Raw genomic sequence first — 144,179 nt, 5'->3', positions numbered from 1 at the left:
AAAAAAGGAATAGTGCATTTTATTTTGGGGAAAAATATTTGTATGTATTTAAAGGGAACCAGAGAGGACGAAGAAAAGCTTGTATACATACCTGGGGCTTCCTCCAGCCCCATACGCCTGGATCGCTCCCACGCCGCCGTCCTCCACTTGCTGGAACTGCCGGTACCGGGTCCCGTCATTGCCGCGAGTCGGCAAGTCGGCCGGCGGACGCGGCCAATTCTCCGCATCACAGGGGGCTCCCTCCATACAGGTACGCGTGCGGCTGCCTACTGCGCAGCCGCATGCGTACGGGTATGGAGGGAGCCCCTGTGATGCGGACAATTGGCCGCGTCCGCCGGAAATGACGGGCCCGGTACCGGCGGATCCAGGAAGTGGAGGATGGCGGCGTGGGAGCGATTCAGGCTTATGGGGCTGGAGGAAGCCCCTGGTATGTATACAATCTTTTTTCTATTTCAACGTAGCATTCCTCTCTGGTTCCCTTTAAAATTTTACAACTATTGTGAAAGTTGTCCTTTGATAATTGCATTCTAATTTAAGATATTATTGTAATCAATGTAAGTTTAAAAAGCTATCTGTTTTCTTGAATATTTTTTTTGTCATTTAGTAGGTAAACTCTTGAGAATTTATCACACTTTATGTATAAATTGTGTTCAGTTAGTACCAGTTTGTTAATAAATATAAATGTTAGTCTAACTTTCCATCTTACAGCAGAACTCCTCTATTCCACTAAACCTTATCTTTTCCCACTCGCCATTGTTAAATGAGCTTAAAGAGAACCAAAGACAAATAAAATAACATATTTATACATACCTGGGGCTTCCTCCAGCCCCATCAGCCTGGATCGCTTCCACGCTGCCTTTCTCCGCTGCCTCTGTCCGCCGGTACCGGGTCCCGTTATTTTGGCCAGTCGACGCAAGCGCAGTGCGCTCCCTCCATACTGCGCATGCGTAAAGAGACGGAGGGAACCCCTGTGAATGCGGGAAAACTGGCCGCATCCGGCGGAAGTGACGGGACCCGGTACCGGCGATGGAGGACGGCAGCGTGAGAGCGATCCAAGCTTATGGGGCTGGAGGAAGCCCCAGGTATGTATAACATCTTTTTTTCATTTTAACTTTGTTCGTCTTTGGTTCCCTTTAAATATGGGCATACATTGCAACATGTAACAGGTAGAATAGCTGTCATGTGACCAATGGAGCCTTTGTGTGACAGCAGCACACTACTAGGCAAAGCCAGCGGCCAAGTCAGTCACGGCATTTATGGAGCCAAACTCAAAATCATGAATCAAAATAAAGTGTTTCTCCAAACAAACCTATTTGGTTTTAAATGTGCAAGCAAATCTGTCATCCCAGCTACAGCCGGCAGGATAGGTATGTGGGTATACAGCTCACCAACTAGCAACTTTACACAATATTCAACCCCTAGACATATGTCATGCTATAAACACCTCGCTTCTTAAAAATGTAAATATTTTCCCCAAAATATAATTGTTTGACGGGGGTCTTCTACTTTTCACTTTTTTTTAACCTTTTCACTACCTTAGTGTGCTGCTAATACATCCCTTATAGAGTTCACTGTCCCCTGATCTGCTATAGCAGATTAACCATCTTAAAGGAAAAAGCGGAAAAAAATATACATACCTAGGCTTCCTGGTCAGCCATTCAAGGCTGGATATACACTTTATCCACCCCTAGGCCAACTTTCTTGTTGCTCCCCTTCTATGTAGAGCAGCTGCCCTTCCATTCCATGAGCAGCCCCTTCTTCCATGTACAGCAGTCCTTCTCATATTACTCTCCATTGGGCAGCTGCTCCTCTCTTACATTTGTTTAATCTGTTTTAGCCCTGATGCATTAAGGTGTACCTGAGATGGGACCCCCGCAATAAAATATACATACCTGGGGCTTCCTCCAGCCTGATCACTCCAACACCATCCTCTTCTCCTTCTCCATTTGCCCACTACTTGCCCCGGGAAGTCTGTCAGTCGGGGCTGTTATAAACTGTTCGTATATCACCTTGCTTCGACACCAGTAACTTCTTACAGTTACGTCTCACAGACTGGGAGATCACTTGACTCTCCACACAGCAAGCAGGAGATAGACTTTCTCAGGCTTCTTCAATGTTTACGTTATTTATTCAGGAAACAGGAATACAGATAGATACATTCATCATATCCTAGCCATGCCAATCTTCATGTTGCGTTACAAGCTCGTGATTAGACTCCCTGCTGAAGTCAATCAGGTACCTTCTTCCTAACTACGTTACACTAAACTACCTATGTACAGCATACATTATATCAGATTACAGAAAGGAAGAGCATACTTAGAGGTCCCAGTCAGCCTTGCGAGCTAGTGCGGAAGGAAGAAGCAGAATGCTCTCTCCATCGCTCACTCCGGGTTTAATACCGACTAGGAAAGAGTTAAATATGACATCATCTTCGCCACCCCCTAGATCAGATTATTGGTGGACTCACTCGTGGTGTCATCATACCCACCTACTTGATTAATAATCAATGAGGCATTTGACCTAAATGCAGGAACGTGGATGTTTAGTAAATATGGCCGATGTTTACTGTTCCTGTGGTGTACGTGGAGGTCAGAGTAGGCCGATGGCCTTCTTTTAGGAACATGTTCTCAGTATCTGCGTGTATCCTCTGCTACACGCAGACCCTGAGATGCCTCTGCCTGCATCACAAAACCTCTATTGATTTTAAAGGCATACACTGCGGACAAGCCTTTTACATCAAACTCAGGCCACTAAATTTATAACAGGGGCCAGTCGGTGCATGCGCAGTCTGGCCAAGTGCGCTCCTCTGTCTCGCTCCTGTCACTGGGAGTCTTCTGCTCCTGTGCAATAGTATTACGCAGAACGCTCGAGGCAACGTGAACGCAGCGGGAGTATGCACACAGCCGTGCCACACATGCGCAGTTTACTCCAGACTCTATCTGGGGCCAATTGTGGAAAAACGAGGAGATGGGGGACACCCTGGGAGCTATCAGGCTGGAGGGGGCTGGAGGAAGCCCCAGGTATGTGTATTTTAATGCTAATCCCCCATCTCAGGTTCCCTTTAAAGCGTAATTCCACTCTTGCTGAAAATGTGCTGCAAGCGTGTAAATGTAATGTTTCTGAAATAATATATTTATTTGTGTTTACAGTCAAAACCGACTCTGAAGACAAACTGCCGGATGTAGTTATTTTCCACACCTGCTGCAACTGAGTGACTGGAAGCAGTAAGGACATGCCCAAGTTGACGGACTGCGTTAGGATCATGGAGGAGGTACTGTGTGTTTTTGTACTTAGAATCATTGGGGCATATTCACTAAAGCATGGTAAAATTGCCATGTGCCGTATGCCAACGGCAATTTCACCAGTACTTACTCCAATGTAGCCCACATGTAGCAATTATAGCAACCCATATTACATAGGTAGTGTGCTATGCAATTTTACCATCTTGTGAATACGCCCCAAGGCATTTAAAGGCACAGGCTTTACAGGTGCAGTCCTGGAGTGCCATTTAATGTCCTGGGTGCACTACTATGCTACTCTCAGCTGTGAGCAGTGTACAGCAGAGTGCTTTGCATGTGATGTATAGGATCACAGACCCGCCCCCTCCCCTGGTTAGTATGTGTACCATTCCTGAGTCACTCACTCTAAAGGTAGTCCCTAAACATACAATTTGCTGAACGATCTTTTATGGATGATTCTTTGTATGAACGATTGGAAATGATCGTTTGGTGCGACTAATGGACAAAAATCTCCTAACCAACCCAATCAGATTAATGAAATTGATCACATTTTTAGATCTATCAAGTTTTGTCCATTAGTGGTCCCAAACAATCATTTCCGATTGTTCATGCAAAGAATCGTTTGTAAACAATTGTTTGGCAAATTGTATAGTTATTGATCATTTTAATGGTGGCCATTAAAGGGAAGGTCCAAGCAAAAAAAAAAAAATGAGTTTCACTCACCTGGGGCTTCTACCAGCCCCATGTAGCCATCCTGTGCCCTCGTAGTCACTCACTGCTGCTCCAGTCCCCCGCTGGCAGCTTTCTGACCTCGGAGGTCAGGGCCGCATTGCATACATTTTTACGCATTCCAGCTAGTGCAGGAACAAAAATGTATGCGTTGCACTACTAACGCGTAAAAATGTATATGTTAATGTTCCTGCACTAGCGGGAATGCGTAAAAATGTACGCAATGCGGCCCTGACCTCCGAGGTCAGAAAGCTGCCAGCGGGGGACTGGAGCAGCAGTGAGTGACTACGAGGGCACAGGATGGCTACATGGGGCTGGTAGAAGCCCCAGGTGAGTGAAACTCATTTTTTTTTTTTGCTTGGACCTTCCCTTTAATGATCCAACCTTTTCATCCACTCTTACCATTTCTATGTAATATAAAGATGGCCACTAACGATCCAATTTCTAGCGAAAAATCATTTGAGTGATCGCATAATTCTGATTGGAAGTGAAATATCGTAATGTATTGTTCACTACACCATCAATGAACCAATATTTGCTTCCTATCTATCACAACCGACAGAAAAATCCAAATTTTGGTTCAATGAAAATCCAATCTCAAGATTTTTATAATTTTTTTACAACCAATCTGATCAGAATTATCTGATCGATCAAACAATGTTTCGCTAGAAATTGTAATGTTAGTGGCCTCCTTTAGGAGTTTTGTAAATGATTAATTCAATGTATTCACTTAATTTACCTGTATGCTACATAGATGTATAAGATTGCATCATTAGTGGCCACCTTATGTCTGTGTGACAGCAGAGCTGCCTGGGGCTCTTCTCATGGCTGCTTGTTGTCATCAGGATACCACCATCATCATCAGGTATATATGCTGGTGACTGTGGCCAGATCTGTAATCATCAGGCAAATAAACACACCCACTCACTGAAAGCAGCAGCCACTCGGCCCAAACACATTGCTTCCAGCGAGTGCAAACAGGTGAGCAAGCATTGAACCTGTAAAACAGGGGTGCCCACACTTTTTCTGCTCGCGAGCTACTTTAAAATTCGCCGAGGCCAGGAGATCTACTGACATTTAAATGCATGCGGTACCCCCCCCCCCCCCCCTCCCCGGAAAGGTAGTTAGGTATATGTGCCTCAGTATAGGATAGCTGGGTATATGTGCCTCAGTATAGGATAGCTGGGTATATGTGCCTTCAGTATAGGATAGCTGGGTATATGTGCCTTCAGTATAGGATAGCTGGGTATATGTGCCTTCAGTATAGGATAGCTAGGTATATGTGCCTTCAGTATAGGATAGCTGGGTATATGTGCCTTCAGTATAGGATAGCTAGGTATATGTGCCTTCAGTATAGGATAGCTAGGTATATGTGCCTTCAGTATAGGATAGCTGGGTATATGTGCCTCAGTATAGGATAGCTGGGTATATGTGCCTTCAGTATAGGATAGCTAGGTATATGTGCCTTCAGTATAGGATAGCTGGGTATATGTGCCTTCAGTATAGAATAGCTAGGTATATGTGCCTTCAGTATAGGATAGCTAGGTATATGTGCCTTCAGTATAGGATAGCTGGGTATATGTGCCTCAGTATAGGATAGCTGGGTATATGTGCCTTCAGTATAGGATAGCTGGGTATATGTGCCTTCAGTATAGGATAGCTGGGTATATGTGCCTCAGTATAGGATAGCTGGGTATATGTGCCTCAGTATAGGATAGCTAGGTATATGTGCCTTCAGTATAGGATAGCTGGGTATATGTGCCTCAGTATAGGATAGCTGGGTATATGTGCCTCAGTATAGGATAGCTGGGTATATGTGCCTTCAGTATAGAATAGCTGGGTATATGTGCCTTCAGTATAGGATAGCTAGGTATATGTGCCTTCAGTATAGGATAGCTGGGTATATGTGCCTCAGTATAGGATAGCTGGGTATATGTGCCTCAGTATAGGATAGCTGGGTATATGTGCCTTCAGTATAGGATAGCTGGGTATATGTGCCTTCAGTATAGGATAGCTGGGTATATGTGCCTCAGTATAGGATAGCTGGGTATATGTGCCTTCAGTATAGGATAGCTAGGTATATGTGCCTTCAGTATAGGATAGCTGGGTATATGTGCCTTCAGTATAGGATAGCTGGGTATATGTGCCTTCAGTATAGGATAGCTAGGTATATGTGCCTTCAGTATAGGATAGCTGGGTATATGTGCCTTCAGTATAGGATAGCTGGGTATATGTGCCTTCAGTATAGGATAGCTGGGTATATGTGCCTCAGTATAGGATAGCTGGGTATATGTGCCTTCAGTATAGGATAGCTGGGTATATGTGCCTTCAGTATAGGATAGCTGGGTGTATGTGCCTCAGTATAGGATAGCTGGGTATATGTGCCTTCAGTATAGGATAGCTGGGTATATGTGCCTTCAGTATAGGATAGCTAGGTGTATGTCCCTCAGTAGAGGTAAGCTGTGCCTTTAGTATCGGCTTCAGGCAGCCTGAAAATTCTGACAAAGCCACCTAATCTATCATTCCTTTCTTTTTAAAAACACACATACTCTTGAAGGGCATTTATATGGAATACAGTGAAATCCTAACCTTAAAATACAACAAACCCAGCATAAAGTAAAAGCCAGAAGAGGTTAGTTCCAAAGCCACATACAAATGTCAGTAGCCAGTGAGCCTGTCACACTCACCGTCTCAGGTCCCGGCGTCGGTCTCGTGTCCTTTCCGGGGTGCGCACGCACAGGGGGTCCTTGGCTGTTGTGTCTAGACTTCCTGGTTGGCGGCGTGCGGCGCTGCGCGGTGTGCGCATGCGCGCGGGCTGTTGCGCGTGCGCAAGGTTTTGCGCGCGTGCACAGTTGCGCGCGCCTGTGCGCGACACTGCGCGTGCGCGCATCATTGCGCGCGCAGTGCGCATGCGCAGAGCGTTAATTTCGGCGCCAAAATCCAGCATAAAAGCAGCACTGGCCATTACTCCAGTGCTGCTCGTTCTGACAGCTTGGCGTAAGCCCGTGGAAACTTTGATTATTTGTTGCTGTATTGACTCCTGGATTTTGACCCTTGGCTTGTGACCCCGACTTCTCCTGATTGCCGCCTGCCCCGACTCTTGGATTGTACCTCGCTTTGCTGATTGCCGCCTGCCCCGACCTCTGGCCTGTGACCCCACTACGCTGAACTCTCCTGCCCCGGACCTCTGGCTACTGTCTGACTACGTCTGCTCATCTCACATATTAGCGTCGCTGTTCTCCTGACCACTTGCTGAGGTTATCCCAGTTGTGACCTGGCTGGGCACTAGGCAGCGAAATCCTGCACTCCCCTCCAGGGGGTGTGGGCGAAGACCCGTGGTCGCTTAGATCCACTTCTGGGTAACGCCTCTTCCTTCAGTGGAAAGGTCAACAGCGTCTGAAGATACCACCGAAGATAACAGTAACGAGCAGCCATTATGGACGCTAGTGAGACTCGTTCACCTGTAGAGATTCTATATGAACTTGTTACGCAGCTACGACTGTCTGTGGACGAGGTCCAAAAAGGCTACATGGAGATCCGGGACCAACTTCGGCCTCCTGCTACTCCGCCGGCAGGAGCCGCGGTGCTAGCTCCTGCTCCTGCCCCTGCTCCTCCCGTCAATCCCGAACCTGCCGCGGCACAGGGTGCTGTGGGTCCTGCACCAGAACCTAGATTGCCCCTTCCTGAGCGGTTTTCAGGCGACCGCACAAAGTTTCGCTGGTTCCAGAGTGCCTGTCGACTTCATTTCTCCTTGCTCCCAAGGACCTACTCTAATGAGGAGATTAAAGTGGGGGCCGTCATCTCACTGCTTCAAGGGGAACCACAAGCCTGGGCGCTCCGTATGGTCGAACAGCGCCATCCTGCCTTGAGTGGCCTGGACTCCTTCTTTACTGCCATGACTGAGTTGTATGATGACCCGGGAAGAGCTTCTTCTGCTGAGTTGGTCCTTGAAACCTTGCGGCAAGGGAGGCGGCCAGTAGAGGATTATGTCACAGAGTTCAGGCGCTGGGAAGCTGACGTGTCTTGGAATGATTCGGCTCTGAAGTTCCGCTTCCGTCAAGGTTTGTCAGACGCCATCAAGGACGAGCTGGCCAGGGTGGGAGTTCCTGACACCTTGAAGGAACTTATCCGCCTGGCTATTCAGATCGATAGGCGTCTGAGGGAGAGACGTGCGGAGAGGTCAGGAAGCTCTCGTCCCTTGGGAAGTCCTCCCACTTGGCCTTCCCCTTCTGGCCCAGTCTTCGACCCCACTCCTGTATCCGATGAACCTGAACCGATGCAGTTGGGTCTGGCCCGGCCTGCGATCTCCGCAGAGGAGAGACTACGGAGAAGATCATCTAACCTGTGTCTCTACTGTGGAGCTTCTGGCCATTTTCGACTGAACTGCCCTGTCCGCCCTTCGGGTGAGCCTCAGTCTACAGTGCTTTTCAATAGAGCTCCCGGTCTGCCGCCTGCATCTTCTCATGTTCCTCTCATCCTTTCTTTGCAGGGCCCCAAAGGAAGGATCGTCGAAATTAGAGCCATCATCGACTCTGGAGCTTGCTCCTGTTTTCTGGATATATCAGTGGCTCAACAACTCCAGCTCCCTACACGGACCAGACACCACCCTCTCACCATTCAGCTGGCCGATGGATCAAGTCTTGGGTCTGGTCCCATCGTCTCGGAGACTTTACCTATATTAGTGTCCGTTCAAGGAGAGCATCAGGAGTATCTATCCTTTGACTTACTCCCATCACCTCTGTTTCCTGTAATCCTGGGAATGCCCTGGTTACGGACCCATGACCCTACGATAAATTGGGTTACTGGGGAAGTTTCCTTCCGCTCTGAGTATTGTGCACGCTGCTGTTTCCCTCGTGCTGGGGTCCTGTTCTGCTTGAACTCTCCTAAGAAGGACATAGTCCCTGCCATGTATCATGACTTTTTAGATGTCTTCGATAAGACCGGGGCAGATTCTCTTCCACCTCATCGGCCGTATGACTGCCCCGTTGATCTCCAGCCAGGGGCGCCTATTCCATTTGGGCGAACTTATCCTCTCTCGGAACCGGAGACCCAGGCCCTGAAGGAATATATTGAAGAGAATCTTCAAAAGGGCTTTATCCGCCCCTCCACTTCACCGGCTGGAGCGGGAATATTCTTCGTTGAGAAGAAGGACGGGTCACTGCGCCCTTGCATAGACTATCGTGAACTTAATAAGATTACGGTGAAGAACCGCTATCCCCTTCCTCTCATGCCTGACCTGTTTCGCAGACTCCGTTCTGCCCGTATCTTCTCCAAGTTGGATCTGCGAGGGGCGTATAATCTGATCCGGATCCGGGAAGGAGACGAATGGAAGACCGCCTTTCGTTCCCGGTTTGGCCACTACGAGTATCTTGTGATGCCTTTCGGCCTCTGCAACGCTCCTGCCACGTTTCAGCATTTTGTAAACGACATCTTCAGGGATTTCATTGATGACTTCCTAGTGGTTTACCTTGATGACATCCTTATTTTCTCAACCTCGGAGAAGGAACATCAGGGGCATGTGAAGAAGGTCCTTGCTCGTCTTCGCACTCACAGGCTGTATGCCAAACCAGAGAAGTGTGAGTTCAACAAGGAGAACATCCAGTTCCTAGGCCTGAAGATCTCCCCTGCGGGGGTGGAGATGGACTCCCAGAAGGTCTCTGCTATTCAGGAGTGGCCCATACCGGCTGACAGGAAGGCAGTCCAGAGATTTATCGGGTTTGCCAACTTCTATAGAAAGTTCATAAAGAATTTCTCGTCGATCGTGGCTCCCATTACTCAGCTGACAAGTACGTGTACTCCATTCAGATGGACACCACAGGCTCAAGGGGCTTTCGAGCAACTCAAGACCAGTTTCACCTCCGCTCCCATCCTCAAGCATGCGGATCCCTCCAGGGCTTTCACTTTGGAGGTTGATGCTTCCGAGATTGCTATCGGGGCCATCCTCTCTCAGCGCTTTGGCCCGAGTTCCATCCTCCATCCAGTGGCCTTTTTCTCCAGAAAGTTGAACTCCGCGGAGAGGAACTACGATGTGGCAGACAGGGAACTGCTGGCCATCAAAGCCGCACTAGAAGAGTGGCGCTACCTCTTGGAAGGGGCGGAGCATCCCATACTTATTCTCACGGACCACAAGAACCTTGAGTACCTTCGCTCAGCAAAGAGACTCAGGCCACGCCAGGCTAGGTGGTCCCTCTTCTTCTCCCGGTTCAAGTTCCATCTTACATATCGGCCAGGTTCCAAGAATACTAAGCCTGACGCCTTGTCCCGGATGTTCCATTCAGAAACTGTTCCTGGTCCAGAAGTAGAGGGGATACTCTCTCCTCAGCACTTCCTCATGCTTCAGTCTGACCTTCTGAATTCTATCAAGCAAGCTCAGATACCACAAGATCTGCTCCCGGATTTAACGTCCAAAGAAGGGCTACACTTCTTCCAAGGCAAGTTATTCGTTCCCTCTGAATTCCGTCTCCTAGTTCTCCAAGCTTGCCATGACGGTAAGCTTGCGGGTCACTTCGGTGAAGACAGGACCCTTGATCTGATCCAAAGGGATTTCTGGTGGCCTGGTATCTCCAAGGACGGTAGACAGTTTGTGGCTTCGTGTGAAGTGTGTGCCCGTTCGAAGTCCCCACGTACAAGACCATGGGGTCTCTTGAACCCTTTGCCTATACCCGAGAAACCTTGGGAAAATATAGCCATGGACTTTGTTGTCGAATTACCTTCCTCCCAGGGTTTTACCACCATCCTGGTAGTAGTGGATCGCTTCTCTAAAATGGCTCATTTCCTTCCTTGTAAAGGAACACCTTCCGCTGCTGAGACAGCTGACCTCTTCCTCAGGGAGATTGTTCGTCTGCACGGCTTACCTTTAGATGTGGTCTCTGACCGGGGGGTCCAATTCACGTCCAGATTCTGGCAAGAACTTTGTAAAAGCCTAGGAGTACACTCATCACTGTCCTCGGGTTATCACCCTCAATCCAATGGACAAACCGAGAGGACCAACCAGACCCTCGAACAGTATCTAAGGTGCTTCATCTCGGCTTCACAGGATGACTGGGTCCCTCTGTTAGCTACAGCCGAGTTTGCATATAATAATTCCATCCATTCTGCTACCAACCAGTCCCCTTTCTTCGTGAACTATGGGTTCCACCCTTCCTTCCTACCTGGTATTAACTTTACATCAACAGTTTCTGGAGTCCAAGAGAGGGTGGCAGCACTCAAAGACAACTTCAGCACGATTCAGAAAGTCCTGAAACAAGCTGTGGAGAAAGGGAAAAGGGCTGCTGATAAACTGAGAAGAGAGGGCCCTGAGTTACTTCCTGGAGATCTTGTCTGGTTGTCTACTACAAACCTGAAATTACGTTGTCCCTCCAAAAAGTTGGGCCCTAAATTCATTGGTCCTTTTCCAGTATTGTCTCAGATCAATCAAGTGGCCTTCAAGCTTTCCCTTCCTAAGTCCCTGCGAATCCACCCGGTGTTCCATGTGTCATGTTTGAAGAGAGTTAGGCCCAGTACCTTCCCGAACCGTTCGGTTGCTCCTCCTCCACCAGTCCTGGTGGATGGAGCTGAAGAATTTGAGGTGGAGAGGATCCTGGACAGCAGGAAGGTTAGGAACTCTGTCCAATACTTGGTGAAATGGAAGGGATTCGGCATGGAGGAGAACACCTGGGAACCTGTTCTTAATGTTCATGCTCCAAGACTGGTCAGACAGTTCCACCAGAGGTTCCCTGAAAAACCAGCCCCTGAGGGCACCCAGAGGTTGCCCTTAGGGGGGGGGCAATGTCACACTCACCGTCTCAGGTCCCGGCGTCGGTCTCGTGTCCTTTCCGGGGTGCGCACGCACAGGGGGTCCTTGGCTGTTGTGTCTAGACTTCCTGGTTGGCGGCGTGCGGCGCTGCGCGGTGTGCGCATGCGCGCGGGCTGTTGCGCGTGCGCAAGGTTTTGCGCGCGTGCACAGTTGCGTGCGACACTGCGCGTGCGCGCGCATGCGCAGGGCGTTAATTTCGGCGCCAAAATCCAGCATAAAAGCAGCACTGGCCATTACTCCAGTGCTGCTCGTTCTGACAGCTTGGCGTAAGCCCGTGGAAACTTTGATTATTTGTTGCTGTATTGACTCCTGGATTTTGACCCTTGGCTTGTGACCACGACTTCTCCTGATTGCCGCCTGCCCCGACTCTTGGATTGTACCTCGCTTTGCTGATTGCCGCCTGCCCCGACCTCTGGCCTGTGACCCCACTACGCTGAACTCTCCTGCCCCGGACCTCTGGCTACTGTCTGACTACGTCTGCTCATCTCACATATTAGCGTCGCTGTTCTCCTGACCACTTGCTGAGGTTATCCCAGTTGTGACCTGGCTGGGCACTAGGCAGCGAAATCCTGCACTCCCCTCCAGGGGGTGTGGGCGAAGACCCGTGGTCGCTTAGATCCACTTCTGGGTAACGCCTCTTCCTTCAGTGGAAAGGTCAACAGCGTCTGAAGATACCACCGAAGATAACAGAGCCTCTTGACAGGACAAAAGATGAATGCTGAACAGACACAAGAGGTCTGTATAACCCACTAAAACACACTACTGCTTTATATGGCAGTAAAATGGCCCCAACTGTATATGTATATAAAACTCACTCGATTATACAAACATCAGCAAATGATCAGTACACAAAAGCAGGTTGTTAGCAGCACAGTCAGGTTTCAGTATGCATTTCCCTCTACCTATTAGAGTTGATATTTCAGCATGGAAGGCGAGTGGATTCTGGTGTTCCTGTGAAGCATGCCTTAATGGGGAGGGAGGCTGCGGCGGGCAGCGTGAGTGGAGGCGGAAGTTTTGCTTCAGGCACCACCCCCAGCCATGTCACTGTGTCATGGCAGGGCTGCCCCTGGCTTCTCAGCCACGCCTCTCTCCTCCCGATTGGCCGCGCCTCTCTCCTAGCAGCGACCAGCAGCAGAATCTGATAGGACGCGGCCAATCGGGCGCGTTCTACAGCTGCTGGCCGCAAAATTCAATGGAACGCGGCCACGAGGCCGCGATCTACCAATCAGGCGGTCGCGATCTACCGGTAGATCGCGATCGACCTATTGGGCAGCCCTGCTGTAAAAGAATGCAGACTCAACTCGGAAGTATTGTATTTTTTGGACTAACTTTATCTCTCCCAAAAGTGGGGGAAAAAAGTCAACGTGTCTTATAGTCCAAATGTATGGAGTTCCTGACTTGTGAACGCCTCCCAATATGAACTTTCCACCCGCCACAATGTCGAGGACTCCCTGTACTAGGCCCATGCAGAGGGGGACACAAAGGGGCATAGAGAAGGACACAAAGGGAGACAAAGGGGCATAGAGGAGGACACAGGGGGACACAAAGGGGCATAGAGGACACATGGGGAGACAAAGGGGCAAAGAAGAGGACTCAAGGTGGACAGAGGAGGACATAAGAGGTACAAGGGGGCATAATCCACAAGATGCGCCTTCACCATGGATGCACCAGGTTTAGTATATATATTTTTCCCCCCGTTTTTTGTCCTCTAAACCTAAGTGCTTCTTATGCTCAGGGGCGTCTTATAGTCTGAAAAAATACGGTATTTGGCCAATCAGAGGATGCAAAAAAACAAAAATGACCAAACACAAGTGTCCCCGGACATCACTCGTTTCCTCATCCTCAATCACCTTGTCCAGTGCTTCTGTTTTTCTGAGGTAACTTCAAAGGAAGTTTCCACAATGTAGCGCATCTCACGCTTCCCCTCCTCTGTGTGTGTTTGTTACTTTCATGTGCACAATGTTTCTGCTGCCATGTAAGTATAGATCTGTAATAATGGTACTGTACAATCTTTGTTATTCAACAGCTATGGGAATTGGCATATGCCAGTTAAAAGTATTCTGTTTTAAGAGATACCATTAAAAATAGGCCTAATACTGCACTATACCTCTTATTATACCCTCGCCATAAACTCTGTATTAATGTTGAAATGCAGCAATTAGAAACAAATTAAGACAACTCAGTGTAACCGAGGCAAACCTCAGGTCAAAAATCAAATACTTTCCCGTAGGGGGGAGGGGTTAAGTGTTAGGAATCGGTAGGGGGAGGCTTAAGGATCAGGCATCGATAATGGGAGGGTTAAAGTTGATTATTATTATTTAGTGTTTATATAGCGCCGACATCTTCCGCAGCGCTGTACAGAGTATATATTGCCTTGTCACTAACTGTCCCTCAGAGGGACTCCTATGTTTATGTATGTATCGTGTAGTGTATGCATCATAGTCTAGGCCCAATTCAGGGGGAAGCCAATTAGGTGGAAGACACGGTCAGAACATACAAACTCCTTGCAGATGTTGACCTGGCTGGGATTCGAACCGGAGACCCAGCGCTGCAAGGCGAAAGCGCTAACCACTATGCCACCGTGCTAAAGGGATACTTCAGTGATTTAATGAAGCCAGTTTTACTTACCAGGGGCTTCTTCTGCCCCCCTGCAGTCGCTATGTACCCACCGCAGTCCTCAATGATCCTCCAGTCCTCTGCCACAACTCAGTTTCGCTTTCGGCAACTGAGCCTGTCGCTGGCCATTGGGCATGCATGGCCCTGGCCGTGCGTCCTCGTTCACGCTCCCCTCTCTGGTAGCATTCTGCATAGGTGCAGTAGAGATCTTCTCATACTGCTCTGGGCGCTCCCAGTGACAGGACCGCGAACGAGGATGCGTACAGCCACGGCCACTCAGGTGCAGTGGCCAGTGACAGACTCAGTCACCGAAAGTGAAACTGAGCCACAGCAGGGGACCGGAGGATCTTTGAGGACCGGCACTGGGTGACTGCAGGGGCCCGGTAGAAGCCCTAGGTAAGTAAAACTGGCTTTTTTTAACCACCTTTTAAAGGTTAGGCATCGGTAGAGGGAGGGTTAAGGGTTAGGCATCGGTAGAGGGAGGGCTAAGGCTTAGGCATTAGGCACCTATAGTCGCTTCCTATACTGTGGCCCCTATACCTGGCTACCTATACTGTGGCATCTATACCTGGCTACCTATACTGTGGCATCTATACCTGGCTACCTATACTGTGGCCCCTATACCTGGCTACCTATACTGCGGCCCCTATACCTCGCTACCTATACTGTGGCCCCTATACCTCGCTACCTATACTGCGGCCCCTATACCTGGCTACCTATAAGGTGGCACCTATACCTGAGTACCTGTAGTGTTGCACCTATACCTGGCTACCCATACCGCGGCCCCTATACCTCGCTACCTATAAGGTGGCACATTATACCTGAGTACCCATAGTGTGGCACCTATACCTGGCTACCTATACTGGGGGGACTAAATAACACATCGCATATAATTGTCTCGAACCCCCTGGTGGGGGTGCTATTTTACTCCCTCCCCTGGGAGCAATTTAGTCTAGAAACTGCCGATTGGAAGCTTTGAAAGCGCACCCTGCATCACTCACATGGGGGAGACTTGGTGGGGGGCTTATACTCACCATTGGCGTGCTGATCCCTTGTTGTGTATTGCTTAGCATCCCCAGTGTCTTCTTCCATGTCCCTCGGTTGATCTGCTTCTCCCTCAGCGATGACTTGTTCCCCGGTGACCGGTGTTGATGATGCCAGGGTCATGCAGCATCAACATCTGACGGCAAACTATTTTTATTGAATTCAATACAATAACCTGTATTGAATTCAATATTGAAAAAAATGGTTACAAAAAAATGCTTGAAAATTATTTGAAATTAATGGAACCACTTTTTGCACTGAAATCCTGGGGAAAGTGAACACCAGGGAGGTTAAATATTCTTTGACTGTGAAGACATTTCACATATACTCTATATTTATATAGCATTTTCCAATGCTTTAAAGGATACCTCAACTGACATGTGACATGATGAGATAGACATGGGTATGTACAGTGCCTAGCACACAAATATCTATGCTGTGTTCCTTTTCTTCTTTCTCTGCCTGAAAGAGTTGAATATCAGGTATGTAAGTGGCTGACTCAGTCCTGACTCAGACAGGAAGTGACTACAGTGTGACCCTCACTGATAATAAATTCCAACTATAAAACACTTTCCTAGCAGAAAATGGCTTCTGAGAGCAAGAAAGAGATAAAAAGGGGAATTTATTATCAGTGAGGGTCACACTGTAGTCACTTCCTGTCTGAGTCAGGACTGAGTCAGCCACTTTCATACCTGATATTTAACTCTTTCAGACAGAGAAAGAAAAAAAAGGAACACAGCATAGTTATTTGTGTGCTAGGCACTGTACATACACATGTCTATCTCATTACGTCACATTTCAGTTCGGGTATCCTTTAAGTGATGTGAGAGTGAGCGATGCTGCCTGGCCGGCCGTCTGTCCGCCGCACGTTCGCCTGGCTGCTTGGGTGTGAAGGCACTACTTCAAAAAGTTTGCTATCAGCAGCGGCTTCCTGCAGGAAGTCCCCATGCTCACTGCTCCCTTTCTTCTTCCTTCCCCTTCCTTTCCATTACAGGCAGGCTGCAGGGCCAATAGGAAATGCCTTAAAGGACCCATCTGAGGGGGAAAATAAATCTACTTACCTGGGGCTTCCTCCAGCCCCTGGCAGCCGATCTGTCCCTCGCCGCAGCTCCGGCGTCCGGGGTCTCCTCCGATGCAGACGCCTGGTCAACATCTTCTGTGCCTGCACGCGGCCGCGCCAGAAGCAATCTGCAGGCGCAGAAGATGCCGACCTGGCGAGTTCCGGAATCTACAAGGGAGGAGAACCCAGGACACCGGAGCTGCGGGAGGGACAGATTGGCTGCCAGGGGCAGGAGGAAGCCCAAGTAGGTCTGCAGAAAAAAAGGAACACAGCACAGTTAATTTGTGTGCTTGGCACTGAACATACAAGTCTATATCATCTTGTCACCTCTGGTTTGCTTTAAAGGGATACTGTAGGGGGGTCGGGGGAAAATGAGTTGAAGTTACCCGGGGCTTCTAATGGTCCCCCGCAGACATCCTGGGCCTGCGCAGCCACTCACTGATGCTCCGGCCCCGCCTCCGGTTCACTTCTGGAATTTCAGACTTTAAAGTCTGAAAACCACTGCGCCTGCGTTGCCATGTCCTCACTCCCGCTGATGGCACCAGGAGCGTACTGCGCAGACACAGTATGGTCTGTGCCTCCACCGTGCGCTCCTAGTGACATCAGGGGAAGCGAGGACACGGCAACGCAGGCGTAGTGGTTTTCAGACTTTAAAGTCTGAAATTCCAGAAGTGAACCGGAGGCGGGGCCGGAGCATCGGTGAGTGGTTGCGCGGGCACAGGATGTCTGCGGGGGACCATTAGAAGCAGAGCCGGGACAAGGTCCTCCAGCACCCAAGGCTGAGACACCAAAGTGCGCCCCTCCATCCCTGCCACCCCAGCCGTCACACACTGATTGCTATTATACGAAGAGGTGCCCCAGGACCCACAACTTCCCCAACACCTTAATATCTAGTTATCTGGCTTGCAGTCACTGCCATGTATCCCCTTTTCGTATTTCTTTCTGCTTCACACACAATTAGGAATGACAGCTGAATGAATTCTGCGCCCCCTCCTACACTGCGCCCTGAGGCTGGAGCCTCTCCAGCCTATGCCTCGGCCCGGCCCTGATTAGAAGCCCCGGGTAAGTTAAACTCATTTTCCCCCGACCCCCCTACAGTATCCCTTTAAGGCTGTTCCACTCCGCCCCTTAAAGTCCCGCCCCCCCACGAGCATGCTGACAACTCCTGACCTGCTACAGACCATCACCACCTGGAGTGAGTGATGCAAGCAGCTGTTCGGCTGTGGCGCCTATTAACCTCCCTAGCGGTATTGACAGATATATCCGTCCATACAAAACATTCTGTGAACAGTATAAACGTGCATACACATCAATACTCTCCTGCACTGTATACTAGACCCTTGCTTGACACATTTTGGCAAGTTACAGGAAAAGTTATAAAAATGTACTATCACTTTTTTGCACAGAAATTCTGGGGAAATTGAACGCAAAACACCAAAGAAAATGCTCACTGACAGACAGCACTCTGCCACTTATGTAGTCTACAGACTGCTTGTCAGCCAATAGGAAGTGCAAATACATTGCACCAAGTGTGCAATACTCAATTAAGCAGAGGCTGTGCAATACAGCCAATCGTTGGAGAGGGAGGGCTTCAGTAACCTATAGACAAAGGCTATATGCTAGCAGGGGGCACCAACGTGCAGGAATCTCCCCCTCACCCCCCCCCCCCCTTTTCCTAACTAACCTGTATAAGGAGCTACAAATTAAATAAAATATGCAAACACTAGTCCACATGACAGGCCGGGGCCCCGAGCACTGCCACTACTCAGGACCCCAAGACCAGCATGTAGTATTGCCCAGTATAGCTAGTAAAGTAGCTAGTAAAGTACCCCAGTATAGCTAGTATAGTGCCCAGTATAGGTAGGTAGTGCCCCAGTATAGCTAGTATAGTGCCCAGTATAGCTAGTATAGTGCCTAGTATAGCTAGTATAGTGCCTAGTATAGTGCCCAGTATAGCTAGTATAGTTCCCAGTATAACTAGTATAGTAGAAGAAGAAGCAGAAACCAAAGCAAGCGCTCACCAATATGGGCCGCATCTGTCTGATAGTTTTGCATATGTTTTGCATCTGTCTGATTGCTGGTTGTGTATTTGAGCTATTTAAGCGGTGCATATGAGGTGGTGAGTCATTCAGATGCGGCCCATATTGGTGAGCGCTTGCTTTGGTTTCTGCTGTCTGTATTGAATGTACCGGTAAGTTACACATTTTAGCTTAGCTGCTGCCAGGGTAAAGACATTTGCTTTTAACTTAGGTCAGTTTAGTGTTAGGACATCTGCTCTGGAGATTTACCTCAACGTTGGTGCAGATGTCCAGTAGATCTATATTTTTGCATGCAAAACTATGATGGAAGCTAAAATTTCTCCATAGACCAGTATTGCATTGTTTGGATGCGGGCGTACATTTTAGTCCAGGGGGGGCGGTGTGCGCCACAGCGATTAACCATTCAAATGTACAGTATTGGGTCAGGGATGCGCAGCCTTTACCTATATTTTGTATAACTAGTATAGTGCCCAGTATAGCTAGTATAGTGCCCAGTATAGCTAGTATAGTTCCCAGTATAGCTAGTATAGTGCCCAGTATAGCTAGTGAATTGCCCCAGTATAGCTAGTATAGTGCCCAGTATAGCTAGTAAAGTGCCCCAGTATAGCTAGTAAAGTGCCCAGTATAGGTAGGTAGTGCCCGGTAACGTGCGTCGCCCCTTTGGAGCTGCTCAGATATAGTATAGGAGCAGCAGAAGTTCTGTGTTTTTATTTGATCTAGGTTCACTTCCTGTTGTAGCTTGATTGAATCTCAATGAGCTTCTTATCTGTAGTGTCCTCCCTCCCCCTTTGACATTGACACTGCTGTACATGATCATAATCTGACACAAACCTCTCCCTAATGCTGGGTACACATGTTACGTTTTTCGTGCGATAGATGAAAAACGAATAAAGATAAGAGAATCGAGTGTGAAGTTGTGCCGAAAACACGATCGGGTGGCTAAATCGCACAAAAAAAAGTAACGTGTGTACCCAGCATAAGGGAGGTTTGTATATGATGTGTTTGTGGGGGGCAGCTGTGAGCCTTTATGTACATATTATGATCTTTAACCCCCCAGGTCTACACAGGTACCTCCATCTTACTTATTTGTATACAGCAGAAACGCAATATAAACAAAGCAGCTGCGGTGTTATTATGCACCCCTGACTGGACGCCGTAATAATGCATGCTGGAAGATATAGTCCATAAGTATGACTATATGTCTCGTCTGGTAGATGAATGGACTACATCTCAAGGCATGAATTACGATGGCTGGGGACACACGACATCGCTGCAGCTGCTTTGAACTGCATTTATGTGGCACATTTCTAGATTGTGAGCTTCTCTGAGGACAGTAAAGTGCTGCAGAAGAAGTCAGCGCTATATAAACAAATAATAATGTGGTAGGACATTAGGATTAGGTTGTGAGCTCCTCTGAGGGCAGTCAGTGCCATGACTATGTACAGTGCTGCTGAAAATGCCTAGCGCTTAGCCCCACTAACAACTCAACTTAAAAGTGCGCTTTTGACTCCACCCCTGACTCCGCCCCCGTCCATCCAAAATTATAGGCGTCCTGCTTTTTTGGGCATTTTGTCCGTCTAAAATTAAAAATTAGGTTGGCAACCCTGTTCCCCTCTCCTGCTTGCTCCATAATTCACAGCAGCGCTCTTCACAGCTGCTGCCTGTGATGAAGCAGGAAGCAGAGAGCGCCCATAGATAATGGCTTTCCGGTCTGACGCAGATCGCTGCAGGAGCCGCATGGTAAGGTAGGTATGGACGCGCCTTGGATAGGGCACTTCCGGTGCAGCGTACAGCAACGTGGGGAGTGTGAGCTACCCCATAGACTTTCATTAGGCTGTGGTGGGGTGCATTAAATTTACTCCACTGCCCCAGTGTGAAAGGGCCCTGAAGCAACCTGCCCCCAGTAAGAAGTGTGGTCAGAATCTGCCCCTCCATCCCCCACCTTAGTAAGAAGTGCAGTAACATGCAGTCACATGCTGTGCTTCCCCTGCTCTTGATTTAAGGGACACTAATGCTAAGGGAGTCTTTCTCTTTCTCAATCCCCCCCCCCCTCCCCCAAATAGGAAAACATGCAGCGGAGCACAATCGCCTAGTCCAGCATTGGGACCTCTCCTCTAAAGGCTCATACCCACAACACAAATTCTTGCAAAATTTTTCAGAGGACTAGTGAAATGTATTTATTTTTTTTGCACGAGGAGCGATTGTTTCCATGAGTTCACAAGGCCGGTACATACGTGCGATTGGCCGAATGATGTTTTGTGATGCACGACGATTGCGAGCACAGTGGAGGATCAGATCTTTAAGATCATAGATGACGCCGTGTGGCATCTCATGTTCCCGTGGGTAGGAAGATGGATCGGGGAATGATTGTACGTTGGTTGTGAGGTTCCCTGATCCATTTTCTGGCGTCTTCAGGTGAGTATTCAGCTTTAGTCACTGCAGCCTAGCACTGTGCAGAAGTGTCTCTCCATAGACTCCCAGTGCAGGTCATCAGGAGCCTACAGAGAGATGCTGCTGCATGGGATGGGCTGCAGTGAAGGAAAGGATGGATAGGTGGACTGGGTAATTGTGCTCCACTGAGGCTGCTCTGCCAATTAGATTGGGCCAGTTGCCCCCTATATTTTACTGCCTGAATCATTTGAGTCAGGTAACTTCATGGTAGGGCTTGCCTTGTTCCTGATGCACAGATTACAGTAAACCTGAGCTGAGAGGAACCACAGAATTTTTACCTACCTGGAGCTTCTTCCAGCACCCTGTAGTCTGTCAGCTCCTCGATCGCGCCCCCATAGCCGGGAGCATTCTGCACATTTAAAGCTTGTAACTGAGCAGGTGCAGAACCCGGACCAAGGGGGCACAGTACTCCGCAACTGGGCCAGCTGTGGACTTTATCAGGGCTGACAGCAGCAGAACGGAGGGGACTGGAGGACACACTACAAGGGGCTGGAGCAGCCCCAGGTAAGTAAAATTCCTGTGGTTCCTCTCATCTCAAGTACACTCTAACTTAAAATATACTTAAAAGCACACCTGGACAGGAAGCTATACATGCCAATATCTGTAGTATGGGGTCCAAATGCCTGCAGATCCCCCTGTTTTGATGGGCTCCTCTCCATTGTACCTTCTTTGTGCCCCATGTGTCACTCTGTAATGAGCGGTGCATGTTCTGTCCAATCCATGCCCCCTGTATGTTAGTGCACAGCCCAGAGTGTTGTGGGCACAGGGATGATGTACAGGGAGCATAGAATGGATACATTTACTGCTACCTCAGCTTTCACATATCTGGCTCTACTCTTAGCTACAGAGGATGGAGCACAATGGAGGGGAGCCCAGCCAAAATAGGGGAGGGGGGCCATGTACGTTCTTAGGACCCTATACTACAAACAGTGGCATGTGAACCTATACTTGGCTTCCTATACAGGCGGCACCTATACCTGGCTACCTACCTATACTGAGGGTGTGTGAGGTTTTTTTTTTGGGGGGGGGGGGGGGTGCACTGCAGCTATAGAAGCAATCTCACAAATTAGCCTCAAGCTGCACAAAGTCTACATCTGGCCCTGATTATGTATCTGTATAATGTTTGTTTAGCTACTTAAAAGCATAAGGATATGATTAGACAGCAGACACCGTAAGATGGCCATAAATTGATTTTGCAGTCTGGTCAACCATCTGATTAAATCATTTTATTGAACCAAATTAAAATCAGTGCTGCAACAAGCATGGCCAGCCAGCAATTTGACCGATTTTGGCCCAAATTTGGTTGATCGCGGCTTTTAACATTGCAGCCTTTGGCGGCAGCAGTGAAATGGGTGCCACACTGGTTAGCAAATCTGATTGTGGCAGATAACAGAAGCACATTACCTACCAACATGCATAGTTCACCCTGTTACATATTGTGATCAGTTGTGATCTAGGGAAGGAGAACGGGCTTCTCCCAAGACAACCAGAGACTGTTACCTATGTAAGGTGCATGCCACTTTACAGTCTCTGCAAAAACCTTGTAAGCGAATTAATGCAGTTAGGGTCCAGTTTGCATGGACCTGCAATGTAAGTTGTATGTTTTAACCTAGGTCCAGTTGTTTTAATACAGTGTAAATCCCCTGTTGCATTTGAACTGAGCCTGTGTTGTGGTTTGTATCTTTGGTGGTGGCCACATCTTATGTTCGAGCCCTGGGTGACTGCAGGCAGCAACAGCAGTTGATTTAAAGTGACATCGCCAAGGATTATACTTATTTTTTGATCGATAAAACTGGGGATGTTGTTAATGTGTGGGCTAGTTCTCTTAAAGCAGAACTCCAACAGCAGAGAAGGCTGGTAAAATCTGTTACAGGATTCCAAGGAAACAGCTGTCCAGGTATACAGGGCCTGGAAATATGCCGGTGCCAGGCCTCGACCGGATTCCTCACACGGTCCTGGGCACAGTTACCTGTGATGCACACAAAGCAGCAGTGAGGCAGAATTCTAAAGGTGGCCACATACCATACAATTAAAAGATCCACTTTTTACATCAATTTGAAAAATACGATCAGTTGTCCCAAATTATCGAAAGCCTTTTTTAATTGGTTGGGTAAATCTGATCGAATTTCTCATTTTTATTCATTAAAAGAAGGTTGGGAGTGTTTTTTTTCTGATACATTTTTATGAAAATTGAATGGTGTGTGTGTGGTAGATTGTCAATTACTTGATGTACAGATCCAATCAATTTTTTTCCTGAGTTTTCAGTTATTTTATGCATGATTGGGGAAACATTGAACATAGGTGTGTGGTACATTGGTCAGATTTTTTAAATATTACAATCAGTCAGAAAAATTGATTGCAATTCTTGAATGGAAAAGATATTTAAAAAATTGTATGGTGTGGCCACCTTTACGGTTACTCATCACCTTTGTACAGAAAGTCCTATATAGCCTGGAATTCTTTCCAGATTGAGCGTCACACAGGATCACTTGAGTGACCCCACTACTAGCTTAATCCAGAGAGGAGAAGAAATGGAGGAAAAAAGCTTTACTGCAGTCTGCCAGGCACATTGATACAGTTTTCTCTTCACCACTTTGCTTCTGTACACTGTACTCACTTATCATTCTCATTGCTATTAGAGAAATTGGTCACCATTTGGATTTTAAAGGGGAACTGAAGAGAGAGGTATATGGAGGCTGTCATGTTTATTTCCTTTTAGACAATACCAGTTGCCTGGCAGCCCTGCTGATCCTCTGCCTCTAATACTATTAGCCATAGCCCCTGAACAAGCATGCAGCAGATCAGGTGTTTCAGTGGTTCAGACTTATAAGTCTGATCTGACAAGACTAGCTGCATGCTTGTTTCTGGTTTTAATCAGATACTACTGCAGAGAAATAGACCAGCAGGGCTGCCAGGCAACTGGTATTGATTAATAGGAAATACACATGACAGCCTCCATATACCTCTCTCTTCAGTTCCCCTTTAAAGTAAACCTGTAATTAGTTGGATATGGAGGCTGCCAATGCCATGCTCTTCACGCAACCCCCCCCCCTTCCCCCACACACTCACTCACTCACCATCACCATCCAAACTCCTTACAGATAGTGTCCATTGTTTTTTTTTTTTGTTTGATTTTTTGTTTCACACTTCCAAAAGTTAGATACTTGGGTTATAAACATATACATGTGACTGCTACTTGGCCAGACGATGTCATAAATGCCACCCATCTGACAGTATGTAGTAAAAATGCCACTTGCAGTCAGGGCTGGATTACTATAAAGGCCTGGGCTTTGGAAAGCTGTTGTCTAGAGGGGTGGCTGCGTATGGAATAGGGGTGGCTGCGTATGGAAGAGGGGTGGCTGCGTATGGAAGAGGGGTGGCTGCGTATGGAAGAGGGGTGGCTGCATATGGAAGAGGGGTGGCTGCGTATGGAAGAGGGGTGGCTGGCCACGGAAGAGGGGTGGCTGCATATGGAAGAGGGGTGGCTGCATATGGAAGAAGGGTGGCTGGCCATGGAAGAGGGGTGGCTGCGTATGGAAGAGGGGTGGCTAGCCATGGAAGAGGGGTGGCTAGCCATGGAAGAGGGGTGGCTGCATATGGAAGAGGGGTGGCTGCATATGGAAGTGGGGTGGCTGGCCACAGAAGAGGGGTGGCTGCATATGGAAGAGGGGTGGCTAGCCATGGAAGAGGGGTGGCTAGCCATGGAAGAGGGGTGGCTAGCCATGGAAGAGGGGTGGCTGCATATGGAAGAGGGATGGCTAGCCATGGAAGAGGGGTGGCTGCATATGGAAGAGGGGTGGCTGCATATGGAAGAGGGGTGGCTGCATATGGAAGAGGGGTGGCTGCATATGGAAGAGGGGTGGCTGGCCACGGAAGAGGGGTGGCTGCATATGGAAGAGGGAAACTTCCAAGGAAACTATGTATGAAATAAGGGGGCTGTTATAAATAGATGTTACACATGGAAGATGGGGCACTTCTGGTGCAGTGTACCACAGACTTTTAGTGGAGTGCGTTCGATTTACTGCACTGCCTCCGTGTGTAATGCTCGGTACACACTATGAGATTTTCTGGCAGATTTACGGTCAGATCAATTATTTTCAACATGTCCGATGTGATTTCCGACTTGTCCATTCACTTCTATCGGTAATTGATCAGAAATCAAATCAGACATGTTGGAAATAATCTATCTAACAGTAAATGTGCCAGAAAATCTCAGTGTGTACCTAAGAAAGGGCCCTCAAATGCAATTTGTCCACTAATCCCCCCCCCCCCCCCCCCCTCTTTATTTTGACATGCTTTTTTTCCCCGTATATTGTTGGATTAAAGAGAGTCTGAAGTCATAATTAAAATGGCTTTTTTCCTTATATATAGCAGGGGCATGTGTGCCCCTGCTAAAACGCCGCTATCCTGCGGCTAAACGAGGGTCCTTTCCCCTCCAAATCCCCCCTGTGCTGCCCGGGGAGCGCTTCAGTGTGAGGCGGGGCTATGAGCTGCAGCCCTGCCTCACACGCGTCTATCAGCGGCGGATCTCCGCCTCTCCCCCGCCCCTCTCAGTCTTCCTTCACTGAAAGGGGCGGGGGAGAGGCGGAGATCCGCCGCTGATAGACGCGTGTGAGGCAGGGCTGCAGCTCATAGCCTTGCCTCACACGGAAGCGCACAGGGGTAGCAAAATCTACGACCAAGTTGGTCGTGATTTTGCAGGGGAGGATTTGGAGTGGAAAGGACCCTCGTTCAGCCGCAGCATAGCGGCGTTTTAGCAGGGGCACACATGCCCCTGCTATATATAAGCAAAAAAGCCATTTTTATTATGGCTTCAGACTCTCTTTAAGTGAACCATGTACTATTATATTGCCTTTTATTATGACACATGACAATGGTATATCCTGCTTAGAGGAACTCCAGTGAAAATAATGTAATAAAAAAGTGCTTCATTTTTACAATAATTATGTATAAATGATTTAGTCAGTGTTTGCCTATTGTAAAATCTTTTAAATCCCTGATTTACATTCTGACGTTTATTACATCGTGACCTTTTTACTGTTGGCAGGTGATGTAGGTGCTGCATGCTTTTTTTTGGCCGTTATTTCCCACAATGCAGCAAGGTTCACAGACCGGAAACTGCCAAGAGTACGTACTCAGTTTCTTGTGGGAGGGGTTTCACCACAATATCAGCCATACAGCGCCCCCTGATGGTCTGTTTGTGAAAAGGAATAGATTTCTCATGTAAAAGGGGGTATCAGCTACTGATTGGGATATAGTTCAATTCTTGGTCGGAGTTTATCTTTAAAGGGAACCTGAACTGAAAATAAAAAGTCAAAATAACCATACACTAGGGCTGCACGGTTCTTCGGTTTAAAACCGAAACCGCGGTTTGTGGCAAGACGATCTACTGATCGTCAATATCTTTGGTTTTTCGGTCCGCTGTCTGTAGTGTACCTTGTGTCTGGTCCCGCTGTGCGCGGATAGGCCAGAAGCAGTGAATATGTATAAGTGTTAATGAGCGGGGGGCGGATCCACTCGAGCGAGCGGCCGGGCACATACAGCTTTACCAATCACTGGATAGCGATGGAATGATGGAAGCGGTAGGTGGAGCTGTATGCTCTTTACAGCTCCGCCTACCGCTGCCGTCATTCCATCGCTATCCAGTGATTGGTAGAGCTGTATGTACCCAGCCGCTTGCTCGAGTGGATTCGCCCCCTGCTCATTAACACTTATGCATATTCACTGCTTCTGGCCAATCCGCACACAGCGGGGCCAGACACAAGGTACTACAGACAGCGGACCGGGCAGCGCGGGTACTATGAAAGCTGCTGCTGCACCAGATCTTCTTAACATGAACCGCCCCCCCCCCAAACCCCAAGCCCCCCCCCCCCCCCCCCCGCCCTAAAGTGCAAAAGCATGTGTAGTCTACTCCTCAATCTTTCTCCTCTCCTGCATCCCATTTATCCACTGTGATCAATGGAATTCTCCGTCCTCCATTTTAAAAATGACCATTACCCCATAACAGCTTCATGGTCAGCACACTGTTAAACTGTAATATCAGCCACTTGAGCCATAGGGAAACATGGACATTACCTTGCACATTCAGTTGTAACTGACAGCTGTTGATACATAACTGACAGCAACTGGTATATTTCAGTTCTGACAAAATATTGTATTTATATTGGAAGGGATCACTGTAAGAAGAAAATGGTGACCTTCTGAGAGGAACTGACTGTCACGGCCCTGAACGGAGAAACAGGGTTTGACCACAGTTTGCAGTATACAGACACTGGAACCAGGAATTAAGGTGCAAAAATAATGTTTTATTGCAAATGCAATAATGCAAGCATACATGCAAGCGTGAATGCAAATATCATACCACATATACACAGCACACAATATATACACAAATAACCCGGGAAGCAGTGACAAAATATATATAACACCTAACTATCTAACTATCTATTTACAAACGGTGTGCACGAGATATATATGTACAAGCAATTATATACAATAACGCGGTATCAAAAGGAGCAGGCAAAGACAGGTCAAAACACATATCAGGGTCAGCAGCGGTAATTCAGATATATCGAGGTACAAAGGAATGAGCAGAGGCAAAGTCAGGACTAGCAAGGTTCAGCAACAGGAAATCAGATCAAGGAACAGGTTACAAGGAATAGGTTACAGGACTCAGATACAGGAGTGACCAGGAACTCAGACCTACAGACATAGACGTTCTGGCAATCGCTTGGAGGAAGAGGCAGTCTTAAATAGAAGCAGGATGCAGCTGGTGGTAATTAACCAAAGTCCCATAGAGGCCTCTGCAGGGCAGACACAGAACTGCAGTTCCTTAGTACAGGCAGCACACGGCCACCTGCTGGTGGAAGGTGGAACTTCAAGGCTGCTAAATGTCCACAAAGCCCTCTGCTGGTGGCACAGTGAAAGTCCAAAGTTCTCCAAGTAAAAGCTGCCACCAGCAGGCAGGAGAAGGCAATGCATTATTCCTAACACTGACTGTGAGGTTAGTATGTAATATTCATTTGCAGGTACAGCATGTGTTTATTTTAAATAATTTCACTCGCTTCAGGTTCCCTTTAAAGTCCCTTGTGGACCTATTTGTGCTAAGTTACAAACGCACCTTTACAAGGACAGTCAGTTATTTTTCCAGCCTAGTTATGAAATCACAACACAAAGGTTTTATTATAAAAATGTTCTTTAGTATTTAATACTGAGGTCAAATAAACATTCTGTAGTTCCTGCAGAAGTAGATCTTGTGGCTCCTGCATCTGTAGCTCTTGTGGTTGCCACATCTGTAGCTCTTGTGGTTGCCGCATCTGTAGCTCTTGTGGTTGCTGCACCTGTCGCTCTTGGGGTTGCCGCACCTGTCGCTCTTGGGGTTGCCGCACCTGTCGCTCTTGGGGTTGCCGCACCTGTCGCTCTTGGGGTTGCCGCACCTGTCGCTCTTGGGGTTGCCGCACCTGTCGCTCTTGTGGTTGCCGCATCTGTAGCTCTTGTGGTTGCCACATCTGTCGCTCTTGTGGTTGCCGCATCTGTCGCTCTTGTGGTTGCCGCATCTGTCGCTCTTGTGGTTGCCACAGGTCTCTTGTGGTTGCCGCACCTGTAGCTCTTGTGGTTGCCGCACCTGTCGCTCTTGTGGTTGCCGCACGTATCGCTCTTGTGGTTGCCGCACCTATCGCTCTTGTGGTTGCCACTCCTGTCGCTCTTGTGGTTGCCGCACCTGTTGCCGCACCTGTCGCTCTTGTGGTTGCCGCACCTGTCGCTCTTGTTGTTGCCGCACCTGTCGCTCTTGTGGTTGCCGCACCTGTCGCTCTTGTGGTTGCCGCACCTGTCGCTCTTGTGGTTGCCGCACCTGTCGCTCTTGTGGTTGCCGCACCTGTCGCTCCTGTTGGCTTCAGCAGGGCTGCTATATTTTCTGAAAAGTAAACTCACCAATTTCATTTCTACACTGGATTATTTTACCTGTTTATATATTTTACTCTGTCTCAGTAAAGCTATTTTTTTATAAGCTAATTCAAAAAACAGAGTCCTCTAGTTCAATCAAGTGGCCAAAAATGATACAGTGTAAAGAGGTGTCCCTGTTATTCCTCCTGTGTTGTCAGCCTTTTATAGATTAAGGGCCTGTTTCCACTACATTCAGATTGGATGCAGAAAAACTGACTCCAATGAATGCCTATGGGAAAATCTGCATCAGAAATATCGCGTTTGGTGGAAACAGGCACATAGGCAGTCATTGGAGTAAGTTTTTCTGCATCCATTCTGCATCCAATCTGCGTGTAGTGGAAACAGGCCCTAAATGCAGCTTTTAGTGTCCTTGAAAGGAATTACTGGCAGGAAGCCACGTGTGTGCTGCAGAATGTCTCCCCTTCAGGACCAGCACAAGTGGGATATGACAGTGTGGGATATACACGAGGACCCCATAATGTGACAGGGAAAGATACTCCAAGTATAAGGTTGTATTGAGTAGACAATAAGCAATTCTAAGAGTGATGTTGGGGAGACATAAATGTACTGTATATGTGTGCTGAGGATTGATCAGTGGCTGTAAATAGGAACAAGGAAGCAGTGGTGGAGTAAGTACTGTAAGTAACATAAACATATTTGGCCAAAAGATCTTAAGCCTGCCACCAACGCCAAGGTAGACTCATCTTGGGCAGGACCTACACTACACTATGCTACCCTCACCTAATAGATGCTAGTCATCTCTCACCTCACACGTGCGTCTGGGAGTTTAAAGTGAACATGAGCTGCAGCAGTGGTTTTTTTTTTGTAAAAGGTAATACTAATTGAATAAAAAGTAGATTTTTGTTCCATTACTGTGTCTCTGTGATGTTCCATTCCTGACATATTCCCTCTTCTTATGTGAAGACCAGCAGCAATTCTTCATTGAGGAAGCGGATATGAAAGGAATGGGACTTCACAGAGATAAAGGTATGTACAGTAGTTAAGTTTTATAGGAAAATAGTCTATTTTACTTTGTTTGATGCCCCATTTTTCAGGTATTCCCATTTTCTCCCACAGCTAGCAGGAAGTGGGAATATCTGCAGAATGGGACTTCACAGACCAGACACTAAAATAAGTAATTGTGCTTCAGAGGAGAATGTACAAATACCATTGTTAATTAGACATGCAGGGTTCAGGTACACTTTAAGCCTCTCCTAACCCTACATTTCCTAACCTGTGCTCTCTACCCTATCGCTACAGTCACTGAGAGTCTGTCTAACCCTACGTCTCCTAACCTGCATGCTGCGCCCTATCACTACACTCAGTGAGCATCTGTCTAACCCTACATCTAACCTGCATACTGTACCCTATCACTACACTCAGTGAGTCACTCTAATAACGACAGGTCTATGTATTTTGTCCTTTGTTAAACTGGGCAAACATTGTTAGACATTTTTAATAATTTAGAAATTTGACAGTACATTACAACTAAAATTGAATGAAAAAAAGTCAAATTAATTTTCATTGACGTAACCATTAATTTAGAAATGTTTTCCCTCTCTTGATTATCCATGGGGTGCAGGGGTCACCCACCAGTAATCTGCAGCCACATAGCTGCATTGAGGGGTGCAAGGCTAGTGACATGTCATTTGGAAATTAGATGAAATATCTTGGTGGAAGGTGGTAATCCGGTAAAGGATCCCCATCAGGGGGATATTGAGCTTTTATCTGACCTACAAAAAAAGATCTAATAGTGTATGCCCAGCTTTACTTCTGTCTTTCAGTCTGTTCATATTAACCTTATAAATAGAATAAAAAACAAAGAACGTTTGGAAGGAGAGGGGGGGGGAGGGGGGGGGGGGGAGTTTTTTTTTTTTTAATACAATCATCTATGTCAGGCATAACGTCATAAATATAATAAGAGGAAAAGAACAAATAACATTTGGGAGGGAAGGGGGGGGGGGGGGGGGGGCTTTTTTTTTAATTTTTAATACCTTCATCTATGTCAGTCATAACATCAGAAATATAATAAGAGAAAGAAACAAAGACCATTTGAAGGGGGAGGGGGGTTGTATATATATTATGCTCATCTATATCAGTCCAAACATTATAAATATTATAATAATTAAAAACTTAGAACATTTGGAGGGGGGGGGGTTAATATATATATGCTTATCTAATTTATGGCAGTCTTAACATCATAAATAAAATTAGATAAAAAAACAATGTTTTTTGAGGATTTTTTTCCATTTTTTGGGGGTGAGGGGGGAGGACTAAAACGAAAGTTAACATGGAAAAGTAAGTTATTTTTCCTGAGTTGGGAGGATTATACTCACCTCTTATGAGTTAGGAGCATTATACTCACCTCTTATGAGTTGGGAGGATTATACTCACCTCTTCTGAGTTGGGAGCATTATACTCACCTCTTATGAGTTGGGAGCATTATACTCACCTCTTATGAGTTGGGAGGATTATACTCACCTCTTATGAGTTGGGAGGATTATACTCACCTCTTCTGAGTTGGGAGCATTATACTCACCTCTTATGAGTTGGGAGCATTATACTCACCTCTTATGAGTTGGGAGGATTATACTCACCTCTTATGAGTTGGGAAGATTATACTCACCTCTTATGAGTTAGGAGCATTATACTCACCTCTTATGAGTTGGGAGGATTATACTCACCTCTTCTGAGTTGGGAGCATTATACTCACCTCTTATGAGTTGGGAGCATTATACTCACCTCTTATGAGTTGGGAGGATTATACTCACCTCTTATGAGTTGGGAAGATTATACTCACCTCTTATGAGTTGGGAGGATTATACTCACCTCTTATGAGTTGGGAGGATTTTACTCACCTCTTATGAGTTGGGAGGATTTTACTCACCTCTTATGAGTTGGGAGCATTATACTCACCTCTTATGAGTTGGGAGCATTATACTTACCTCTTCTGAGTTAGGAGCATTATACTTACCTCTTCTGAGTTGGAAGCATTATACTTACCTCTTATGAGTTGGGAGGATTATACTCACCTCTTATGAGTTGGGAGCATTATACTCACCTCTTATGAGTTGGGAGGATTATACTCACCTTTATGAGTTGGGAGGATTATACTCACCTCTTATGAGTTGGGAGCATTATACTTACCTCTTCTGAGTTGGGAGCATTATACTCACCTCTTATGAGTTGGGAGCATTATACTCACCTCTTATGAGTTGGGAGCATTATACTCCCCTCTTATGAGTTGGGAGGATTATACTTACCTCTTATGAGTTGGGAGCATTATACTCACCTCTTCTGAGTTGGGAGGATTATACTCACCTCTGATGAGTTGGGAGGATTATACTCAGCTCTTATGAGTTGGGAGGATTATACTCACCTCTTATGAGTTGGGAGGATTATACTCACCTCTTATGAGTTGGGAGGATTATACTCACCTCTTATGAGTTGGGAAGATTATACTCACCTCTTATGAGTTGGGAGGATTATACTCACCTCTTACGAGTTGGGAGGATTATACTCACCTCTTATGAGTTGGGAGGATTATACTCACCTCTTATGAGTTGGGAGCATTATACTCACCTCTTACGAGTTGGGAGGATTATACTCACCTCTTATGAGTTGGGAGGATTATACTCACCTCTTATGAGTTGGGAGGATTATACTCACCTCTTATGAGTTGGGAGGATTATACTCACCTCTTCTGAGTTGGGAGGATTATACTCACCTCTTCTGAGATGGGGGACTTAAACGCACCTCTTTTACTATTCTTTTACTATACTTTAAAAACTCAGATGTTTGCGGTGTGGTAGGAGAGGGCATTGGCATGCTGGAGTGGTTCAGATGCTTTAAAAGATCAGCTGGATGTCTGCAGCTTGGAGGCAGAGTGTGTGGTTGGGGTGGATGGAAAAGCTTCCTTGCATACAAATTACTAACCCAGGATGATGACATTACTAAACATGTATAATCCTTTACAGATTTTACAGATTTGATGGTATAAAAAATTTAATCAAAGATTTATCTACTAAAAATGAAAAAATTAGCAAATGAAACCAATCTGTCAGCTAAATAATCGTCAGCTAGCGGCTTTCATTTGCTAATTCCTGGGCGAGCAGAGAATTGCATGTAAGGAAACTTTTCAGCAAATACTTGCATGCCCCATTAATGTGTTATTGCTGAGATGCTGGTCTTTCTAGATCCTGGCTGAAAAGAGAACTGGTGGTGGCTGGAGTGGTGGGAGGCAGGCAGAATCTGCTTTAGCTTCATGTCTTCCAGTTGAAAAGCCTCTTCAAGGGTTGTTGTGCTTTGTCTATTTTGGAATCCTTGGGAAATTCTGTGATCTTCCTGTTGATGAAGCACTGCAGCAGATGCGGCCTCATGCGCTCCCTGTTGTAAACACACTCTGTGCTTCCATCTTCTGCCAACAGTTCATAGGCGTTTGCGATGGAATGCAGGACGCAAGAGTAGATATCTCCAATGGTGTATGTCTGTTGGTCTACCTGCAGATACTCCATGTTCTTCAGTGGTTCTTCAACATAGCTCTTGTAGCTGCCTTCAATCTGCTGGATGGCCATGTCTCCAAAGACCCAGGTAGAAACACTGTCGGCCACCAGCACCGTTGTTCCATCGCACGCTGTGACAAAGGCATGATGGTGTTGAAGGTCCACGTGAATCTGAACTGTTGGCTGTCTTGTTGGTTTGACATTGAATTCCACTGCTCTGATGCAAGGAAGACCCGTAGCATCCTGAAACTGTTGCTTCAGCAGTAGCACAGCAGCCTTCACCACTCGACGATGGATCATGCCAGTGCCTTGCAGGTCCTTCTTGTCCTCCATGGTCAGCCCCAGGTCTGGCAGCCAAAGCTCTGGATCCCTCTGCTCCCTTCTCTTCACCCTCTGCTTGCTTCTCTTCACCCTCTGCTTTCCTGCCTCGGCCTGGCTGCTGTCAGCTGGCTCACCTCTGCTCCTCTTCTTCGCCTTCCTCTGTGTTCCCGTCACATGTCCTGGGTCCAGTCCCTCCATGATGTAGTCCTAGTCGGTCTATGTCACCTTCTAAACAAAAATCTTATTTTTTTAAGAATACAAACCGTGAATTTCGCCTGGAGAGTCTCAAGCTGCTGCTCTTCAAAATGGCCGACAGCTCTAGACTGACTTCCAACTGCCACCTCCTGACTACCAACTGCCAGGGCTCATGCAGGGAGCTCATGCCGATGATGTCACACTATAGCAGAGCTGAATCCTCTAATGTTTAGACAGAAGAGCCATCTCCCAACCAACCAATAACCTCAATTTCTTACATTTCTGTACTGTTTACAAGCAAGTAACATCTAAGCAATTTTGCTACAGAACCACCATCACAAATAACTGTAAAATGTAAAATACATACATATAAAATGTACATTTCTCCCAGTGTAAGAGGAGCTATAAATTCCGTATTTCTTATGTTGCTGTCGTTCAAAGTAGGAATTAAAAAGCTGACAGATTTTGTACTAGTCCATGTCCTCATGGGTGATTCTCAACATTGCCTTTATTCTTTTCAATAGTACTTCCTGGAAAAGATTCATACAAAGATGTTAGCCAGCTTTCCAGCTCTTTTGCACATTATTTTGGCAGTTGGACTGAGCAACTACAGTAAGTGTATTAATAAATAAATGAATAAGAATCCTCTGTTAGGAGATGGACTAGTCCAAAACCTGATAGATCTGTCAGATTTTCACTACCTACTATAAGTGACGGTAACAGAGGAAAAAAAGGAATAGTGCATTTTATTTTGGGGAAAAATATTTGTATGTATTTAAAATTTTACAACTATTGTGAAAGTTGTCCTTTGATAATTGCATTCTAATTTAAGATATTATTGTAATCAATGTAAGTTTAAAAAGCTATCTGTTTTCTTGAATATTTTTTTTGTCATTTAGTAGGTAACCTCTTGAGAATTTATCACACTTTATGTATAAATTGTGTTCAGTTAGTACCAGTTTGTTAATAAATATAAATGTTAGTCTAACTTTCCATCTTACAGCAGAACTCCTCTATTCCACTAAACATTATCTTTTCCCACTCGCCATTGTTAAATGAGCTTAAAGAGAACCAAAGACAAATAAAATAACATATTTATACATACCTGGGGCTTCCTCCAGCCCCATCAGCCTGGATCGCTTCCACGCTGCCTTTCTCCGCTGCCTCTGTCTGCCGGTACCGGGTCCCGTTATTTTGGCCAGTCGACGCAAGCGCAGTGCGCTCCCTCCATACTGCGCATGCGTAAAGAGACGGAGGGAACCCCTGTGAATGCGGAAAACTGGCCGCATCCGGCGGAAGTGACGGGACCCGGTACCGGCGATGGAGGACGGCAGCGTGAGAGCGATCCAAGCTTATGGGGCTGGAGGAAGCCCCAGGTATGTATAACATCTTTTTTTCATTTTAACTTTGATCGTCTTTGGTTCCCTTTAAATATGGGCATACATTGCAACATGTAACAGGTAGAATAGCTGTCATGTGACCAATGGAGCCTTTGTGTGACAGCAGCACACTACTAGGCAAAGCCAGCGGCCAAGTCAGTCACGGCATTTATGGAGCCAGACTCAAAATCATGAATCAAAATAAAGTGTTTCTCCATCCAAACCTATTTGGTTTTAAATGTGCAAGCAAATCTGTCATCCCAGCTACAGCCGGCAGGATAGGTATGTGGGTATACAGCTCACCAAATAGCAACTTTACACAATATTCAACCTCTAGACATATGTCATGCTATGAAAAACCTTGCTTCTTAAAAATGTAAATATTTTCCCCAAAATATAATTGTTTGACGGGGGTCTTCTACTTTTCACTTTTTTTTAACCTTTTCACTACCTTAGTGTGCTGCTAATACATCCCTTATAGAGTTCACTGTCCCCTGATCTGCAATAGCAGATTAACCATCTTAAAGGAAAAAGCGGAAAAAAATATACATACCTAGGCATCCTGGTCAGCCATTCAAGGCTGGATATACACTTTATCCACCCCTAGGCCAACTTTCTTGTTGCTCCCCTTCTATGTAGAGCAGCTGTCCTTCCATTCCATGAGCAGCCCCTTCTTCCATGTACAGCAGTCCTTCTCATATTACTCTCCATTGGGCAGCTGCTCCTCTCTTACATTTGTTTAATCTGTTTTAGCCCTGATGCATTAAGGTGTACCTGAGATGGGACCCCCGCAATAAAATATACATACCTGGGGCTTCCTCCAGCCTGATCACTCCAACGCAATCCTCTTCTCCTTCTCCATTTGACCACTACTTGCCCCGGGAAGTCTGTCAGTCGGGGCCAGTCGGCGCATGCGCAGTCTGGCCAAGTGCGCTCCTCTGTCTCGCTCCTGTCACCGGGAGTTTTCTGCTCCTGTGCAATAGTATTACGCAGAACGCTCGAGGCAACGTGAACGCAGCGGGAGTATGCACACAACCGTGCCACACATGCGCAGTTTACTCCAGACTCTATCTGGGGCCAATTGTGGAAAAACGAGGAGATGGGGGGACACCCTGGGAGCTATCAGGCTGGAGGGGGCTGGAGGAAGCCCCAGGTATGTGTATTTTAATGCTAATCCCCCATCTCAGGTTCCCTTTAAAGCGTAATTCCACTCTTGCTGAAAATGTGCTGCAAGCGTGTAAATGTAATGTTTCTGAAATAATATATTTATTTGTGTTTACAGTCAAAACCGACTCTGAAGACAAACTGCCGGATGTAGTTATTTTCCACACCTGCTGCAACTGAGTGACTGGAAGCAGTAAGGACATGCCCAAGTTGACGGACTGCGTTAGGATCATGGAGGAGGTACTGTGTGTTTTTGTTCTTAGAATCATTGGGGCATATTCACTAAAGCATGGTAAAATTGCCATGTGCCGTATGCCAACGGCAATTTCACCAGTACTTACTCCAATGTAGCCCACATGTAGCAATTATAGCAACCCATATTACATAGGTAGTGTGCTATGCAATTTTACCATCTTGTGAATACGCCCTAAGGCATTTAAAGGCACAGGCTTTACAGGTGCAGTCCTGGAGTGCCATTTAATGTCCTGGGTGCACTACTATGCTACTCTCAGCTGTGAGCAGTGTACAGCAGAGTGCTTTGCATGTGATGTGTAGGATCACAGACCCGCCCCCTCTCCTGGTTAGTATGTGTACCATTTACAAACACACAAGGTTATCCTGCGCTCCAAAACAGGGTCACACAATCACAGATGATTCCCCTTTGAAAGTTCCAGCAATGCAGCGCTCCAATGATGGGGTGGTTGGCAAACGACTAGAAAAAGAGGGAGCGCGCCATAGTGCATTAAACGTTTCAGGGGGTATTTATTGACACATACAAGTTGTACTTACAAACATGCAGATTAAAAGCGCATATCAGCGGACAGCCAGCCGCTTCCCTCAGTGGTGGAGTGAAGCACGCTGTGGCCAGCAGCGTGATTTTCCGATGTCCTGAACTCCGTCTTGCTGGGGGGGTGGGCGTGGCTGGATTCAGTAAGCGTGTGACGTCATGACGCGTTTCGGCGCGCTGCGCCTTCGTCAGATGACGTCTACACGCTCAGGATGGCTTACTTATGGTCGCTCTTCGCTGGGTCCCCGTGGCGACTGCAGCAAGCTAAAACAAACTTTATTGTTCCACAACGTGGGGAGGGGAGGTGGGTATGTTAGCCAGCACGTCTACCTCCACCACTGTAAACAAGTCTAATCTAATTCAATTGAACACATAATAGATAAATACATATAGAAACAATAAATAAATAGATGGATAAAAGAAAGTTTTGTATATATAAACCTATAAAACATGGAGATTAAAAAAAAAAAAAAAAAAATATATATATATATATATGTATATGCATTAGAGACAATAAAACAAGTCTATACGGAAAACTTAAATAAAACAAGTCTATACGGAAGACTTCAACAAATTATCTATATAAACTACACATCCTACTACACAAAGCCAAAACTGTCGCTGATGGCAAAAATACGCAGCTGGTGCAGCTGCCTATGGGCTTCGTGTTCAGGACATCATAATCCTTTTCCCATTGGCACAATTGATTATTGCCTAGCTAAATGGCTGGTAGATCTATGTTTTTATGCTTATGCTTAAATAAATAAATAAATAAGTGGATGTGGGGAAAATAGAAAGGGGGGGGGGGGAAACGCTTTTCCTTTGGACCTGGTCTCGCCCACACATTAAATCATCGGGGGGCTAGTTGGGGGGCTGAGAGACACACTGCTCTGGGTTCTAGTTGGCAGTGGGGGTAATAGTATGTGGAACAGATATTAGTGGACGTGTGGAGAAATATATATCTAATATTCACTGGTATGCACATGAGGAATTTCTAAGCCAAATATGCAATGGTCACAGGACCTGTGGGGGGTCAGGTGGTGACTGGGAAGTGGGCACCAAGGGTGGGAAGGGGGGAGGGGGGGGAAAGAGGGGGGTGGGGAGAGGAATGAGGGGGGGGGGTTTATGACAGGTGTGGAGCTGGGGGGGGGGGGGGGGGAGGGGGGGAGGGGAGGGAAAAAGGAGGGTGAAGGAGGGGGGAGGGTAAACAGAGGTGGGGGGGGGGATGGGTGTGGGGGTGCCAAATGGATGTGGGGATCTCATTTGATTCCCCTTTCTAGTGCAGGCAGAGTTGCCTCATTATAGAGGGAATTGGTGGGTGCCTGTCTAAACCTGTATGGTATTGAATGTCCTAAGAGGAGGAAGTTACAGGTGGTCCCATATTGAATGGAATGGGTTCAACCGTAGGGGAGGGAAGGGAAAAGAATGCAACCTGCTATGGACCATGCCTATAATACAGTATACTTACCACCCTCATCTAGTGTATAGTTCTGCTAGTATGGGGAAGCTGAGGGAAAGAAAGGAGAAGAGGGATCAAATTAATATACATAGAATCACAACTTGTCAAATCTAACATAAAGTTGTTCTATCACAGATAAGTCGATATCTCCAGGCCTTCATTCAGACCCTTCGGACTGAGGGTATCCAATTTAAAAATCCAGAAGGTTTCCCTCTCACAGAGCCTCCGGTATCTCTGTCCTTGCAGTAAAGTTTTGGGGATCAGTTCTAGACCTATAATCTGTAGTGTATCAACCGTACTGTTGTGATGCTCCTTGAAATGTCGTGGGACACTGTGTTTTTCTACTTCATCTAATATGTTCCTTTTGTGCTCACCCAGTCTCTGCCTGAGGGGTCTGGTTGTTCTGCCCACATAAAACTTTGGACAGCCACAGGTCAAAAGGTACACCACATGATCACTCCCACAGTTTACGAAATCCTTCAGTTTATGTATATGATTATTTTCATCTACTACCTCAGTGGCTCTGTGTCTGATGAAAGGACAACACCCACATCTCTTCACATTACATCTGTAGGAGCCTTTCAGTGAGGGAAACATGCTATCCGATTTTGCGGTCTTCTTCTTAACGTTACTGGGGGCTATAGTGTTCTTGATAGACATTGCTTTCCTAAAAATGACAGATGGGTTCTCTGGAATTATGTCCCTCAATATGGGGTCTTGCCTCAGGATGGGCCAGTTTTGAACCACTATGTTTTTTATTGTTTTGGAAGCTTCAGTGTACGTGGTGATGAAGGATAGATCAGAGTGATTATTATTAGGGGTACTGGCATTTTCCTTAGGTTTGGGCCTGACTCTGTACTCATCGAATAAGTTCTTTATATGTTCAGACTTATACCCCTTATCTGTGAATTTTTTAGAGAGTATTTCACCCTGCTCAACATAGTCATTGTCAAAAGTGCAGTTGCGTCTGAGCCTACAGAATTGGCTCTTAGGGATATTCTGTATCCATTTTCGATTATGGCAACTAGTTGCATGCAGGTATGAATTACCTGCTGTTGGTTTAAAGTGGGTTTTAGAACATATCAAACCTTCATCATTGGCAAATAACTCCAGATCTAAAAAAACCAAACTATCGCTAGAGAGAACATGAGTGAAGCTCAGACCAAAGGTGTTATTGTTACAGTACATCACAAATTCTTCAAACCCTTGGACACTGCCGTCCCAAATCAACAAGATGTCATCGATATACCTGGTGTAAAACACCAGGTGTTTGCTGAAAGGATTAGAGGACCAGATGTGTAAATTTTCCCAGTAGGCCATGTACAAGTTGGCAAAGCTGGGGGCGAATCCTGCCCCCATCGAAGTTCCGCAGGTTTGTAAATAAAGTTTGTTCATGAAGCTAAAATAGTTGTGTGAGAGAGCAAATTGGAGTAGGTCTAAAATGAACTGGCCTTGCAAAGTGGGGAGGGAACAATCCTGTATAAGAAAATATTGCACCGCCTCTAAACCCTTTTCATGAGGAATACAGGTGTAGAGTGATGCAACGTCTAATGAGGCCCAAAGAAAACCTTTATCCCACCTATAGTTCTGTAGCATGTCCATCACATGCAGAGAATCACGGGTGTAAGATTGTGACTCCAGAACCAGAGGTTGTAAGAAGTGATCCACATAGGAGGATATGTTTGAAACCAACCCCTCCATTCCAGCTACAATCGGTCTTCCTGGGGGTTGGGTCGTACTCTTGTGGATTTTTGGAATGTGATAAAAATATGGAACAGATGGATGATTGGGAACTAAAAACCTTTTCTCGTGATCATTAACAATATTATTCAGATATGCCTTATTCACCAATTGTTGCAACTCGTCCTTGTATATAATAGTGGGATCTGTGGGAAGTAGTTGGTAAGTGGACCCATCTGTTAAAAGTCTCAGCCCTTCATTCTGATAGTCCACAAAGTCCACCAAAACAATCCCTCCCCCCTTATCTGCTTGCTTAATTACAATTTCCTTATTTTCTGTGAGTTGTTTCAAGGCGTTCTTTTCGACAGCATTCAAGTTGTGTCTATATTGTGGCCTTTCTTTACATAAATTTTTAAAATGGTCCAACACTACTTGATAATAGATGTTAACAAACTGACCCTTGGAGTGGGAGGGATAGAACACTGATTTGGGCCTAAAGTTGGTTTGTTTGACATTAGTGTTGGATATATACTGCAACCAATCCTCCTCTATTCCGAGCAGAGTGCCACTGCTGTCCATTTGTGCATTCTCTTCGCTATTAGTGGCCACGGGTTCATTTATTGGTGTCTCCCCTATATCCCCAAAAGGTGTAATGATGGACTGAGCTCCTTTTTTGGACGCGAAGAAGCGTTTGAGGGTTATTGACCTGATGAACCTGTGGAGATCTTTGTATAGTTGGAATTCATCAGGCCTAGCTGAAGGGGCAAAATTGAGACCTTTTTTAAGGAGCGATTCCTCTTCACGGGTCAGAACATGAGAGGACAGATTGAATATCTTTGTGGTGGACTGATGGCTGTCTAGGATTCTACGTTTCTTTTTTCTTTCTTGGACGGCTCTTCCTCCTCTACACCCCCTTCTACCTCTTCTAGTCCTCTTTTTCTCAAGCTCACTTGGGCTGGAGGGGGTCCCGATACTAAAAAATGCTGGTGGTGGTCCTGGCCTGGGTCCCTTATTCCTCCTTCTGGGCTAATGGCTCTCAAGAAGGACCCTATATTGATTGGGGGCTGAGCTCCCTGTTCCTGGGCAACTGATTCTCCAGTTTCTACTGGGTCAGTAGTGATGGTCTTAATTCCTGATGTAGGGGGCTGACCTTGGTCAGATCTCTTCGAGATCGCGCCCTCTCTTTCTCCCCTCATTCTTTCTCTAAACCGCTCTAAATACCCCGATACTGTGTGACTGGTGTTCCTGGGGTGTTCAGCATTTTCAGAGTGCCTATGATAGGTGGACTGTCTAGCTGGACCTCCTTTAGTCTTTGGGAGTTTCTGGGGGGTCGATGGTCTGACGGGGCCTTCTCTGCTCTTATGGGGTTTCTGGGGGGTGAATGATCTAGTAGGGCCTCCTGTGGTTCTCATTTTTACCGGGTTTACACCCATAAATCTATCATTAACAGAGGGTTTCCCTCTGTCTTTATATTGGTTGCTCCTCCCTCTGTTTTCATGATACTTTGTCTTCCTGTAATGGTCTGGGGGATGATCATATTTATATGGTCGCTTTCTTATGATATGTGAACCATATTGTGTCCTCTTAGGGGATGTAGATCGATATGTGCCTTCCTCCAGGGGTCCCTCTCTTTTCTCTACTGGTCCTCGGTTAGGGCCACTGTCTACGGGTGTTCTATGCGGGGCCCTAGAGAGATATTTCACTCTGGGGGATTGGTGATTCATGGGCACCCCGGGCTTCAGTGATTTGTTGTTCAACTGAGTCCAGTTGAAGATATTCCCAGTCGCATAATCTGTTCTGTCTCTTTCAAATTTCTTTAATTTTTTGCTGATGAGTTCAGACTCTAATGTGGTAGTGGCTGTTTCAATTTTAGTTTTCCACTCTCTGAACTCATCCATAGAGTTATATCTGTTGAGATCTGACTCTATTTCTGGGATGACTTTGCGGACTCTGGCTAGATTCCGTTCACGTTGGACTACCACAATCTTCATCCACTTCTCAGAGCATTCAATGGATGCTTCTTTCCATATTAAATGCAAGTCTGGATCTAGAAAGTCACAGTCCTTTTTGTTCCTCATTCCCCTGGGAGCAATTTGCTCCGTAATATATTCTGAGAGAAATGAGGAATCTATCCATTGCATACTCTCATATCTCTGAGCATTTTCTAGCTCTCTAAACAATGAAATCATGCGTGTTACATTGGTCTGGTGATCCAGATTTTCCAGTGGGACCGACACCGGCGTGGTTTTAAGGTGTGGGTCACTGGCAACCCTATTTACTATCTGTTTCATATTATCACGTATCTCAGTTTTTAATTTGTCCCATTTGGAAGTTATCACATTACCCATCCGGGTGGTCTCCATCTTGATCGTGATACACCTGTGGATGGGTGCTGCAGAATGCTGTCCCAAATCAGCAGAGGTAGACTTTTACAAACACACAAGGTTATCCTGCGCTCCAAAACAGGGTCACACAATCACAGATGATTCCCCTTTGAAAGTTCCAGCAATGCAGCGCTCCAATGATGGGGTGGTTGGCAAACGACTAGAAAAAGAGGGAGCGCGCCATAGTGCATTAAACGTTTCAGGGGGTATTTATTGACACATACAAGTTGTACTTACAAACATGCAGATTAAAAGCGCATATCAGCGGACAGCCAGCCGCTTCCCTCAGTGGTGGAGTGAAGCACGCTGTGGCCAGCAGCGTGATTTTCCGATGTCCTGAACTCCGTCTTGCTGGGGGGGTGGGCGTGGCTGGATTCAGTAAGCGTGTGACGTCATGACGCGTTTCGGCGCGCTGCGCCTTCGTCAGATGACGTCTACACGCTCAGGATGGCTTACTTATGGTCGCTCTTCGCTGGGTCCCCGTGGCGACTGCAGCAAGCTAAAACAAACTTTATTGTTCCACAACCTGGGGAGGGGAGGTGGGTATGTTAGCCAGCACGTCTACCTCCACCACTGTAAACAAGTCTAATCTAATTCAATTGAACACATAATAGATAAATACATATAGAAACAATAAATAAATAGATGGATAAAAGAAAGTTTTGTATATATAAACCTATAAAACATGGAGATTAAAAAATATATATATATATATGTATATGCATTAGAGACAATAAAACAAGTCTATACGGAAAACTTAAATAAAACAAGTCTATACGGAAGACTTCAACAAATTATCTATATAAACTACACATCCTACTACACAAAGCCAAAACTGTCGCTGATGGCAAAAATACGCAGCTGGTGCAGCTGCCTATGGGCTTCGTGTTCAGGACATCATAATCCTTTTCCCATTGGCACAATTGATTATTGCCTAGCTAAATGGCTGGTAGATCTATGTTTTTATGCTTATGCTTAAATAAATAAATAAATAAGTGGATGTGGGGAAAATAGAAAGGGGGGGGGGGGGAAACGCTTTTCCTTTGGACCTGGTCTCGCCCACACATTAAATCATCGGGGGGCTAGTTGGGGGGCTGAGAGACACACTGCTCTGGGTTCTAGTTGGCAGTGGGGGTAATGGTATGTGTACCATTCCTGAGTCACTCACTCTAAAGGTAGTCCCTAAACATACAATTTGCTGAACGATCTTTTATGAATGATTCTTTGTATGAACGATTGGAAATGATCGTTTGGTGCGACTAATGGACAAAAATCTCCTAACCAACCCAATCAGATTAATGAAATTGATCACATTTTCAGATCTATCAAGTTTTGTCCATTAGTGGTCCCAAACAATAATTTCCGATTGTTCATGCAAAGAATCGTTTGTAAACAATTGTTTGGCAAATTGTATAGTTATTGATCATTTTAATGGTGGCCATTATTGATCCAACCTATTCATCCACTCTTACCATTTCTATGTAAATAAAGATGGCCACTAACGATCCAATTTCTAGCGAAAAATCATTTGAGTGATCGCATAATTCTGATTGGAAGTGAAATATCGTAATGTATTGTTCACTACACCATCAATGAACCAATATTTGCTTCCTATCTATCACAACCGACAGGAAAATCCAAATTTTGGTTCAACGAAAATCCAATCTCAAGATTTTTATAATTTTTTTACAACCAATCTGATCAGAATTATCTGATCGATCAAACAATGTTTCGCTAGAAATTGTAATGTTAGTGGCCTCCTTTATGAGTTTTGTAAATGATTCATTCAATGTATTCACTTAATTTACCTGTATGCTACATAGATGTATAAGATTGCATCATTAGTGGCCACCTTATGTCTGTGTGACAGCAGAGCTGCCTGGGACTCTTCTCATGGCTGCTTGTTGTCATCAGGATACCACCATCATCATCAGGTATATATGCTGGTGACTGTGGCCAGATCTGTAATCATCAGGCAAATAAACACACCCACTCACTGAAAGCAGCAGCCACTCGGCCCAAACACATTGCTTCCAGCGAGTGCAAACAGGTGAGCAAGCATTGAACCTGTAAAAGAATGCAGACTCAACTCGGAAGTATTGTATTTTTTGGACTAACTTTATCTCTCCCAAAAGTGGGGGAAAAAAGTCAACGCGTCTTATAGTCCAAATGTATGGAGTTCCTGACTTGTGAACGCCTCCCAATATGAACTTCCCACCCGCCACAATGTCGAGGACTCCCTGTACTAGGCCCATGCAGAGGGGACACAAAGGGGCATAGAGAAGGACACAAGGGGAGACAAAGGGGCATAGAGGAGGGCACAGGGGGACACAAAGGGGCATAGAGGACACAGGGGGAGACAAAGGGGCAAAGAAGAGGACTCAAGGTGGACAGAGGAGGACATAAGAGGTACAAGGGGGCATAATCCACAAGATGCGCCTTCACCATGGATGCACCAGGTTTAGTATATATATTTTTCCCCCCGTTTTTTGTCCTCTAAACCTAAGTGCTTCTTATGCTCAGGGGCGTCTTATAGTCTGAAAAAATACGGTATTTGGCCAATCAGAGGATGCAAGAAAACAAAAATGACCAAACACAAGTGTCCCCGGACATCACTGGTTTCCTCATCCTCAATCACCTTGTCCAGTGCTTCTGTTTTTCTGAGGTAACTTCAAAGGAAGTTTCCACAATGTAGCGCATCTCACGCTTCCCCTCCTCTGTGTGTGTTTGTTACTGTCATGTGCACAATGTTTCTGCTGCCATGTAAGTATAGATCTGTAATAATGGTACTGTACAATCTTTGTTATTCAACACCTATGGGAATTGGCATATGCCAGTTAAAAGTATTCTGTTTAGGAGATACCATTAAAAATAGGCCTAATACTGCACTATACCTCTTATTATACCCTCGCCATAAACTCTGTATTAATGTTGAAATACAGCAATTAAAAACAAATTAAGACAACTCAGTGTAACCGAGGCAAACCTCAGGTCAAAAATCAAATACTTGCCGTAGGGGGGAGGGGTTAAGTGTTAGGAATCGGTAGGGGGAGGCTTAAGGATCAGGCATCGATAGTGGGAGGGTTAAAGTTGATTATTATTATTTAGTGTTTATATAGCGCCGACATCTTCCGCAGCGCTGTACAGAGTATATATAGCCTTGTCACTAACTGTCCCTCAGAGGGACTCCTATGTTTATGTATGTATCGTGTAGTGTATGCATCATAGTCTAGGCCCAATTCAGGGGGAAGCCAATTAGGTGGAAGACACGGGGAGAACATACAAACTCCTTGCAGATGCTGACCTGGCTGGGATTCGAACCGGAGACCCAGCGCTGCAAGGCGAAAGCGCTAGCCACTATGCCACCGTGCTAAAGGGATACTTCAGTGATTTAATGAAGCCAGTTTTACTTACCTGGGGCTTCTTCTGCCCCCCTGCAGTCACTATGTGCCCACCGCAGTCCTCAATGATCCTCCAGTCCTCCGCCACAACTCAGTTTCGCTTTCGGCAACTGAGCCTGTCGCTGGCCATTGGGCATGCATGGCCCTGGCCGTGCGTCCTCGTTCACGCTCCCCTCTCTGGTAGCATTCTGCATAGGTGCAGTAGAGATCTTCTCATACTGCTCTGGGCGCTCCCAGTGACAGGACCGCGAACGAAGATGCGTACAGCCACGGCCACTCAGGTGCAGTGGCCAGTGACAGACTCAGTCACCGAAAGTGAAACTGAGCCACAGCAGGGGACCGAAGGATCTTTGAGGACCGGCACTGGGTGACTGCAGGGGCCCGGTAGAAGCCCTAGGTAAGTAAAACTGGCTTTTTTTAACCACCTTTTAAAGGTTAGGCATCGGTAGAGGGAGGGTTAAGGGTTAGGCTTCGGTAGAGGGAGGGCTAAGGCTTAGGCATTAGGCACCTATAGTCGCTTCCTATACTGTGGCCCCTATACCTGGCTACCTATACTGTGGCATCTATACCTGGCTACCTATACTGTGGCCCCTATACCTGGCTACCTATACTGCGGCCCCTATACCTCGCTACCTATACTGCGGCCCCTATACCTCGCTACCTATACTGCGGCCCCTATACCTCGCTACCTATACTGCGGCCCCTATACCTCGCTACCTATACTGCGGCCCCTATACCTCGCTACCTATACTGCGGCCCCTATACCTGGCTACCTATACTGTGGCATCTATACCTGAGTACCTGTAGTGTGGCACCTATACCTGGCTACCTATACTGGGGGGACTAAATAACACATCGCATATAATTGTCTCGAACCCCCTGGTGGGGGTGCTATTTTACTCCCTCCCCTGGGAGCAATTTAGTCTAGAAACTGCCGATTGGAAGCTTTGAAAGCGCACCCTGCATCACTCACATGGGGGAGACTTGGTGGGGGGCTTATACTCACCATTGGCGTGCTGATCCCTTGTTGTGTATTGCTTAGCATCCCCAGTGTCTTCTTCCATGTCCCTCGGTTGATCTGCTTCTCCCTCAGCGATGACTTGTTCCCCGGTGACCGGTGTTGATGATGCCAGGGTCATGCAGCATCAACATCTGACGGCAAACTATTTTTATTGAATTCAATACAATAACCTGTATTGAATTCAATATTGAAAAAAATGGTTACAAAAAAATGCTTGAAAATTATTTGAAATTAATGGAACCACTTTTTGCACTGAAATCCTGGGGAAAGTGAACACCAGGGAGGTTAAATATTCTTTGACTGTGAAGACATTTCACATATACTCTATATTTATTTAGCATTTTCCAATGCTTTAAAGCAGTGTTTCTCAACATTTTATTGGTATGTACCCCTTTTAAAACCCTGAACTCACCAAGTACCCCCTAGCATAGTAAACATTATCACAAGTACCCCTTGACTAATATATATTTAATCGTAGTACATGATAATTAGTTAAAAACTATTTCCAAGCATTTACTACTGCATTTAATTAACTAAAATACTAATTTGGTGTTGTTTAAATAAGATTTATAATTTTCTAAAACTCTAAATTGGTTATTCTTGGTTAAGTATATCAAGCCCAAGTACCCCCTGGAACCATCAGGAGTACCCCCTGGGGTACGCGTACCACACGTTGAGAACCTCTGCTTTAAAGGATACCTCAACTGACATGTGACATGATGAGATAGACATGGGTATGTACAGTGCCTAGCACACAAATATCTATGCTGTGTTCCTTTTCTTCTTTCTCTGCCTGAAAGAGTTGAATATCAGGTATGTAAGTGGCTGACTCAGTCCTGACTCAGGCAGGAAGTGACTACAGTGTGACCCTCACTGATAATAAATTCCAACTATAAAACACTTTCCTAGCAGAAAATGGCTTCTGAGAGCAAGAAAGAGATAAAAAGGGGAATTTCTTATCAGTGAGGGTCACACTGTAGTCACTTCCTGTCTGAGTCAGGACTGAGTCAGCCACTTTCATACCTGATATTTAACTCTTTCAGACAGAGAAAGAAAAAAAAGGAACACAGCATAGTTATTTGTGTGCTAGGCACTGTACATACACATGTCTATCTCATTACGTCACATTTCAGTTCGGGTATCCTTTAAGTGATGTGAGAGTGAGTGATGCTGCCTGGCCGGCCGTCTGTCCGCCGCACGTTCGCCTGGCTGCTTGGGTGTGAAGGCACTACTTCAAAAAGTTTTCTATCAGCAGCGGCTTCCTGCAGGAAGTCCCCATGCTCACTGCTCCCTTTCTTCTTCCTTGCCCTTCCTTTCCATTACAGGCAGGCTGCAGGGCCAATAGGAAATGCCTTAAAGGACCCATCTGAGGGGAAAAATAAATCTACTTACCTGGGGCTTCCTCCAGCCGATCTGTCCCTCGCCGCAGCTCCGGCGTCCGGGGTCTCCTCCGATGCAGACGCCTGGTCAACATCTTCTGTGCCTGCATGCGGCCGCGCCAGAAGCAATCTGCAGGCGCAGAAGATGCCGACCTGGCGAGTTCCGGAATCTACAAGGGAGGAGAACCCAGGACACCGGAGCTGCGAGAGGGACAGATCGGCTGCCAGGGGCAGGAGGAAGCCCAAGTAGGTCTGCAGAAAAAAAGGAACACAGCACAGTTAATTTGTGTGCTAGGCACTGAACATACAAGTCTATATCATCATGTCACCTCTGGTATGCTTTAAAGGGATACTGTAGGGGGGTCGGGGGAAAATGAGTTGAAGTTACCCGGGGCTTCTAATGGTCACCCGCAGACATCCTGGGCCTGCGCAGCCACTCACCGATGCTCCGGCCCCGCCTCCGGTTCACTTCTGGAATTTCAGACTTTAAAGTCTGAAAACCACTGCGCCTGCGTTGCCATGTCCTCACTCCCGCTGATTTCTTCTCCACAGTCAAGCCAGCACCATCTGTATATAATAGCTCTTTTATTGTAGCATGACAGACGTATTCACAGCTGTGAATACGTCTGTCATGCTACAATAAAAGAGCTATTATATACAGATGGTGCTGGCTTGACTGTGGAGAAGTTGTCGGGACGTCTGAGGTGCAGAGACGTTGCAAGCCTGAGCACATCGATTAATCCCCTCCTTGGGTGCTTGCTTCACACTGATCTTGACTCACTCCCGCTGATGGCACCAGGAGCGTACTGCGCAGGCACAGTATGGTCTGTGCCTCCCCCGTGCGCTCCTAGTGACATCAGGGGAAGCGAGGACACGGCAACGCAGGCGTAGTGGTTTTCAGACTTTAAAGTCTGAAATTCCAGAAGTGAACCGGAGACGGGGCCGGAGCATCGGTGAGTGGTTGCGCGGGCACAGGATGTCTGCGGGGGACCATTAGAAGCCCCGGGTAAGTTCAACTCATTTTCCCCCGACCCCCCTACAGTATCCCTTTAAGGCTGTTCCACTCCGCCCCTTAAAGTCCCGCCCCCCCACAAGCATGCTGACAACTCCTGACCTGCTACAGACCATCACCACCTGGAGTGAGTGATGCAAGCAGCTGTTCGGCTGTGGCGCCTATTAACCTCCCTAGCGGTATTGACAGATATATCCGTTCATACAAAACATTCTGTGAACAGTATAAACGTGCTTACACATCAATACTTTCCTGCACTGTATACTAGACCCTTGCTTGACACATTTTGGCAAGTTACAGGAAAAGTTATAAAAATGTACTATCACTTTTTTGCACAGAAATTCTGGGGAAATTTAACGCCAAACACCAAAGAAAATGCTCACTGACAGACAGCACTCTGCCACTTATGTAGTCTACAGACTGCTTGTCAGCCAATAGGAAGTGCAAATACATTGCACCTGGTCTGCAATACTCAATTAAGCAGAGGCTGTGCAATACAGCCAATCGTTGAAGAGGGAGGGCTTCAGTAACCTATAGACAAAGGCTATATGCTAGCAGGGGGCACCAACGTGCAGGAATCTCCCCCTCACCCCCCCCCCCCTTTCCTAACTAACCTGTATAAGGAGCTACAAATGAAATAAAATATGCAAACACTAGTCCACATGACAGGCCGGGGCCCCGAGCACTGCCACTACTCAGGACAAGCATGTAGTATTGCCCAGTATAGCTAGTAAAGTAGCTAGTAAAGTACCCCAGTATAGCTAGTATAGTGCCCAGTATAGGTAGGTAGTGCCCCAGTATAGCTAGTATAGTGCCCAGTATAGCTAGTATAGTGCCCAGTATAGCTAGTATAGTGCCTAGTATAGTGCCCAGTATAACTAGTATAGTGCCCAGTATAGCTAGTATAGTGCCCAGTATAGCTAGTATAGTGCCCAGTATAGCTAGTATAGTGCCCAGTATAGCTAGTATAGTGCCCAGTATAGCTAGTGAATTGCCCCAGTATAGCTAGTATAGTGCCCAGTATAGCTAGTATAGTGCTCAGTATAGCTAGTATAGTGCCCCAGTATAGCTAGTAAAGTGCCCAGTATAGGTAGGTAGTGCCCGGTAACGTGCGTCGCCCCTTTGGAGCTGCTCAGATATAGTATAGGAGCAGCAGAAGTTCTGTGTTTTTATTTGATCTAGGTTCACTTCCTGTTGTAGCTTGATTGAACCTCAATGAGCTTCTTATCTGTAGTGTCCTCCCTCCCCCTTTGACATTGACACTGCTGTAAATGATCATAATCTGACACAAACCTCTCCCTAATGCTGGGTACACATGTTACGTTTTTCGTGCGATAGATGAAAAACGAATAAAGATAAGAGAATCGAGTGTGAAGTTGTGCCGAAAACACGATCGGGTGGCTAAATCGCACAAAAAAAAGTAACGTGTGTACCCAGCATAAGGGAGGTTTGTATATGATGCCTTTGTGGGGGGCAGCTGTGAGCCTTTATGTACATATTATGATCTTTAACCTCCCAGGTCTACACAGGTACCTCCATCTTACTTATTTGTATACAGCAGAAACGCAATATAAACAAAGCAGCTGCGGTGTTATTATGCACCCCTGACTGGATGCCGTAATAATGCATGCTGGAAGATATAGTCCATAAGTATGACTATATGTCTCGTCTGGTAGATGAATGGACTACATCTCAAGGCATGAATTACGATGGCTGGGGACACACAACATCGCTGCAGCTGCTTTGAACTGCATTTATGTGGCACATTTCTAGATTGTGAGCTTCTCTGAGGACAGTAAAGTGCTGCAGAAGAAGTCAGCGCTATATAAACAAATAATAATGTGGTAGGACATTAGGATTAGGTTGTGAGCTCCTCTGAGGGCAGTCAGTGCCATGACTATGTACAGTGCTGCTGAAAATGCCTAGCGCTTAGCCTCACTAACAACTCAACTTAAAAGTGCGCTTTTGACTCCACCCCCCGTCCATCCAAAATTATAGGCGTCCTGCTTTTTTGGTCATTTTGTCCGTCTAAAATTAAAAATTAGGTTGGCAACCCTGTTCCCCTCTCCTGCTTGCTCCATAATTCACAGCAGCGCTCTTCACGGCTGCTGCCTGTGATGAAGCAGGAAGCAGAGAGCGCCCATAGATAATGGCTTTCCGGTCTGACGCAGATCGCTGCAGGAGCCGCATGGTAAGGTAGGTATGGACGCGCCTTAGATAGGGCACTTCCGGTGCAGCGTACAGCAACGTGGGGAGTGTGAGCTACCCCATAGACTTTCATTAGGCTGTGGTGGGGTGCATTAAATTTACTCCACTGCCCCAGTGTGAAAGGGCCCTGAAGCAACCTGCCCCCAGTAAGAAGTGTGGTCAGAATCTGCCCCTCCATCCCCCACCTTAGTAAGAAGTGCAGTAACATGCAGTCACATGCTGTGCTTCCCCTGCTCTTGATTTAAGGGACACTAATGCTAAGGGAGTCTTTCTCTTTCTCAATCCCCCCCCCCCCCCTCCCCCAAATAGGAAAACATGCAGCGGAGCACAATCGCCTAGTCCAGCATTGGGACCTCTCCTCTAAAGGCTCGTACCCACAACACAAATTCTTGCAAGATTTTTCAGAGGACTAATGAAATGTATTTATTTTTTTTTGCACGAGGAGCGATTGTTTCCATGAGTTCACAAGGCCGGTACATACGTGCGATTGGCCGAATGATGTTTTGTGATGCACGACGATTGCGAGCACCGTGGAGGATCAGATCTTTAAGATCATAGATGACGCCATGTGGCATCTCATGTTCCCGTGGGTAGGAAGATGGATCGGGGAATGATTGTACGTTGGTTGTGAGGTTCCCTGATCCATTTTCTGGCGTCTTCAGGTGAGTATTCAGCTTTAGTCACTGCAGCCTAGCACTGTGCAGAAGTGTCTCTCCATAGACTCCCAGTGCAGGTCATCAGGAGCCTACAGAGAGATGCTGCTGCATGGGATGGGCTGCAGTGAAGGAAAGGATGGATAGGTGGACTGGGTAATTGTGCTCCACTGAGGCTGCTCTGCCAATCAGATTAGGCCTGTTGCCCCCTATATTTTACTGCCTGAATCATTTGAGTCAGGTGACTTCATGGTAGGGCTTGCCTTGTTCCTGATGCACAGATTACAGTAAACCTGAGCTGAGAGGAACCACAGAATTTTTACCTACCTGGAGCTTCTTCCAGCACCCTGCAGTCTGTCAGCTCCTCGATCGCGCCCCCATAGCCGGGAGCATTCTGCACATTTAAAGCTTGTAACTGAGCAGGTGCAGAACGCTCCCGGGCCAAGGGGGCACAGTACTCCGCAACTGGGCCAGCTGTGGACTTTATCAGGGCTGACAGCAGCAGAACGGAGGGGACTGGAGGACACACTACAAGGGGCTGGAGCAGCCCCAGGTAAGTAAAATTCCTGTGGTTCCTCTCATCTCAAGTACACTCTAACTTAAAATATACTTAAAAGCACACCTGGACAGGAAGCTATACATGCCAATATCTGTAGTATGGGGTCCAAATGCCTGCAGATCCCTCTGTTTTGATGGGCTCCTCTCCATTGTACCTTCTTTGTGCCCCATGTGTCACTCTGTAATGAGCGGTTCATGTTCTGTCCAATCCATGCCCCCTGTATGTTAGTGCACAGCCCAGAGTGTTGTGGGCACAGGGATGATGTACAGGGAGCATAGAATGGATACATTTACTGCTACCTCAGCTTTCACATATCTGGCTCTACTCTTAGCTACAGAGGATGGAGCACAATGGAGGGGAGCCCAGCCAAAATAGGGGGGGGGGGGGGGGGGGGAAGCATGCATGTAAGCGAATTGATGCAGTTAGGGTCCAGTTTGCATGGACCTGCAATGTAAGTTGTATGTTTTAACCTAGGTCCAGTTGTTTTAATACAGTGTAAATCCCTTTTTGCATTTGAACTGAGCCTGTGTTGTGGTTTGTATCTTTGGTGGTGGCCACATCTTATGTTCGAGCCCTGGGTGACTGCAGGCAGCAACAGCAGTTGATTTAAAGTGACATCGCCAAGGATTATACTTATTTTTCGATCGATAAAACTGGGGATGTTGTTAATGTGTGGGCTAGTTCTCTTAAAGCAGAACTCCAACAACAGAGAAGGCTGGTAAAATCTGTTACAGGATTCCAAGGAAACGGCTGTCCAGGTATACAGGGCCTGGAAATATGCCGGTGCCAGGCCTCGACCGGATTCCTCAAACGGTCCTGGGCACAGCTACCTGTGATGCACACAAAGCAGCAGTGAGGCAGAATTCTAAAGGTGGCCACATACCATACAATTAAAAGATCCACTTTTTACATCAATTTGAAAAATACGATCAGTTGTCCCAAATTATCGAAAGCCTTTTTTAATTGGTTGGGTAAATCTGATCGAATTTCTCATTTTTATTCATTAAAAGAAGGTTGGGAGTGTTTTTTTTCTGATACATTTTTATGAAAATTGAATGGTGTGTGTGTGGTAGATTGTCAATTACTTGATGTACAGATCCAATCAATTTTTTCCTGAGTTTTCAGTTATTTTATGCATGATTGGGGAAACATTGAACATAGGTGTGTGGTACATTGGTCAGATTTTTTAAATATTACAATCAGAAAAATTGATTGCAATTCTTGAATGGAAAAGATATTTAAAAAATTGTATGGTGTGGCCACCTTTACGGTTACTCATCACCTTTGTACAGAAAGTCCTATATAGCCTGGAATTCTTTCCAGATTGAGCGTCACACAGGATAACTTGAGTGACCCCACCGCTAGCTTAATCCAGAGAGGAGAAGAAATGGGGGAAAAAGCTTTACTGCAGTCTGCCAGGCACATTGATACAGTTTTCTCTTCACCACTTTGCTTCTGTACACTGTACTCACTTATCATTCTCATTGCTATTAGAGAAATTGGTCACCATTTGGATTTTAAAGTAAACCTGTAATTAGTTGGATATGGAGGCTGCCAATGCCATGCTCATCACGCACCCCCCCATACACACACACACTCACACACACACTCACTCACTCACTCACTCACTCACTCACTCACTCACTAACCATCACCATCCAAACTCCTTACAGATAGTGTCCATTGTTTTTTTTGTTTTTGTTTGATTGTTTGTTTTTTTGTTTCACACTTCCAAAAGTTAGAAACTTGGGTTATAAACATATACATGTGACTGCTGCTTGGCCAGACGATGTCATAAATGCCACCCATAATTCTGACAGTAAGTAGTAAAAATGCCACTTGCAGTCAGGGCTGGATTACTATAAAGGCCTGGGCTTTGGAAAGCTGTTGTCTAGAGGGGTGGCTGCGTATGGAAGAGGGGTGGCTGCATATGGAAGAGGGGTGGCTGGCAACGGAAGAGGGGTGGCTGCGTATGGAAGAGGGGTGGCTGCATATGGAAGAGGGGTGGCTGCGTATGGAAGAGGGGTGGCTGGCCACGGAAGAGGGGTGGCTGCATATGGAAGAGGGGTGGCTGCATATGGAAGAGGGGTGGCTGCATATGGAAGAGGGGTGGCTAGCCATGGAAGAGGGGTGGCTAGCCATGGAAGAGGGGTGGCTGCATATGGAAGAGGGGTGGCTAGCCATGGAAGAGGGGTGGCTGCATATGGAAGAGGGGTGGCTGGCCACAGAAGAGGGGTGGCTGCATATGAAAGAGGGGTGGCTGCGTATGGAAGAGGGGTGGCTGCGTATGGAAGAGGGGTGGCTGCGTATGGAAGAGGGGTGGCTGCGTATGGAAGAGGGGTGGCTGCGTATGGAAGAGGGGTGGCTGGCCACGGAAGAGGGGTGGCTGCATATGGAAGAGGGGTGGCTGCATATGGAAGAGGGGTGGCCGCATATGGAAGAGGGGTGGCCGCATATGGAAGAGGGGTGGCTGGCCATGGAAGAGGGGTGGCTGCGTATGGAAGAGGGGTGGCTAGCCATGGAAGAGGGGTGGCTAGCCATGGAAGAGGGGTGGCTGCATATGGAAGAGGGGTGGCTGCATATGGAAGAGGGGTGGCTGGCCACAGAAGAGGGGTGGCTGCATATGGAAGAGGGGTGGCTGGCCACAGAAGAGGGGTGGCTGCATATGGAAGAGGGGTGGCTGGCCACAGAAGAGGGGTGGCTGCATATGGAAGAGGGATGGCTGAATATGGAAGAGGGGTGGCTGCATATGGAGGAGGGAAACTTCCAAGGAAACTATGTGTGAAATAAGGGGGCTGTTATAAATAGATGTTACACATGGAAGATGGGGCACTTCTGGCGCAGTGTACCACAGACTTTCAGTGGAGTGCGTTCAATTTACTGCACTGCCTCCGTGTGTAATGCTCGGTACACACTATGAGATTTTCTGGCAGATTTACGGTCAGATCAATTATTTCCAACATGTCCGATGTGATTTCCGACTTGTCCATTCACTTCTATCGGTAATTGATCAGAAATCAAATCAGACATGTTGGAAATAATCTATCGAACAGTAAATGTGCCAGAAAATCTCAGTGTGTACCTAGCAAAAGGGCCCTCACTAATACTACCCCCCCCCCCCCCCTCTTTATTTTTTACATGCTTTTTTCCCCGTATATTGTTGGATTAAAGAGAGTCTGAAGTCATAATTAAAATGGCTTTTTTCCTTATATATAGCAGGGGCATGTGTGCCCCTGCTAAAACGCCGCTATCCTGCGGCTAAACGAGGGTCCTTTCCCCTCCAAATCCCCCCTGTGCTGCCCGGGGAGCGCTTCCGTGTGAGGCGGGGCTATGAGCTGCAGCCCTGCCTCACACGCGTCTATCAGCTGCGGATCTCCGCCTCTCCCCCGCCCCTCTCAGTCTTCCTTCACTGAGAGGGGCGGGGGAGAGGCGGAGATCCGCCGCTGATAGACGCGTGTGAGGCAGGGCTGCAGCTCATAGCCTTGCCTCACACGGAAGCGCACAGGGGTAGCAAAATCTACGACCAAGTTGGTCGTGATTTTGCAGCGGAGGATTTGGAGTGGAAAGGACCCTCGTTCAGCCGCAGGATAGCGGCGTTTTAGCAGGGGCACACATGCCCCTGCTATATATAAGCAAAAAAGCCATTTTTATTATGGCTTCAGACTCTCTTTAAGTGAACCATGTACTATTATATTGCCTTTTATTATGACACATGACAATGGTATATCCTGCTTAGAGGAACTCCAGTGAAAATAATGTAATAAAAAAGTGCTTCATTTTTACAATAATTATGTATAAATGATTTAGTCAGTGTTTGCCTATTGTAAAATCTTTTAAATCCCTGATTTACATTCTGACGTTTATTACATGGTGACCTTTTTACTGTTGGCAGGTGATGTAGGTGCTGCATGCTTTTTTTGGCCGTTATTTCCCACAATGCAGCAAGGTTCGCAGACCGGAAACTGCCAAGAGTACGTACTCCGTTTCTTGTGGGAGGGGTTTCACCACAATATCAGCCATACAGCGCCCCCTGATGGTCTGTTTGTGAAAAGGAATAGATTTCTCATGTAAAAGGGGGTATCAGCTACTGATTGGGATATAGTTCAATTCTTGGTCGGAGTTTATCTTTAAAGGAACCTGAACTGAAAATAAAAAGTCAAAATAACCATACACTAGGGCTGCACGGTTCTTCGGTTTAAAACCGAAACCGCGGTTTGTGACAAGACGATCTGCTGATCGTCAATATCTTTGGTTTTTCGGTCCGCTGTCTGTAGTGTACCTTGTGTCTGGTCCCGCTGTGCGCGGATAGGCCAGAAGCAGTGAATATGTATAAGTGTTAATGAGCGGGGGGCGGATCCACTCGAGCGAGCGGCCGGGCACATACAGCTTTACCAATCACTGGATAGCGATGGAATGATAGAAGCGGTAGGTGGAGCTGTATGTTCTTTACAGCTCCGCCTACCGCTGCCGTCATTCCATCGCTATCCAGTGATTGGTAGAGCTGTATGTGCCCAGCCGCTTGCTCGAGTGGATTCGCCCCCTGCTCATTAACACTTATACATATTCACTGCTTCTGGCCAGTCCGCGCACAGCGGGGCCAGACACAAGGTACTACAGACAGCGGACCGGGCAGCGCGGGTACTATGAAAGCTGCTGCTGCACCAGATCGTCTTAACATGAACCGCCCCCCCCCCCCCCCCAAACCCCAAGCCCCCCCCCCCCCCGCCCTAAAGTGCAAAAGCATGTTTTGAAAAAAATCAGGGAAAAAATCGAAGTTACAATTTCTGAGAGAAAAATCGCAATTTCATTTTTCCCTAAAATCGTGCAGCCCTACCATACACAGGTCATACTTCCTCCTGTGTAGTCTACTCCTCAATCTTTCTCCTCTCCTGCATCCCATTTATCCACTGTGATCAATGGAATTCTCCGTCCTCCATTTTAAAAATGACCATTACCCCATAACAGCTTCATGGTCAGCACACTGTTAAACTGTAATATCAGCCACTTGAGCCATAGGGAAACATGGACATTACCTTGCACATTCAGTTGTAACTGACAGCTGTTGATACATAACTGACAGCAACTGGTATATTTCAGTTCTGACAAAATATTGTATTTATATTGGAAGGGATCACTGTAAGAAGAAAATGGTGACCTTCTGAGAGGAACTGACTGTGAGGTTAGTATGTAATATTCATTTGCAGGTACAGCATGTGTTTATTTTAAATAATTGCACTCGCTTCATGTTCCCTTTAAAGTCCCTTGTGGACCTATTTGTGCTAAGTTACAAACGCACCTTTACAAGGACAGTCAGTTATTTTTCCAGCCTAGTTATGAAATCACAACACAAAGGTTATATTATAAAAATGTTCTTTAGTATTTAATACTGAGGTCAAATAAACATTCTGTAGTTCCTGCAGATGTAGATCTTGTGGCTCCTGCATCTGTAGCTCTTGTGGTTGCCACATCTGTAGCTCCTGTGGTTGCCGCATCTGTAGCTCTTGTGGTTGCCGCACCTGTCGCTCTTGGGGTTGCCGCACCTGTCGCTCTTGGGGTTGCCGCACCTGTCGCTCTTGGGGTTGCCGCACCTGTCGCTCTTGGGGTTGCCGCACCTGTAGCTCTTGTGGTTGCCGCATCTGTCGCTCTTGTGGTTGCCGCATCTGTCGCTCTTGTGGTTGCCGCATCTGTCGCTCTTGTGGTTGCCGCATCTGTCGCTCTTGTGGTTGCTGCATCTGTCGCTCTTGTGGTTGCCACAGGTCTCTTGTGGTTGCCGCACCTGTCGCTCTTGTGGTTGCCGCACCTGTCGCTCTTGTGGTTGCCGCACCTGTCGCTCTTGTGGTTGCCGCATCTGTCACTCTTGTGGTTGCCACAGGTCTCTTGTGGTTGCCGCACCTGTCGCTCTTGTGGTTGCCGCACCTGTCGCTCTTGTGGTTGCCGCACCTGTCGCTCTTTTGGTTGCCGCACCTGTCGTTCTTGTGGTTGCCGCACCTGTCATTCTTGTGGTTGCCGCACGTATCGCTCTTGTGGTTGACGCACGTATCGCTCTTGTGGTTGCCACATGTATCGCTCTTGTGGTTGCCGCACCTGTCGCTTTTGTGGTTGCCGCTCCTGTCGCTCTTGTGGTTACCGCTCCTGTCGCTCTTGTGGTTGCCGCTCCTGTCGCTCTTGTGGTTGCCGCACCTGTCGCTCTTGTGGTTGCCGCACCTGTCGCTCTTGTGGTTGCCGCACCTGTCGCTCTTGTGGTTGCCGCACCTGTCGCTCTTGTGGTTGCCGCACCTATCGCTCTTGTGGTTGCCGCACCTGTCGCTCTTGTGGTTGCCGCTCCTGTCGCTCTTGTGGTTGCCGCACCTGTCGCTCTTGTGGTTGCCGCACCTGTCGCTCTTGTGGTTGCTGCACCTGTCGTTCTTGTTGGCTTCAGCGTGGCTGCTATATTTTCTGAAAAGTAAACTCACCAATTTCATTACTACACTGGATTATTTTACCTGTTTATATATTTTACTCTGTCTCAGTAAAGCTATTTTTTTATAAGCTAATTCAAAAAACAGAGTCCTCTAGTTCAATCAAGTGGCCAAAAATGATACAGTGTAAAGAGGTGTCCCTGTTATTCCTCCTGTGTTGTCAGCCTTTTATAGATTAAATGCAGCTTTTAGTGTCCTTGAAAGGAATTACTGGCAGGAAGCCACGTGTGTGCAGCAGAATGTCTCCCCTTCAGGACCAGCACAAGTGGGATATGACAGTGTGGGATATACACGAGGACCCCATAATGTGACAGGGAAAGATACTCCAAGTATAAGGTTGTATTGAGTAGACAATAAGCAATTCTAAGAGTGATGTTGGGGAGACATAAATGTACTGTATATGTGTGCTGAGGATTGATCAGTGGCTGTAAATAGGAACAAGGAAGTAGTGGTGGAGTAAGTACTGTAAGTAACATAAACATATTTGGCCAAAAGATCTTAAGCCTGCCACCAACGCCAAGGTAGACTCATCTTGGGCAGGACCTACACTACACTATGCTACCCTCACCTAATAGATGCTAGTCATCTCTCACCTCACACGTGCGTCTGGGAGTTTAAAGTGAACATGAGCTGCAGCAGTGTTTTTTTTTTGTAAAAGGTAATACTAATTGAATAAAAAGTAGATTTTTGTTCCATTACTGTGTCTCTGTGATCTTCCATTCCTGACATATTCCCTCTTCTTATGTGAAGACCAGCAGCAATTCTTCATTGAGGAAGCGGATATGAAAGGAATGGGACTTCACAGAGATAAAGGTATGTACAGTAGTTAAGTTTTATAGGAAAATAGTCTATTTTACTTTGTTTGATGCCCCATTTTTCAGGTATTCCCATTTTCTCCCACAGCTAGCAGGAAGTGGGAATATCTGCAGAATGGGACTTCACAGACCAGACACTAAAATAAGTAATTGTGCTTCAGAGGAGAATGTACAAATACCATTGTTAATTAGACATGCAGGGTTCAGGTACACTTTAAGCCTCTCCTAACCCTACATTTCCTAACCAGTGCTCTCTACCCTATCGCTACAGTCACTGAGAGTCTGTCTAACCCTACGTCTCCTAACCTGCATGCTGCGCCCTATCACTACAGTCAGTGAGCATCTGTCTAACCCTACATCTAACCTGCATACTGTACCCTATCACTACACTCAGTGAGTCACTCTAATAACGACAGGTCTATGTATTTTGTCCTTTGTTAAACTGGGCAAACATTGTTAGACATTTTTAATAATTTAGAAATTTGACAGTACATTACAAGTAAAATTGAATGAAAAAAAGTCAAATTAATTTTCATTGACGTAACCATTAATTTAGAAATGTTTTCCCTCTCTTGATTATCCATGGGGTGCAGGGGTCACCCACCAGTAATCTGCAGCCACATAGCTGCATTGAGGGGTGCAAGGCTAGTGACATGTCATTTGGAAATTAGATGAAATATCTTGGTGGAAGGTGGTATTCCGGTAAAGGATCCCCATCAGGGGGATATTGAGCTTTTATCTGACCTACAAAAAAAGATCTAATAGTGTATGCCCAGCTTTACTTCTGTCTTTCAGTCTGTTCATATTAACCTCATAAATAGAATAAAAAACAAAGAACGTTTGGAAGGAGAGGGGGGGGGTTTAATACAATCATCTATGTCAGGCATAACGTCATAAATATAATAAGAGGAAAAGAACAAATAACATTTGGGGGGGGGGGGGGGGGCTTTTTTTTTCTTTTCTTTTTTTAATTTTTAATACCTTCATCTATGTCAGTCATAACATCAGAAATATAATAAGAGAAAGAAACAAAGACCATTTGAAGGGGGAGGGGGGTTATATATATATTATGCTCATCTATATCAGTCCAAACATTATAATTATTATAATAATTAAAAACTTAGAACATTTGGAAGGGGGGGGGGGGGGTTCTTTTAATATATATATGCTTATCTAATTTATGGCAGTCTTAACATCATGAATAAAATTAGATAAAAAAACGTTTTTTTTCCATTTTGGGGGGGTGAGGGGGGGGGGGGACTAAAACAAAAGTTAAAATGGAAAAGTAAGTTATTTTTCCTGAGTTGGGAGGATTATACTCACCTCTTCTGAGTTGGGAGCATTATACTCACCTCTTATGAGTTGGGAGCATTATACTCACCTCTTATGAGTTGGGAGCATTATACTCACCTCTTATGAGTTGGGAGCATTATACTCACCTCTTATGAGTTGGGAGGATTATACTCACCTCTTCTGAGTTGGGAGCATTATACTCACCTCTTATGAGTTGGGAGGATTATACTCACCTCTTCTGAGTTGGGAGCATTATACTCACCTCTTATGAGTTGGGAGGATTATACTCACCTCTTATGAGTTGGGAGGATTATACTCACCTCTTATGAGTTGGGAGGATTATACTCACCTCTTATGAGTTGGGAGCATTATACTCACCTCTTATGAGTTGGGAGGATTTTACTCACCTCTTATGAGTTGGGAGGATTTTACTCACCTCTTATGAGTTGGGAGCATTATACTCACCTCTTCTGAGTTGGGAGCATTATACTTACCTCTTCTGAGTTGGGAGCATTATACTCACCTCTTATGAGTTGGGAGCATTATACTCACCTCTTATGAGCTGGGAGGATTATACTCACCTCTTATGAGTTGGGAGGATTATACTCACCTCTTATGAGTTGGGAGCATTATACTCACCTCTTATGAGTTGGGAGCATTATACTCACCTCTTATGTGTTGGGATGATTATACTCACCTCTTCTGAGTTGGGAGCATTATACTCACCTCTTATGAGTTGGGAGCATTATACTCACCTCTTATGAGTTGGGAGCATTATAATCACCTCTTATGGGTTGGGAGGATTATACTCACCTCTTATGAGTTGGGAGCATTATACTTACCTCTTCTGAGTTGGGAGCATTATACTCACCTCTTCTGAGTCGGGAGCATTATACTCACCTCTTATGAGTTGGGAGCATTATACTCACCTCTTATGCGTTGGGAGGATTATACTCACCTCTTATGAGTTGGGAGGATTATACTCACCTCTGATGAGTTGGGAGGATTCTACTCACCTCTTATGAGTTGGGAGGATTATACTCACCTCTGATGAGTTGGGAGGATTATACTCACCTCTTATGAGTTGGAGGGATTATACTCACCTCTTATGAGTTGGAGGGATTATACTCACCTCTTATGAGTTGGAAGGATTATACTCACCTCTTATGAGTTGGGAAGATTATACTCACCTCTTATGAGTTGGGAGGATTATACTCACCTCTTATGAGTTGGGAGGATTATACTCACCTCTTATGAGTTGGGAGGATTATACTCACCTCTTTTGAGTTGGATTATACTCACCTCTTATGAGTTGGGAGGATTATACTCACCTCTTATGAGTTGGGTGGATTATACTCACCTCTTCTGAGATGGGGGACTTATACGCACTTCTTTTACTATTCTTTTACTATACTTTAAAAACTCAGATGTTTGCGGTGTGGTAGGAGAGGGCATTGGCATGCTGGAGTGGTTCAGATGCTTTATAAGATCAGCTGGATGTCTGCAGCTTGGAGGCAGAGTGTGTGGTTGGGGTGGATGGAAAAGCTTCCTTGCATACAAATTACTAACCCAGGATGATGACATTACTAAACATGTATAATCCTTTACAGATTTTACAGAGTTGATGGTATAAAAAATTGAATCAAAGATTTATCTACTAAAAATGAAAAAATTAGCAAATGAAACCAATCTGTCAGCTAAATAATCGTCAGCTAGCGGCTTTCATTTGCTAATTCCTGGGCGAGCAGAGAATTGCATGTAAGGAAACTTTTCAGCTAATACTTGCATGCCCCATTAATGTGTTATTGCTGAGATGCTGGTCTTTCTAGATCCTGGCTGAAAAGAGAACTGGTGGTGGCTGGAGTGGTGGGAGGCAGGCAGAATCTGCTTTAGCTTCATGTCTTCCAGTTGAAAGGCCTCTTCAAGGGTTGTTGTGCTTTGTCTATTTTGGAATCCTTGGGAAATTCTGTGATCTTCCTGTTGATGAAGCACTGCAGCAGATGCGGCCTCATGCGCTCCCTGTTGTAAACACACTCTGTGCTTCCATCTTCTGCCAACAGTTCATAGGCGTTTGCGATGGAATGCAGGACACAAGAGTAGATATCTCCAATGGTGTATGTCTGTTGGTCTACCTGCAGATACTCCATGTTCTTCAGTGGTTCTTCAACATAGCTCTTGTAGCTGCCTTCAATCTGCTGGATGGCCATGTCTCCAAAGACCCAGGTAGAAACACTGTCGGCCACCAGCACCGTTGTTCCATCGCACGCTGTGACAAAGGCATGATGGTGTTGAAGGTCCACGTGAATCTGAACTGTTGGCTGTCTTGTTGGTTTGACATTGAATTCCACTGCTCTGATGCAAGGAAGACCCGTAGCATCCTGAAACTGTTGCTTCAGCAGTAGCACAGCAGCCTTCACCACTCGACGATGGATCATGCCAGTGCCTTGCAGGTCCTTCTTGTCCTCCATGGTCAGCCCCAGGTCTGGCAGCCAAAGCTCTGGATCCCTCTGCTCCCTTCTCTTCACCCTCTGCTTGCTTCTCTTCACCCTCTGCTTTCCTGCCTCGGCCTGGCTGCTGTCAGCTGGCTCACCTCTGCTCCTCTTCTTCGCCTTCCTCTGTGTTCCCGTCACATGTCCTGGGTCCAGTCCCTCCATGATGTAGTCCTAGTCGGTCTATGTCACCTTCTAAACAAAAGTCTTATTTTTTTAAGAATACAAACCGTGAATTTCGCCTGGAGAGTCTCAAGCTGCTGCTCTTCAAAATGGCCGACAGCTCTAGACTGACTTCCAACTGCCACCTCCTGACTACCAACTGCCAGGGCTCATGCAGGGAGCTCATGCCGATGATGTCACACTATAGCAGAGCTGAATCCTCTAATGTTTAGACAGAAGAGCCATCTCCCAACCAACCAATAACCTCAATTTCTTACATTTCTGTACTGTTTACAAGCAAGTAACATCTATTTAAGCAATTTTGCTACAGAACCACCATCACAAATAACTGTAAAATGTAAAATACATACATATAAAATGTACATTTCTCCCAGTGTAAGAGGAGCTATAAATTCCGTATTTCTTATGTTGCTGTCGCTCAAAGTAGGAATTAAAAAGCTGACAGATTTTGTACTAGTCCATGTCCTCATGGGTGATTCGCAACATTGCCTTTATTCTTTTAAAAAGTACTTCCTGGAAAAGATTCATACAAAGATGTTAGCCAGCTTTCCAGCTCTTTTGCACATTATTTTGGCAGTTGGACTGAGCAACTACAGTAAGTGTATTAATAAATAAATAAATAAGAATCCTCTGTTAGGAGATGGACTAGTCCAAAACCTGATAGATCTGTCAGATTTTCACTACCTACTATAAGTGACGGTAACAGAGGAAAAAAAAGGAATAGTGCATTTTATTTTGGGGAAAAATATTTGTATGTATTTCAAATTTTACAACTATTGTGAAAGTTGTCCTTTGATAATTGCGTTCTAATTTAAGATATTATTGTAATCAGTGGTGCTCACCGCCAGGTCGTGATCACGCTTACGCGTGGATTCACGACCATTTTGACGCATTCCGCCTCGGACACGCTAAGCCGTGAATAGATTTTCAACCACAAAAATCTACTTCGGCTTCGCGTGAATGCGGACAGAAATCCGCATTCACGCTCGTGAAACCCGGTGCTGAAGTCGTGGTTTGCGGAAATGCGTCAAACTATGCGGAAGTGACACATTGCAGGCCAATCAGAGTGCCCCAGCCAGGCCCTAGCAACCAATCACAGGAGGGGAGCTATGCCCTCCCCTCCTGAATATAAAGTGGCGGCCATGATGGAAAAGCTCTGTCCTTGCTAGACTGTGGTGCTGAGAGGATTATCTCCAGGCCATTGTTGTTTGAGCAAGTGCATTTATTGTGTTAAAAACCAAGCGTTTTTTTTGCTAACACTGCTCTTATACTGTACACAGTTAGCTAGTCAGTGAGTGATTGCTGTAGTTAGTTGTAGTCAGTGTAGTGTAGTGGGAGTGTGGGAGTCTAGTGATTATTTAACTGTGTGTAGTGCAGGCAGGTTCAGTGCTGCAGTGTAGTCAGTGTAGTGGGAGTGGGGATTATCTGTGTGTAGTGCAGGCAGGCAGGTTAGTGCAGCTGCAGTGTTCACTTGCATATTCCAGTGACAGTTATACACTTGTACTTTTTGCAGGCAGCCAGTCACACCGCTGGCGCCGCCACTCTCTGCCAGCACTGGTCATTCATTCTGTCAGTGACCTTGTGCCGTGCCCAGTGCCCACAGTGTGACATCCTTGTGTACCCACTGCATCCTTCAGTGACCTAGTTGTATATCCAGTGCCCGCTGCTGTGCCCACTGCATCCTTCAGTGACCTTGTACTGTGCCCACTGCATCCTTCAGTGACCTAGTTGTATATCAAGTGCCCGCTGCTGTGCCCACTGCATCCTTCAGTGACCTAGTTGTATATCCAGTGCCCGCTGCTGTGCCCACTGCATCCTTCAGTGACCTTGTACTGTGCCCACTGCATCCTTCAGTGACCTAGTTGTATATCCAGTGCCCGCTGCTGTGCCCACTGCATCCTTCAGTGACCTTGTACTGTGCCCACTGCATCCTTCAATGACCTAGTTGTATATCCAGTGCCCACTGCTGTGCCCACTGCATCCTTCAGTGACCTTGTACTGTGCCCACTGCATCCTTCAGTGACCTAGTTGTATATCTAGTGCCCACTGCTGTGCCCACTGCATCCTTCAGTGACCTTGTACTGTGACCACTGCATCCTTCAGTGACCTAGTTGTATATCCAGTGCCCACTGCATCCTTCAGTGACCTTGTGCTGTGCCCACTGCATCCTTCAGTGACCTAGTTGTATATCCAGTGCCCACTGCTGTGCCCACTGCATCCTTCAGTGACCTTGTACTGTGCCCACTGCATCCTTCAGTGACCTAGTTGTATATCCAGTGCCCACTGCTGTGCCCACTGCATCCTTCAGTGACCTTGTACTGTGCCCACTGCATCCTTCAGTGACCTAGTTGTATATCCAGTGCCCACTGTTGTGCCCACTGCATCCTTCAGTGACCTTGTACTGTGCCCACTGCATCCTTCAGTGACCTAGTTGTATATCCAGTGCCCACTGCTGTGCCCACTGCATCCTTCAGTGACCTTGTACTGTGCCCACTGCATCCTTCAGTGACCTAGTTGTATATCCAGTGCCCACTGCTGTGCCCACTGCATCCTTCAGTGACCTTGTACTGTGCCCACTGCATCCTTCAGTGACCTAGTTGTATATCCAGTGCCCACTGCTGTGCCCACTGCATCCTTCAGTGACCTTGTACTGTGCCCACTGCATCCTTCAGTGACCTAGTTGTATATCCAGTGCCCACTGCTGTGCCCACTGCATCCTTCAGTGACCTTGTACTGTGCCCACTGCATCCTTCAGTGACCTAGTTGTATATCCAGTGCCCACTGCATCCTTCAGTGACCTTGTACTGTGCCCACTGCATCCTTCAGTGACCTAGTTGTATATCCAGTGCCCACTGCTGTGCCCACTGCATCCTTCAGTGACCTTGTACTGTGCCCACTGCATCCTTCAGTGACCTAGTTGTATATCCAGTGCCCACTGCTGTGCCCACTGCATCCTTCAGTGACCTTGTACTGTGCCCACTGCATCCTTCAGTGACCTTGTACTGTGCCCACTGCATCCTTCAGTGACCTAGTTGTATATCCAGTGCCCACTGCTGTGCCCACTGCATCCTTCAGTGACCTTGTACTGTGCCCACTGCATCCTTCAGTGACCTAGTTGTATATCCAGTGCCCACTGCTGTGCCCACTGCATCCTTCAGTGACCTTGTACTGTGCCCACTGCATCCTTCAGTGACCTAGTTGTATATCCAGTGCCCACTGCTGTGCCCACTGCATCCTTCAGTGACCTTGTACTGTGCCCACTGCAGCCTTCAGTGACCTTGTACTGTGCCCACTGCATCCTTCAGTGACCTAGTTGTATATCCAGTGCCCACTGCTGTGCCCAATGCATCCTTCAGTGACCTTGTACTGTGACCACTGCATCCTTCAGTGACCTTGTACTGTGCCCACTGCATCCTTCAGTGACCTAGTTGTATATCCAGTGCCCACTGCTGTGCCCACTGCATCCTTCAGTGACCTTGTACTGTGCCCACTGCATCCTTCAGTGACCTAGTTGTATATCCAGTGCCCACTGCTGTGCCCACTGCATCCTTCAGTGACCTTGTACTGTGCCCACTGCATCCTTCAGTGCCGTTGTACTGTGCCTGGTGCATCCTTCAGTGACCTTGTACTGTGCCCACTGCATCCAGTGATTCATTACTAGCAACATGTCTGGCAGGGTTTCGCGGGGTGAGAGGAAAGGAAGTTCAATTGCCTCAGCCACTTCTGGGACTGCTCCACGTCCAGGGAGAGGACGCCCAGCTGTACATGGTCGTGATGCAGCAGAAAGGGGGTCAGCAAAGCCTGGGCCGAGTCAGCGGACGCCATTGTCCAAATATTTTAAAGTTTCTGGTCCCCGTGTGGTGGTTGAGCAAATGGAACCTGACGTACTCATGGACATCATGACTTCCTCCCAGACCTCTACTCCACTCCAAGCAGCAGCAGCAGCAGCCAACGTCCCACGCTTGTTGTGACATCCACCCCAGCACCCACTGGTCAGCAGCCCTCCCAGGATGACAGCGTTCTGTCCCTCAGTCCGGCTTCTGGGAACCTGCTGATGCAAGAAGCTCAGGACTTACTGGGGACTGATGTGGCAGAGATTGAGATCGGGCCACAATCACAAGCGTTGTTGAGTTCTGGTGATGAAGAAGAGGGGTCTGTGTCTGGGGATGTAGGGACAGAAGAGGAGGCGGGGGAGTCAGAGGAAGAGCTGGATTATGATGATGCTGCTGATGATGACGACGTTGTGGACCCTAACTATGTGCAGCCTGCTGAGTCCGTGGAAGAATGGTCAGAGGCAGAGCAGGATGACGAGTCACCTCGGCCTAGGCAAGGATATCGCCATATGTCAGGCAGGGGCAGGGGCATCGGCAGCAGTGGGCGTGGAGGAAGTAGACAGGACACTGCTTCAGCCGGCACCACCACCATGCAACCCCCGGCAACTACTACCACACATTGTTCCGCTGCACCCTCTGCTAGTGGGGGCCGCAGTAAATTAAAGTCACCAGTGTGGGATTGCTTTGAGGAATGTACTGATGACAAAAGGTATGCGGTGTGCAGGTTATGCAGCAAAAGATTGAGTCGTGGGAAAAGTCTGAGCAAGATGGGTACCTCATCCCTCCAGGGCCACCTGAGAAGCCGCCACTGCCGCGAGTAGGCGGACTTTAAGAGGAAGCAGGCACTGCTGGCAGGGGTTCCTGAGAGCAGAAGGCCCACCAGCGCAGCAGCATCATCCCTCCCTCAGGGTCGTGAATCCCCCACAGCAGCAGCAGTAGTAGCACGCAAGCGCTCTTCCACCTCGGCTACTCAGGACACAGACATTGAGGCTGGCAGCCAGTGTTCGTCTCTCTCCTCTGTCTCCCCTGCATCCCAGCGTCGTCAGACCCTGCTGAGCGACACCTTTCAGGGTCTGACCAAGCCTCTGCCTCCAAGCCACAGGCGGATCCGCAAACTAAATGGCTTGCTGGCCCGGGCCATGGCATCACAGCTGCTTCCCTACTCCCTGGTGCAGGAGGGGAGCGCCATGCGGACGCTGCTCCAATTTGGCATCCCCGAGTGGCAAGTCCCCAGTCGCCACTATTTCAGCAGGAGCGCGATCCCAGCACTCCACAAGTTTGCGGTGGAAAACGTGGCCCGTTCCCTGGACTACTCTGTGGGCAAGCGGGTCCACGTGACCATGGACTCGTGGAGTAGCAGTTTTGGGACAGGTCGCTACCTGTCCTTTACGGCCCACTGGGTGACACTGATGGAAGGGAGGGAGGACGAGCGCATCAGCCCAGCTAGTGGTGCCACCACACGGGATCAGGGGGGATGCAGAAGGGTCCTGTCACGACACTCCCTCTGCACCCGGAAAGCAAGCCCGCCTCGGCAGCAGCAGCGCCAAGCCTCGGCACTGCCAAACCCTTTTAAAATTGGTGACCCTGGGGAAAGAGAGGCTTACGCCCACCAACGTCCTGGCCGCCCTCAGGAAGCAGGAGCGGAGGTGGCTGACCCCCAGAGGCCTGGAAGTGGGGTATGTGGCAGCCGATAACGGGGCCAACCTGGTGGCAGCAGTGCAGCAGGGAAACCTCCAGCACATCCCCTGCTTGGCCCACGTGCTCAATCTTGTGGTGCAGCACTTCTTGCGCACCTACCAGGGGATGAGCGAGCTGCTGCAGGATGCCCGGGTGGTGGTACGCTTTTTCCGCCTGTCAGCCACTGCCTCTGCACTCTTGTCCACCTTACAGCAGCAGTATGGAAGGCCACAACACCGGATGATCATCGACATGCCAGTTCGCTGGAATTCGACTCTGGCCATGTTGGAGCGGCTGTGTCAGCACAGGCTGGCTCTTAGGGCCTACATGCTAGACCCAAGTGTCCCCAGCAACCAGCAAGTCCCCATGATTACTGCCACTCAGTGGACACTGATGCAGCAAGTATGCCTGGTGCTGAGTCCCTTCCTGGAGGCAACCAAGATGGTCAGTGAGGAGCGGGCCTCTGTGTGCCAGTGGGTGCCCTTGGTTTGTCTACTGGAGCAGGCATTGGACAATTTAATTGAGCGTGGGGATGAAGCCCTGAGGCAGTTGGAAGAACAGGAGCAGATGGCAGCACAGTCCAGCTCAGAGGAGGGCTCACAGCAGGTAGTGGAAGAGTTGGAGGTCCCTAACCTGAATGAGGAGGAGGAGGAGCAGAGTGCAGCAGGCGTTGTACGTGGATGGCGGTTTGAGGAGGACAAAGACATGGCACAGGAAGAGGACACGCATGCGTTATGGGACAATGGCGAGGACGAGGAAGATCTTGCTGGCAGGGCCCACTTGTTTCCCATGGCTGTGCACATGTTGCGCTGCCTTCGCAGGGACCCCCGGGTGATCCAGATGCTTTCAAGGGAGGATATCTGGATTACCTTGTAACGTGAAAAGAACAGAGGCGCCAAAAGGATAAAAACACGATTTAAAATATTTAAAATTGCTTAGGAGGCAGTGGTGGACTTACCTCCCTCAAGCAGACACAAGGAAGCTGTGTATTTCAACAAGGTAAATTTAATGGTATACTCCAGGGGTTAAATACAACGCGTTTCGCAGGCTTACACCCGCTTCATCAGGCAGTAAAAAGTAGGAGCACACAGCAGCGTAATGTCAGAGATGCACCTGGCGACATTACGCTGCTGTGTGCTCCTACTTTTTACTGCCTGATGAAGCGGGTGTAAGCCTGCGAAACGCGTTGTATTTAACCCCTGGAGTATACCATTAAATTTACCTTGTTGAAATACACAGCTTCCTTGTGTCTGCTTGAGGGAGGTAAGTCCACCACTGCCTCCTAAGCAATTTTAAATATTTTAAATCGTGTTTTTATCCTTTTGGCGCCTCTGTTCTTTTCACGTTACATTGTACATCCACCCTTGGTGGAGGGGGATACCCCTTTTTTCTTCACGTCTACAGAGAGCGACTTCTTAATCCTGAGTGAGGACAGGTTTATCTCCTCACCTGCCTATACAGTGGTTGCCTGGAGGTAACCCTGGTTTGTGAGTATATAATTTACTCCTTCTCACTATACCAAATTGCCTGGACTTACTACACCATATTGGGCTCTCGGTTCTTTTCCTTTTTATATCTGGATTACCTTGATGCTTGATCCCCGTCTGAAGGGGAAGCTGGGAGACTTAATGACGCCATCCACCACCGAGCAACGCACAAGGGAGTTGAAGGAGGCCCTTGTGCGCAGAGTACTGGAAGCATTCCCCCAGCCTTCCACCCCCACTGTAACTGCTCTGCCAAGCCAGCAAGAGGTGCCTGCCATTGCCACTAGCAGCACAACAACAACCACCAGCAGCAGCAGCAGCAACTGGCGCCCCGGAGACCTGAAGAGCCTAAGCAAGAGCCTGTATGCAGTGCAGCAGCCCAGAACAGAGGTGGCCGCCACAGCATCCACCACCAACCAGCACAAGCAACGACTAACCACCATGGTGTCTGACTATATGGGGTCATCCAGCGGGCTCAATGACACCGACAACCCCGTGGACCCCTTGGAGTATTGGGTCAAGAGACTGGACATCTGGAGCGAGCTTTCCCAGTACGCCCTGGAACTCCTATCCTGCCCTCCTTCCAGTGTCCTCTCAGAGAGATGCTTTAGTGCGGCCGGTGGCGTGGTCACAGAGAAGCGCTCTCGGCTCTCCCACGCCTCTGTGGACAAACTCACCTTCCTGAAAATCAACCAGGCTTGGGTGGAAGGTGAGTTCCTGGCCCCTATTGTCGGACACAGGGGGACATGAAGTGGCTGCTGCATGTGCTGTTGTTAACTATGCCTGCCTTTATAAAGACAGTTACTACCTGCCTAGTGCCTACCTTGGTTAATTTTTTGGTGTTATGGTACTACTACCAGTAAGTTGCCATGGTCCTCCTTCTGAGCTGCTGAACTGACCGCCCGCTTTGTCCTCCTGACTCAGTCGCTACTACACTCTGCGTTCACACTGCCCGGGTCACTGGGTGCATTTAATTTTTTGGCCAGCACTATGACGCTGTGCTGCTACTACTACCACCAGTATGTTGGCATGGTCCTTCTGTGCTGCTGCTGCTGAACTGACCGCCCGCATTGTCTTCCTCCTCCTGACTCAGTCGCTTCCCGCTGCTGCACTCTGCGTTCACTCTGCCCGGGTCACCGGGTGCATTTAATTTTTTGGCCAGCACTATGACACTGTGCTGCTACTACTAGCACCAGTATGTTGCCATGGTCCTTCTGTGCTGCTGCTGAACTGAACGCCCGCTTTGTCCTCCTCCTCCTCCTGACTCAGTCGCTACCACGGTACCACCAATGCACTCTGTCTGCGTTATCACGGCCCGGGTCACCGGGTGCATTTAATTTTTTGGCCAGCACTATGACACTGTGCTACTACTACTACCACCAGTATGTTGCCATGGTCCTTCTGTGCTGCTGCTGCTGAACTGAACGCCCGCTTTGTCCTCCTCCTCCTCCTGACTCAGTCGCTACCACGGTACCACCAATGCACTCTGTCTGCGTTATCACTGCCCGGGTCACCGGGTGCATTTAATTTTTTGGCCAGCACTATGACGCTGTGCTGCTACTACTAGCACCAGTATGTTGGCATGGTCCTTCTGTGCTGCTGCTGCTGAACTGACCGCCCGCATTGTCCTCCTCCTCCTGACTCAGTCGCTTCCCGCTGCTGCACTCTGCGTTCACACTGCCCGGTCACCGGGTGCATTTAATTTTTTGGCCAGCACTATGATGCTGTGCTGCTACTACTACCACCAGTGTGTTGGCATGGTCCTTCTGTGCTGCTGCTGCTGCTGAACTGACCGCCCGCATTGTCCTCCTCCTCCTGACTCAGTCGCTTCCCGCTGCTGCACTCTGCGTTCACACTGCCCGGGTCACCGGGTGCATTTAATTTTTTGGCCAGCACTATGACGCTGTGCTGCTACTACTACCACCAGTATGTTGCCATGGTCCTTCTGTGCTGCTGCTGCTGAACTGAACGCCCGCTTTGTCCTCCTCCTCCTCCTGACTCAGTCGCTACCATGGTACCACCAATGCACTCTGTCTGCGTTATCCGGGCCCGGGTCACCGGGTGCATTTAATTTTTTGGCCAGCACTATGACACTGTGCTACTACTACTACCACCAGTATGTTGCCATGGTCCTTCTGTGCTGCTGCTGAACTGAACGCCTGCTTTGTCCTCCTCCTCCTCCTGACTTAGTCGCTACCACGGTACCACCAATGCACTCTGTCTGCGTTATCACTGCCCGGGTCACCGGGTGCATTTAATTTTTTGGCCAGCACTATGACGCTGTGCTGCTACTACTAGCACCAGTATGTTGCCATGGTCCTTCTTTGCTGCTGCTGAACTGAACGCCCGCTTTGTCCTCCTCCTCCTCCTGACTCAGTCGCTACCACGGTACCACCAATGCACTCTGTCTGCGTTATCACTGCCCGGGTCACCGGGTGCATTTAATTTTTTGGCCAGCACTATGACGCTGTGCTGCTACTACTACCACCAGTATGTTGCCATGGTCCTTCTGTGCTGCTGCTGCTGAACTGAACGCCCGCTTTGTCCTCCTCCTCCTCCTGACTCAGTCGCTACCACGGTACCACCAATGCACTCTGTCTGCGTTATCACTGCCCGGGTCACCTGGTGCATTTAATTTTTTGGCCAGCACTATGACGCTGTGCTGCTACTGCTACTACTACCACCAGTATGTTGGCATGGTCCTTCTGTGCTGCTGCTGCTGCTGAACTGACCGCCCGCATTGTCCTCCTCCTCCTGACTCAGTCGCTTCCCGATGCTGCACTCTGCGTTCACACTGCCCGGGTCACCGGGTGCATTTAATTTTTTGGCCAGCACTATGACACTGTGCTACTACTACTACCACCAGTATGTTGCCATGGTCCTTCTGTGCTGCTGCTGAACTGACCGCCCGCATTGTCCTCCTCCTCCTGACTCTACCCACCAATGTACTCTGTCTGCGGTCACACTGCCCGCGTCACCGGGTGCATTTAATTTTTTGGCCAGCACTATGACGCTGTGCTGCTACTACTACCACCAGTATGTTGCCATGGTCCTTCTGTGCTGCTGAATCGACCGCCGGCATTGTCCTCCTCCTCCTGACTCACTCGCTTCCACCAATGTACTCTGTCTGCGTTCACACTGCCCGGGTCACCGGGTGCATTTAATTTTTTGGCCAGCACTATGACGCTGTGCTGCTACTACTACTACCAGTATGTTGCTATGGTCCTTCTGTGCTGCTGAACTGACCGCCCGCATAGTCCTTCTCCTGACTCAGTCGCTACCACCACTGCACTCTGCGTTCACACTGCCCGTGTCCACTGACAACTATGCTGCGATGTCATTGCTAATTGCTGCAAAAAAAACAAAAAAAAAATTACAAAAATCTCTCTGGGGCCTTTTTGGCGTCAGCCACTCATCCTCCTCCAGCGGTACCTTCGCCGCCAAGTGCCATTGGAACTCGCCTTCACCTCTTTGACTGCTTAACGCGTATTTCCCTTTTTAAAACCACTTATTACCAATTATTAGCCCCATTTAAAGTGTTGATTTCACTTTAAAATCCATTTTCTCTAGAATAAAAAAAAATTTGGGAATTTTTTATGTTGAAGTTATGTTGCCCCTTATCACCTCAATAATCCATGCAATTTGGGGAATTGTAGCATGTATGGGGGCTTTGTTATTAACGTTAAAAGAAAATCCGCCTCCGGGCGGGAATCCACGCGTGATTACGCCATTCACGGCAGAAAATCCGCGTGGTTGCGTGGACGCGGACGGAAATCCGCATGCGGCGGGGCCGAATGCGGATTTTTTTTTGCAACCACACGGATTGCCGAATTCGTGGATGAGGCACATCCGAGCATCTCTGATTGTAATCAATGTAAGGTAAACTCTTGAGAATTTATCACACTTTATGTATAAATTGTGTTCAGTTAGTACCAGTTTGTTAATAAATATAAATGTTAGTCTAACTTTCCATCTTACAGCAGAACTCCTCTATTCCACTAAACATTATCTTTTCCCACTCGCCATTGTTAAATGAGCTTAAAGAGAATCTGTATTGTTAAAATCGCACAAAAGTAAACATACCAGTGCGTTAGGGGACATCTCCTATTACCCTCTGTCACAATTTCGCCACTCCTCGCCGCATTAAAAGTGGTTAAAAACAGTTTTAAAAAGTTTGTTTATAAACAAACAAAATGGCCACCAAAACAGGAAGTAGGTTGATGTACAGTATGTCCACACATAGAAAATACATTCATACACAAGCAGGCTGTATACACCCTTCCTTTTGAATCTGAAGAGATCATTTGTGTGTTTCTTTCCCCCTGCAGCTATCTTCCACTGAAGTGTCAGGCTGTTTCTTCCTGCAGAGTGCAGACAGCTCTGCCTGTATGTAATTCCTCAGTATGTGAAAGCCCAGCCAGCTCAGAGGAGGATTTATCTAGCTTGTAAAACATAAGAGAGAAGCTGTCCTAATCTAAATAATACACAGGCAGTGTGCAGAGAGGGGCCTGGAGGGGGGAGATGCATCACAGAACCACAACACTGAAGAACTTGGCAGCCTTCCAGACTCAGGCTGACAAGTCTGACAAGAGAGAGATAAGTTGATTTATTACAGAGATGGTGATAGTAGAACGTGCTGCAGTAAGCCAGAACACATTAGAATAGCTTTTGGAACTTGTAGGATGATAAAAAACAGGATGCAATTTTTGTTACAGAGTCTCTTTAAAGAGAACCCGAGGTGTGTTTAAAGAATGTTATCTGCATACAGAGGCTGGCTCTGCCTATACAGCCCAGCCTCTGTTGCTATCCCAAACCTCACTAAGGTCCCCCTGCACTCTGCAATCCCTCATAAATCACAGCCATGCTGTGAGGGTGTGTTTACATCTGTAGTGTCAGTCTCAGCTGCTCCCCCGCCTCCTGCATAGTTCCGGTCCCTGCCCCCGTCCCTTCCCTCCAATCAGCAGGGAGGGAAGGGATGCAGGCGGGGACTGGAGCTCTGCAGGAGGCGGGTAGAGCAGCAGACTGACACTATAGAGATAAACACAGCCAGCTCTGACAAGCTGTTTGTCAGCAGCATGGCTGTGATTTATGAGGGATTGCAGAGTGCAGGGGGACCTTAGGGGGGTTTGGGATAGCAACAGAGGCTGGGCTGTATAGGCAGATCCAGCCTCTGTATGCAAATAATATTCTTCAAACCCACCTCGGGTTCTCTTTAAAGAGAACCAAAGACAAATAAAATAACATATTTATATATACCTGGGGCTTCCTCCAGCCCCATCAGCCTGGATCGCTTCCACGCTGCCTTTCTCCGCTGCCTCTGTCCGCCGGTACCGGGTCCCGTTATTTTGGCCAATCAACGCAAGCGCAGTGCGCTCCCTCCATACTGCGCATGCGTAAAGAGACGGAGGGAACCCCTGTGAATGCGGGAAAACTGGCCGCATCTGGCGGAAGTGACGGGATCCGGTACCGGCGATGGAGGACGGCAGCGTGAGAGCGATCCAAGCTTATGGGGCTGGAGGAAGCCCCAGGTATGTATAACATCTTTTTTTCATTTTAACTTTGTTCGTCTTTGGTTCCCTTTAAATATGGGCATACATTGCAACATGTAACAGGTAGAATAGCCGTCATGTGACCAATGGAGCCTTTGTGTGACAGCAGCACACTACTAGGCAAAGCCAGCGGCCAAGTCAGTCACGGCATTTATGGAGCCAAACTCAAAATCATGAATCAAAATATAGTGTTTCTCCATCCAAACCTATTTGGTTTTAAATGTGCAAGCAAATCTGTCATCCCAGCTACAGCCGGCAGGATAGGTATGTGGGTATACAGCTCACCAACTAGCAACTTTACACAATATTCAACCCGTAGACATATGTCATGCTATGAAAAACCTCGCTTCTTAAAAATGTAAATATTTTCCCCAAAATAGAATTGTTTGACGGGGGTCTTCTACTTTTCACTTTTTTTTAACCTTTTCACTACCTTAGTGTGCTGCTAATACATCCCTTATAGAGTTCACTGTCCCCTGATCTGCTATAGCAGATTAACCACCCTGGCGTTCTATTAAGATCGCCAGGGTGGCTGCGGGAGGTTTTTTTTTTAAATAAAAAAAAAACTATTTCATGCAGCCAACTGAAAGTTGGCTGCATGAAAGCCCACTAGAGGGCGCTCCGGAGGCGTTCTTCTGATCGCCTCCGACGGCCAAAAGTAACACGGAAGGCCGCAATGAGCGGCCTTCCGTGTTTTGTTTACTTCGTCGCCATGGCGACGAGCGGAGTGACGTCATGGACGTCAGCCAACGTCCTGACGTCAGCCGCCTCCGATCCAGCCCTTAGCGCTGGCCGGAACTATTTGTTCCGGCTGCGCAGGGCTCAGGCGGCTGGGGGGACCCTCTTTCGCCGCTGCTCGCGGCGGATCGCCGCAGAGCGGTGGCGATCTGGCAGCACACGCGGCTGGCAAAGTGCCGGCTGCGTGTGCTGCACTTTATTTCATTAAAATCGGCCCAGCAGGGCCTGAGCGGCACCCTCTGGCGGTAATGGACGAGCTGAGCTCGTCCATACCGCTAAGTTGGTTAACCATCTTAAAGGAAAAAGCGTAAAAAAATATACATACCTAGGCTTCCTGGTCAGCCATTCAAGGCTGGATATACACTTTATCCACCCCTAGGCCAACTTTCTTGTTGCTCCCCTTCTATGTAGAGCAGCTGTCCTTCCATTCCATGAGCAGCCCCTTCTTCCATGTACAGCAGTCCTTCTCATATTACTCTCCATTGGGCAGCTGCTCCTCTCTTACATTTGTTTAATCTGTTTTAGCCCTGACGCATTAAGGTGTACCTGAGATGGGACCCCCGCAATAAAATATACATACCTGGGGCTTCCTCCAGCCTGATCACTCCAACGCCATCCTCTTCTCCTTCTCCATTTGCCCACTACTTGCCCCGGAAAGTCTGTCAGTCGGGGCCAGTCGGCGCATGCGCAGTCTGGCCAAGTGCGCTCCTCTGTCTCGCTCCTGTCACCGGGAGTTTTCTGCTCCTGTGCAATAGTATTACGCAGAACGCTCGAGGCAACGTGAACGCAGCGGGAGTATGCACACAGCCGTGCCACACATGCGCAGTTTACTCCAGACTCTATCTGGGTCCAATTGTGGAAAAACGAGGAGATGGGGGGACACCCTGGGAGCTATCAGGCTGGAGGGGGCTGGAGGAAGCCCCAGGTATGTGTATTTTAATGCTAATCCCCCATCTCAGGTTCCCTTTAAAGCGTAATTCCACTCTTGCTGAAAATGTGGTGCAAGCGTGTAAATGTAATGTTTCTGAAATAATATGTTTATTTGTGTTTACAGTCAAAACCGACTCTGAAGACAAACTGCCGGATGTAGTTATTTTCCACACCTGCTGCAACTGAGTGACTGGAAGCAGTAAGGACATGCCCAAGTTGACGGACTGCGTTAGGATCATGGAGGAGATACTGTGTGTTTTTGTACTTAGAATCATTGGGGCATATTCACTAAAGCATGGTAAAATTGCCATGTGCCGTATGCCAACGGCAATTTCACCAGTACTTACTCCAATGTAGCCCACATGTAGCATTTATAGCAACCCATATTACATATGTAGTGTGCTATGCAATTTTACCATCTTGTGAATACGCCCCAAGGCATTTAAAGGCACAGGCTTTACAGGTGCAGTCCTGGAGTGCCATTTAATGTCCTGGGTGCACTACTATGCTACTCTCAGCTGTGAGCAGTGTACAGCAGAGTGCTTTGCATGTGATGTGTAGGATCACAGACCCGCCCCCTCTCCTGGTTAGTATGTGTACCATTCCTGAGTCACTCACTCTAAAGGTAGTCCCTAAACATACAATTTGCTGAACGATCTTTTATGAATGATTCTTCGTATGAACGATTGGAAATGATCGTTTGGTGCGACTAATGGACAAAAATCTCCTAACCAACCCAATCAGATTAATGAAATTGATCACATTTTTAGATCTATCAAGTTTTGTCCATTAGTGGTCCCAAACAATCATTTCCGATTGTTCATGCAAAGAATCGTTTGTAAACAATTGTTTGGCAAATTGTATAGTTATTGATCATTTTAATGGTGGCCAATAATGATCCAACCTATTCATCCACTCTTACCATTTCTATGTAATATAAAGATGGCCACTAACGATCCAATTTCTAGCGAAAAATCATTTGAGTGATCGCATAATTCTGATTGGAAGTGAAATATCGTAATGTATTGTTCACTACACCATCAATGAACCAATATTTGCTTCCTATCTATCACAACCGACAGGAAAATCCAAATTTTGGTTCAACGAAAATCCAATCTCAAGATTTTTATACTTTTTTTTTACAACCAATCTGATCAGAATTATCTGATCGATCAAACAATGTTTCGCTAGAAATTGTAATGTTAGTGGCCTCCTTTAGGAGTTTTGTAAATGATTCATTCAATGTATTCACTTAATTTACCTGTATGCTACATAGATGTATAAGATTGCATCATTAGTGGCCACCTTATGTCTGTGTGACAGCAGAGCTGCCTGGGGCTCTTCTCATGGCTGCTTGTTGTCATCAGGTTACCACCATCATCATCAGGTATATATGCTGGTGACTGTGGCCAGATCTGTAATCATCAGGCAAATAAACACACCCACTCACTGAAAGCAGCAGCCACTCGGCCCAAACACATTGCTTCCAGCGAGTGCAAACAGGTGAGCAAGCATTGAACCTGTAAAAGAATGCAGACTCAACTCGGAAGTATTGTATTTTTTGGACTAACTTTATCTCTCCCAAAAGTGGGGGAAAAAAGTCAACGCGTCTTATAGTCCAAATGTATGGAGTTCCTGACTTGTGAACGCCTCCCAATATGAACTTCCCACCCGCCACAATGTCGAGGACTCCCTGTACTAGGCCCATGCAGAGGGGGACACAAAGGGGCATAGAGAAGGACACAAGGGGAGACAAAGGGGCATAGAGGAGGACACAGGGGGACACAAAGGGGCATAGAGGACACATGGGGAGACAAAGGGGCAAAGAAGAGGACTCGAGGTGGACAGAGGAGGACATAAGAGGTACAAGGGGGCATAATCCACAAGATGCGCCTTCACCATGGATGCACCAGGTTTAGTATATATATTTTTCCCCCCGTTTTTTGTCCTCTAAACCTAAGTGCTTCTTATGCTCAGGGGCGTCTTATAGTCTGAAAAAATACGGTATTTGGCCAATCAGAGGATGCAAAAAAACAAAAATGACCAAACACAAGTGTTCCCGGACATTACTGGTTTCCTCATCCTCAATCACCTTGTCCAGTGCTTCTGTTTTTCTGAGGTAACTTCAAAGGAAGTTTCCACAATGTAGCGCATCTCACGCTTCCCCTCCTCTGTGTGTGTTTGTTACTTTCATGTGCACAATGTTTCTGCTGCCATGTAAGTATAGATCTGTAATAATGGTACTGTACAATCTTTGTTATTCAACACCTATGGGAATTGGCATATGCCAGTTAAAAGTATTCTGTTTAAGAGATACCATTAAAAATAGGCCTAATACTGCACTATACCTCTTATTATACCCTCGCCATAAACTCTGTATTAATGTTGAAATACAGCAATTAAAAACAAATTAAGACAACTCAGTGTAACCGAGGCAAACCTCAGGTCGAAAATCAAATACTTGCCGTAGGGGGGAGGGGTTAAGTGTTAGGAATCGGTAGGGGGAGGCTTAAGGATCAGGCATCGATAGTGGGAGGGTTAAAGTTGATTATTATTATTTAGTGTTTATATAGCGCCGACATCTTCCGCAGCGCTGTACAGAGTATATATTGCCTTGTCACTAACTGTCCCTCAGAGGGACTCCTATGTTTATGTATGTATGGTGTAATGTATGCATCATAGTCTAGGCCCAATTCAGGGGGAAGCCAATTAGGGGGAAGACACTGGGAGAACATACAAACTCCTTGCAGATGTTGACCTGGCTGGGATTCGAACCGGAGACCCAGCGCTGCAAGGCGAAAGCGCTAACCACTATGCCACCGTGCTAAAGGGATACTTCAGTGATTTAATGAAGCCAGTTTTACTTACCTGGGGCTTCTTCTGCCCCCCTGCAGTCGCTATGTGCCCACCGCAGTCCTCAACGATCCTCCAGTCCTCCGCCACAACTCAGTTTCGCTTTCGGCAACTGAGCCTGTCGCTGGCCATTGGGCCTGCATGGCCCTCGCCGTGCGTCCTCGTTCACACTCCCCTCTCTGGTAGCATTCTGCATAGGCGCAGTAGAGATCTTCTCATACTGCTCTGGGCGCTCCCAGTGACACGACCGCGAACGAGGATGCGTACAACCACGGCCACTCAGGTGCAGTGGCCAGTGACAGACTCAGTCACCGAAAGTGAAACTGAGCCGCAGCAGGGGACCGGAGGATCTTTGAGGACCGGCACTGGGTGACTGCAGGGGCCCGGTAGAAGCCCTAGGTAAGTAAAACTGGCTTTTTTTTAACCACCTTTTAAAGGTTAGGCATCGGTAGAGGGAGGGTTAAGGGTTAGGCATCGGTAGAGGGAGGGCTAAGGCTTAGGCATTAGGCACCTATAGTCGCTTCCTATACTGTGGCCCCTATACCTGGCTACCTATACTGTGGCATCTATACCTGGCTACCTATACTGCGGCCCCTATACCTCGCTACCTATACTGCGGCCCCTATACCTCGCTACCTATACTGCGGCCCCTATACCTGGCTACCTATAAGGTGGCACCTATAGTGTTGCACCTATACCTGGCTACCCATACTGCGGCCCCTATACCTCGCTACCTATAAGGTGGCACATTATACCTGAGTACCCATAGTGTGGCACCTATACCTGGCTACCTATACTGGGGGGACTAAATAACACATCGCATATAATTGTCTCGAGCCCCCTGGTGGGGGTGCTATTTTACTCCCTCCCCTGGGAGCAATTTAGTCTAGAAACTGCCGATTGGAAGCTTTGAAAGCGCACCCTGCATCACGCACATGGGAGAGACTTGGTGGGGGGCTTATACTCACCATTGGCGTGCTGATCCCTTGTTGTGTATTGCTTAGCATCCCCAGTGTCTTCTTCCATGTCCCTCGGTTGATCTGCTTCTCCCTCAGCGATGACTTGTTCCCCGGTGACCGGTGTTGATGATGCCAGGGTCATGCAGCATCAACATCTGACGGCAAACTATTTTTATTGAATTCAATACAATAACCTGTATTGAATTCAATATTGAAAAAAATGGTTACAAAAAAATGCTTGAAAATTATTTGAAATTAATGGAACCACTTTTTGCACTGAAATCCTGGGGAAAGTGAACACCAGGGAGGTTAAATATTCTTTGACTGTGAAGACATTTCACATATACTCTATATTTATTTAGCATTTTCCAATGCTTTAAAGGATACCTCAACTGACATGTGACATGATGAGATAGACATGGGTATGTACAGTGCCTAGCACACAAATATCTATGCTGTGTTCCTTTTCTTCTTTCTCTGCCTGAAAGAGTTGAATATCAGGTATGTAAGTGGCTGACTCAGTCCTAACTCAGGCAGGAAGTGACTACAGAGTGACCCTCACTGATAATAAATTCCAACTATAAAACACTTTCCTAGCAGAAAATGGCTTCTGAGAGCAAAAAAAGAGATAAAAAGGGGAATTTCTTATCAGTGAGGGTCACACTGTAGTCACTTCCTGTCTGAGTCAGGACTGAGTCAGCCACTTTCATACCTGATATTTAACTCTTTCAGACAGAGAAAGAAAAAAAAGGAATACAGCATAATTATTTGTGTGCTAGGCACTGTACATACACATGTCTATCTCATTACGTCACATTTCAGTTCGGGTATCCTTTAAGCGATGTGAGAGTGAGTGATGCTGCCTGGCCGGCCGTCTGTCCGCCGCACGTTCGCCTGGCTGCTTGGGTGTGAAGGCACTACTTCAAAAAGTTTGCTGCAGGAAGTCCCCATGCTCACTGCTCCCTTTCTTCTTCCTTCCCCTTCCTTTCCATTACAGGCAGGCTGCAGGGCCAATAGGAAATGCCTTAAAGGACTAATCTGAGGGGAAAAATAAATCTACTTACCTGGGGCTTCCTCCAGCCCCTGGCAGCCGATCTGTCCCTCGCCGCAGCTCCGGCGTCCGGGGTCTCCTCCGATGCAGACGCCTGGTCAACATCTTCTGTGCCTGCATGCGGCCGCGCCAGAAGCAATCTGCAGGCGCAGAAGATGCCGACCTGGCAAGTTCCGGAATCTACAAGGGAGGAGAACCCAGGACACCGGAGCTGCGGGAGGGACAGATCGGCTGCCAGGGGCAGGAGGAAGCCCAAGTAGGACTGCAGAAAAAAAGGAACACAGCACAGTTCATTTGTGTGCTAGGCACTGAACATACAAGTCTATATCATCATGTCACCTCTGGTATGCTTTAAAGGGATACTGTAGGGGGGTCTGAAAACCACTGCGCCTGCGTTGCCATGTCCTCACTCCCGCTGATGGCACCAGGAGCGTACTGCGCAGGCACAGAGGACACGGCAACGCAGGCGTAGTGGTTTTCAGACTTTAAAGTCTGAAATTCCAGAAGTGAACCGGAGGCGGGCCGGAGCATCGGTGAGTGGTTGCGCGGGCACAGGATGTCTGCGGGGGACCATTAGAAGCCCCGGGTAAGTTCAACTCATTTCCCCCCGACCCCCCTACAGTATCCCTTTAAGGCTGTTCCACTCCGCCCCTTAAAGTCCCGCCCCCCCCCCCCCCCCCCCCCCACACAAGCATGCTGACAACTCCTGACCTGCTACAGACCATCACCACCTGGAGTGAGTGATGCAAGCAGCTGTTCGGCTGTGGCGCCTATTAACCTCCCTAGCGGTATTGACAGATATATCCATCCATACAAAACATTCTGTGAACAGTATAAACGTGCATACACATCAATACTCTCCTGCACTGTATACTAGACCCTTGCTTGACACATTTTGGCAAGTTACAGGAAAAGTTATAAAAATGTACTATCACTTTTTTGCACAGAAATTCTGGGGAAATTTAACGCCAAACACCAAAGAAAATGCTCACTGACAGACAGCACTCTGCCACTTATGTAGTCTGCAGACTGCTTGTCAGCCAATAGGAAGTGCAAATACATTGCACCTGGTCTGCAATACTCAATTAAGCAGAGGCTGTGCAATACAGCCAATCGTTTTAGAGGGAGGGCTTCAGTAACCTATAGACAAAGGCTATATGCTAGCAGGGGGCACCAACGTGCAGGAATCTCCCCCTCCCCCCCCCCCTCCTTTCCTAACTAACCTGTATAAGGAGCTACAAATGAAATAAAATATGCAAACACTAGTCCACATGACAGGCCGGGGCCCCGAGCACTGCCACTACTCAGGACCCCAAGACCAGCATGTAGTATTGCCCAGTATAGCTAGTAAAGTAGCTAGTAAAGTACCCCAGTATAGCTAGTATAGTGCCCAGTATAGGTAGGTAGTGCCCCAGTATAGGTAGGTAGTGCCCCAGTATAGCTAGTATAGTGCCCAGTATAGCTAGTATAGTGCCCAGTATAGCTAGTATAGTGCCTAGTATAGTGCCCAGTATAGCTAGTATAGTGCCCAGTATAACTAGTATAGTGCCCAGTATAGCTAGTATAGTGCCCAGTATAGCTAGTATAGTGCCCAGTATAGCTAGTATAGTGCCCAGTATAGTTAGTATAGTGCCCAGTATAGCTAGTGAATTGCCCCAGTATAGCTAGTATAGTGCTCAGTATAGCTAGTATAGTGCCCAGTATAGCTAGTAAAGTGCCCAGTATAGGTAGGTAGTGCCCGGTAACGTGCGTCGCCCCTTTGGAGCTGCTCAGATATAGTATAGGAGCAGCAGAAGTTCTGTGTGTTTATTTGATCTAGGTTCACTTCCTGTTGTAGCTTGATTGAATCTCAATGAGCTTCTTATCTGTAGTGTCCTCCCTCCCCCTTTGACATTGACACTGCTGTAAATGATCATAATCTGACACAAACCTCTCCCTAATGCTGGGTACACATGTTACGTTTTTCGTGCGATAGATGAAAAACAAATAAAGATAAGAGAATCGAGTTGTGCCGAAAACACGATCGGGTGGCTAAATCGCACAAAAAAACGTAACGTGTGTACCCAGCATAAGGGAGGTTTGTATATGATGTGTTTGTGGGGGGCAGCTGTGAGCCTTTATGTACATATTATGATCTTTAACCCCCAGGTCTACACAGGTACCTCCATCTTACTTATTTGTATACAGCAGAAACGCAATATAAACAAAGCAGCTGCGGTGTTATTATGCACCCCTGACTGGATGCCGTAATAATGCATGCTGGAAGATATAGTCCATAAGTATGACTATATGTCTCATCTGGTAGATGAATGGACTACATCTCAAGGCATGAATTACGATGGCTGGGGACACACGACATCGCTGCAGCTGCTTTGAACTGCATTTATGTGGCACATTTCTAGATTGTGAGCTTTTCTGAGGACAGTAAAGTGCTGCAAAAGAAGTCAACGCTATATAAACAAATAATAATGTGGTAGGACATTAGGATTAGGTTGTGAGCTCCTCTGAGGGCAGTCAGTGCCATGACTATGTACAGTGCTGCTGAAAATGTCTAGCGCTTAGCCCCACTAACAACTCAACTTAAAAGTGCGCTTTTGACTCCACCCCTGACTCCGCCCCGTCCATCCAAAATTATAGGCGTCCTGCTTTTTTGGTCATTTTGTCCGTCTAAAATTAAAAATTAGGTTGGCAACCCTGTTCCCCTCTCCTGCTTGCTCCATAATTCACAGCAGCGCTCTTCACGGCTGCTGCCTGTGATGAAGCAGGAAGCAGAGAGCGCCCATAGATAATGGCTTTCTGGTCTGACGCAGATCGCTGCAGGAGCCGCATGGTAAGGTAGGTATGGACGCGCCTTAGATAGGGCACTTCCGGTGCAGCGTACAGCAACGTGGGGAGTGTGAGCTACCCCATAGACTTTCATTAGGCTGTGGTGGGGTGCATTAAATTTACTCCACTGCCCCAGTGTGAAAGGGCCCTGAAGCAACCTGCCCCCAGTAAGAAGTGTGGTCAGAATCTGCCCCTCCATCCCCCACCTTAGTAAGAAGTGCAGTAACATGCAGTCACATGCTGTGCTTCCCCTGCTCTTGATTTAAGGGACACTAATGCTAAGGGAGTCTTTCTCAATCCCCCCTCCCCTCCCCCAAATAGGAAAACATGCAGCGGAGCACAATCGCCTAGTCCAGCATTGGGACCTCTCCTCTAAAGGCTCATACCCACAACACAAATTCTTGCAAAATTTTTCAGAGGACTAGTGAAATGTATTTATTTTTTTTGCACGAGGAGCGATTGTTTTCATGAGTTCACAAGGCCGGTACATACGTGCGATTGGCCGAATGATGTTTTGTGATGCACGACGATTGCGAGCACCGTGGAGGATCAGATCTTTAAGATCATAGATGACGCCGTGTGGCATCTCATGTTCCCGTGGGTAGGAAGATGGATCGGGGAATGATTGTACGTTGGTTGTGAGGTTCCCTGATCCATTTTCTGGCGTCTTCAGGTGAGTATTCAGCTTTAGTCACTGCAGCCTAGCACTGTGCAGAAGTGTCTCTCCATAGACTCCCAGGAAAGGATGGATAGGTGGACTGGGTAATTGTGCTCCACTGAGGCTGCTCTGCCAATCAGATTGGGCCAGTTGCCCCCTATATTTTACTGCCTGAATCATTTGAGTCAGGTGACTTCATGGTAGGGCTTGCCTTGTTCCTGATGCACAGATTACAGTAAACCTGAGCTGAGAGGAACCACAGAATTTTTACCTACCTGGAGCTTCTTCCAGCACCCTGTAGTCTGTCAGCTCCTCGATCGCGCCCCCATAGCCGGGAGCATTCTGCACATTTAAAGCTTGTAACTGAGCAGGTGCAGAACGCTCCCGGGCCAAGGGGGCACAGTACTCCGCAACTGGGCCAGCTGTGGACTTTATCAGGGCTGACAGCAGCAGAACGGAGGGGACTGGAGGACACACTACAAGGGGCTGGAGCAGCCCCAGGTAAGTAAAATTCCTGTGGTTCCTCTCATCTCAAGTACACTCTAACTTAAAATATACTTTAAAGCACACCTGGACAGGAAGCTATACATGCCAATATCTGTAATATGGGGTCCAAATGCCTGCAGATCCCCCTGTTTTGATGGGCTCCTCTCCATTGTACCTTCTTTGTGCCCCATGTGTCACTCTGTAATGAGCGGTGCATGTTCTGTCCAATCCATGCCCCCTGTATGTTAGTGCACAGCCCAGAGTGTTGTGGGCACAGGGATGATGTACAGGGAGCATAGAATGGATACATTTACTGCTACCTCAGCTTTCACATATCTGGCTCTACTCTTAGCTACAGAGGATGGAGCACAATGGAGGGGAGCCCAGCCAAAATAGGGGGGGGGGGGGCATGTACGTTCTTAGGACCCTATACTACAAACAGTGGCATGTGAACCTATACTTGGCTTCCTATACAGGCGGCACCTATACCTGGCTACCTACCTATACTGAGGGTGTGTGGGGTTTTTTTTTTTGGGGGGGGGGGGGGGGTGCACTGCAGCTATAGAAGCAATCTCACAAATTAGCCTCAAGCTGCACAAAGTCTACATCTGGCCCTGATTATGTATCTGAATAATGTTTGTTTAGCTACTTAAAAGCATAAGGATATGATTAGACAGCAGGCACCGTAAGATGGCCATAAATTGATTTTGCAGTCTGGTCAACCATCTGATTCAATCATTTTATTGAACCAAATTAAAATCAGTGCTGCAACAAGCATGGCCAGCCAGCAATTTGACCGATTTTGGCCCAAATTTGGTTGATCGCGGCTTTTAACATTGCAGCCTTTGGCGGCAGCAGTGAAATGGGTGCCACACTGATGAGCAAATCTGATTGTGGCAGATAACAGAAGCACATTACCTGCCAACATGCATAGTTCACCCTGTTACATATTGTGATCAGTTGTGATCTAGGGAAGGAGAACGGGCTTCTCCCAAGACAACCAGAGACTGTTACCTATGTAAGGTGCATCGCCACTTTACAGTCTCTGCAAAAACCTTGTAAGCGAATTGATGCAGTTAGGGTCCAGTTTGCATGGACCTGCAATGTAAGTTGTATGTTTTAACCTAGGTCCAGTTGTTTTAATACAGTGTAAATCCCCTGTTGCATTTGAACTGAGCCTGTGTTGTGGTTTGTATCTTTGGTGGTGGCCACATCTTATGTTCGAGCCCTGGGTGACTGCAGGCAGCAACAGCAGTTGATTTAAAGTGACATCGCCAAGGATTATACTTATTTTTTGATCGATAAAACTGGGGATGTTGTTAATGTGTGGGCTAGTTCTCTTAAAGCAGAACTCCAACAACAGAGAAGGCTGGTAAAATCTGTTACAGGATTCCAAGGAAACGGCTGTCCAGGTATACAGGGCCTGGAAATATGCCGGTGCCAGGCCTCGACCGGATTCTTCAAACGGTCCTGGGCACAGCTACCTGTGATGCACACAAAGCAGCAGTGAGGCAGAATGCTAAAGGTGGCCACATACCATACAATTAAAAGATCCAATTTTTACATCAATTTGAAAAATACGATCAGTTGTCCCAAATTATCGAAAGCCTTTTTTTAATTGGTTGGGTAAATCTGATCGAATTTCTCATTTTTATTCATTAAAAGAAGGTTGGGAGTGTTTTTTTTCGGATACATTTTTATGAAAGTTGAATGGTGTGTCTGTGTGGTAGATTGTCAATTACTTGATGTACAGATCCAATCAATTTTTTTCCTGAGTTTTCAGTTATTTTATGCATGATTGGGGAAACATTGAACATAGGTGTGTGGTACATTGGTCAGATTTTTTAAATATTACAATCAATCAGAAAAATTGATTGCAATTATTGAATGGAAAAGATATTTAAAAAATTGTATGGTGTGGCCACCTTTACGGTTACTCATCACCTTTGTACAGAAAGTCCTATATAGCCTGGAATTCTTTCCAGATTGAGCGTCACACAGGATAACTTGAGTGACCCCACCACTAGCTTAATCCAGAGAGGAGAAGAAATGGGGGGAAAAAAGCTTCACTGCAGTCTGCCAGGCACATTGACACAGTTTTCTCTTCCCCACTTTGCTTCTGTACACTGTACTCACTTATCATTCTCATTGCTATTAGAGAAATTGGTCACCATTTGGATTTTAAAGTAAACCTGTAATTAGTTGGATATGGAGGCTGCCAATGCCATGCTCATCACACACACACACACACACACACACACACTCACACTCACTCACACACACACACTCACACACACACTCACACACACTCTCACACACACTCACTCACTCACTCACCATCCAAACTCCTTACAGATAGTGTCCATTTTTTTGTTTTTGTTTGATTGTTTGTTTTTTTGTTTCACACTTCCAAAAGTTAGATACTTGGGTTATAAACATTCACATGTGACTGCTGCTTGGCCAGACGATGTCATAAATGCCACCCATAATTCTGACAGTAAGTAGTAAAAATGCCACTTGCAGTCAGGGCTGGATTACTATAAAGGCCTGGGCTTTGGAAAGCTGTTGTCTAGAGGGGTGGCTGCGTATGGAAGAGGGGTGGCTGCGTATGGAAGAGGGATGGCTGCATATGGAAAAGGGGTGGCTGGCAACGGGAGAGGGGTGGCTGCGTATGGAAGAGGGGTGGCTGCGTATGGAAGAGGGGTGGCTGGCCACGGAAGAGGGGTGGCTGCATATGGAAGAGGGGTGGCTGCATATGGAAGAGGGGTGGCTGGCCATGGAAGAGGGGTGGCTGGCCATGGAAGAGGGGTGGCTGGCCACGGAAGAGGGGTGGCTGCGTATGGAAGAGGGGTGGCTGCGTATGGAAGAGGGGTGGCTGCGTATGGAAGAGGGGTGGCTGCGTATGGAAGAGGGGTGGCTGCGTATGGAAGAGGGGTGGCTGCATATGGAAGAGGGGTGGCTGGCCATGGAAGAGGGGTGGCTGGCCATGGAAGAGGGGTGGCTGCGTATGGAAGAGGGGTGGCTAGCCATGGAAGAGGGGTGGCTAGCCATGGAAGAGGGGTGGCTGCATATGGAAGAGGGGTGGCTGCATATGGAAGAGGGGTGGCTGCATATGGAAGAGGGGTGGCTGGCCACGGAAGAGGGGTGGCTGGCCATGGAAGAGGGGTGGCTGCGTATGGAAGAGGGGTGGCTGCATATGGAAGAGGGGTAGCTGGCCACGGAAGAGGGGTGGCTGCATATGGAAGAGGGAAACTTCCAAGGAAACTGTCATGATATGACATGAGGATTGTCCATAAACAGGGAGGAGACATGGAATCCGATGATGAACACTTTATTCTGTAGCATTTGTAAGCAAAGTTACATCCGCAGAGTAGCATACAGCTTTCACCCAGCTGTCTCACACCAAACTGACTGTTTCTCTCTCTCTACCAGACAATAAATTAGGATGGTCAACAAACACACCTCAAATGTAATCAATAATAATTAATACACACACAACAAACACACCTCAAATGTAATCAATAATAAGTAATAAGTAATAACCAATAATAAGGACAAGGCCAGTCTGCTAACACACAACAGAACAATAGTATAAAGGTCCGTACACACGCCGGACTTTAGGCAACGACGGGTCCGTCGTTGCCTCCCGCTGGGTGGGCGTGCCAGCGACAGTCCGGCGTGTGTACGCTCTGTCGTCAGACTGATACGGCTGTTTCTGAGCGATCCGCCCGGCGGATCGCTCAGAAACAGCCGTATCAGTCTGACGACAGAGCGTACACACGCCGGACTGTTGCTGGCACGCCCACCCAGCGGGAGGCAACGACGGACCAGTCGTTGCCTAAAGTCCGGCGTGTGTACGCTGCTTATCCCTCACCCGACTCCAGTAACACAATCACAGCAAAACAAACAAGGCAGGAACAAAATACATTAAACAAAAAATACAGTTATTACATATCATACATCACATTTCTCCCCCCTTACATTCCTGGACCCCCAGGTGAACCCATTGGTTGGGTGAGACTGAGGTACAGGCACGTGGCAAATCTGTCCACCTGCTCCTTCTCAACCTAGGTGGGAGTTCATAATTAATTGTTCTCGCTTTTGTATATGCCAGTTCAACTTTGACTCGATGTCCACATACAATTTGTCCATTCAATTCGAATACAGCCCTTGCTGCATCTTCTGGATTCTCAAACTCCACAAAGCCAAATCCAGGTGGACTCCTGGAGACCCAGATATGGCGCACAGGTCCATAGTGGCAAAACACTTGCTTCAACTCCCACTTGCTGATTTGGCTTCCCAAGCGTCCAATGTACACCTTGGAATTTGTCCTGCAAGCTCCGTGGGACTGGGCACAGTCAGATGAGTCACTGGTCAAGATATTATTTGACAGACGAACATAATTAATCCCTCTGGCATTGTCTTTTTCCTCTACTGTTCTTAAGAGTGGGGAAATGACTGAGGAGTTAGTTGCCACATTTCTACCATCAGTGGGCTGAGGAAACTGAGCAGTTCCATTGTCTCTGATGACATGTGGGCATGCTGCTACCAGGTGCTCAGTCGACCCACAGCCAAAACAGGACTTCCTCACCTTGTTCTTTGTAACAGCTGAAGTGGCAAAACTCCTCTCTGGAGTGGTGGGCCTGGGCTCTACACAAGATGCTGTCCTGGATGCTTCACAGACACACAAATCCTCTGGAAGATGACACACCTGGGACAGGTTCTCCACAAACTGATCGGCCAGCTTTGCAGCCTCCCTCATTGTTGGAGGGTTCCGATCCAATACCCACATTTTCAGCTCTGGAGGACAGCAGCTCAGGAATTGTTCCCGCAAACACAGTTCTTTTAAGTCTTCCAAAGTCCTGACACCACTGCCCTGAATCCACTGATTAAATACATGATGCAGCTTCACTCCGAACTCAGTAAAAGAGTGAGGGCTTGCACAGTGATCGGAAAGACTGTCTGTATGTCTCGGGAGTTTTGGCATACCGAGCCAGCAATGCCCGCTTCAATTCAGTAAAGTTCATTCGTTGTGCCAGAGGGAGCGATTTAAAAGTGTCACTGGCCCGGCCAGTCAGCTTTCCCAACAGAATGCGATGCCACTCACTGGTTGGGATACAATGTGTCTCACATATCAGTTCAAAGGTTTCTAAGTAGGCATCTATTTCCTCTTTACTTTCATCAAACATGGGAAATAAGGAATACAGTCTGACCGTGTCCATACGTGGCTGTAACATTCCCCCCTGAGATCTGTTCACATTCTGTGCCATCATCTCACTTAGCACTCTGAGCAATGTGTGAAGCATGTCCTCACCTCTGGCAACACCTTCCTGGGTCTGTTCCTGAGACTGTTCCTCCGAGCCTTCATCGGTCTGCACATGTCCACTTTCACTCGGTGCCTCAGCATTACTGGCAGCTTGTATCCTCTCCATCAAAAGTTCCACAAGCTGAGGTTTCTTCAGGCCATCAGGATGTAAGCCCCTCTTACGGCATAATTTCCGAAGGGTAGTGATTTTGAGCTCTTGCAGCATCTCCTCCATGCTTCTGGTCTTCCAAAGTCTGCTCTGTCCCAGCACTGCTCACCAATATGTCATGATATGACATGAGGATTGTCCATAAACAGGGAGCAGACATGGAATCCGATGATGAACACTTTATTCTGAAGCATTTGTAAGCAAAGTTACATCCGCAGAGTAGCATACAGCTTTCACCCAGCTGTCTCACACCAAACTGACTGTTTCTCTCTCTCTACCAGACAATAAATTAGGATGGTCAACAAACACACCTCAAATGTAATCAAGTGATAAGGACAAGGCCAGTCTGCTAACACACAACAGAACAATAGTATAAAGGCCCATACACACGTCGGATTTTAGCGAACGACCCGTCGTTTGAACGTTCCGTCGTTCGGACGTTTTCGCGTCAAATCCGACGTGTGTACAGACTATCGTTCGGGTGATAAGACTGGTTACCAACGATCCACCGGGCGGATCGCTGGTAACCAGTCTTATCACCCGAACGATAGTCTGTACACACGTCGGATTTGACGCGAAAACGGCCGAACGACGGAACGTTCAAACGACGGGTCGTTCGCTAAAATCCGACGTGTGTATGGGCCTTATCCCTCACCCGACTCCAGTAACACAATCACAGCAAACAAACAAGGCAGGAACAAAATACATTAAACAAAAAATACAGTTATTACATATCATACATCACAGAAACTATGTATGAAATAAGGGGGCTGTTATAAATAGATGTTACACATGGAAGATGGGGCACTTCTGGTGCAGTGTACCACAGACTTTCAGTGGAGTGCGTTCAATTTACTGCACTGCCTCCGTGTGTAATGCTCGGTACACACTGAGATTTTCTGGCAGATTTACGGTCAGATCAATTATTTCCAACATGTCCGATGTAATTTCCGACTTGTCCATTCACTTCTATAGGTAATTGATCAGAAATCAAATCAGACATGTTGGAAATAATCTATCTAACAGTAAATGTGCCAGAAAAACTCAGTGTGTACCTAGCAAAAGGGCCCTCAAATGCAATTTGTCCACTAACCCCCCCCCCCCCCCCCCTCTTTATTTTTTACATGCTTTTTTCCCCGTATATTGTTGAATTAAAGAGAGTCTGAAGTCATAATTAAAATGTTTTTTTTCCTTATGCTGTATATAGCAGGGGCATGTGTGCCCCTGCTAAAACGCCGCTATCCTGCGGCTAAACGAGGGTCCTTTCCCCTCCAAATCCCCCCTGTACTGCCCGGGGAGCGCTTCCGTGTGAGGCGGGGCTATGAGCTGCAGCCCTGCCTCACACGCGTCTATCAGCGGCGGATCTCCGCCTCTCCCCCGCCCCTCTCAGTCTTCCTTCACTGAGAGGGGTGGGGGAGAGGCGGAGATCCGCCGCTGATAGACGCGTGTGAGGCAGGGCTGCAGCTCATAGCCTTGCCTCACACGGAAGCGCACAGGGGTAGCAAAATCTACGACCAAGTTGGTCGTGATTTTGCAGGGGAGGATTTGGAGTGGAAAGGACCCTCGTTCAGCCGCAGGATAGCGGCGTTTTAGCAGGGGCACACATGCCCCTGCTATATATAAGCAAAAAAGCCATTTTTATTATGGCTTCAGACTCTCTTTAAGTGAACCATGTACTATTATATTGCCTTTTATTATGACACATGACAATGGTATATCCTGCTTAGAGGAACTCCAGTGAAAATAATGTAATAAAAAAGTGCTTCATTTTTACAATAATTATGTATAAATGATTTAGTCAGTGTTTGCCTATTGTAAAATCTTTTAAATCCCTGATTTACATTCTGACGTTTATTACATGGTGACCTTTTTACTGTTGGCAGGTGATGTAGGTGCTGCATGCTTTTTTTTGGCCGTTATTTCCCACAATGCAGCAAGGTTCGCAGACCGGAAACTGCCAAGAGTACGTACTCAGTTTCTTGTGGGAGGGGTTTCACCACAATATCAGCCATACAGCGCCCCCTGATGGTCTGTTTGTGAAAAGGAATAGATTTCTAATGTAAAAGGGGGTATCAGCTTCTGATTGGGATATAGTTCAATTCTTGGTCGGAGTTTATCTTTAAAGGGAACCTGAACTGAAAATAAAAAGTCAAAATAACCATACACTAGGGCTGCACGGTTCTTCGGTTTAAAACCGAAACCGCGGTTTGTGTGGCAAGACGATCTGCTGATCGTCAATATCTTTGGTTTTTCGGTCCGCTGTCTGTAGTGTACCTTGTGTCTGGTCCCGCTGTGCGCGGATAGGCCAGAAGCAGTGAATATGTATAAGTGTTAATGAGCGGGGGGCGGATCCACTCGAGCGAGCGGCCGGGCACATACAGCTTTACCAATCACTGGATAGCGATGGAATGATGGAAGCGGTAGGTGGAGCTGTATGCTCTTTACAGCTCCGCCTACCGCTGCCGTCATTCCATCGCTATCCAGTGATTGGTAGAGCTGTATGTACCCAGCCGCTTGCTCGAGTGGATTCGCCCCCTGCTCATTAACACTTATACATATTCACTGCTTCTGGCCAATCCGCGCACAGCGGGGCCAGACACAAGGTACTACAGACAGCGGACCGGGCAGTGCGGGTACTATGAAAGCTGCTGCTGCACCAGATCGTCTTAACATGAACCCCCCCCCCCCCCCCCCCCCCCTGCCCTAAAGTGCAAAAGCATGTTTTGAAAATCGGGGAAAAAATCGAAGTTACAATTTCTGAGAGAAAAATCGCAATTTCATTTTTCCCTAAAATCGTGCAGCCCTACCATACACAGGTCATACTTCCTCCTGTGTAGTCTACTCCTCAATCTTTCTCCTCTCCTGCATCCCATTTATCCACTGTGATCAATAGAATTCTCCGTCCTCCATTTTAAAAATGACCATTACCCCATAACAGCTTCATGGTCAGCACACTGTTAAACTGTAATATCAGCCACTTGAGCCATAGGGAAACATGGACATTACCTTGCACATTCGGTTGTAACTGACAGCTGTTGATACATAACTGACAGCAACTGGTATATTGCAGTTCTGACAAAATATTGTATTTATATTGGAAGGGATCACTGTAAGAAGAAAATGGTGACCTTCTGAGAGGAACTGACTGTGAGGTTAGTATGTAATATTCATTTGCAGGTACAAAATGTGTTTATTTTAAATAATTTCACTCGCTTCATGTTCCCTTTAAAGTCCCTTGTGGACCTATTTGTGCTAAGTTACAAACGCACCTTTACAAGGACAGTCAGTTATTTTTCCAGCCTAGTTATGAAATCACAACACAAAGGTTATATTATAAAAATGTTCTTTAGTATTTAATACTGAGGTCAAATAAACATTCTGTAGTTCCTGCAGATGTAGATCTTGTGGCTCCTGCATCTGTAGCTCTTGTGGTTGCCGCATCTGTAGCTCTTGTGGCTGCCGCACCTGTCGCTCTTGGGGTTGCCGCACCTGTCGCTCTTGTGGTTGCCGCATCTGTAGCTCTTGTGGTTGCCGCATCTGTCGCTCTTGTGGTTGCCGCATCTGTCGCTCTTGTGGTTGCCGCATCTGTAGCTCTTGTGGTTGCCGCATCTGTCGCTCTTGTGGTTGCCGCATCTGTCGCTCTTGTGGTTGCCGCATCTGTCGCTCTTGTGGTTGCCGCATCTGTCGCTCTTGTGGTTGCCACAAGTCTCTTGTGGTTTCCGCACCTGTCACTCTTGTGGTTGCCACAGGTCTCTTGTGGTTGCCGCACCTGTAGCTCTTGTGGTTGCCGCATCTGTCGCTCTTGTGGTTGCTGCATCTGTCGCTCTTGTGGTTGCCGCATCTGTCGCTCTTGTGGTTGCCACAGGTCTCTTGTGGTTGCCGCACCTGTAGCTCTTGTGGTTGCCGCACCTGTAGCTCTTGTGGTTGCCGCATCTGTCGCTCTTGTGGTTGCTGCATCTGTCACTCTTGTGGTTGCCACAAGTCTCTTGTGGTTGCCGCATCTGTCGCTCTTGTGGTTGCCACAGGTCTCTTGTGGTTGCCGCACCTGTAGCTCTTGTGGTTGCCGCACCTGTAGCTCTTGTGGTTGCCGCACCTGTCGCTCTTTTGTTTGCCGCACCTGTGGTTCTTGTGGTTGCCGCACGTATCGCTCTTGTGGTTGCCGCACCTGTCGCTCCTGTGGTTGCCGCACGTATCGCTCTTGTGGTTGCCACACGTATCGCTCTTGTGGTTGCCGCACCTGTCGCTCTTGTGGTTGCCGCACCTGTCGCTCTTGTGGTTGCCGCACCTGTCGCTCTTGTGGTTGCCACAGGTCTCTTGTGGTTGCCGCACCTGTAGCTCTTGTGGTTGCCGCACGTATCGCTCTTGTGGTTTCCGCACCTGTCGTTCTTGTGGTTGCCGCACGTATCGCTCTTGTGGTTGCCGCACCTGTCGTTCTTGTGGTTGCCGCACGTATCGCTCTTGTGGTTGCCGCACGTATCGCTCTTGTGGTTGCCGCACGTATCGCTCTTGTGGTTGCCGCACCTGTCGCTCTTGTGGTTGCCGCACCTGTCGCTCTTGTGGTTGCCGCACCTGTCGCTCTTGTGGTTGCCGCACCTGTCGCTCTTGTGGTTGCCGCACCTGTCGCTCTTGTGGTTGCCGCACCTGTCGCTCTTGTTGGCTTCAGCAGGGCTTCTATATTTTCTGAAAAGTAAACTCACCAATTTCATTACTACACTGGACTATTTTATCTGTTTATATATTTTACTCTGTGTCAGTAAAGCTATTTTTTTATAAGCTAATTCAAAAAACAGAGTCCTCTAGTTCAATCAAGTGGCCAAAAATGATACAGTGTAAAGAGGTGTAAAGAGGTGTCCCTGTTAAGCTGGCCATACACTGGCCCGATTTACCGCCGTTTCGACAGCAGATTCGATCACTGGGATCGAATCTGCTGCCAATCGTTGGCGCTACACGCCAAATTTCGATTCATTTCGTCCGATCCCGTCGATCGCGCCGTGCGGAAAATTACCGTCGATCGCCCGCGGGTAAAGAGCGCATCGCTAGCGGCGTTCGAGTGCCCGACGACCGACGCAATAGAGCCCACATACATTACCTGCTCCGCCGGCGCGACTGCCCCCGCTCGTCTCCGCTCTTCTCCGCTCTGGTCTCCGGCATGCCTTCACTTATTCCTGCCCGGCAGGAAGTTTAACAGTAGAGGGCGCTCTACTGTTTAAACTTCCTGCCGGGCAGGAAGAAGTGAAGCATGCTGGAGCCGGAGACCAGAGCGGAGAAGAGCGGAGACGAGCGGGGGCAGTCGCGCCGGCGGAGCAGGTAATGTATGCGGTGGGGGGGAGCGGCGGCAGCAGCACCACCACCACAACAGATTGTGATCGGTTTCAGGCTGAAAAATGCAGTAAAGGTAGCCATACGATCCCTCTCTGATCAGATTCGATCAGATCGGGATCTGTCTGTTGGTCGAATTTGATGGCAAATCGACCAGTGTATGGCCACCTTTATTCCTCCTGTGTTGTCAGCCTTTTATAGATTAAATGCAGCTTTTAGTGTCCTTGAAAGGAATTACTGGCAGAAAGCCACGTGTGTGCAGCAGAATGTCTCCCCTTCAGGACCAGCACAAGTGGGATATGACAGTGTGGGATATACACGAGGACCCCATAATGTGACAGGGAAAGATACTCCAAGTATAAGGTTGTATTGAGTAGACAATAAGCAATTCTAAGAGTGATGTTGGGGAGACATAAATGTACTGTATATGTGTGCTGAGGATTGATCAGTGGCTGTAAATAGGAACAAGGAAGTAGTGGTGGAGTAAGTACTGTAAGTAACATAAACATATTTGGCCAAAAGATCTTAAGCCTGCCACCAACGCCAAGGTAGACTCATCTTGGGCAGGACCTACACTACACTATGCTACCCTCACCTAATAGATGCTAGTCATCTCTCACCTCACACGTGCGTCTGGGAGTTTAAAGTGAGCATGAGCTGCAGCAGTGGTTTTTTTGGTTTTTTTTTTTTTTGTAAAAGGTAATACTAATTGAATAAAAAGTAGATTTTTCTCTGAAGCAGGATTAGCTATGTTCCATTACTGTGTCTCTGTGATGTTCCATTCCTGACATATTCCCTCTTCTTATGTGAAGACCAGCAGCAATTCTTCATTGAGGAAGCGGATATGAAAGGAATGGGACTTCACAGAGATAAAGGTATGTACAGTAGTTAAGTTTTATAGGAAAATAGTCTATTTTACTTTGTTTGATGCCCCATTTTTCAGGTATTCCCATTTTCTCCCACAGCTAGCAGGAAGTGGGAATATCTGCAGAATGGGACTTCACAGACCAGACACTAAAATAAGTAATTGTGCTTCAGAGGAGAATGTACAAATACCATTGTTAATTAGACATGCAGGGTTCAGGTACACTTTAAGCCTCTCCTAACCCTACATTTCCTAACCTGTGCTCTCTACCCTATCGCTACAGTCACTGAGAGTCTGTCTAACCCTACGTCTCCTAACCTGCATGCTGCGCCCTATCACTACACTCAGTGAGCATCTGTCTAACCCTACATCTAACCTGCATACTGTACCCTATCACTACACTCAGTGAGTCACTCTAATAACGACAGGTCTATGTATTTTGTCCTTTGTTAAACTGGGCAAACATTGTTAGACATTTTTAATAATTTAGAAATTTGACAGTACATTACAACTAAAATTGAATGAAAAAAAGTCAAATTAATTTTCATTGGCGTAACCATTAATTTAGAAATGTTTTCCCTCTCTTGATTATCCATGGGGTGCAGGGGTCACCCACCAGTAATCTGCAGCCACATAGCTGCATTGAGGGGTGCAAGGCTAGTGACATGTCATTTGGAAATTAGATGAAATATCTTGGTGGAAGGTGGTAATCCGGTAAAGGATCCCCATCAGGGGGATATTGAGCTTTTATCTGACCTACAAAAAAAGATCTAATAGTGTATGCCCAGCTTTACTTCTGTCTTTCAGTCTGTTCATATTAACCTTATAAATAGAATAAAAAACAAAGAACGTTTGGAAGGAGAGGGGGGGGGGGGGGGGGGGGGGGGGTTTAATACAATCATCTATGTCAGGCATAACGTCATAAATATAATAAGAGGAAAAGAACAAATAACATTTGGGAGGGAAGGGGGGGGGGGGGGTCTTTTTTTTCTTTTTTTTTTAATTTAATACCTTCATCTATGTCAGTCATAACATCAGAAATATAATAAGAGAAAGAAACAAAGACCATTTGAAGGGGGAGGGGGGTTGTATATATATTATGCTCATCTATATCAGTCCAAACATTATAAATATTATAATAATTTAAAACTTAGAACATTTGGAAGGGGGGGGGGCTTTTTTTTAAATATATATATATGCTTATCTAATTTATGGCAGTCTTAACATCATAAATAAAATTAGATAAAGAAACAATGTTTTTTGAGGATTTTTTTCCATTTTTGGGGGGTGAGGGGGGGGGGGGGGACTAAAACAAAAGTTAAAATGGAAAAGTAAGTTATTTTTCCTGAGTTGGGAGGATTATACTCACCTCTTCTGAGTTGGGAGGATTATACTCACCTCTTCTGAGTTGGGAGGATTATACTCACCTCTTATGAGTTGGGAGCATTATACTCACCTCTTATGAGTTGGGAGCATTATACTCACCTCTTATGAGTTGGGAGCATTATACTCACCTCTTATGAGTTGGGAGGATTATACTCACCTCTTATGAGTTGGGAGGATTATACTCACCTCTTATGAGTTGGGAGGATTATACTCACCTCTGATGAGTTGGGAGGATTATACTCACCTCTTATGATTTGGGAGGATTATACTCACCTCTTATGAGTTGGGAAGATTATACTCACCTCTTCTGAGTTGGGAGCATTATACTCACCTCTTATGAGTTGGGAGGATTATACTCACCTCTTATGAGTTGGGAGGATTATACTCACCTCTTATGAGTTGGGAGGATTATACTCACCTCTTATGAGTTGGGAGGATTATACTCACCTCTTATGAGTTGGGAGGATTATACTCACCTCTTATGAGTTGGGAGGATTATACTCACCTCTTATGAGTTGGGAGGATTATACTCACCTCTTCTGAGTTGGGAGGATTATACTCCCCTCTTCTGAGATGGGGGACTTATACGCACTTCTTTTACTATTCTTTTACTATACTTTAAAAACTCAGATGTTTGCGGTGTGGTAGGAAAGGGCATTGGCATGCTGGAGTGGTTCAGATGCTTTATAAGATCAGCTGGATGTCTGCAGCTTGGAGGCAGAGTGTGTGGTTGGGGTGGATGGAAAAGCTTCCTTGCATACAAATTACTAACCCAGGATGATGACATTACTAAACATGTATAATCCTTTACAGATTTTACAGATTTGATGGTATAAAAAATTTAATCAAAGATTTATCTACTAAAAATGAAAAAATTAGCAAATGAAACCAATCTGTCAGCTAAATAATCGTCAGCTAGCGGCTTTCATTTGCTAATTCCTGGGCGAGCAGAGAATTGCATGTAAGGAAACTTTTCAGCTAATACTTGCATGCCCCATTAATGTGTTATTGCTGAGATGCTGGTCTTTCTAGATCCTGGCTGAAAAGAGAACTGGTGGTGGCTGGAGTGGTGGGAGGCAGGCAGAATCCGCTTTAGCTTCATGTCTTCCAGTTGAAAGGCCTCTTCAAGGGTTGTTGTGCTTTGTCTATTTTGGAATCCTTGGGAAATTCTGTGATCTTCCTGTTGATGAAGCACTGCAGCAGATGCGGCCTCATGCGCTTCCTGTTGTAAACACACTCTGTGCTTCCATCTTCTGCCAACAGTTCATAGGCGTTTGCGATGGAATGCAGGACACAAGAGTAGATATCTCCAATGGTGTATGTCTGTTGGTGTATGTCTGTTGGTCTACCTGCAGATACTCCATGTTCTTCAGTGGTTCTTCAACATAGCTCTTGTAGCTGCCTTCAATCTGCTGGGTGGCCATGTCTCCAAAGACCCAGGTAGAAACACTGTCGGCCACCAGCACCGTTGTTCCATCGCACGCTGTGACAAAGGCATGATGGTGTTGAAGGTCCACGTGAATCTGAACTGTTGGCTGTCTTGTTGGTTTGACATTGAATTCCACTGCTCTGATGCAAGGAAGACCCGTAGCATCCTGAAACTGTTGCTTCAGCAGTAGCACAGCAGCCTTCACCACTCGACGATGGATCATGCCAGTGCCTTGCAGGTCCTTCTTGTCATCCATGGTCAGCCCCAGGTCTGGCAGCCAAAGCTCTGGATCCCTCTGCTCCCTTCTCTTCACCCTCTGCTTGCTTCTCTTCACCCTCTGCTTTCCTGCCTCGGCCTGGCTGCTGTCAGCTGGCTCACCTCTGCTCCTCTTCTTCGCCTTCCTCTGTGTTCCCGTCACATGTCCTGGGTCCAGTCCCTCCATGATGTAGGCCTAGTCGGTCTATGTCACCTTCTAAACAAAAATCTTATTTTTTTAAGAATACAAACCGTGCATTTCGCCTGGAGAGTCTTAAGTTGCTGCTCTTCAAAATGGCCGCCAGCTCTAGACTGACTTCCAACTGCCACCTCCTGACTACCAACTACCAGGGCTCATGCAGGGAGCTCATGCCGATGATGTCACACTATAGCAGAGCTGAATCCTCTAATGTTTAGACAGAAGAGCCATCTCCCAACCAACCAATAACCTCAATTTCTTACATTTCTGTACTGTTTACAAGCAAGTAACATCTATTTAAAGGGAACCTGAAGCGAGTGAAATTATTTAAAATATACACATGCTGTACCTGCAAATGAATATTACATACTAACCTCACAGTCAGTTCCTCTCAGAAGGTCACCATTTTCTTCTTATAGTGATCCCTTCCAGTTCTGACAATATTTTGTCAGAACTGAAATATACCAGTTGCTGTCAGTTATGTATCAACAGCTGTCAGTTACAACTGAATGTGCAAGGTAATGTCCATGTTTCCCTAAGGCTCAAGTGGCTGATATTACAGTTTAACAGTGTGCTGACCATGAAGCTGTTATGAGGTAATGGTCATTTTTAAAATGGAGGACGGAGAATTCCATTGATCACAGTGGATAAATGGGATGCAGGAGGAGAAAGATTGAGAAGTAGACTACACAGGAGGAAGTATGACCTGTGTATGGTAGGGCTGTACGATTTTAGGGAAAAATGAAATTGCGATTTTTCTCTCAGAAATTGTAACTTCGATTTTTTTCAAAACATGCTTTTGCACTTTAGGGCAGGGGGGGGGGGGGGGGGGGGGTGTCATGTTAAGACGATCTGGTGCAGCAGCAGCTTTCATAGTACCCGCACTGCCCAGTCCGCTGTCTGTAGTACCTTGTGTCTGGCCCCGCTGTGCGCGGATTGGCCAGAAGCAGTGAATATGTATAAGTGTTAATGAGCAGGGGGCGAATCCACTCGAGCAAGCGGCTGGGCACATACAGCTCTACCAATCACTGGATAGCGATGGAATGACGGCAGCGGTAGGCGGAGCTGTAAAGAGCATACAGCTCCACCTACCGCTTCCATCATTCCATCGCTATCCAGTGATTGGTAAAGCTGTATGTGCCCGGCCGCTCGCTCGAGTGGATCCGCCCCCCGCTCATTAACACTTATACATATTCACTGCTTCTGGCCTATCCGCGCACAGCGGGACCAGACACAAGGTACACTACAGACAGTGGACCGAAAAACTAAATATATTGACGATCAGCAGATCGTCTTGCCACAAACCGCGGTTTCGGTTTTAAACCGAAGAACCGTGCAGCCCTAGTGTATGGTTATTTTGACTTTATTTTCAGTTCAGGTTCCCTTTAAAGATAAACTCCAACCAAGAATTGAACTATATCCCAATCAGTAGCTGATACCCCCTTTTACATGAGAAATCTATTCCTTTTCACAAACAGACCATCAGGGGGCGCTGTATGGCTGATATTGTGGTGAAACCCCTTTCCACAAGAAACTGAGTACGTACTCTTGGCAGTTTCCGGTCTGTGAACCTTGCTGCATTGTGGGAAATAACGGCCCAAAAAAAGCATGCAGCACCTACATCACCTGCCAACAGTAAAAAGGTCACCATGTAATAAACGTCAGAATGTAAATCAAGGATTTAAAAGATTTTACAATAGGCAAACACTGACTAAATCATTTATACATAATTATTGTAAAAATTAAGCACTTTTTTATTACATTATTTTCACTGGAGTTCCTCTAAGCAGGATATACCATTGTCATGTGTCATAATAAAAGGCAATATAATAGTACATGGTTCACTTAAAGAGAGTCTGAAGCCATAATAAAAATGGCTTTTTTGCTTATATATAGAAGGGGCATGTGTGCCCCTGCTAAAACGCCGCTATCCTGCGGCTGAACGAGGGTCCTTTCCACTCCAAATCCCCCCCTGCAAAATCACGACCAACTTAGTCATAGATGTTGCTACCCCTGTGCGCTTCCGTGTGAGGCAAGGCTATGAGCTGCAGCCCTGCCTCACACGCGTCTATAAGCGGCGGATCTCCGCCTCTCCCCCGCCCCTCTCAGTGAAGGAAGACTGAGAGGGGCGGGGGAGAGGCGGAGATCCGCCGCTGATAGACGCGTGTGAGGCAGGGCTGCAGCTCATAGCCCCGCCTCACACGGAAGCGCTCCCCGGGCAGCACAGGGGGGATTTGGAGGGGAAAGGACCCTCGTTTAGCCGCGGGATAGCGGCGTTTTAGCAGGGGCATGTGTGCCCCTGCTATATATAAGGAAAAAAGCCATTTTAATTATGGCCTCAGACTCTTTAATCCAACAATATACGGGGAAAAAAAGCATGTAAAAAATAAAGAGGGGGGGTGGGTTAGTGGACAAATTGCATTTGAGGGCCCTTTTGCTAGGTACACACTGAGATTTTCTGGCAGATTTACTGTTAGATAGATTATTTCCAACATGTCTGATTTGATTTCTGATCAATTACCGATAGAAGTGAATGGACAAGTCGGAAATCACATCGGACATGTTGGAAATAATTGATCTGACCGTAAATCTGCCAGAAAATCTCATAGTGTGTACCGAGCATTACACACGGAGGGAGTGCAGTAAATTGAACGCACTCCACTGAAAGTCTGTGGTACACTGCACCAGAAGTGCCCCATCTTCCATGTGTAACATCTATTTATAACAGCCCCCTTATTTCATACATAGTTTCCTTGGAAGTTTCCCTCTTCTATATGCAGCCACCCCTCTTCCGTGGCCAGCCACCCCTCTTCCATATGCAGCCACCCCTCTTCCATATGCAGCCACCCCTCTTCGTCTGGCCAAGTAGCAGTCACATGTATATGTTTATAACCCAAGTTTCTAACTTTTGGAAGTGTGAAACAAAAAAACAAACAATCAAAAAAAACCAAAACAAAACAATGGACACTATTTGTAAGGAGTTTGGATGGTGATGGTGATGGTGAGTGAGTGAGTGAGTGAGTGAGTGAGTGAGTGGACACTGCACGTGAGCAAGCGCCAGTTCTGGCGTGAAACGGCTGTAGTGCCGTCCTGTTCACCCCCTGGTCACCCTTCCGAGCTCATCAAGACACCCTCTACACCCAGGTTTGATGCATCTTCACTACTTGTCAAACTGTTGTATTCGTGGCTGTATGCTGTCTACTGAATAAAAGGTCTTATCTCCTTGCGTGCTGTATGTCCTTTAGTTGTGCTCTGCACTACTGTACTTGCTGCACGTCTCATGTTATGACCTTTACAGCCTATGAAGGAGTGTGTGGATTAAGTGAAGCATTGTCATTACGTATACAAGCTCCTGCAGAGAGGCCAACCCTCAAGATAAACAGCCGGGTGCAATTTCCTACTTCAGTGTACCAATTAACTTATCCGTATGTTTTTGGAATGTGGGAGGAAACCGGAGTGCCCAGAGGAAACCCACGCAGACACGGAGAGAACATACAAACTCTTTGCAGATAGTGCCCTGGCTGGGATTCGAACCAGGGACCCAGCGCTGCAAGGCGAGAGAGCTAACCACTACGCCACCGTGCTGCCCATACAAACAATCGTTTAGAAACGATTCTTTGCATGAACAATCGGAAATGATTGTTTGGGACCACTAATGGACAAAACTTGATAGATCTGAAAATGTGATCAATTTCATTAAACTGATTGGGTTGGTTAGGAGATTTTTGTCCATTAGTCGCACCAAACGATCATTTCCAATCGTTCATACGAAGAATCATTCATAAAAGATCGTTCAGCAAATTGTATGTTTAGGGACTACCTTTAGAGTGAGTGACTCAGGAATGGTACACATACTAACCAGGAGAGGGGGCGGGTCTGTGATCCTACACATCACATGCAAAGCACTCTGCTGTACACTGCTCACAGCTGAGAGTAGCATAGTAGTGCACCCAGGACATTAAATGGCACTCCAGGACTGCACCTGTAAAGCCTGTGCCTTTAAATGCCTTGGGGCGTATTCACAAGATGGTAAAATTGCATAGCACACTACCTATGTAATATGGGTTGCTATAATTGCTACATGTGGGCTACATTGGAGTAAGTACTGGTGAAATTGCCGTTGGCATACGGCACATGGCAATTTTACCATGCTTTAGTGAATATGCCCCAATGATTCTAAGTACAAAAACACACAGTACCTCCTCCATGATCCTAACGCAGTCCGTCAACTTGGGCATGTCCTTACTGCTTCCAGTCACTCAGTTGCAGCAGGTGTGGAAAATAACTACATCCGGCAGTTTGTCTTCAGAGTCGGTTTTGACTGTAAACACAAATAAATATATTATTTCAGAAACATTACATTTACACGCTTGCAGCACATTTTCAGCAAGAGTGGAATTACGTTTTAAAGGGAACCTGAGATGGGGGATTAGCATTAAAATACACATACCTGGGGCTTCCTCCAACCCCCTCCAGCCTGATAGCTCCCAGGGTGTCCCCCCATCTCCTCGTTTTTCCATAATTGGCCCCAAATAGAGTCTGGAGTAAACTGCGCATGTGTGGCACGGCTGTGTGCATACTCCCGCTGCGTTCACGTTGCCTCGAGCGTTCTGCGTAATACTATTGCACAGGAGCAGAAAGCTCCCGGCGACAGGAGCGAGACAGAGGAGCGCACTTGGCCAGACTGCGCATGCGCCGACTGGCCCCGACTGACAGACTTCCCGGGGCAAGTAGTGGGCAAATGGAGGAGAAGAGGATGGCGTTGGAGTGATCAGGCTGGAGGAAGCCCCAGGTATGTATATTTTATTGCGGGGGTCCCATCTCAGGTACACCTTAATGCATCAGGGCTAAAACAGATTAAACAAATGTAAGAGAGGAGCAGCTGCCCAATGGAGAGTAATATGAGAAGGACTGCTGTACATGGAAGAAGGGGCTGCTCATGGAATGGAAGGACAGCTGCTCTACATAGAAGGGGAGCAACAAGAAAGTTGGCCTAGGGGTGGATAAAGTGTATATCCAGCCTTGAATGGCTGACCAGGAAGCCTAGGTATGTATATTTTTTTTCTGCTTTTTCCTTTAAGATGGTTAATCTGCTATAGCAGATCAGGGGACAGTGAACTCTATAAGGGATGTATTAGCAGCACACTAAGGTAGTGAAAAGGTTAAAAAAAAAAAAGTGAAAAGTAGAAGACCCCCGTCAAACAATTATATTTTGGGGAAAATATTTACATTTTTAAGAAGCGAGGTTTTTCATAGCATGACATATGTCTAGGGGTTGAATATTGTGTAAAGTTGCTAGTTGGTGAGCTGTATACCCACATACCTATCCTGCCGGCTGTAGCTGGGATGACAGATTTGCTTGCACATTTAAAACCAAATAGGTTTGGATGGAGAAACACTTTATTTTGATTCATGATTTTGAGTTTGGCTCCATAAATGCCGTGACTGACTTGGCCGCTGGCTTTGCCTAGTAGTGTGCTGCTGTCACACAAAGGCACCATTGGTCACATGACAGCTATTCTACCTGTTACATGTTGCAATGTATGCCCATATTTAAAGGGAACCAAAGACGAGCAAAGTTAAAATGAAAAAAAGATGTTATACATACCTGGGGCTTCCTCCAGCCCCATAAGCTTGGATCGCTCTCACTCTGCCGTCCTCCATCGCCGGTACCGGGTCCCGTCACTTCCGCCGGATGCGGCCAGTTTTCCGCATTCACAGGGGCTCCCCCCGTCTCTTTACGCATGCGCAGTATGGAGGGAGCGCACTGCGCTTGCGTCGACTGGCCAAAATAACGGGACCCGGTACCGGCGGACAGAGGCAGCGGAGAAAGGCAGCGTGGAAGCGATCCAGGCTGATGGGGCTGGAGGAAGCCCCAGGTATGTATAAATATTCAAGAAAACAGATAGCTTTTTAAACTTACATTGATTACAATAATATCTTAAATTAGAATGCAATTATCAAAGGACAACTTTCACAATAGTTGTAAAATTTTAAATACATACAAATATTTTTCCCCAAAATAAAATGCACTATTCCTTTTTTTCCTCTGTTACCGTCACTTATAGTAGGTAGTGAAAATCTGACAGATCTATCAGGTTTTGGACTAGTCCATCTCCTAACAGAGGATTCTTATTTATTTATTAATACACTTACTGTAGTTGCTCAGTCCAACTGCCAAAATAATGTGCAAAAGAGCTGGAAAGCTGGCTAACATCTTTGTATGAATCTTTTCCAAGAATAAAGGCAATGTTGAGACTCACCCATGAGGACATGAACTAGTCCAAAATCTGTCAGCTTTTTACTTCCTACTGTGAACGACAGCAACATAAGAAATACGGAATTTATAGCTCCTCTTACACTGGGAGAAATGTACATTTTATATGTATGTATTTTACATTTTACAGTTATTTGTGATGGTGGTTCTGTAGCAAAATTGCTTAAAGGGAATCTGAAGTGAAAATAAACTTATGATGTATTGATTTGTATGTGTGTAGTACAGCAAAGAAATAAAACATTAGCAGCAGAGATATGAGTCTAATATTGTTTCCAGTACTGGAAGAGTTAAACTCCACTTGTTATCTGTGCAGAAGAGCTTCACTGAGCTTCACGACTTTCAAAGTGGCAGAGAGATCTGTCTTCTGAAGCTTATTATCTCAACTGTCTGCCACTATATTTTTTGTTTTTTTTTTCTGCAGAGGAAAGTACAAAAGACATTATCCTGCTCTGTAAAATCATTTAGAATGCTGAGTAGTGTGTTAACTGCAAATATTAGAGAATTATGCAATGTTATGTAAAAAAAAAAAAAACCTATATAACTGAAAATAAAAATGAGTATTTTCTTTGCTACTAATGTTTTTTATTAATTATCCGTACTACACAGTACGTACATTTGGTCAGGGAAATATTCTTTGCTCTTGGCGGCTACCATGGACGCAGATCCCAGGGCTTTTATAAGATAGGATGTATATTATGTATGTTAGCCTTTACAACTTCTAATGGGATTTTTTTTTTGCTGTCTTGTATCGTGTTTCTATTGGAAAGTCCCTTTTCCTCTAACCTCTAAATATCAGCTGTGACAGGGAAAAGGAGGGCAGTGGTTGTGTACATCAAAAAATGGCACTGCAGCTTTAGAAAAATATCAGTAAATTAGTAGAATATCAGTAAATTATCAATACGCTCTAGCTGTGGGCTCTAGCTACTTGTGAAAATAAATGTATTTTTAGCAGGAGAAAAAAAAAAACATCTGTGGTTAAAAAAAACAAAACAAAACTAGCATTCCCTTTATAGAGGAAATCTGGGATCAGGCAGGACCCCAACTTCTAGAGTCGTGTGATACCACCAAGCAACCTTTATTGCAGAAGGCATTACAAGAGGCTGGGCAACCGCAGTAATATGGTCTTCCCTGGAGCAACTTTTACCAATAATTCATTATTGCAGTATTTATAAAGCTGTGATCAGTGTCCACATTATATGATCACCAAAGCAGTAAATTCCATAGATTTCAGTGGAGAACAGGGTGTTTGTTTCGACTTTGCAGAGGATCACTACTTGCACCTCATTCCACCCAGGCCAGCAATGGCTGCCAGCATCTCCTGTCCTCCAGAGGGTAGTCCCCTACTGGTCCACAGTTTCCACCCAGCATTGTGGTCTCCACTACTGCGAGCTCTGCTCTTTCATGTGCGCCTGTCCGGGCTGTGGAGTCAGTACAAAAATCAGACTCCGACTCCAGGTACCCAGAAATTGCTCAGACTTAGATGTCTTGACTCCGACTCCACAGCCTTGCCTGCAATGCATATCTGTGGGTCATGGTTCACCACTTTTTTAATTTTGCGATATGAGCCATACATGCGTCCAGTAGCTCCACCAGAGCCGGATTAAGGCCGAAGGGGGCCCCAAGCAAAGTAGCAGATTTGGGCCCCCTCCATGAACTGTGGGTGGGCTGGCAACCACTTGTAGCCTGCTCACTATCTGCAAGCTACTTTGTATGTGTGGGTGTGCCTATATATTTTATATATATATATATATATATATATATATATATATAGATAGATAGATAGATAGATAGATAGATAGATAGATTTTATTTTTTTTTCTATCATATTCATCAGTAATGTATACCCCAGGCTGTTCATGATACAACCCACTGCTGCCTCCTGTACTACTCACTCACTATTATGGCGCCTGGACTGCGCTGTCACATTGAGCCTGCAGCACATTCAGGTGGAGGGAGGGGGAGGGCCAGTGAGGTCAGCAGCGTCTGACAGCTACAGTGAACACGCTGACCTGAGTCACGTGTTGCAGGGCGCACGCCGACTCTGCAGGCTGAAGTGGAAAGTGCCTTGTTACCATAGTAACCACGACGCTCAGCCATTCAGAGACCATCAGTGCTGCGGCAGGTAAAAGAGCTGCTCTGCTGCCAAATGATCACATGCTGGTGCTCCCTAGCATGTCTGAGGGATACATGCAACCAATTTGACCCCAAATTGGTTGCATCGTCGATCGGGCATGCTCTTGGCGGCTGGGCATTGTCGCCAACTAGATTTAAAAATGTTGATGGACAAAAGGCTCAAACAATCTGGACACTCAAAATTTTAGACAGACAAGGGCAGAGATAGTGGATGGAGCTAAACCAGTCTGACTTTTTTTTTTTTTTTTTTACCCTTTTTGAGCTTAAAGGACAACTGAAGCAAGAGGTATATGGAGGCTGACATATTTATTTCCTTTTAAGCAATACCAGTTGCCTGGATGTCCTGCTGATCCTCTGCCTCTAATGGTGGCCACTAACGTTACTATCTTTTTTATCCAATCTTACCATTTCTATGTAATATAAGAAACTGCATATAGTAAACATTCAATATATTCACTCAGTTTACTCTTCTACTTCATAGATTTGGTAAGATTGAATTAAAAAAGATTGGATCGTTAGTGACCACCTTAATACTTTCAGCCATAGACCCTGAACAAGCATGCAGCAGATCAGATGTTTCTGACATTATTGTCAGATCTGACAAGATTAGTTGCATGCTTGTTTCTGGTGTGAATCAGACACTACTGCAGCCAAATGGATCAGCTGGGCTGCCAGGCAACTGGTATTGCTTCAAGTGTACCTGAGATGTGTAAATAAAAGATTTTATACTCACCTGGGGCTTCCTACAGCCCCATGAGCGTCAATGCGTCTCTCACCGTCCTCCCTAGTGCCTCGGTTCCGCTGCAATTAGCCCGGTAATCTGGCCCAGTTGCCCCAGTCAGCTCTTCTGTGCATGCGCGGCCCCTTCGCCCATGTGCAGAAATTCCGACTGGTGCAACTGAGCCAGTTTACCGGGGCTGACTGAGGCAGAAAGGAGGACAGAGAGGGATGCATCGGTTATTTACTTCCACATTTCACGTTTACGTTAAAAGGAAATAAATATGGCATCCTCCATATATTTCTCCCTATAGTTGTCCTTTAAAGAAGTGATCCAAGCACCTGAACAAAAAAAAAATCCACTTACCTGGGGCTTCCTCCAGCCCGTGGCAGCCGTCCTGGGCCGGAGAGACCATGTGACCCGTGCGGTGGAGCGCAGAAGAAGCCGACCCGGAACCCGACCTGGCGAGGTCGGCTGCGCCAGCGGAGAAGACCGGGAGCCACCAGAGCTGCGGGGAGGGCACAGGACGGCTGCCACGGGCTGGAGGAAGCCCCAGGTAAGCGGATTTTTTTTTTCTTCAGGTGCTTGGATGTATCCTTTAAAGGTTGCTGCAGGGATTTTCACATCTATCAGGCATTGGGGAGCAGGAGCGATCACACTGAATGCTACAGAGACAGGGAATACAGGAGATCACAATGGGTGCTGCTGGTAGACATGGCAACATTATATGCATGCAACAATTTAAAAAATGCAATTGCAAGATTGTGTGATCCAAAAAATAAATATGGTTTGAACAAATGGAGTCAAAAGTAATCCCAATAAGGCTGCACATTCTGATAAAGTAAATGCAATGTCAGAGCCTTGAAAACACCACATCTAAGTTGGTGAAAAGGGTTAAGTACCCCCTCCCCCATATAACCAGAGAGCAGCCAGGAGGGGAATGCATAAGATAAGCTTCTCACCCACTGTTTGTGCAGAGCCCAGTTCAAGCTGTGAGGAGGGGAATGCAAGTGCAGAAGTCCAGGACAGCCAGCAACGGAAACTGCAGTTTGAGTCTGCCGCCACACATGGAGGAAAGAGGAGCTATGGAAGCACACGCTAGTCGCTACTGTAGAGAAGAGAGGGTGGGCGGAGCTTAAGTCAGAGAGAGAGTTCAGCCGCAGCCACTCAGTCATAGCACCAGTGTGACACTCGCAGACAGTGCTGCCAGCCCCACAGTGCTGAGAATCTGCAAATGCTGCGATGCCCGAACTTCCGGTATGTGGGCTTTTTTTTACATCATCCTTGCCCTGTAACCGGAGCCCATTGCGCCCTATTATATGAATGCCAAATTACATGCTGCAGGGGCCCTTAGACCCTGAATGGGGCCCTAATCAGGCGCTTGAGGTGCCTGGTTGAAGATCCGGCTCTGAGCTCCACCCATGTGAATGGAGTTATGGATTGGCTTGGCTCTCCAAATAAACATCAGTCAGGAAGCCACCAGATGGCTTTGGACTCTACTGGAGCTGCTCTGGTGTATGTAGAAACAGACATGGTAATGTTACTCTGAGAGCGCTACTTGCAATATCATTTTTTAAATTTGGTGACCAAAGATATTTTTAAATAAACCTCTTAATGTTTGAATAGTTGATTGGTTTATCAGTAGGAATTTTATACACAAGTGCAATGTTCTTACAGTTCTGATGTGAGTTATATCTGTTTTGCAGGCCTATGGCTGGTGCCCCAATGGAACGGGTTGCACTCTTTCCCACAACATTGATCTGATCATTATTGAGGACAAGAAGGGCAAAGAGGAGAAGAAGAAGAAAAGGCGGAGGAGGAGGAAGCACAAAGGAGAGAATAATATGGAGATTGATGCAGACCCTCCCAGTAAAAAGGCCTTATTGGATTCTACTGATGTCCCAGAGCAAGAGGGGAATCCTGGAGGAGAAGAGATGGTAACTGATGGAGGTGGCAGGCAGACAGATGGGGAGGTGGCCACCCCTAGGCTCCCCAACCAGTCAGAGGAAGAGAATGGAGGCGCAGAGATAGTGACTGGTGCCAAGGATGGACAGGCAGAAGAGGAGAATGCCACTATCAGGCCCTCCGACCAGTGTAAACTAGAGGAGAATGAAGGGGCAGAGATGTTGACTGATGGAGGGAATGGGCAGACTGAAGAAGTGCTGTACAGTGCAAGGCCTTCTGACCAACCAGAGATAAAGGAAGCAGACCTCTCTATCCATGGTGAAGACCACAAAGCCCCTTCTGGACCTTTACATAAAGGTTGCGCAGAGGAAGACAAGACCAAGGATGAGCATTTACAGATGGCTAAAAAACCCACCACCAACTCATCCGATGCTGGAACCCACCGTGCTGGCTTCGATGCTTTTATGACTGGATATATCATGGCTTACGTGTGCATGCTGAAGAGGGGGAAGGAAGCACAACCATCGGAATGTCTCCCAGACTGCCACAATAAAATCTATTTGAGCGGGAAGAACGTTCCACTACAGATTGCAAAAAGCATCTTCGCCAAATTCTCCCGCGCCCACATGCAGAAAATGAAGCTGATCGCAACTTCCTAACAACGAGCGCCATTGGCATTTTTAATATGACTGAGAAGGCTGCCGCTGAGTCTGGATCTGAGGAATGACTTTATTCTTATGATGTTCAATGTCTAGTTTGGTCTGAACTAGAATTTCACCAACCACAACCTATCTGTCATGTTCTATGCACTGGCAAATCCAGCCATAATTCTCACTGGCTGAGGGGGGCTGATTTATGAAGAGTGAAGAAACTCCCACCAACAATAATTATCCTATTTTTTTAATTATCCTTTTTTTTTTTTTTTAACATTTTCCTTTTTCCCAAATGTGATTTAGTGAAGGAGCCCATCTGATCTCCTGACCTTGAATTGTATTGTCAAAGGGAACCCAAAGTGAGACATATGGAGGCTGACATTTATTTCCTTTGGAACAATGCACGTTGCTTGGCTGTCTTGCTGATCCCTTGCCTCCAATACTTTTAGCCATAGACCCTGAACAAGCATGCAGCAGATCAGATGTTTGACTAAAATCTGGCTGGATTAGCCTTTGCTCGTTTCTGACACTACTAAGGCCAAAATGATCAGCAGGACAGCCAGGCAACTGTTATTGTTTGTTTTAAAAGGAAATTAATAGGGCAGCCTCCATATGTCTCTCACCTGGGTTCCTTTTAAATTGGAACTTCATCCTAAACAAACATACTGTCATTATGTTACATTAGTTATGTTAATTAAAATAGATAGGTAATATAATCTCTTACCCACTCTGTTTTAAAAGAACAGGCAAATGTTTGTGATTTCATGGGGCAGCCATCTTTTTGGTTGAAAGGAGGTGACGGAGCATGAGACACAGTTCCAACTGTCCTGTGTCCTGATCAGCCCTCCCAGCTGCGTGCGCTAGGCTTCAAATCTCAAATTCCAAATTTAAAAAAAAAAGTGCACTAAAACAGCAGAAGGAGAACAACATCATCAGAAATCCCATCATGCTTTGCACAGCATCAGGGGAAAAATGCCCGGGCAGTTTTCTTCTGTGCAGCTAAAAATGAGACTTGGGTATCAAAAACAGTTCTGATGCTGTGAAAAGTTTCAGTCCTGCTGAGTAGATTTTTAGTCTGGAGGTTCACGTTAAGGTTGAAAGTATCAGTGATGTGACTCCTCAGGCTGGGAGCTGTCTGGTAACTGTGATTTAATGATTATGTTCAAACTGTTGGGAGGGAAAGGTGGGGTGGAAATCAAAGGGAAGTGGGAATACACTCGTTTTCCAGTCAGTCAACTGGCTTCAGTACTTTGAGTAAAGCCTGGTACACATCCAATTTTACCACCTCCATGTAGTATGAGGGCCAACAGATCTTGAATACGATGAGCTGATTGTGTAGGTAAACCCTCATACTACATGGAGGTGGTAAAATTGGTCAGTGATTGTACAATCATAATTGAAAGTGTGTACCAGGCTTAACACTCTCAGAAGAAGCTATCAGCCACTGATTCCGAGAGGAGCCACAAAGTGATCCTGTAGAGGTAGAATATACAGCCTTACAACCTCAGTAGTACTAGCTGCTGACACTAATGGGGCCTACTGAAACCTAGAAAATTCCCCCACAGTATTTGTCTATTAGCTTCTTCCTCCCTCCCCATGATTTCACTGCTTGACCTCCTAATGAGTGCTGCCCCGAGAGGCTGGAAGGGGTGTAGCAGGGAGCACACTAGGATTCTCTGTACTACTGTAGCACCCCCCCCCCCCCCCCCCCCGCTTCATATCCTGCATCCTCCCTATATTACCCACAATGCTCCTACCTTGCTCAACCAATGTGCCACAATTCCTTCAATTACCAACACTTGTGATAATCATTCTGCTCAGTCTACCCTGAAACACATTCCCAACATGGTGCTCCTCTTCCTGCTCATAACATAACCACTTTTACCACCCCAAATCATATTGTCTTGCCATATTGCTAGTGTCCTCAAGCTTCCTCATCATGTTGGCATTCAGTGGTTTATGCAGTGATGCTGGTGAGGTGACCGGCAGAGGTACTCACAGCTGTGTCTGTGCTCTCACCAGTGGCGTATCTAGGGAAAACTGCCTATGGCTAAGACTGAAATCCGCCATGAGGGGGAGGGGCACATCCCCAAAATATTAAAGGACAGGTCTGAGCAAAAAAAAAAAAAGTCTACTTATCTGGGCTTCATCCACTGGCAGCCAATATGACCCCAGCTTTAGTGTCCAGGGATCCCCTTTGTTGGAGATGATGACCCCTCGCAAGGTTGGCATCTTTTGCGCCTGCGTGAGTGCATGACCGTGCTGCTCGCAATGCCTGGATGCTCACAGCCACTGGAGCGTGCTCGCACATGCACAGAAGATGCCTACCCAGCAAGGTCAGCATCTCCAACGAAGGGCATCTTGTGACAATGAGGTCCATTGTAACAGTAGTCTTACTTTGGTAAAGTGTTTAGACTGGTTTTAAGGAGGAACTACAGTAAATTAGTTTATTGTATATACTTTGTTATATTGAACAATCTGACACAGCAATAGCCTTACCATGACTTTCACTACTGTTTCTTTATACCTTCCTTATGTAACTGTATAAATTACTTGTCAGTCAAATACCACTCTGCTTTCTTTCTACAATTCTGCCTGCTTGAGGCTCAGTGACAGTCACTGTGCTTAGTGTCATGACTGTGTGCTGTTCTGCTGCCTGGATGTAGGTGGGGGTTTGCTGTTCTAAGAAGCAACTCTGATTAGTGAAATGGAGCAGTTTTGTACCCACAGCCTAGAGAAAAGGGAGGGGACAGGATGAGGGGACAACTGATCTCAGCTGAAACACGTAATATTTCACATTGTTCATTATGGTGTTTGCCACTGTTACAAAGTACAGTACAAATAATCACCACACAATAAGAAACTATTACACAGTGTTTCAGGACATGTGCAGCCACACACTAAGATGTGTATTGCACTCCTGTAACTGTAGCACATGAAGGGAGGCGTGACCTGGGGATGTGAAAGCCAGAAAACTTGAGCTTCAGCCATATAGGGAAGAGAGGTCATGTGACCACTGGTTTTAACTATTCCTATAGTTAAGAACTCCTCCTATAGGGTGACTTGGCAATAGTAAATTTATTTGTGGCTTATGCTGGAGTTCTTTTACTGAATTACAATTTGAATGAAGTCCATGGAAGGCTAGATGGGTTTTTTGGGGTCCCTCCTGGTCCTCTTCTCTCCACGGCCTCCCAGAAGTTCCTCTTAGCAGTGTTGAACACCTGAAATGCACGTTTTAAACCTCACATGTACAGTAAAAGCGTTCCTAGACAGGCACTTCCTTACTGTACACCACGATTCATTACTTGGACCTGCGCAGTCCTCAATCACTCGGTACCACTGAGGGAAACGTCCAGGAAAGTATTTAAAAGAGAGTCGTGGACGGGAGTAACCCTGAAGACGAGAAGCATCATCAGGAGTCTATGGAGGAGGTAATCAGTCCACCATGGCCTTCACTCATATTTTTCCCCTAATTCAGGTTTACTTTAAAATTTGCACTTCCTTTTGGAATAAACAACTGTGACTGTTGCTCAGGAGTGGATCTGAACATTACAGTTTTTTCAGGTATTTTTAGGTATGGTAGGAGGTGTCCGGTAAGATAATTAAAATCTATGTGGTTCTATATGGTAGGGACCACATTAAGGAGACAAAATGGTGTGATCCTACCTTCTAGATGTCCCTTATAGGAGAAATACAGATCAAGACGTATACTTGTATAATCAGAGTTTATTTGGGGCACAGACAACGCGTTTCACAGTCAAAACCGCTTCCTCAGGTCAATTGAAGTGCCTATATTCCAAAGCAGCTTAGAGTCTGAGCGCCATTAGCCTAGTTTTTACAGGTAAGTGTATAGCACCCTCCGCTTATAGTATTGAAGTTCCACTTTTTGCCCAGATGCTGTGTTTCTAGATAAGACCTTTTTGAAGATTTTTTTTTTTTTAACACTTTAAAGAATGCCGTTCATGCTCTTAGTTGCTGAGTTAATTTCTTTAGATGTTTTGTTCATATATTAATTATGCAAATTATTCCTCCTCCTCTGCATGCATTTGAAATAAAGCAACACCATTGTATTAGGGTGCTGCATCCATTCTCAATTACTGTATACCATCCAGTTTTTTTTTTTATGGAATTGTTTCAGTTCCCCTGGAGCTCCTAACCAACCCTTTCCCTGGAGTGCGACCCACCTACCTGCAGATGTCTTAAAGTGGATCCAAGATAAACTTTTACGCATTGCATAATTGTGTTCCTTTCATATAGTTTATAGGGCATTCCTCAAGCCAAATACTTTTTGTTTTAATACTCTAATTCCCTATAAGCTAAACAAGCCTTGGCACTGTAGCAAGAGCTTATGGGAGCTCAGTCTGTGCAGGAGGTGGAGGCTACTAGCCCTTGATTTCAGAGGGAGGAGGAGAGGGGACTGATTTTACACACAGGCAAACTGATAGCATCTCCAGCCCTCAGCCTGTGACTTAAGGCCCATACACACGTCAGATTTCCGTGAACGACGGGTCGTTTGAACGTCCCATCGTTCACCCGCTAAATCGGGCGTGTGTACAGACTGTCATTCACTTAATAAGAGTGAGTTTGAGCAATCCGCCCGGCGGATCGCTCAAACTCACTCTTATCAAGCGAACGACAGTCTGTACACACGCCCGATTTAGCGGGCGAACGACGGGACGTTCAAACGACCCGTCGTTCACGGAAATCCGACGTGTGTATGGGCCTTAACAGAACATGGCTGCCCTCATATCACAGGAATAAATAAACTGTTGAAGCTGTTTGCACCTAGATTTGCTGTGTAAACGATCTACACTTTAGATAAGATATATAGACAATTTACTCGTTATAGTTTTTCATCTCGGATCTGCTTTAACCACTTGCCGACCGCGCACTCATACCGCACGTCAGCAAAGTGGCAGCTGCAGGACCAGCGACGCAGTATTGCGTCGCCAGCTGCAGGCTGATTAATCAGGAAGCAGCCGCTCGTGCGAGCGGCTGCTTCCTGTCAATTCACGGCGGGGGGCTCCGTGAAAAGCCTGCGGGCCGCCGATGGCGGCTCGCAGGCTAAATGTAAACACAAGCGGAAATAATCCGCTTTGTTTACATTTGTACGGCGCTGCTACGCAGCAGCGCCGTAAGGCAGATCGGCGATCCCCGGCCAATCAGCGGCCGGGGATCGCCGCCATGTGACAGGGGACGTCCCGTCACTGGCTGCACAGGACGGATAGCGTCCTGTGCAGCCCGGATCTCCAAGGGGGGGCCAGGTAGGAGAGGGAGGGGGAGGATTTCGCCGCAGAGGGGGGCTTTGAGGTGCCCCCCCCCCCCCGCAACACCCGGCAGGCAGGAGCGATCAGACCCCCCCAGCACATCATCCCCCTAGTGGGGAAAAAAGGGGGGCGATCTGGTCGCTCTGCCTGCACGCTGATCTGTGCTGGGGGCTGCAGAGCCCACCCAGCACAGATCAGCTACAACAGCGCTGGTCCTTAAGGGGGGGTAAAGGGTGGGTCCTCAAGTGGTTAACTCAACCCCTGGTGGGGCGATTTGTGCCATTTAAAGTGCTGTGCGCGCAGCTAGCACTTTGCTAGCCGCGCGCACAGGTTGATCGCCGCCGCTCTGCGGCAAATCGCCCGCAGGCAGCGGCAAAAGAGCCCCCCCGCCAGAGCCGTGCGCTGCCGGACCAATGAGTTCCGGGCAGCGCTATGGGCTGGATTGGAGGCGTCTGACGTCCATGACGTCATTCCGATCGTCGCCATGGCGACAGGAGAAGCCAAACAGGGAAGCGCGTTATATACGCATTCCCGTTTGCTATTGATGCCGGCGACGATCGCACTAGAGGGACACATGCGCCCTCTAGTGGTGTTTCATGTAGCTACCACTCTGGTAGCTTTACATGAAACACAAAAAAAAATTTTGGCAAAAAAAAAAAAACCCGCCAGGGAGGTTAAGACCCCAGTAAGGCCAGGTTTTCCTCACTTGCTCAATACTGTGGCTACTGGTCTTACAACCCACACTCCATGAGTAGCTCTCCATTATAGCTATACACTGTACATACAGTGTGTTTTACTACACTAAATGCCTGTGTTTTTTTTGTTTGTTTTTCGAGGGGGTTGGGGAGGTGCTTTAACATACTCCAGACATCATTCTTGCAGTTCTTTTCTAGGTGTCACCAATGCTTGGAAAGGGAGGTGAGAAATATCCCTGAGCAGACAAAAATTTCTCACTCCAAAACTGAAGTAAAAACTCTGACTGGGTTTGCAGCCAGATCTATAGGCTGGGCTACTCAGGCTGTAAGGGGGCACAGACAGGATACACTGCTCTAGCACTCTGTTGCAGGAAGTGCCTGCACTCTTGCCCACTTACTATCAAAGCAATGAAGGAACTTTCTACTAAAATAAAAAATAAGCTCTAGCACTGCATGTTTATACCAGACTGGGAAAACCTTTATGCTGGGCATACATGGCTAGATAGTTCTTATAAATCGAGCCGCCGATGGCTGATTGATATTATCCAACCTGTCCGATCACTGCGTCGGATCAATTCCGCACTCGATCCCCGCGGGCGGACAATGGAACAGAAATGAAGTGCTGATAAAAATGCCTGCGGGACGAGCGGTAATCAATCCACGTGCCGGCATTGAGCCAGTGGCTCTATTCCGGCGCAGAATTGCACCGTGTATGCCCAGCATCAGGGCTCAGACACACTATAAGCACTTTTCTGAGTGCTTTTTGACCTCCAGAGCTTTCTGAAAGCTTTTTAAAACCCGCTCCCATTGACTTACATTAAAATCACACAATTTTAATGTAAGTCAATGGGAGAGGGTTTTTTTTTTTTAAAAAAAAAAGCTCTCAAAGCTCTGGAGGCCAAAAAGCGCTAAAGAAAAGTGCTTATAGTGTGTCTGAGCCCTTAGGCTCTTTTACACTAGGAATCAAAACCCTATTTTACCGTAAGGGGATGCAAAAGCAATGAAAATCTATGGAAACGTTCACACCTACTGTGGTCTGTTGCAGTGTGCTGAAGTATCCGATCTGACACAAAGGCTTCAGTGCGTTACCACAAGTACCACGCTTAACGCACAGCGCTTGGGGTAATTGAAGTCTATGGGCAACGCAGTAAAGTGTAAATGACGGAGCCCTGGTACATTGTGTATGTGTGGACTGAGGGGAATCCCAGTGATGCACTTCCTGCCCAGCAGTGTAAGTCGCTGAGCAGGAGGGGGCACTAAGCATATGACATGTTTGGCACTCTCTGCCTCAGTGTCATAAGAGTGAGGGATTTTTTTGCTTTGTGGTGCAGCAGGAGCATTGCAATGCAAAATACAAATGTAAAACTGGCCTTAGGCTCCATTCACATTGCGCAACAGACAATATCATTGCATTACAGCAGGATAACACAATGCAAAGGTATTCCTATGGGGCTATCACACTGATGGCGGCAGGTTCCATCAGGATAAACACAGCAAGTAGTACATTTACTGGGCGCTGTGCACATTTACAATGAAAGCATGGCTCACTGGCCACTACTATACAGTCGCAATCTTACCACACAACTTTTCATTGTGATCCTATGTACTGTACCCACTCCAGTGGTCCAATGAAATGCTCCCAGTCCGCAGAGCCTCAGTAGCATCCGAGACAACAACACATCTGTACAGGCCAGGAATGGTCATTATGGTACAGCAATGGAAATACCTGTATCAGGTGAAAATGGACTATATGGATAGGACTATGGCCATTGTTACCGTCTGATCTGTAAAATGCCCCACAGTGGGCTTAGTGTAAACTAATTCTTACGCTAGGATTTAGATTATACTTTTTCTGAGGAGCATTGGGAACTGCTTCAGAGAACCCCTCCAAGACTTGCTGTTTTGCCATGAAGGGAGTGGAACCTTAAAGGACACTCGAGCTGAAAATAAATTAATGAAACAAACAATTGTATCTATCCTCCTTCTAAAAATGACTAAGTTATTCCTCAATTTTATTTTATATTTAAATCTACTTTTTAAGTTTCTACTGTTATTGTTTTTGCTCAATGACCCATTCATTGAAGTATGCCAGAGCTAAAATCTATGAACTCTTGACCCTTTATCCCTTTCCTGCTCTCAGAAGCAATTTTCTGCTATAGTTTGACCCAGTCCTGACTCAGACAGGAACTGCCACTTACATACCTGATATTTAACTCTTTCAGGCAGAGAGAGAAAAAAAAAAAAAGGAACACCGCAGTTATTTGTGTGCTAAGCACTTGTCTATCTCATCATGTCACCTCGGGTATCCTTTAAGGAATTTTGTCTGAGAAGCAGATTCATCAAGTTCACATTGAGAGACCACAGCCAGTAAACAGCCATGCCACACGCAGTGCCAGAGATTTTAATCTGAAAGATAAATGATACCAGACAAAAAACTACAACAATAAAAAGTAAAACGATTCATCCATTTTCTTCTTTGGTTCCTCATTACAGAAAAATCATATATACACATAATATACAACATTGGCAGATTCATAAATATACACAGGAAATCGGAACAGAAACAGAATCATCTTGTGAGGAGAAGTCCGCTGGCAGTGTCGTAATAAACATTAATTACAGCTCTGTTAGTTACAGAAAAAAAAAAAAATCACTTTTTTTTAAGACTTCATAAAACAGCTTCATAAATATAAACACCGCTTTTCAAGAGGCTCAGAATCTCATCTGACTGCCAAAGACCACTACTCCATTCAAAGGTTGTTGTTTTCCATTTTTTTTTTTTTTTTTTTGCATAGAAATGTTTGGACAGCAATTTATCAGCAATAAGTGCATAAAAAAATTACAACGGAAAAAATTCAAGTGTCTTAGCTAGAAGATCCATTACAGAAAACACAATTCAGCCTATGAATAATCCCAGCTTTGTGTAGAGAGCCGTGGGCCTATCATAGTGGCTTAGAGAAAAAGCCTTGCATTAACTAGCATTTGTTAGCAGGAAATACCTGACTAAAATATACACACTTTAAAAGCAGGAGTGACGCTGCAGATCTGGTCTGTGTAAATTCTTGCTCACATTTTCTGGTACAATGTACAATGCATTAATTGGGAATAGAGCCTCTATCACAAGGGAGGAATCATACAAGCCGAAGTTCAGGACAAAGAGGAAATGCCTAAAGGGGCCCACACACTGGTAGATTTCAGCAGTCGATCGAGTCTATAGAATCGATTGATCAGAAATCTATTCTTTCAAATAGATTTGTGGCAGATTTTGATCGATTCCGATGGATTTGATCTGACAGGATGGAAGATCTGGGTCGATCTGCTACTGCAGATTGATGGCCTATAGAGTTGCATTGGATTTAATGGTCCAATAATGCATTTATATAGATTTCATTCTGAAATCTATTCGAAATCTGTTCCTAGTGTGTGGCACACATCAGATAGATTCCTGTCAGATTCGACTTGACCGGCATCTGACAGAAATCGAATCTGCTGCAAATCTATAAGTGTATGGCCACCTTAGGGAAGCCTCTGTATCCTATAGAGCAGGCGTGTCCAAAGTCCAGCCCAGGGGCCAAATGAGGCCCGCCAAGCCATTTCTGGTGGGCCTGTACAGTAGTTCATTCCATGCGGCCCACAGGCCGTAGCTGCCACGCCGCATGCAGGGGCCACCTTGTGCAGTCACTGAGCCTGCCAGCCACCACTGTAGCATTAGATTAGCAGCCGCCACTATGCCAGAAGCAGTAACAGCCGCCGATTAGCAGCTGCCACTGTGCTAACTGCACACAGGATATACGCCATATCTTATGGAAAGGTTTTATCTGACGAACTGTCACAGGCATATCTCAGTTTAACCAAGATACCTATTCCTTATCCCCAGCCCCATCTCCCCCCCCCCCCCCCAAATTGTGTTACGCTAGTTCATCTAGCACTCAAGATCGGCAAGATGGAAAAGTTTGGACACCTCTGCTGCAGAGGCTTCCAGGTCCTTGCTCCTCCCACCACTCACCAGATCATCAGGGTTGAGCTCCTCAAGTGGCACGAGACTGGCTGCCCCTCATGAATAAGCAGCTCCGGCTTACTGTGCAGCCACATTCCCACAGGCGCAGTATAACCACGCTTGTGCCTGAAGAGGAGCAAGGCCCCAATGTCCTTACCGAGAAGCTCTTGTGGGTAATATTTGGGGGGGGTCTGGCTCTGCAACGGGGACCATGGGGATGGGGTGGGAAGTCTCTATAGGATCTGGAGGCTTCCCTCTTCTTAGGTAAGTATGAGCTTTTGGACCAAAGATTCGCCTCTGGTACACTTGAATGCAGCGATTGTAACCCTACACCTGACTTGTGATGCTGTCACCCAGGAGCAAGAATCCACTTCAAGTTGTGCCTTGTGTGACAGCTCCGATGTGCCTCCATGCAGCTGCTGCCTCTCCACTGCCCCCTACTGAGTGCAGAACACAGAGACCTCTTTAGCTACAACTCTACCTTTAGATTTAGAAATAATGAGGGAACTGTAGCCCAACTCTTAGGGCTTGTTCACACTAAGGACGTTTGAGCGCAGGAGAGTTCAGAAATTGCACAAAGCGCTTGTGCAATGATCTCCTATGAGAGTGTTCACATATGAGCAGTTCGATTCCGATCCGCTCATCAAAGCACTGCCTGTACCATTTTCAGGGCAATTTGCCTGTAATGGAAGGCATAGAGAAAACGCAAAGCGCTTGTGCAATGATTTCCTATGAGAGTGTTCACATATGAGCGATTCGGTTATGGGCGATTCATAATGTGAACAAGGCCTTACTAGTTTTGGACAGTGTAAACATGGGTGATAACCTTTTGTGTTTCTAGTGCTATTTGTGTTCAGAGATCGTCAATAAAATGCAGATTATTTCTTGCAAACACGTTTCATTCATATTGTGTTCAGCTTGGAAGCGAGCCAATCAAGTCAACTTCTTGTGGATTTTGATGGGCTCGATAGCAAGCTGCATGCAATTTGCATTGTGAAGGTGGCCACACAAGATTCCATTTTTTTATTTTGTTTTTAAAAGATTTCAATCTAGATTTTATCAAACCTACCATACACCATTACATTTTCAAAGCAATCAACCTGATTTTTCCAACACATCCGATCAGATTTTTATCAAAAAATCAAATTTTTTTTCGATTGATTGTTTTGGATGGATAAATGGTAAAAAAATCAAACTATGAGTATACAGTGCATAGGCATGTTTAGAATTATTTGCATTTCACTGGCATTCTATTTGTGTTGCTGTCCACACAACATGTGGGAAAAATCTCTCCTTAGTTAGGACATGAAGGCATATTTAAGCCAAACCAAGACTGAAAAAAGTAAATTGTGACTGGTGGTCATGTGACTGTGAATCGGGTGGTCATGTGACTGTGAATCGGGAGGTCATGTGACTGAATTGTATCCAGAGGCAAACTAGTTAAAGAATGTGTGTTTTGTGCGCTGAATGTGAGGAATTCATCTGCTTCAGGGAACCCTATGGGAATCCCCCATACACTAGCACCACACACTGCAATCCTGCCTGCCGGAGCCATGCAAACATTACATGAGTGTGTAACCGAGGAATTTCCCTAACAAGTTCTTTTCTAAATGTACCAAAAAAACCTGATTCTTACCACATTTACCACATACAGACATCTTTGCTCTGAGCTCTCCTGCCTCCTGATTGGAATCTTTCTAGCAGAGTATAAAAAAACAAGACAAAAAAAAAAAGCACCCCCCCCCCCCAGTTCTAAAGCAGGGGTCTCAAACTCGCGGCCCTCGATACAATATTTTGTGGCCCTCGCCGGCAAAAGCTTCCTTATAGTTCGCTTCAGTGCTCCCAAGTAATCCGCCGCATCCCTGCCGCTAAACGAGGGCTGCAGAGCCCCCAAATCGCCTGGGGGGCAATCCACTGGCATTTCCTGGAAGGGGCAGAGCTTTCAGCTTCAGCTCTGCCCCTCCTGATGTCAATCGCCGCACGGATTGCCGCCTCTCCCCGCCCCTCTCTGTGAAGGAAGAGTGGGAGGGGCGAGCAGAGGCGGCGATGCGCCGCGATTGTGAAATCCCTTATGCGGCCCAGCCTCATCCTGACTTTGCCTCCTGCGGCCCCCAGGTAAATGGAGTTTGAGACCCCTGTTCTAAAGGCTAAAATTAAATTAATTTTAATGTGTTATTTAATTTATTTCAGTCAACCTCATAGTCATGTTACCCACTCGCTGGGCTTCAGGCTGGAATCTCAAGTTGTCCCAACCAGAATTTGCCTCCTAAAGCTCAGTGAGCGTGTGCAATCCACTATCCAAGTGTGTTAGAGGTTCAATAAAAAGTTGTACGAGCGAAGCCAGGACCGAGCCCGCAGCCCAGCGAGTGAAGCCAGCAAGGGAACAAGGATACGAGTAACTATTAAAATAAATACGAGTAACTATTAAAATAAATACATCTAATTGCATCCTTTGCCACCACTAGATGGAGTGCTTAAACACTTTTTTTCAGCCAGAAAGGCTCCAATTGGGAAGCAAAAAACACAGCAGAGCAACAAGGGTGCATGACTGATTGAGAGAGAATATGGCAAGTGTTGGGTTTTTTGCTCCATTTAGAACAGAATTTGTTAGGGAAATTTCTAAGCTACATGCGCATGTAATTTTTAATTTAACTTTATGGCACCGGCGGGCAGTAATTCCTTACCCCCAATCCCACCCCCCCCCCAAAAAAAAGTGCAGCACTAGTCTATGGGGAGTACCCGCTGGGTTCCCTATGGTACACGAGCGCCGCATGTGATGAATAAACTCAACTGCAGCGGTAATCCTCTCCCCTCTGGATGAAGTTTATCATTTGTGAGAATGCGACATTATAAGGGGACAAACAGAGGTCAGACTACATTACCCAGCATCCCTACGCTACACTACAGTAGAAATTGTGTCCATGTGAGAATGCACAGCTTGTAGTTCAGAATAAGTGCTGAGCAATTCTAGGGCCAAGGAAAGATTACAGTAAACTTATTTGAAGAAGAGGTCTGATGTACAACCAGAAGCTTCCTGTGCTCACTGGAGAGGCCATTCTGTTATTTGCAGCACATAACTGCTGAAAGACTGACAACAGTATAGCTTAGGCCACAGTGATTCCAGACAGGAAGGGGAGGATCCACCCCAATGGCTGCACACAACAGGAATAACCTGAAGAGACCATGAACCATGTTAAACTATCCAAAGCCATCTCCCCCCCCCCCCCCCCCCGGCATTGGGCTCAGACACACTTGTAAGTGCTTTTCTGAGCGCTTTTTGGCCATTAGAGCTTTCTGAGAGTTGTTAAAAAACGCTCCTATTGACTTACGGTAAAATCACACGATTGAGATTTTACAATGATTTTAATGTAAAAAAAAAAAAAACTCTCCGACAAATCTCTGATGGCCAAAAGGCGCTTATAGTGTGTCTGAGCCCCTAATCTCTAATAGCCTATGGCAAACTATTACCAGCTGTCCCTGTTGGAGACTTTTCCTTTCTTACGGTTATACGGATCTCACTGTGCTACTGGCGCAGGAACTGTAGGTGCCAGTCTCCAGTGCAGACACAGATGGCAGTAAGGAGAATTATACTTTGACAGTTGACTGAAGAGTTGCTCAACTACAAACATTACATTCCTCCTCATTTTTTTTTTTTTAATGTTCAGTCAAAGTAAAATATATCTGCCATAGACAACAACAAAGCCAGAAATCCAGTAGGCCAGAGGCAGCAGACCTAACCCGCTTAGGAGTTTGTGGCATTAGAAGCACTTTATTCCGGTGAGGTTTGCCTGGTGTCTGTGACATTTAAACTTTAACACTGTTCAGGACGGACATAATACTCTGACCACATCTGCATGACGGACATAATACTCTGACCACATCTGCATGCACAGCAACCCAACGCAGATTTCCCCTCAGATTAACACTTTAAAAAGCACACAAATGTGGCTCACAGCTGGCCAAATGCATTTACAAGAGTGAGGAGAATGGTGGACAGCAGCCGCCATTGACAAAGCTTTGCTTTCACCTTTATGTTCCTTTTAAAGGGATAAGATAGTGTGCGTTTGTGTTTAGCTATTAAAATAATTTAATAGGAACATATTTTTCTACATCTCCACCGGATGGCCTCACTGGTACAGTGTTGTGTAGAAAGGAGGATTGCTTTACTGCTGCAGTAAACTAGCTTCCAACACACAAACACCTCCTAACTGATAATTGGGCCCTACTTGTTCCCACTGGTGCGATCTTATTCTTACAGCACTGCAGTAAAACCTAAAGCCAGCCCCTCAAACCAGCAGATTTACCAAATATCCCATATTCAGGTGTTATTTTAATATTACTGTATCCTGATTAATTTAAAAAACATTCTAAAAAGTATTTAAAAAAATATTTTATATTTTTAGCACTAATTCTAATAAAAATATACGGTGCGTTTCTGTAAAAGGGTTTACTCCAGCCCAAATTCATATTTCAGTGTCTGGGGGATGCTACTCAGTTGAACCCGCAGTTTGCTGCGTCTCTGCGGCCTCCAGTGAAGAGTTCTAATGTCTGCATGTTGGGGGGTATTGGGGGACAGGGGCACTCCCCAGGACTCCCCTATAAGATGCTAGTAGCCGAGATTTATATAGAACTTTCATGTCGTTGTGGATAGGCTAACCTTGCTGGTACCGATATCCTGCCTAGACAGCCTGGATTTTTTAATGACACAGAATCTACTTACTGAGAGTGCATCTTATGACAATGCATATTTTTACCCCCACTAGGAATATTAAAACAGGAACTTGGTAACAAACGGCATAAACAGCTAAGTGAGCATTACAACAGAAAGCAGAAACTGCCATCTTCAAATGGCGAGCTGCCAGGTCAGTGGTTTCTGCTGTAAAGTATGTTTTGCATGCATTGTTCTCTGTACAGCCTGATCGTTACAAGATAACTGTATGTACTGTACAGAGGGGGGGTGTCATGTGGTGAACGTTAAAATATATTATTGTAATTCCAAGTCAAACCACTAGGTGGCGCTCAACTACTTTACAAACTGAGCAAAATGAAGATAATTTGATGTTTATTAATAAACTTTCTTACATTTTCCAGGGATGATAATATTATTAGAGGATCTGTGACTATTAGGCAGAACAAATATGAAGAGACACCAACAAGGGGATAGATGAATCTAATCTACAGTTTCCCATATTACAGGGAGTGGGTGGGGGCTACACTCAATCCAAATTACTTTCTTTTAATGACTAGTATAATCTTCCTTTTATTAAAAATTCGTACTTGTATTCAGCATCATATAAGCAATAAGTTACTCCCATTATCCATCACTACAGATCAGTGACTTTATATGTAATTTACGTCTGTGTCTAAAAAGCCAGACATGGCTTCTCAGGAAGTCATGGCCAGGAAGAGATGCATTATGGGAGTAAGTTCTTGCTCATGTACAGCTGCATATCTGCAAATGCCTTCAGTCTTAAAGGGAACCTGAAGTAAGGAAACTCAGTTCATGTCTAGATATATACCCAAGTAGAGAGAAGGCCACGGATAGCATAGATCCTCCCCTTGGTCTGTCCCTTTGTCCTGCACTGGCTTCAGTTGAAGTTATTTGACTCAAGGCTGTTCGCACAGTACTGATGACCCAGGAATGCCAGAGCCTACCTAAACAAGACCATTAAGCAGTTATGGACTCTGAACAGTGCTAGCCAAGGACTGTCGGCCAATCGGGTTGCAGGATGTATGCTCAGTATTAGGCAGGCCGTAGTGCTCACTATTTGTCACGCATATACAAGCATTCCCATAACAGCACTCCAACTCTGGGTTAGAGCATCACAGGGAAATCTGCAACTGCAACCCATCATGTTTCCCAATTGGTTGCTATGTGATGCTGCACTCTGTATACAGCTGTTGCTGCAAGCCGTGCAAATAAGAAACTGCCATATAGAGGAGAAAAGTTATAGCCCCGAGTAACATCAATCTCAGCAGAAAGGTTTCCGAAGCTTCTGTTAGGTTGTTTAGATGTTTAAAGAGAATCCATTTACAACTGCCAGATGTTAGGCATGTAAGTTAGCGGACCTCCAAATTCTTGACTGTATGCAAATTGTATGCAGCTTGGAATGGGGACAATTTTATGCACTTCCTGTCAATTCTAATTGGCCTAGTTTCAAGCTGCATATAATTTGCATGCAAGCAAGACAGATCTGCATCACATTGACCAGGTCTATTGTATACATGAGCTGATTGTAACTTCCGATCCAATGAACCATCCAATCAAATGATCAGATTGTCCAAGAATCAGGAGTGATTCCTCTGCTGACTGAGCAGGAACCATCAATAGTATAGCTGTCAAGTAATGGGAATCACAAGCACACTGCTCTGTATTGATGTACAAGTGATGGATCAATGTACTGTGACTAGAGCGGATCAATGTACTGTGACAGGATCAGGAAGCCGGCTGGAACGTCCCACAAACACATTGGATGGAAGAGCCACTGAAACCATGTATAGTGATTTGCCTGACACCCCACCCAGGGATCTGACCATGTGTGAGCAGTCTAACATTACTGGAAGGTTGTTAAAGGGAACCTGAAGTTAAAGGGATATGGAAATTAACATTTAATTTTACCCAGTACCAGTTGCCTGGCTGTCCTGCTGATCCTTCGATTAATAACTTTAACCACAGACCCTGAACAAGCATGCCGATCAGATACTTGTGACAAAAATCTACAAGTGTAACAGCATGCGTGTTGCAGGTCTGTGATTCAGACACTACTGCAGCCAAAGATATCAGCAGGACTGCCAGGCAACTGGTATTGTTCAAAAGGAAATACATATGCCAGCCTCCATATCCCTCTCACGTCAGGTTCCCTTTAAGAGTGCTATGTCCCTGTCCCACCACTGCATCATCACAACTTGATTACAGTTCCATGTTCTTAATGCAGACCTATTTGGCAATGACAAACTGAGTAGGCAGAGCAGCCATGTAGACACTGCTATGCAGGAAGTGTTGCTCGCAGGACTGTGTTGCTGTATTTGCATTATGGGGTGCAGCCATCGTCTGGTATCCCCCACACACAGCAAGGCCCCTACAGATCACTCTGGATCGATGTACTCACATTACCGAAGGCTGGCAAGGATTAAATGAAGATCTGTGAAAACAGCATTGTGGGCACAGCCTATTATAATCTATTGGTTGCAGCTTTCATGTGATCCCATTTTATGACAATACTGCATGGCCACATTATTTAACATTCAGCCTTTCCACATTAGTACTACAATCTTAGTCTAAAAGCTGCTATTATACCAATCCTGTGCATTAGGCTTTCACCTGTGGACATATTTAATATAACACTGCCATGTACAGTAACCCAGCGCAAGCCATTTACATAACTGATTACTGTGATAAGATGAACAGCTATGGAAGGAAACTGGCTGCTCAGAGTTACTCCACTAAATATGGTGCTGAGGCAGCTGCAGTCTGGTTGTCATGGTGACAAGACTTTTGTGGAGGTTCCATCAATAATCCAGTCACATGAAGATGCAGGATGCTAATTTTTATGTCAGTAGCAAAAAGTAGCAAAGCAGCTACACGCGTGGGAGACTGCGGGAATTAGGGGGCATGAAGACCGCCATGATTTTATACCCTGGGAAAGAGGACAGGGGAAGACGATGTACTGAAATTATCTTTTCCTATTTTATTTTCATATAGTGTGATTCAGTTATGAGCAGGAAGCAGTAGTGTTCACTCCGCGGGGTCACATCTTCACGACGCCCTGCATGATGCGGCAGCTGGACACGGAGTCACACAGGCGGTCCCGGCTATCGGTTTCCTCTCCCGGTAGTAATTGGAGACCCCCAAACCTGGCTGGGGGACTGCAGTTAAGTGACGCCTCAGACTGATTCTCGTTTATAGCGTCCTCTATTTCCATGGCCTCAGACCTTGGAAATGCCCCCAGTGAACTGTCCTCCTCAGGGAGGTGGTAGGTGGGACTCCGGGGATTCTGGGTAAGGTCCCCCTCGCTGACCAGCAGCTGGTTACAAGTCTTCTGGTTGTCTGCAGCACAGGAAGTTGTTTTAGTATTGTCCAGGGTGCCTGGCCCATCAGTGCAGTCCATGTCCTCATCATTTGCCTGAATACAGTCTGGGGATCGTGACCTGTAAGGGGGAATCTCTGAAACGCCATATCTAACATTAGACAGTTTGGCTCTGACCTCTCCGCTGAGCTGTGCAGGGTCCTGCCACCCCATCGTGGAGGAGAGGGATGTGGAGGGGACGGAGTCTCTTCTCACAAGTTCAGGGGACACCGGGAGCGACTGACAACGTCTCCTGGCAACAAAGGACAAATCCACAGTGTCTTGGCTGAAAAGTTGACGCACTGGCCCTGTCGCCATGGCTCCATCGATCTTAGGGGAGTCCAAGTCAAAGACATGCGAAATAACGGACTTACTGGGCAGGTCAAAGAATTTGATCTTCCCTCCCTTCAAGTCCTCTCTGGCATTAAAAGGGTTTACTTTGCGTAGAGCGCCCTTGGTGGGGGTATAGAAAGGGTCCTGCACATTAATCTTGCGCACAGGTTTCCGGGTGAAGACGTCCGATTGGCTCCTGGAGAGAGTAATGTTCCGCCTAGGACGGGGGGACTTCTGAGGGATCTTGTCGTCCTGTGGTGCTGCAATCAGACGCTTCAGTCCCTGGACTTTCTCGCTGGAACCTGGACAGGAACACAACAACCTGTTATCTCAGCAATAGCAACAATCATAGGAAACAATGGCAATTATCTGACAATAGGACGTTTTCTTCTGTGGCCAAAATGAGTCACATTATTAGGCGACAACAACTTCCGCCACAATGAATCCTATTAACTTGCTTGGCATGCTTCTTCACAGAATCTGGCCGCAGTCATGAAAACAAGCATAGTACACTGAAATGCCTATTCCCCCTCAGTACAACAATCAACAGAACATCTTACTATCATTACACCCCGGGTATGTCTCTGTAAGGGCTGGTTCACACTTGGGCGCTTTTCAGCTGTTACTAATGTATCCCTATAGGATTATTCTCACTGCAGCGAACTGCATAAATCGCAAACGTGCTGCATGCAAGATTGTGGGGGCGATTGCGATTAGATTCTTACTCTATTGAATGGGAATCACAAACACAAATTGTGGCAAAATCATGATTTGTGCTCCAAGAGTGAACCAGCCCCCTAAAGTGAACCCAAGATGAGAGCGATATGGAGGCTGCCATATTTCCTTTTAACCACACTGCGACCGCCTAACACTGATCGGAAGCCGCAGAGTGGCTCCCCAGGACTGCCTAACGCCGATCGCCATCAAGTCTTGGGGGGCGGAGATTAGCAGGGATTGCGCATTCCCGCTGAGATATGGAGATCCGCTCCGTTAACAGCCTGGCAGCCGTTATTAGAGCTGGCAGGCTGTAAATGGAAAAAAAAAAAACCTTTCAAAATTACTTTTACAGCGCTGCCATCTAGTGCATCGCTGTATGGGGGACAGCTCTGTCACTGAACTGCCCCCAGGAGAGGCTCAAAATCTGATCCCTCATAGGCTGATGCCCATGAGAGGCGATCCTACTGCTGGATCTCGGAGGGAGGGAGGAAAATTAATTTTATAAATTAATAAAAAAACAACATCGCAGCAGCAATCAGATGCCACCAACAGAAAGCTCTGTTGGTGGCAAGAAAAGGAGGCAAGATAATTGGCGTGGTAAGTTGTATGGCCATGTAATAAACCGTTAAAGCTGCAGTGTGCTGAATTGTAAAAAATGTCCAGGTCACTAGGGGGCTGTAAGCTTGTGGTCCTCAAGCAGTTACCAGCTGTCTGGCTGTCCTGTTGATCTATTTGGCTGCAGTAGTGGCTGAATTACACCAGAAAGAAGCATGCAACTAATTTTGTCAGATCTGACAATAATGTCAGAAACACCTGATCTGCTGTATGCTTGTTCAGGGTCTATGGCTAAAAGTGTTAGAGATAAGAGTATCAGCAGGACAGGTAGGCAACTGGTATTGCTTAAAAGGAAATTAATATGGCAGGCTCTATAAAATTCCCACCTCGGGTTCACTTTAAGCTAGAAAATCATAACATGCCAAGCTGACCGATCCCTATCCAATTGGAATTCGATCGGATGGTGATTTATTCCTACTCAACATGGAAAATTTAGAGATTTCAACAGAAATCAATGGAATACGGATTGAACTGCAAGCATTTTACTGCTAGATGCAGTGCAACACTATTGGCCATTGCTCCCCCACCATTGCACAGATTTTCTAGTGTCTCATCAGACATGATGAATAAACTGCCTGAAGATGTGCTGGAGCAATAGAAGACTGTCAGTTTACTTCAACTGTATGGAGATTTGATGAGAACCTTTTTTTTTTGGAAGGGGAGTTGAATCCAGACTAAAATAAACATCCTTTTACCCTTAACAGTAAGGGTTAGTTCACAGTCCTCACTGCCCATACAATTCTGTGGGCCTGTTCACATAACTGCATTGTAACTGATTGCATTATTCTAACTCGCTGCATGCAGGCTTTGTATTAAATGTCTAGTCTCCATTGCAGTTCACACACACATTAGAATACGTGTTATGCAACTGACCACTGTGAACCCAGCCTAATGCACTACAAAGTAGATATTTTTTGAATGGAAAAGGAATGTGGAAGCTGCCATTTTAGTGCAAGTTTTTGTGAATGTCAGCATTAGGAATAGATTTGGGCTGTAGGTGAATATTTGGCAAGGTTTACCAATCTGGTCTGAGTAGACAGGGTGTGTGCATGGGGGATTCAAAGTAAATTGCTCTCTCCACAGGAATAAGATCTACCTTTTTTTCATGCAGCTTTATCCTCCTCTTTGAATGTTGTATGAAGTGATGACAAGTGAGAAAACTCAGGACCAGCGGTGTCCCTAGAGCTCACCCAACCTCCCCTGGAACTGTGAGGGGGCCACCTCCTCTTTCCCCCATGATACTACACAGGCCACATTTGGTTAAGGGAGAAGAGCAGCATTAGCCACACTTGCTATGGGGGAAATTATGATGGCCACACATGTTGCTGAGGTAGGCCGAATTTACATGTAGGGTGGTCACACTTTATCATGAGGACAAGGGGCCCATGGAATTTCCACTGGGGTGCTTTATTGTTTGTAGCTACAGCTTCACCAGAGGAGCAATAGCTTCAGATCACAGAGGAGAAGGTAGAGCTCACCTTTAGGAAGGGGTTTGGTTTCTGTAATCTCTGGGTTATTGGCTCTTCTCTCATTCTCTGCCTCTTCATTCTTCAGACGATTTAAGATTTCCTCCAGATGCTTAACGATGTCCACAAACGAAGGACGAAGTTTTGGGTCCATCTAAGGAGGAAAAAGCCATACTTAACATAAGCACAAAATCCCCAACACATGCCGCTGCTGTAAACACACAGCTGCTGGATACGATCTACAGGTTTCAGGTATGCACAGCACAGAATAAGACCAAAGAAGCCTCTCCATCCACCTATACTAGCCGTCCAATAACTTCACAGTGACCTGTACCCAACACAGGAAGTCCGCTTATAGTTTTGTCACATTGTAGAACTTCAAAGAATGCTGGTCTACCAAGTCTGCGCCTTACAGGAGGGCTGTGGAAGCTGCCATGTGTGTTACCTCTTAGGCCCCTTACACACTTGCAGACTGCGTCACACTGTGGTATGCTTACCTGCCATAAGGACCACGAAGCTTAATTCCTGTGATGCGATACAGTGTGCACATTACATCGCAAACTCCAAGTGTAAAACTGGCCTTAAAGTAGAACTAAACTCAGAACTTCATCTCTGCTCTAAAAAAATCCCCAAAAAACGCACATAATGCTTTCCAATGCACAATTGCAGTGCACTGGGAGCATTGTGTGATTTTCCCGAGCATGTGCGATTTCCCATTGCCGACAGTCAGGTGTTCTAAGCTGGCTACCGGCCACAAATGCCAATCCGGCTGCAGGAAATCGCTGCCATTTTCCCGTGGCCTCCAAGAGTGACCCTACCCTTAGGCTAGGTTACAGCTAGGTGGCCGTTGCGCTCTGTGGACAGCAGGAACGCAATGGGGATGTGGCACTGCATGTTATCCACATGGAGGTTCCCTACATAGAATTGGTCCTTACTCTATGGACGGAACTTCAATGCTGGTGAATTGGTCTAGTACAAAATGCTGCTGCAGTCCATTTTGGAGGCTAATATCCTCCGGTTTGGCACCCTTGCTGTGTGTTCTGAGTGCAGGGGGTGAATAATTGTATGTAATTTGACCACTCCCTTCAGCACCTGGTTTTCCCAGCAGGATTGGTATGGCTACCCTCTCATCTCTAAATGAATGCTGGGGAAGCACTTATGTATTCTCCCGATATGCAGAATAGGGAAGTGTTATTTCTTTCTTAGTGACCTTTTATGGTCCGTAGCATTACAAAGAACTAACATCTAAAGCAACTGTTTTGCTCACAGCCAGTAGAGATTTTGACTCTCATTCGGTTTTGTGTTGTTTTCTAGCCACAGCTAAGAGGTAACAGGCAGTTGTTGCTGCAGTCACTGCGATGATCTGGGAAGCAGTTTGCTGCGCAGAGCTGAATCGCTCGTCTGTCTGGGTTGAGCTCTCTAGTTGGGAGAGGAAACAGTGACAATTGGGGAACTCACATTGCAGCAGTTGAAGGCGAGCTGGAGGAAGTCAGGGGGGCAGTCCCCCACCATGTGCTGGAAGCCATCATAGTCCAAACCGAAGTTCTGCAAGAAAAAGACAGAAATAACGTCAAAAGATAAAAATCTTTATAGACAGAGGCCAGTTCACTTCCAGAATAAAGGTGGCCATACACCTAGCGATTTTGCAGCCCGATTGATTATTCGACCAATTTTGGATCAAAATCAGTCAAATGTATCAATCAGGCATGCTTGTTGCAGCACCAATTTCAATCAGATTCTATGAAAATCGGTGACGCAACAAGCATGCCAAATTCAACCAATTTCGGGTCGAAATTATATTTCCAAGCATGCTGGGAAATCTGGGGTCAATGTGGTCAGCAGTAACAGCAAGCAAAATCATGACAAGCGACGAATGTGACGGAAACCCCAACCGCTGCTCCCCCAATTGTTAAAGGACACCCAAGGCGAAAATAAACTAATGAAATAAACAATTGTATCCATCTTCCTTCTCCTAAAAATGACTTAAGATATTCCACTGTTTTAATTTTGTTTAAATCTACTTTTTAAGTTTTAACTGTTTTATTGTTTTTACTCAATTACACATTCATTGAAGTGTGCCAGAGCTAAAATCTATGAACTATTGACCCCTTTTATCTCTTTCCTGCTCTCAGAAGCCATTTTCTGCTAGGAAAGTATTTTATAGTTGGAATTTCTTATCAGTGAGGGTCACACTGTAGTCACTTCCTGTCTGAGTCAGGACTGAGTCAGCCACTTACATACCTGATATTTAACGATTTCAGGCAGAGAAAGAAAAAAGGAACACAGCATAGTTATTTGTGTGCTAGGCACTGTACATACACATGTCTATCTCATGTCACATAACACCTCGGGTATCCTTTAATGTGCTCATGTGCTCCGGTGCTCATACATTAAAATCTCTCACCCGTCACACGTGTCCAGTTGCTCCAGCTTCCTTCATTCCTGTCCCACGTGACTGCACATATAGCACTGACGTCAAACACGCGCCACGTGCGGCAATTACACGGGGAGAAGGAGGAACAGCTGGACTCGCGGTGGCCGAATAGGTAGGAGATTTTAATGCATGGGCACTGATTGCGGGGTTGCACATTAACATTTGGGGGACAGCGGTGGAGATGGCGTCACAAGGCACATTGTGATTTTGTGCTGAAATTGGTTGGGAATCGGCTTGCGCTGTATGGGCAGCCAACAGATCTGATTCAATCAGAGAGATCTGTCTCACCTTAGCACACTGCCTCCTAAAGAGAGCTGGACTGCCATTATCTGGCCCAGCCACCTCCCATTGCCTGACAGAACTGAGTGACACGCTGAACAGGTGAGTTCTGCCCTGCAGCTAGCTCAGCTCCCAGGAGCTTGGGATGGGAACATCAGCTGTGAAAGATAACAATAGCTATCCTTCATATAACCATGCAGAACAAACTGTCTAAATAGAACACTGAATACACTGAATACATATCAGATTGTCACCTGCGAACCACACACACGCACATTAATAAGTCAGGTGAAGTGATTAACACCGATTTTGAACAATGTCACCCGTCACTGGGTGGGATATAAAAGGGAGAAGCACACAAGTGAGGATCTCTAGCTTTGTGATGGATGGAACAGTACCAAGCTAGCGGCTGCACTGGGGAGAGGAATAATTAGAGTCTCTGCAGAGATCTGATGTAATATAGGGTGTGGCAATGTGGGAAATGATTGATAGTGACTGTGTAGTGTAATGGTAAGGGCTCTGCCTTTGACACAGGAGACCTGGGTTCAAATCTTGGCTCTTCCTGTTCAGTAAGCCAGTACCTATTCAGCAAGGAGACCTTGGGCTAGACTCTCTAATACTGCTACTGCCTAGTGAGCACACCCTTATGGCTGCAGCTCCAGCACTTTGAGTCCGCCATTTATCTTGTCATATGTATGCCCGTTTTCATGATATGTGTAATGGACAGCATGGTGACCGGTTCAAAACTAGGCCAGGACGCCATATGAATGGAGTTCTTATGTTCTACCCGTGTTTGTTTGGGTTTCGCCTGGGTACTCCAGTTTCCTCCCAAACTCCAAAAACATTATTCATCCCAAGAAAAACAAATTAAGAGAAAATGACCATAGGGTATACTAGGAACAGAAACAGAAGACAATGACTGGAGATTAGATTGTGAGCTCCTCTAAGGGACAGTTAGTGACATGATTATATACACTGCGGAAGATGTTAGAGTCATATAAATGCATAATAATAAAAAATATTTTAAGGACTTTTTTCCCTTAGTGTTGCATCTCCACTCCCAGCCTGCAGAGGGCACTGCTGCAGCAACTTTAAATATTGTGAAGGGCCCCAAATGTTAAAGCATACAGGATTTCCTTCTCAGTTTTTTATAGAAGGTGACAGGAGACGGGATTGGAACCTAAGCATTGCCAATGTGGTTCATCGCTTAATGTTCATAAACAAATTAAAGAGGACACAAACTCTTACACAGGACAGAAGTAAAACAGAGAGAAAGAGAAATGCACCCTGTATGTATTTAGAGAGTTTCGCCTGTCTAACTCCCCCTCTTCTGTGTCTAATCACCACCATAATTTGATCTCTCAGCTGTGTTAGCTCAGGAATCTCATCTGCCACAGCAGAGCAGCTAATTTGTAAACACAGATTAACCCTATGTCTGCTTACATGAAAGTAGGAAGTAGACTGCAGATTTATTGCAAGCTTTGTATCAGCTGTAACAAAAATGTTTTTCTTTAAAGGTTTGTATGCTGTTGCTTAACTCTTACAGCAGAGATGAAGTTCTGAGTTCATGTCTGCTTTAAACAGTATTTAGTTTATATTATAGTTCCCCTTTTGCATTATACTTTATTTCCACCCACCTGCAGAGAATTGACATTACTGAATAAAAACCTTAGAAATTAGAATACAAACACACAAGCTAGTGTAATACAAATAAAGTCACAAAACCTTAGCATGCCCCATAAGTGATATTTTCTTAATATCCAGCAAGCTGAACAGACACTGTAAGAACTGGTAACAACAGAACAGTGTCCTATCAGTGTGCAGCTGAGAAATGAAGGGGAGGAGTCAGTCATAGCTGGACCCCCCTGTTCTCACGGGCACAGGGGCACCTGCATCATGTGTGGTTACACCCTACTACAAACACTAACTAGGTTTATTTTTCCAACTTTCCTTTTCAGCTTGTCTTCAGCACTCCTGAGCAAGGAATTTATTGGTGTTTGTGTGGCAGAATGTTGACTTTTAGTCTTTGGACTGCAGAGATGACAAATGGGGAGTTTATTGATTGGTATTTTGTTACCATGGTAAAAGTCTGATAAGTACATCAAACACTTCCTATGCTGTTATCAGGCCATAAAGCAATCATATGCAAGAGAGCCAGCTAAAGGAAGCATTGCTGACCACATCTAGCATTCCTCTAATGCTCTTCTTAGAGGTCGGCCTCCAGGGGCCGAACTTGAAATCACTGGGCCCCCCTGCTTTGGATGCCCCACCCCCGCTTTCTGCACAGGTAATCTGAGAACCAATGTTATCCAATTGGCTAGTGCACACTTGAATGTGTTTTCCCCATGCAGATAAAAACTGACAGCAGTGAAGCACTACATGCATTTTCCCTACCAATTACATTAGCTTCTGTGATAAAATTTGCATGTTTTCACACATACAGACACACATGGTGTGCAGAAAAATGCACACCCGACAGACGTGTGCTCCAAGCCTCTGCTTCTTATTGCACTCACTCTGTCCTTGATGAAGCAAAACTGGCTCTGCAGACTCCTCCAGCATCACTGCAGTAGACAAGAGGGAGTGAAGAGGCTGGCGGCAGGGCAGGACACATCTCTGTCTGCTGTCTGCAAAACTTTGTTTTATTCCTTATCAGTGGCCGAGCAAATGCATTCATTAGAACAATTGTGCAGAGAGGAGAAAGTTTTTTTTTTTTTTTTTTCCCTCTCTGTGCCCTTAGTTGTCCGTCTCTCAGGACAGGGAAAAGAAACTTCTCCCCCTTGAAGCCCCCTGCAGCGGCTGCATCCCTTGTAGAGTCTATTGTTACGCCCCTATTGGCCTCCCCAAAAATTATGGAGAATGCCTAAAAATGGTCTGAGATTTTGATTTTCATAGGCTGTAAAGCATAATCCTTAAAATTATAACAGATAGAGGCTTGAAATCTCTCTTTGCATGTAATGAGTCTATTTCATATAATAGATTCACCTTTTAAGTTGAATTACTGAAATAAATGGACTTTTGCACGATATTCTAATTTTTCCAAGGTTCACCTGTATTTGGTCTTCCATACTAAATTGTATTCATAATTTTTGGGCTCTTTGGTCCCGATGAAGAGGGCTGTGACCTTGGAAACGCTATTTTTGGTGCTAAATATACTTTATTTGTTCACTCTGTTAGCCTTCCCTAGGAGGTAAGAGAACCAGTATTTCCACTTCTTAAAGGGAACCTAAACTGAGAAGGATATGGATTTTTAAAATAATACCAGTTGCCAGACTCTCCTGCTGATCCTGTGTCTCTAATACTTTTAGCCACAGCCCCTCAACAAGCATGCAGATCAGGTGCTCTGACTGAAGTCAGCCTGGATTAGATGTATGCTTGTTTCAGGTCTGTGATTCAGCCACTACTGCAGCCAAAGTGATCAGCAGGACTGCCAAGCAACTGGTATTTAAAAGGAAATGTCCATATCCCTCTCAGTTAAGGTTCCCTTTAAGTTTAGATATTATTATTATATTATATATATTAAAATTGGGGCACCTACCACCCTGAATTTGATTTTTCATGTGTGTCCATCAATCAACATGATTTGGACATCTTAAAATTAAATCTAAAGTGAGTGCCAGCAACACAGTCCCCATGGATGACCTTCATGGGGAGTGAAGAAAATGTATCCAACTGGAACAATGACAACAATAAAAATCTTAAATACACTGTATGTGTTCTGCCACCTATCCAAAGCTAAAATAGCTGCAGAGTGATAAAGCAGATAAAATTACCGCCGTAGCAACGTATGCATTCTCCAATCTACCCACCAATAAAATAGCTGCAAAGCTGTAACCCAACAATGATTGGACAGTACCACAGTCTGCAGTTCAGTTTTGTCAAAATAAAAGATTTAATAATGCTGAATTAGTCATTTATGTACACAGCAGTGTAGAAGGAACTCTCGGCAGTAATGTGAGGTACAGGTAAGCGGATAACTAGGTAGCACTCACCTCTGTGCGGGGCAGATAATCTGGGTCTGCCTGTATCCTGGCGATGATCTCACATAAGATTATTCCATATGAAAACACGTCAGCCTGGAGGAGAGAAATACAAACTTCATTAAAGGGAATGTTTGGTGTATTTTTTATTTTATAGAAGAATTTCAAACAAGTCACTTGGATTCACTTAAAGTGACACTGAAGTGAAAATAAACTAATGATATAATGAACTGTATGTGTAGTACAGCTATGAAAAAGAACGCGCGTGTGTGTGTGTGTGTGTGTGTGTGGTGTGTGTGTGGTGTGTGTGTGTGTGGTGTGTGTGTGGTGTGTGTGTGTGGTGTGTGTGTGTGTGTGGTGTGTGTGTGTGGTGTGTGTGTGTGGTGTGTGTGTGTGGTGTGGTGTGGTGTGTGTGTGTGGTGTGTGTGTGTGGTGTGTGTGTGTGGTGTGTGTGTGTGGTGTGTGTGTGGTGTGTGTGTGTGTGGTGTGTGTGTGGTGTGTGTGTGTGGTGTGTGTGTGTGGTGTGTGTGTGTGGTGTGTGTGGGGTGTGTGTGGTGTGTGTGTGTGGTGTGTGTGTGTGGTGTGTGTGTGGTGTGTGTGTGGTGTGTGTGTGGTGTGTGTGTGGTGTGTGTGTGTGGTGTGTGTGTGTGGTGTGTGTGTGGTGTGTGTGTGGTGTGTGTGTGGTGTGTGTGTGGTGTGTGTGTGGTGTGTGTGTGGTGTGTGTGTGGTGTGTGTGTGGGGTGTGTGTGGGGTGTGTGTGGGGTGTGTGTGGGGTGTGTGTGGGGTGTGTGTGGGGTGTGTGGTGTGTGGGTGGTGTGGGTGGTGTGTGGTGTGTGTGTGGTGTGTGTGTGGTGTGTGTGTGGTGTGTGTGTGGTGTGGTGTGTGTGTGGTGTGTGTGTGTGGTGTGTGTGTGTGGTGTGTGTGTGTGGTGTGTGTGTGGTGTGTGTGTGTGGTGTGTGTGTGTGGTGTGGTGTGTGTGGTGTGGTGTGTGTGGTGTGTGTGTGGTGTGTGTGTGTGGTGTGTGTGTGTGGTGTGTGTGTGTGGTGTGTGTGTGGTGTGTGTGTGTGGTGTGTGTGTGGTGTGTGTGTGGTGTGTGTGTGGTGTGTGGTGTGTGTGTGGTGTGTGTGTGGTGTGTGTGTGGGGTGTGTGTGGGGTGTGTGTGGGGTGTGTGTGGGGTGTGTGTGGGGTGTGTGTGGTGTGTGTGTGGTGTGTGTGTGGTGTGTGTGTGGTGTGTGTGTGGTGTGTGTGTGGGGTGTGTGTGGGGTGTGTGTGGGGTGTGTGTGGGGTGTGTGTGGGGTGTGTGTGGGGTGTGTGTGGGGTGTGTGTGGGGTGTGTGTGGGGTGTGTGTGGGGTGTGTGGTGTGTGGGTGGTGTGGGTGGTGTGTGGTGTGTGGTGTGTGTGGGTGTGTTGTGTGTGTGTGTGTGTGTGTGTGTGTGGTGTGGTGTGGGTGGTGTGGTGTGGGTGGTGTGGGTGGTGTGTGTGTGGTGTGTGTGTGGTGTGTGTGTGGTGTGTGGTGTGTGTGGTGTGGGTGGGGTGTGTGTGGTGTGTGGTGTGTGGCGTGTGGGTGGTGTGGGTGGTGTGTGGGTGGTGTGTGTGGTGTGTGTGTGGTGTGTGTGTGGTGTGGTGTGTGTGTGGTGTGTGTGTGTGGTGTGTGTGTGTGGTGTGTGTGTGGTGTGTGTGGTGTGGGTGGTGTGTGTGTGGTGTGTGGCGTGTGTGTGGTGTGTGGTGTGTGGCGTGTGGGTGGTGTGGGTGGTGTGTGGTGTGTGTGTGTGGTGTGTGTGTGTGGTGTGTGTGTGTGGTGTGTGTGTGTGGTGTGTGTGTGTGGTGTGTGTGTGGTGTGTGTGTGTGGTGTGTGTGGTGTGGTGTGTGTGGTGTGTGTGTGGTGTGTGTGTGTGGTGTGTGTGTGTGGTGTGTGTGTGTGGTGTGTGTGTGTGGTGTGTGTGTGGTGTGTGTGTGGTGTGTGTGTGGTGTGTGTGTGGTGTGTGTGTGGTGTGTGTGTGGTGTGTGTGTGGTGTGTGTGTGGTGTGTGTGTGGTGTGTGTGTGGTGTGTGTGTGGTGTGTGTGTGGTGTGTGTGTGGTGTGTGTGTGGTGTGTGTGTGGTGTGTGTGTGGGGTGTGTGTGGGGTGTGTGTGGTGTGTGTGTGGTGTGTGTGGGGTGTGTGTGGGGTGTGTGTGGGGTGTGTGTGGGGTGTGTGTGGGGTGTGTGTGGGGTGTGTGTGGGGTGTGTGTGGGGTGTGTGTGGGGTGTGTGTGGGGTGTGTGTGGGGTGTGTGTGGGGTGTGTGTGGGGTGTGTGTGGGGTGTGTGGTGTGTGGGTGGTGTGGGTGGTGTGTGGTGTGTGGTGTGTGGTGTGTGTGGGTGTGTTGTGTGTGTGTGTGTGTGTGTGTGGTGTGGTGTGGGTGGTGTGGTGTGGGTGG

At 46.6% G+C, this 144,179-nt stretch overlaps 2 protein-coding genes across 4 annotated transcripts in view; one reads left to right on the top strand and one right to left on the bottom strand.

The window, feature by feature from the left end:
- Nucleotides 1-36,687: 36,687 nt before the first annotated feature.
- Nucleotides 36,688-114,498, top strand: TOE1 (target of EGR1, exonuclease). 2 transcript variants are annotated; one of them, XM_068242525.1, is made up of 2 exons: nucleotides 36,688-36,718; nucleotides 113,065-114,498. In XM_068242525.1, exons 1-2 carry the CDS (start codon nucleotides 36,710-36,712, stop codon nucleotides 113,920-113,922), a joined length of 867 nt encoding a protein of 288 aa, XP_068098626.1. In that variant the 5' UTR covers nucleotides 36,688-36,709; the 3' UTR covers nucleotides 113,923-114,498. The 2 variants fall into 2 exon arrangements, with proteins under 2 accessions (XP_068098626.1, XP_068098625.1); XM_068242524.1 differs by lacking the exon at nucleotides 36,688-36,718 and adding an exon at nucleotides 112,567-112,615.
- A 17,042-nt stretch (nucleotides 114,499-131,540) lies between these two features.
- Nucleotides 131,541-144,179, bottom strand: part of TESK2 (testis associated actin remodelling kinase 2) — a 141,060-nt gene continuing 128,421 nt past the window's right edge. For both annotated transcript variants that reach the window (XM_068239506.1, XM_068239505.1), the window contains exons 8-11: nucleotides 141,778-141,861; nucleotides 136,531-136,617; nucleotides 135,085-135,226; nucleotides 131,541-132,576 (exon numbers count right to left, since the gene is read on the bottom strand). In XM_068239506.1, coding sequence (XP_068095607.1) covers nucleotides 131,624-132,576; nucleotides 135,085-135,226; nucleotides 136,531-136,617; nucleotides 141,778-141,861 — 1,266 coding nt within the window. In that variant the 3' untranslated portion in view covers nucleotides 131,541-131,623. The remainder of the gene's footprint in view (nucleotides 132,577-135,084; nucleotides 135,227-136,530; nucleotides 136,618-141,777; nucleotides 141,862-144,179) is intronic.

Source organism: Hyperolius riggenbachi, chromosome 6, assembly GCF_040937935.1.
Source record: "Hyperolius riggenbachi isolate aHypRig1 chromosome 6, aHypRig1.pri, whole genome shotgun sequence".
Lineage (NCBI taxonomy): Eukaryota > Metazoa > Chordata > Amphibia > Anura > Hyperoliidae > Hyperolius > Hyperolius riggenbachi.
The sequence above is the reverse complement of the archived record's forward strand: the minus strand, read 5'-3'. Positions and strand labels throughout refer to the sequence as shown.